This window comes from Gorilla gorilla, chromosome X, assembly GCF_029281585.2.
Source record: "Gorilla gorilla gorilla isolate KB3781 chromosome X, NHGRI_mGorGor1-v2.1_pri, whole genome shotgun sequence".
Classification (NCBI taxonomy): domain Eukaryota; kingdom Metazoa; phylum Chordata; class Mammalia; order Primates; family Hominidae; genus Gorilla; species Gorilla gorilla.
In genome coordinates, this window is record NC_073247.2 from 9,694,909 (window position 1) to 9,837,656 (window position 142,748).

Sequence of the window (142,748 nt, forward strand, 5' to 3'; positions counted from 1 at the left end):
TGCCATGCCCGTCCTTGCCGCCCCTCAGGACAGCGCTGTGGATGCCGGTCTGGTGCCGGCGCTGGGAGCCTGTGGCGCCCGTCACCCCTGCTGCACCTTGAGCAGCTGTGTCTTGTCCCGTGAGGAGGTGCCCGGGGACCTCAGGGCTGTGGCCGGCACCTTTCATGGTCCTCCCGGAACAGAGCTCATGCTGCTGCTCCTGGGTGAACCCGGGGCTGCCCCTGTGAACACTCTTGGGTCTGACACGAAGGCACCCCGTGAGGGAGGGGTGGGGTGGGGTGGGTCCCTGCTCGGGGATCTCCAAGTGTCTACGGCCACGAAATGCGGGGGACCCAGGATTGTCATTCAGAGGGTGAGGTGCCGAGCCCTGGACCATCCTGGCTTCTGGCTGGACGCTGGCCACGGTCAGGGTGACCCGGGTGCTTGTTTTGTGGGGTCCCTGGCCCCCTGCACACGTGAGCTCTCGGGGGAATGGACCCCCAGAACACGTGGAGGGCATGACTGCTGGGCTCTGGGTCTCCCCGCAGCGCCGCCGTCCACGAGGACCCCCGACAGGACCCCCCCCCCCACTTCTCCGGCAAAGGCGAGGGTGTGCACGCCCGGCCCCGGCACAGCCCAGGGCATCTGGGGTTAGGGCTAGGGAAGGACGGGGCGCTTGGGGGAATGCGGTGGGTACGGGGATGTCGGAGGATGCTCAGGGGCTGGGCAGGGGCCTCACCAGCGACGTGGGTGGGGGATGCTGTCTTTCCTTTCATGGCCCCAGGGAGGCCTCTGATGTGTCAGCCTTGAACCCTAACTGGGGGGCTCCTAGTGTCAGTGTGGGAGGCTGAGGGCGCCGGTCAGAGGTGAACCCCCCACTTCTGGCCCCTCCCATGACCGTGGGCTCCGGCTCATAGGGGGGTGGGGGGGGGGGGTGTCCAGAGGTGATGTGGGGCGGACATGGTCTCCCAGAGGGGCTCCCCGGAGCTCGGGGATGGGGGCGGGGTGGGCCCTGCAGGCCGTGGCTCCTGGTGTCATTTCCCTGCAGCAGCCACAGTCGGACCCTCCTGCCCTGCACCTGTCCTGTTGGGGGTCTTGACCCTTCGCAGACCCAGGTGGGGGCGTCCGGGACACACTGACACCTTGGGGACAGCGGCCATTCCCCTGGGAGGTGGTGCCTCGTCTACCCACCACCTGGAGCCCCCGCAGTCTCTCCTCAGGGGTCACGGGACCACCCTGTGCGTCCACCTTCACAGCGACGGCTGCCGTTGGATGAACGGGGTGTGTGTGCTGCTCTCGGGGTGGTCCCGGCTTGGCCCTGCCCTCCCCTCCCCAAGTGCACAGGGCTGCCCTGCCCTGCTGTGTGGACGCTGCCATCTCCGTTTCCTGAGGGAGTGTTTTGTGTGAGGACGGGGTTGTTCCCATGGTCACCACTTGTGACCCTCCCCTGCCTGTGGAGGGAGCAGAGCTGGGCCTGGGCTCATCCGTGTTGGGTGCCCCTGGGGTGCTTGTGGCCTCCCCTGCACACGGGGCTCCTCCTGGTGGGGCCTCCGAACTCCCTCATTTAGGTGTCTCCCAGGTGTGGACGTCCCCACTCCGGCGCGGGCTCCTTCCTTCTGGGGTCGTTTGTGGAACGGGGCCTGGGTCCGTGGCTCCGGGAGGGAATGGCCCGAGGGTGGGGTCCCCCTGGCTGGGGAGGGGGCCCCCGCAGAGAGGCCCAGGCTGCACCCCGAGGCGTCTGGCGTGGCCGCGGTCCCCCTCCAGCACCGACGCTTGTAAATCCTGGACGGAGCTGAGCCCGTGGCTGAAACTCCTCCAAACGTTCAAACACACAAGCGCGATCTCCAGAAACGCTTTTGTACATTTACACAAAACATTCACACAGCCTGTGGCGGAGGCTCCCGTCCAGGACTGAGGCGCCCGGGAGCCGCCGGTCACCGTTGTGCCCACAGGGACCCTTTCCAGAGACGCAGGCCCCAGAACGGAGGCCGGGTCGGGAACGGCAAGTGCCGGAGGGTGTCCCTGTGGGAACCCGTCCCATTCACCAGCGGCCCTACGTGTCCCCCGGGCGCAGAGTTCTGGGCAGGTCCAGCCACGAACCCACCGCGGCCCTCAACACGCTTCTGTGAATAAATAAAAATTTATCATCCCGTACAAACGCACTCATTTTCCACAACAGTTTTTACACGAGCCGCGGTGTCCCGGTGGTGGCCGTGGCACGTGGGGAGCGGCCCCGCGGCGGCGTCACAGCGGCTCCAGGTCCTCGTCCCCACACGTGTACTCGTACAGGTCCACGGCGCCCAGCGGTGAGGGCGCCTCGAAGAAGGGCCTCTGGGCCAGCGGGGACCGCAGCGCACTCAGCTTCTGCTCCACAGGGCTGAGCTCGGCCTCGAACCTGCAACGAGGGGATGGTGAAGACGTGGCCAGTGGCGCGGAGCGGGCCCTGGGCCGTTTTCTGGGAAACGCAGGCTGCTCGGCGGCCAACCTCCAGCACGAGACAGTCCCCTGAGCCGACCTCGAGCTCCAGCCGCTGAGCCAGCAACGCGCTCCTGGCTGAGAACGCCGGCTCCACGCACGCTCCCGGGGGAGGGGCCAGCGGTGCAGGTGAAAACCCACCCAGGACGGGACGGAGCCCCAGGCGTGAGCTCCACACAGAGGACCCGGGCGGGCGCGTCTTTTCCCCAGAGCGATACGACGGCGACTCTCAGAGGGCAGCCTCCGAGCTGCACGGGGGCCTGTGTTTACAACTGGGTCACGGTGTCCACACGGGACCACGGTTTAGACACATTCTCCCAAAACACAGAAACTCCCCATGGAGGCCACCACTTCCGTTCTGAGCAGAACACGCAGCAGTGCGAGGACTGGACGCGCGCCTTCCCTTAAGGTCTCGGCAGTGACGTCGGGCACTGCTCCGGGGAACCCAGCGCGGCCACCGACCACACAGACGCTCAGAGATCCTGTGGGGACACCTCTGCTTTCCAAGACGCCCCCCACAGCCTGGCATAGAGCTCCCCGCGGTCACCCCCACGGACCTGAGCTCCCACTGCCGGAGCAGGCGTGGACACGGTGAAGGCAGTCGACCCCAGCGTGCTGCTGGCTGTGCTGCGGACACAAAGCCGGGCGGCCGTGGGGGTGGACTCTGGTCAGGTGGGGAGCAGAGGTGAGAGACGGTGGTGGGGACAGGCGCACACCCATCCAGGCTAGGTCTGGGGGCCACGGCTGCCTTAGGGTGTCCGACAGGAGAAGGCAGAGACTGGGAAGTTGTGGGGACCCAGAGGTTGGCTGCCAGGTCAGAGCCAGTGTGCAAACAATGACCACGAGGAGGACAGACACACAGGACAGACGGCCCAGGGTGGGCCGCGGGGGCCCTGTGCTGCTTGGCAGGTATCGGACGGGGCAGCTGATGGGAGAGCAGGGGTTAAAATGCACGTCCATGGAACCCGTGGGTCGGGAACCCAACGGTAACCAGAAACTATTTTGAGCTGCACCAAAATGAGAAGGCCGCGGGCTGCGGTGTCCGTGGCCCATGTCGCTGCCTGAAGATACTCAAGGAAAACAGCAGAACAAAGGGGAGAAACACCCGTGGTTCCCTGGGAAGAGGAGTGAACCTCGTCGGCCCCTCGCCTCACTGATCACACACAGACAAGTCAGTATCAGGAACGTGAGAGACGCTATCACTGGATTCTGCAGACATCAGAGTCACGAGCAGGAAATACCAACAATAACCCACTGATGGGAACGGGCAAGTTTCTGAAACACACAAACCAGCAAAGCTCACTCAAGGCTGGGCGGGGGCTCACGTCTGTAATTCCGGCACTTTGGGAGGCCGAGGATGGAGGATCACCTGAGGTCGGGAGTTCGAAACCAGCCTGGCCAACATGGAGAAACCCTGTCTCTACTAAAAATACAAAAATTATCCTGGTGTGGTGGCGTGTGCCTGTAATCCCAGCACTCTGGGAGGCCGAGGCGGGTGGATCACATGAGGTCGGGAGTTCGAGACCAGCCTGGCCACCATGGGGAAACCCCGTCTCTACTAAAAATACAAAAATTAGCCGGGGGTGGTGGTGTGCGCCTGTAGTCCCGGCTACTCGGGAGGCTGAGGCAGGAGAATTGCTTGAACCCAGGAGGTGGAGGTTGCAGTGAGCAGAGATCGCGCCACTGCACTCCAGCCTGGGTGACAAGAGTGAAACTCTGTCTCAAAAAAAAAAAAAAACAAAAAAAAACCAACAAAACAAGAAAACCAGGCCCACTTGGGGTCACTGGTGAATTTACCAGAGATTTAGGGAAGAAGTAACAGGTCCTCTATACAAACTCTTCCAGAAACTAAGGGGAGAGAATACTGCCCCCCATTCCATAAGCCAGCATTACTCTGATACCAAAGCCAGACCGAGAAAAGCCACTGGCCGGGCGCGGTGGCTCACGCCTGCAATCCCAGCACTTTGGGAGGCCGAGGTGGGAGGATCATGTGAGCCCCGGAGTTTGAGACCAGCCCGGGCAACATGGCAAGACTCTGTCTCTAAAAAACCAAAAAATTAGCTGGGCATGGAGGCACAGTCCTGTAGTCCCGGGTGCTCAGGGGGCCGAGGGTGGAGGACCGCTTGAGCCCAGGAGGTTGAGGCTGCAGTGAGCTGAGATCCCGCCACCACCCTCTAGCCTGGGTGGCAGAGTGAGACCCTGTCTCAAAAAAAATAATAAACTACTACAGATGATCTCTGCAAAGAGAATCCAGTAATATGTGAGGATAACATATGACTCGGCAAGATCTATCCTGGGAACACGAGGCTGGCTGAAAATGACTCGGTGTAACTCGCTGTATGGACACACAGAGGAACCACGGAGCGAAAGCATCTGAGAAATTCGGCCCCCACTGTGAGAAAAAGCCCCCGCAGACCAGGAACAGGCTAGGACATCCTCGCCAATGAGCGTGCTTACCGCTGCGTGAGGGGAGACGTCCCCCAGGACTGGGAACGAGGACGGCACACAAACCAGCAGGGCTCACTCAAGGCTGGCCGTGGTCTGCCCTGACATCCACCACATCACCCTGCGGGTTCCAGGCCGTGCAGCGGGCAAGAGAAAGGAAGTAACGTACACAGAGGGGTGAAAAGGAAGTAACGTACACAGAGGGGTGAAAAGGAAGACGAGAAACAGACCCACTGACAGACATGGGCTGTCCACGCAGAAAACCCCAAAGAACCGACAGAGCTTTGAGATCCAGTAAGTGCGTTTCATGAACGTGCAAAACACAAGGTCAATAAATTCTATATGCTAGCAACAAACAACTGGAAACGGGAACCTTAAAAGCACCGTTGACGACAGGAAAACGTCAGGAAACACTCAGAAGTCTCAGAACATTCGCATCAAGTGTACACGGAAAGCTACAAAAATCCTGCCGAGACACGGACGGTGCCCGTGGACTGGGCCTCCCGCGGCTATGAAGATGGCAGCTGGGCCCACAGGGATCCATTCACTCAGCGAGATCTCACTCAAAAGTTCAGACTTTTTGTTTTTGTTTTGGAAATGGAGTTTCGCTCTCGTTGCCCAGGCTGGAGTGCAGTGGCGCGATCCTGGCTCACGGCAACCTCCACCTCCCGAGTAGCTGGGATTACAGGCGTGTGCCATCATCCCTGGCTTTTTTTTTTTTTTTTAAACAGGCTCTCGCTGTTGCCCAGGCTGGAGTGCCGTGGCACGATCTCCACTCACTGCAAGCTCCGCCTCCTGGGTTCACGCCATTCTCCTGCCTCAGCCTCCCGAGTAGCTGGGACTACAGGTGTGTGCCACCATCCCTGGCTTTTTTTTTTTTTTTGAGACGGAGTCTCGCTCTGTCGCCCAGGCTGGAGTGCAGTGGTGCGGTCTCAGCTCACTGCAAGCTCCGCCTCCCGGGTTCACGCCATTCTCCTGCCTCAGCCTCCCGAGTAGCTGGGACTACAGGCGCCCGCCACCACGCCCGGCTAATTTTTTATATGTTTAGTAGAGACGGGGTTTCACCATGTTAGCCAGGATGGTCTCGATCTCCTGACCTCGTGATCCACCCGCCTCGGCCTCCGAAAGTGCTGGGATGACAGGCATGAGCCACCGCGCCCGGCCTGAAGGAGCTTATTCTCATGTGTTTTCATACAAAGGCAAAGAAACCAGAATAGCCAACATAGCACGGGACAGAAGCAGCACTGAGCAGCTCAGCACAGGATGGCAAAAGTGACCACATCGCTCCAGCGTGCACCCCGGGAGGCCGGTGGGGGCCACAGTCCACGTGGTCTCGGGACCCGCGCTCACCACGTCAGAGTCCAACACACGTTCCCACGGGACGGCAGAGCAAGGACGGGCTGAGTCTAAGATTCACACACAGGCAGCCCAACACCAGAATGGCCCCGACAGTTCCCCACGGTGCCCGAGTCGGAGGCTTCTCACCACAGTCAGCTCTGCCGCGGGAACGGACAGACGCGTGCAGCAGTGGGACGGAGGAAGGTTCCGGAACGCAGCCTGCACACGGCACAGTCACAATGCCGAGGCAACGCTGCAGCCTGCAAAGCTGGTGCTAGGGCAGTCAGACACCCACATACCACAAGGGGAACCTCAATCCGAGCTTCACACCCCACAGGGAAGGTTACTCAAGCGGACCCCAGACCAAAACGCAAAACATCGCAGAGGAAAATCTTTGTGGCTTTGGATTCAGGAACGAATTCTTAGATATGACACCAAAAACACCGCTGTAAAAATAACCAGTCAGTGTCTCCTCCTCCAAATTGAGAACATCTCCGAGACACCATGTGAAGAGGGAGTGAAAACATACGTCACAAACTGGGAAAAAGGCGAACACGTCGCAAACGAAGGGTTTGTATCCTGAAGACACGAAGAACCCTCACGCTCTGTGAGAAAACAACCAGCCCGTGGCCTCTTGGGGCCTCCATGGCTGAGGCCGAAGTGGGGGCTGGAATGGCCATGGGCCCCGCAGCCTGCCCGGCAGGTGCCAGCCGTGGGATAAGGACAGACGTCGTTGGGGAAACACGTCTCGACTCGGCCTCCCCGTGCTGGGCCTGATGTGCGAAGCCTCGCGCCCAGGATCACAGAACCCCACGTGGGGGACAACGGGCGGGGGGCTCCCGGGTCCCGCCACTGAGCTGCGGTAAACAGGGGGTGCCGCAGGGAGACTGCACCGAGGCCCGGCCCCGTCAGTGGCTGTCCTTACCTCACCGGCCCCGTGTCAGGTCTCAACCCGCCCCTCCATGTCCGCACGCCCCACCTCACTGGCCCCGCATCCCCCGGCTGCACACACACCCGTCCCCCCACTCTCCCGTCCCCCCACTCTCCCGTCCCCCACTCTCCCGTCCCCCCACTCTCCCGTCCCCCACTCTCCCGTCTCCCGTCCCCCCACTCTCCCGTCTCCCATCCCCCCACTCTCCCGTCCCCCCACTCTCCCGTCCCCCCACTCTCCCGTCCCCCCACTCTCCCGTCCCCCACTCTCCCGTCCCCCCACTCTCCCGTCCCCCCACTCTCCCGTCCCCCACTCTCCCGTCTCCCGTCCCCCCACTCTCCCGTCTCCCGTCCCCCCACTCTCCCGTCCCCCCACTCTCCCGTCCCCCCACACACCCGTCCCCCCACACACCCGTCCCCCCACTCACCCGTCCCCCCACTCTCCCGTCCCCCCACTCTCCCGTCCCCCCACTCTCCCGTCCCCCCACTCACCCGTCCCCCCACTCACCCGTCCCCCCACTCACCCGTCCCCCCACTCTCCCGTCCCCCCACTCTCCCGTCCCCCCCACTCTCCCGTCCCCCCACTCTCCCGTCCCCCCACTCTCCCGTCCCCCCACTCACCCGTCCCCCCACTCACCCGTCCTCCCAGGGCTCTCCCGTGGTCTCCTCGGCCACCAGGATGTCATACTCCTCGGCCGCGTACTTCTCCCAGTCCGAGAGCTCGGGGCCGCCACTGTCACCGTCCTGGAGGAAGCACAAGGGTTATGTACACGGCGTGGCTCGGCCCAGCCCGCGTGCCCGCCGCACTCACCCTGAGCAGGGAGATCTGCTCTTTCTGCTCGTGGTCGAGGTACTTCTCGATGTTGAAGAAGGTGTCGAAGAAGACGTTGGCCAGCTTGCAGCGCTTCAGGTCCTGCAGCGTGATCTTCCCTGCGGGGAGGGGAGTGCGTCCAAGGCGCGTGAGCCCGGCCTCACCTTCGGGGCCTGGGTGTGGGGTGCGTGCGTCCTGTCACACGTGCTTAAGGACGCGGCACGAAGCTCCGGGCTCTCACGCCACGTGTTTGACATGAAAGGCGGACACGCGACTGTCCCGGTTCTGGGTGGGGACTGAGGCGTGGGAGGCCGTGACGCGGAGGTGGCTAGGGGCCACCAGTGCCCCAAGGACGCGTGGACTGGGACGTGGAGCTGGGAGGCGCGGCCAGCAGGGGCGACCCTGGATCTGAAATTCCAGAGAACGGAGCTCCCCGTGCAGACAGAGGCCAGAGGGTGTCCCGGGGACACTGAGCAGCAGGAGGAGCCCCACGGCCAGGGAGGGGCAGGGCGGCAGGGCGGTGCCCGGGCTTCAGAGCCATTTCCAAAGTGAAAGTCCCAGAGCTGGATTCTGAGATGCAGAAGGAAGCCAGGCGGCGTGGACGGTGGGGCTCCCCTTTGCCTTAGAGGGGACGGGGGTGGGTGGGAGGAGCTGGGGCGATGGTGCGGGGGGAACGGGGTGAGGGGAGGAGCCGGGGGGGTTGAGAGGGGAGGAGCCGGGGGGGGTTGAGAGGGGAGGAGCCGGGGGGGGTGAGAGGGGAGGAGCCGGGGCGGGGTGAGAGGGGAGGAGCCGGGGCGGGGTGAGAGGGGAGGAGCCGGGGCGGGGTGAGAGGGGAGGAGCCGGGGCGGGGTGAGAGGGGAGGAGCCGGGGCGGGGTGAGAGGGGAGGAGCCGGGGCGGGGTGAGAGGGGAGGAGCCGGGGCGGGGTGAGAGGGGAGGAGCCGGGGCGGGGTGAGAGGGGAGGAGCCGGGGCGGGGTGAGAGGGGAGGAGCCGGGGCGGGGTGAGAGGGGAGGAGCCGGGGCGGGGTGAGAGGGGAGGAGCCGGGGCGGGGTGAGAGGGGAGGAGACGGGGCGGGGTGAGAGGGGAGGAGACGGGGCGGGGTGAGAGGGGAGGAGACGGGGCGGGGTGAGAGGGGAGGAGACGGGGCGGGGTGAGAAGGGAGGAGAGACGGGGGGAGGAGAGACGGGGGGATGAGAGGGGAGGACCGCCTTGTGCGGCATCAGCACGAACGTGGCAACTGCTCCCTCAGCCCAGGGCCGACGTCCCCAGTGAGCTCCGGCCCTAGGTTCTCCAGGTCACCTTCGGGGGGCGTCGACGCCCCGAATAGGAGGTTCTCGCACTGTGAGACTAGGCACCTGTGGTGCTGGCCCTCGTCACAAACTCAGTAGGAGTGACCCTTTCCCAGTGTCCCCTCACAGCAGGGACAGCACCTCACAGGAACGTCCCCTCACCCTGGGCCGTGCCCTCACGGGGCATCACCTTCAGTCCTCGGCTTGACCAGGTCCAGCATCTGGCAGAGGCAGTCCTGGAAGGGCAGGGCCTCGATGGCCATGCTGTCCAGCCTTCGGCACTGCTCCTCATAGAAGTACTCGAGCTCGAACATGGACAGGGCACCGTCCCCGTCCAGATCCATGCAGCGGAACCAGTACTCGATGCTGCGGCACGGCGAGCTCTGTCAGCCCCTGCCCTAGGCCCTCCCAGCCCGTGACCTGCAGCCCCTGGGGCAGCCCGTGACCTGCAGCCCCTGGGGCAGCCCGTGACCTGCAGCCCCTGGGGCAGCCCGTGACCTGCAGCCCCTGGGGCAGCCACCCACCAGGCGTGCACGCGTCCCCCTGTGCCCTGCAGCCCCTGGGGCAGCCACCCACCAGGCGTGCACGCGTCCCCCTGTGCCCTGCAGCCCCTGGGGCAGCCACCCACCAGGCGTGCACGCGTCCCCCTGTGCCCTGCAGCCCCTGGGGCAGCCACCCACCAGGCGTGCACGCGTCCCCCTGTGCCCTGCAGCCCCTGGGGCAGCCACCCACCAGGCGTGCACGCGTCCCCCTGTGCCCTGCAGCCCCCACACCAGGCGCGCACGCGTCCGCCTGTCCCCTGCAGCCCCCACACCAGGCGCGCACGCGTCCGCCTGTCCCCTGCAGCCCCCACACCAGGCGCGCACGCGTCCGCCTGTCCCCTGCAGCCCCCACCAGGCGCACACGCGTTCCCCCTGTGCCTTGCAGCCCCCACCGGGCGCGCACGCGTCCCCTGCAGCCCCCACCGGGTGCGCACGCGTCCCCGTCCCCTGCCCCCTGCAGCCCCCAACGGGTGCGCACGCATCCCCGTCCCCTGCCCCCTGCAGCCCCCACCGGGCGTGCACAGTCCCCCTCTGCCGTGCAGCCCCCACCGGGCGTGCACGTGTCCCCCTGTGCCGTGCAGCCCCCACCGGGCTTGCAGGCATCCGCCTGGGGACACATGTCACATGGGCGGCTCCCGGCTCCTCCACCGGGACAAACGCACGCCGCAGCAGGAACCCACCTGGTCGGTGTTTTTTTGTCTTCCTCAGAGATCAAAAACCAGACAAAGTCGGCATAGCTGATCTTCCCTTCCTTCTGCACTTTTCTGCCTCTAGATCCAATGCCAGGATGGAGAGACGAAGATGCATGTCAGCGAGAGCTTCACAGGAACGGAGCCCCTGCCCACGCCCCTCACTGAGGGGAGCCCCCCGGGCCCGGCCCTCCTCCTGCCCCTCCAGGGAGGAAGTGGAGGCCCCGTGGCCAGAGGGCTTCCCCCAGATCCAGGCGGAGTCAGGAGTGCACCTTCGTTACTGCTCACTCAGGCCCAGCACCCGACAAGAACCCCCGACCTGGGGCCTGGGCCACCCCCTTACTCAGACCTCGCGTGACAGAGTCTTGTGCCACCCGCCCCCACTAGGGTTTCACGTGACAGAGACACGTGCCCCCCTCCTCAGGGCCTGGGGTGACAGCCACTCGCTGTTGGGACATGAAAAGCTCATGTCAGACAACGATGAGAGGGACCCGGGTCCTCCAAGGGGCAATGGCTGCCGTCAAGCGCCTGAGCCGTACGTACCGTGTGACTGCTCCTGAGAAGATCCTGTCGATCATCTTGGTAGAAATGGCTGGAAAGGAATGGGGTTGATGGGCAGCCCGCACCGTGCCTCGGCCCCGACGTCACCACCCCCCAGAGCCGAGACTGGATGCGGTGGGGACCGAAATGCTGAGAGGAGGCCTGGGTCTGGGAGAGCCCCGGAGCCCCGATGCCCCTGCACGGCCCCTCCTGGGGGCCCACCACGCTTTCCCGTCGAGCACAGCCAAGTCCAGCTTAAAATCCACAGAGCGCAAAGCTGACCGCGGCTCCAAGACCGACTTGTAAAGAGCAGAATATTCAGGCCTCAAAGGTTCAGCATTCAGAGGGAGAGAGACCTCGAGTATGATCACGGAAACAAACACGTTTCAACCAAAGGTTCACTAACAGGAGGCGGGAGTGAGACCTCAGCAACGGGAGGCGGGAGGGAGACCTCAGCAACGGGAGGCGGGAGTGAGACCTCAGCAACGGGAGGCGGGAGGGAGACCTCAGCAACGGGAGGCGGGAGGGAGACCTCAGCAACGGGAGGCGGGAGGGAGACCTCAGCAACGGGAGGCGGGAGGGAGACCTCAGCAACGGGAGGCGGGAGGGAGACCTCAGCAACCGGAGGCGGGAGTGAGGCCTCAGCAACGGGAGGCGGGAGTGAGGCCTCAGCAACGGGAGGCGGGAGGGAGACCTCAGCAACGGGAGGCGGGAGGGAGACCTCAGCAACGGGAGGCGGAGCGGGAGTGAGACCTCAGCAACGGGAGGCGGAGCGGGAGTGAGACCTCAGCAACGGGAGGCGGGAGTGAGGCCTCAGCAACGGGAGGCGGGAGTGAGACCTCACCAACGGGAGGCGGGAGTGAGACCTCACCAACAGGAGTCGGGAGGGAGACCTCACCAACGAGAGGCGGGAGTGAAAGCACCGTCGCCGTCAGCTCGGGCCGCCACGAGAAGGTCCCGCAGCCTGGGCGGCCATCCCTGCGGTCACCGGTGTCCCTGGGATGCACGAGCCAAGGTGCCCCCCGCTTCAGGCCGCAGTGCGTGAGAAACAGCGCAGCCCGGCCGCACACGGCATCCTGCCCTGGGACCGAGAGTGGGCTCCAGAGGAACGCGGAAAGCTGGGGCCGGGACGGCGGTTCACAGGGACAGTGAGCGCCTGCTTCTGTGCCGAGTCCCAGCTGTGCAGGTGCTGGCTCAGGCCACACGGGCCGGCGCTGTGGAGCTGTGCTCTCCTCGTGGCTAGGTAGGGGCCCAGGGCGCAGGTGGCTCCCTGAACTGAGCGCAGGACAAATCCAGGGAATGCTACCTCTGCTCAGGTGCGTCGGACGCAGGGATCTACTGCGGCCACGCGACCCAGGACCAGCCCCAGGAGACGCAGACGGGTGCAGCTCACTTTCGGGGAACCAGGCATATATGAGTTGACCACACACAACAGATGCCACCGTAATTCGGAAACGGTCTTGGTCATATGGTTTTTTGGGGATAAAAAGCACACTTAAAGGAATCCTTTAGAAAACTCAAGCCCCACAGGCCACAGGCCACAGGCCGCTTTGAGTTGCTGCAAGTGTGGATGACTCTTAGAGGGGCCGGGAGGCGGTGGCTGCTGTGAGGACACCTGGGCGGCACCGGCTCCCGCGGAGGTATTTGAAGGATCTCTAAGCCTGGGGCTCCACCTAGCCCGGGATTGGATGGAAACTGCTCCAGGCCTTGGGGGCTGGAACCTGGAGCTCCTGAGGGAAGGCGTGTGGTCTGCCCGCCCTTGCTCGGGTGTTAACAAGGAAGCCCCACAGCGCTGCTGGCCCTTGGGCCAGGAGCTTCAGGACCAGCGGCCGACACTGACCCTGTAGACGCCCGCAGGCAGAGGACTCGGGCAGGGGCGCACGCGGGGACCCAGACACGGCGAGGCGACTGGGGAAGGAGAGGCAGCTGCCGACACAGAGCGGGGAGTGCGGAAGGAGAAGCAGCTGCAGACCCGCAGGCCCTGAGAGAAGGGTGTGCTCGGTGTCCCCGCGCCCCGCCCGCCCCTGTGCCCCCGCGCACCGTGGTCATTGTGCCGCGCCAGGTCGTCCGCGTCGATGAGCAGGTCGTGGTCCGTGTCCAGCTCCCAGAACTTGCAGTAGATGACGTAGAAATGCTCGTACGAGAAGAATTCGGTCAGCTGGTTGATGTCCGCCTCCTCCTCCAGCAGCGCCACATTCTGCCAAAGGACCCAGGCGGCCTGAGCGCGGGGCCTCTGCGGGGACGCCCCAAGTCCGCCCGGCTGCGGGCGGGGCAGGGAAGGCTGGGCGGGGCGGGGCCGCTCCATGGGTGGGGGGGACTGGGCAGCTGGGGCCGGGGGACACTCCGAGTGGGGGCAACTCTGCGGTGGGGGGAGCTCCAGCATGGGGGCGGCTCCCTAGGCGGGCGTGGGGGTGGGGGCCGCTCTGGGGGAGTCAGGGCTCCGCTCCCCCTCAGGGTGGTGCCCAGTACGGCCCCACCCGCCTCCTAGATCAACCGTCGACCCCCAACCGCAGGCGGCGCGGTTCCAGTGCTCACAGGCCTGGGGGTGGGCTGGGAGCGCGGTGGAGGTGGGGGTGGGGATGGGAGTGGGGGGCAGGGGGAAGAAGGGGGAGGGGGGAGGGAAGGGAGTGGAGGTAGGAGGGGTAGGACAAGGCAGGGGACAGGGGGCCGCTCCGCACCTGCAGGAAGGAGCTCCTCCGCAGCTCGGCGCAGGTGATCCTGCCGGACCAGGACCGGTTCACGGCGTAGAAGATCCGCTGGATGACCTGCGGGGGCGCCGTCAGTGCGGTGGGTGCGCAGACCCCCAGGAGCCTCGCCCCGCACGGAGACCGGGAGCCGGGAGAGGGGCGCGGCCTTGGTCTCAGCCGCACGGGGTCCGCCAGGGCACAGGCGGGGGCAGCGGGAAGGGCCCTGCGGGAGGCGCCGCCCCAGGCCACGGAAAGCGGGGAGGGTCTGGCCGGGGACGCCCCGGAGCTACACGGGCCCAGGACAGGTGGGAAGGGGGCGCGGCCACCCCGGAAAACCAGAGTCCCCCCAACACCGGGCTCCCGGGCGGGCGGAGACCCTCCCAGGGCGCGGCCGCCTCCTCCGGAAGCTCAGGACCCCCGGGCCCCGCCCGCCCCGTCCGCAGAAGCCCCGCGGCGGCCGCTGCAGAAACACCCGCGCCCCGCGCTGGAACCAACGGCCCCTCCGCTGGGGACCCACCGTGGTGATGTAGCGCGAGTGGAACTCGGACGCCTCCTTCAGGAACGACAGCCCCGGGTGCGTGTTCACCACGTCCTGCGGGTGGCAAGACACGAGGCGCGCGGTGTAGACGCGGGCCCTCCCGTGAGGGATGAGGCGTGTGGTGTAGACGCGGGCCCTCCCGTGAGGTGTGCGGTGTAGACGCGGGCCCTCCCGTGAGGGATGAGGCGTGTGGTGTAGACGCGGGCCCTCCCGTGAGGCATGCGGTGTAGACACGGGCCCTCCCATGAGGTGTGCGGTGTAGACGCGGGCCCTCCCGTGAAGGATAAGGCATATGGTGTAGACGCCAGCCCTCTCGTGAGGGATAAGGCCTGTGGTGTAGACGCAGGCTCTCACCTGCAAGAAGGGGACAAAGTCCTCCTGCACCAGGTAGTTGCATCCGGGGCTCATGAGCAGATGGACGAACTTGGCCGCGTCGTCGTGGCAGTTCTGGAGGATTCTGGAAGGACAGGATGACTGGGCGCCACCCTCACAGAGGGGTGGCTTTCGACCCCGCAGACGCAGGGTGGAACACATGCGTGGTGTTCCACGTGGTGCGTGGCAGGTGGCAGCACACGATGGCCGGGCCTGTGCCCATACAAGGGTTTCTCCTCTCACTGCGGCAGCCGCAGGGGGCTCCCGTCCTGGCACCACGGGGACCCGGGGACGCCTCCGCCCTCCCGACACAGCCCCCTGCCCAGCCCAGGACTCACTTTCTCCACATGGCGACGAACTTGTGGACGGACACGGAGCCCGTGCGCTCCCCGCCGGCGCCATAGAAGAGCGGCCCCTTCCAGTAGAGGGGACAGCCGCAGGCCTGGGGCAGAGAGGGCAGGAGTGGGCAGTCAGCGGGCCCTGGACGCCCGTGCTCCTGCTGCGCACCTCGCGCCTGACCGACGCCGCCCAGAGACCCTCTGCTGCAGAAAGACACAGCACGCTCAGCGAGGCCCGTCTGGGCGTCTGCAAACTCAACGTGGCTTTTGCTCCAGCCTTCCAACAGTCATCGGAGCCGAGCGTGGGAGTGCCGGGCACGCAGTCTCCCCTGACCACAGACCACGCGTGGGCACTGTAACCAGAGGCGGCTGCATCCCCAGCGTCTGGAAATCAAGCGGCAGGTACTAAGAACCAGTAAGTACGGGAATAAATGGCCCCGTCGGCCAGGCAACGCGGTGAATCGGACGGCGACAGAAACATCTCATGGAATGTGTGGGGCGCACCTACAGCAGCGACCCACGGCAGGTTCACAGCCTTAAACACACGCGTGAGGAAGGAAAGTTTAAAATCGATCGTCTACGCTTCTGCCCCAAAGGAACAAATACATGGCACAGATGGAACGAAAAGTAAATAGTAACAGAAAACCAAGAAAATCAAAACTCGATGATTTGAAAGATTTCTTAAAAATTAATTAACCCTGGCTGGGCGCGGTGGCTCATGGCTGTTATCCCAGCACTTTAGGAGGGCGGGGGGGCGGGGGGGGGGTGGATCACCTGAGGTCAGGAGTTCGAGACCAGCCTGGCCAACATGGTGAAACCCCGTCTCTACTAAAAACACAAAAATTGGCCTGGCATGGTGGCAGGCGCCTGTAATCCCAGCTACTCGGGAGGCTGAGACAGGAGAATCACTTGATCCTGGGAGGTGGAGGTTGCAGTGAGCCACGATCACACCACTGCACTCCAGCCTGGGTGACAGAGAGAGACTCTGTCTCAAAAAAAAAAAAAATAAAAAAAAGAGAGCAAACACAGATTAGCCATGTCAGCTGTAACTACAGATCCTACAAATATCAGATAGTGGATGCTCATGAATCACTTTATGCCTATAAGTCAGATGACTGGTGAAACAGACTCCCTGATGAACAAGTCAAAAAATAAACTACAATAGAAAATCTGAAAGAGCTGTTTCTGCAAGAAATTGTGTCCATAATTTAAAACTGTCCCACCAAGAAAATTCCAGCCCCCAAAGGCTGCTCCCATGAGTCGACCAAACATTGAAGGAAGAAATCACACATGCATTCCCCTGGAGAAGAAAAACGAGGGGCGTTTCCCAGTGCCTATTCCGAGGCTGGCACAGCCTGGACGCGGTCAGGGACACAGGAAGTCACAGGCCAGTTATCACTGGAGAGCAGAGGCAGAAATCCCACACAGAACACACAGTAGCAAGTCCAACTCGGCAATAACTGAAAAATCATAATAGACCAGGAAACCAGAATCAGGAGGGACACTCTTATTCTCATAAAGGGTGCTATGGCCTGAATGCCTGGGTCCCCAAGATCCACGTGCTGAAATCCTCTCCCCCGAGGCGATGGTGTTGGGAGGTGGGACCTCATGAATGCGATGAGTCCCCTTTCTAAGGGACCCCAGAGAGCTCCCTCGCCCCTTCCACCCCGTAAGGACGCAGCGGGAAGGCGCCGTCGATGAACCAGGCACCACTCTGCCACACAGAGATCTTCCAGCCTGCAGACGTGTGAAGAGTAAATGTCTGCTGGTGACGAGCTGCCCGGGCTATGGTGTTTCGTGACAGCAGCCTGAATGCTCTCAGACAAAGGGCCTCTACGAAACACCCCAGCTGCTCAGACAGCGATGACACACAAACACTTCCTCCCTGTGCTGGGAACAAGAGGACAGTGTCACCACGAAGGCCGCCTGGACGGCCGAGCCAGGGCAGCAGGCAAGGGAAAGGCTGAAAGATATCGCGACGGGTAGGAAGAGTCAGAACCGTCATAATTCACGAGCAACACAATGTGTAGACAATCCAAACGCTTACCAAATACGGGAATTAATAAGTATCTTCAGCAAAGTTGCTGGATCCAAGGACAATATGCAAAAATAAATTATTTCAATATACTGGCAACAAACAACTAAAAATAAAATCTTCAATAATGCCATCTATCAAGAGCATGAAAAATCAGCCTACGAAAAAATGGAACAAAAATCACACACAGTGTCTACAAAGCAAACTGCAGGGCACGGCTGGGTGAAATCAAAGACGACCTCAACGTGGTGAGGTGGACCTCACTGCTGAGTTCACAGACTGCAATTTCCTCCAGACGACTGTTGACCCAGAGTCCACGCGATCCCCACCCACAGAGTCCAGCAATCCCCATCCACATGCACCGAGGGCCTGTTGTTTTGGGGTCTGTAGTATACACGGACAGGCTCATGTGAAAACTTACCAGGGAACACAAAAGAACTCGCAGGGGGACCAAGTTGGTGGATATAAGTCCCACTGCCCGGTTTCAACCCTTCCTGTAAAGTCAGAGTAATGAAGACTCAGTCAGTCTCCATCAGGCACCGGTGGCCTAAGAGAGCAAGGGAAGGAAGTGAGTTGGGACAGAGCCCCGTGGAATATCCACAGGCAAACACACTTCACACAAACTGAATACCAGGAGATCCCAGCCCGAAGGGTGAAAGGCCAAACAGCGGCCCTCCTGGAAGGAAACGAGGGACGCTGCACGGCTCTGTCGTGGCCAAGGTTTCTTTCACGGGACACACGTGCACTCCCTGAAGGAAGAGAGCACCGCTGCACCGCCCCAGCGCAGGACTCAGGGTCAGCTACCAGCACGGTGAACACCATGACAGGACATGACGCAGAGGGAGAAATGTCTCTGCAAGGCGAGATTCTGACGAGGGACTCAGAGGCAGAATTTTAAGCATCAGTGAGAAAGAGGCCCGAACACGACCGAGTCTGGACATGCACTGCCCTCCGGAGAGGGGTGCACGGCGGCCGTAGACAAGGGGAAGCGCCCAGCACTGGCGCTGGCGAGGGCAGGGTTCACGGGGCACGGAGAGGTGGCAACAAGAATATGACACGCGCGGCTGAGACAAAAAGGACTGAAGACGCCAGGCCCCGCGAGGCTGCCAGGCAGCTGGGTGTCCTCCGCGTTGCTGGGGGAACCGGGACGCCGCGCAGCTGCCGGGAAAGCGGCCCACGGGGCGGCTGAGCATAAAGCCCCGTGGCCCGGCCAGGACATCCGTCCTCCCAGAAGCACACCAGTGGGAAGAGGGCCCATGCCCGTGAGAGCCTGCACGGATGGGGACGTCGGCTGCTTGGTTCACGGTGCCCCAGGCGAGAGGAGCCGGACGTGAGAGCAGGGACTGGAGGAATAAACTGTGGCAGAGTCGTCCTGACAGGTGCAGGGCGGGAGTGACCACGGGAGGCGTGGGGGACTGCGGAGGGGGCTGCGCGCCACAGCGGGGATTGTAGTGCGGCTATGGGAAAGGACGCTCTCTGGCTGGCGCACCTGTGGATGACTCGAAGGCAGCCGTGTGCAGCTGGAGGGGCCGGGCCCTGCAGGACGCACAGGCACGTGCCGGCTCCCGTGATGAGGATCCTGACGGAGCTCGGCCCTGGCCACCTGGAAGGGCATCCCGGTGCGGTGGGAGGGAACGAGCCGGGTGCAGCACCGGGCCCTCGGGCAGGTGCTAGTCCCACGCTTTTGACCTCATGAGACCATTCTGGCTCACAGGCCGGGCAGGTTTCAAACCCCAAGCGCTCAACACCCAGGGATGGGGGGATGTGTGAGCCTTCACATCTGTGCTCCTCACCGTGTGCAAGACTCACCGTCATGACCCACTGGCAGGGATGGAGCATCAGATCTATCCAGCCCTACGGGCTAGCGTCTAGTGTGTCCAGACCTGCAGGCTGGAGTGCAGTGTGTGATCACAGCGTGATGCATTTATTATTCGACTTGTTTTTTGAGACACGGCCTTGCTGTTGCCTAGGCTGGAGTGCAGTGTGTGATCACAGCGTGATGCATTTATTATTCGACTTGTTTTTTGAGACACGGCCTTGCTGTTGCCCAGGCTGGAGTGCAGTGTGTGATCACAGCGTGATCCATTTTTTATTTTACCTTTTTTTCGAGACACGGTCTTGCTGTTGCCCAGGCTGGAGTGCAGTGTGTGATCACAGCTCAGTGCAGTCTCAGCTTCACGGGCTCAAGTAATCCTCCCACCTTAGCCTCCCAAGTAGCTGGGACCACAGGTGCGCGCTATCATGCCTGGGTAATTTTTTAAAATTTCTACAGTGAAGTCTCACTATGTTACCGAGGCTGGTCTGGAACCCTTGGCCGCAAGCCATCCTCCCGCCTTGGCCTCTCAAAGTGCTGGGACTACAGGGATGACACTGCAACCAGAGACAGCTGCACCCCCGGCGTCTGGGGGATGAGAACTGAGCGGGAGAGTGCTGGGCACACAGTCCCCCCACCACACCAAACCTGAAAATTACCTCCAAACGAATTAGCTCATAATTTTAAAAAATCCTGAAGTAAATGGAGATAATCAACTCTAAAATGCAAACGATACAAAGGAAAGCAATTTTACCTGAATGTTACAAAATCCTTATTGGAAAGGGAATAAAACATCAGATACCCTGATCCGACTTTTAAGTCTTTTCGTGATCGACACACAGAAAGACCGACTCCTTGTGGGGCCCAGCAATGCAGCGGCACGCCCACCCGCACGGCCAGGACAGGGAACGAGGCCGCCAGCCCTGACAGTCCCTTCCGGCCCTCTGCACCCCGCTATGGCGACGGCCCCCAGGCCTCCTCCCCGTGGCTCCGGTTTCACCTTTTCCAGGACACGGCAACGGGACCCGGCCATCTGCGGACTTTTAGACCTGGCTTCCCTCGCTCAGCACACGCGTGTGGGACTCACACACCTTGCTCTGTGTGGATCGTCTGCCCGTGTACTGCTGAACCCTATTCCGTTATGGCTCTGCTGACCTCACAGTAGCTCCCTGAGCAGGAAACACCACCGGCCCCAAGGCCCACGTGATGGTGCTGCTGAGGGGGGCGCTCACGAGGCGGACAAAGTCCCGAGCGTCTACAGTCGCACTGGGCACGCCGACACCGACCGACGGATGTGAGAGGAGAGAGGAGGACGCCACAAGCACGGCCGGCAAGTTCAGCACGCGTTCCTCGGCGGGTGACGGGACAAGAGGACGATCTGCAGACACGTAAAGATGTGAACACGCTGCCGAGCTACGTGAGCGAGCGACATCGCGGAGCCGGAGGAGTCTTCAGGGTCACGTGAACCAGCGGTGGGCTGTGGCTCGGAGCCCCCACCCAAGTCTCACGGGGAACTGTGATCCTGAGTGTTGGAGCAGGGCTCTGCTGGGGGGTGACTGGGTGACGAGGGTGGACAGCCCCCTCGCTGCTCTCGTAATCCTGAGTTCTTGTGAGATCCGATGGTCTAAACGTGGGTGGCAGTGGCCGGGTGCGGTGGCTCACGCCTGTCATCCCAGCACTTTGGGAGGCCGAGGCGGGTGGATCACCTGAGGTCAGGAGTTCGAGACCAGCATGGCCAACATGGAGAAACCCCGTCTCTCCTAATAATACACAAATTAGCCGGGTGTGGTGGCGCATGCCTGTAATCCCAGCTACTCAGGAGGCTGAGGCAGGAGAATTGCTTGAACCCAGGAGGTGGAGGTTGCAGTGAGGTGAGATGGTGCCATTGCACTACAGCTTGGGTGACAGAGCAAGACTCTGTCTCCAAAAAAAAAAAGAGAAAAGATGATACAGACAGCCTGTGTTTATTGAAACAATTCATGCTGTCGTTAATAACCTTCCCACAGAGAAAACTCTGTCCCAAATGGCTTCACTGATGAGTTCTACCAAACATTCAAATAAAAATAACACCCATTCTAAACAAATGGCTCCAGAAAATGAATTCTAAAGGACATTTTCCAGGCAGCTCTCCGAGGCCAGCATCCCCCCGATGCTAAAGCAGACGAAGCTATCACAAGAAAAGGAGACCGCAGGCCAGTGCTTCATGAGCGCAGATGCAACCCCTGCGAGGCCTGGCAATGTGGACCCAACACATAGGAGAAGTGTGACACCGTGTGGTGGACCAGGGACCGGGGGCCGGGGGCTCACCCAAAGACCGGGGGCTCACCCAGGGACGTCACCCAAAGACCGGGGGCTCACCCAAAGACCGGGGCTCACCCAGGGACCAGGGGCGTCACCCAAAGACCGGGGGCTCACCCAAAGACCGGGGCCTCGCCCAAAGACCGGGGGCTCACCCAAAGACCGGGGGCTCACCCAAAGACCGGGGCCTCGCCCAAACACCAGGGGCTCACCCAAAGACCGGGGGCTCACCCAAAGACCAGGGCCTCGCCCAAAGACCGGGGGCTCGCCCAAAGACCGGGGGCTCACCCAAAGACCGGGGGCTCACCCAGGGACCGGGGCTGCCTTCACACTCAGACTCAGGTCCATTCACCTTTTACAGGACCAAAGGAAAACCTCACTTCCCCCTCAATACACGCAGAAATACACACCTAGCATCCCGGACAAACTTCAAGGCACTTTTATAATTTTAAAAAGTAAAACTGAGGCCAGGTGCGGTGGCTCATGCCCGTCATCATCCCAGCACTTTGAGAGGCTGAGGCAAGAGGACCCTTCCAGCCCAGGAGTTCCAGACCAGCCTGGACAACATAGCAGAACCCTGTCTCTATCAAAAAAGAAAAAATCAGCCAGGTGTGGTGGCGGGTGCCAGTAGTCACGGCTACTCGGGAGGGCTGAGGTGGGTGGATCACTGGAGCCCAGGAGGTGGAGGCTGCAGTGAGCTGAGATCATGCCACTGCACTCCAGCCCGGGGGCAGAATGAGAACCTGTCTCAAAAAAAAAACAAGAGCTCCCAGCGAACAAGGAACCAAAAGGGAAGGGGCCTCCTGAGTCTGATGAAGGATGCCAGGCAGGGCCGTTGCGTCAGGGACGACTTGAGCCCGAGGCGGGAAGGGGCGTGCTCTCCACAGCTCTCCAGCACTGCACGGGCGGGCCGAGCCTGTGTACAGAAAGTCAGGGAGGAGACACAGAAGCAGACGAGAAGAGAAGGGCTGAACTGTGCTCACCTGAAGATGACCTGACCGTGCGTTAGACTCTGCTGGACTTAAAGGTTGAGCTGGTAGAGCTGATGACTGAGTTAAACTTGGTCAGAAAATGCAAAGTCCACATATAAAAACTAACAGTGCTTCTCAACATTCACAATTGACAATCATATTAAAGTAAAAAAATGCCACATACAGTGTCATCAGAAACAGGAAATGCTTGGGTATCAATGTGATGAACCGCGAACAAGACCAAACTACGAGGCGTACTGAAAGAACTGAAAGATGCCTGAAATAAGGGAGAGCTGGACCGCGTTCATGAGACGGAAGCCTCAATATGGTCAAGATTCTTCCAAGTTCATCTAGAGTCAACAGGATGCCGACGTAATCCCAGCAGGCTGTCGTAGCCATGGAGGGGCCGGTTCTAAAATTCACACGGTGGGAACGAACAACGGTGCAGCCACTCGGGAAGACAGCGTGCAGGTTCCCCAGAAAGCCGGAAGTGGAACTGCACGCGCACACGGAACACCACGCGATCCGGCCCTCCGCACACGCACACGGAACACCACGCGATCTCCGCGCACGCACACGGAACACCGTGCTGTATATGCAACAAACGTCTCCGAGTTCTGTGCTCCAAATGGTTACGGTGGTGAATTCTGTTATGTGAATTTTCCCATAATAAAAAAAGTGCCTGCTGTCTGATTCTGTTTACATAAAATTCTAGAAAATTCTGGCTAATCTATATTGACAGAAAGGTGGCCTGAGGTAGCGTGGGATGAGGGCAGGTGCGCGTCAGAAAGCAGCAGAGAAAAGTCCAGCGCACGTGCCCGCTCAAGCGCAAGGATGCAGGGACGCCTATTGTCTTGGTGCTGTGGATAGTTTCATGGGTGGGTACGGACGTCAAAGCTCATTGAACTGCACCTTCCACACGCACCATGCATCCCACATCAGTTATATCTCAACACAGCTGCCCCAAAATGAAAAAAAGGCAAACTGATGAGAAAGAAACACGTAAGGTGGTCAACACGTACATCAGGGAAATGAGGAGCGCAGCCAGGACGGGACGCCTGCACACACGCAGAACGGCTAAAGGCAAAGCGTGTGGCCACGTGCCCGCAGGGGTCAACGCTGCTGCTTGGAAACGCGTCACTCAGGGCCACCCCGGAAGCACGTTTTTTGTTTTTTGTTTTTTTTTTTTTTTTGCCTGGAGACACAGTCTTGCTTAGTTGCCCAGGCGGGAGTGCAGTGCTGCGATATTGGCTCACTGCAACCTCTGCCTCCCGGGTTGAATCGATTCTCCTGCCTCAGCCTCCCGAGCAGCTGGGATGACAGGCGTCCGCCACCATACCTGGCTAGTTTTTGTATTTTTAATAGAGATGGGGTTTCATCATGTTGGCCAGGCTGGCCTCGAACTCCTGACCTCAGGTGATCTGCCTACCTCAGCCTCCCGAAGTGCTGGGATTAGTGGAGTGAGCCACCACTCTTGGGCCCTGGAAGCAGTTTTATAGCTTCTTACAAAACTAAACATGTGGCCACCAGATGAGGCAGAGCTCACCTCTGCGGTATTAATCACCTCAGGAAAACACAAGCACGTCTGCATAAATCAGTGCACAGACACACAGCAGCTTTACTCACAACAGGCAAAAACCAAAGCAACCAGACGTCTATCGACCCCGGAACAGGGGAGAGATGGAGCACACACACAGCAGAAGCTACTCAGTGATAGAAAAGAAACTGCCCATACGGCCAGGGACACATAGGGAGCCCCACAGTATCCACGCCCTGGCCAGCCACACATGAGCGCCACAGTATCCACACCCCGCCAGCTCCATGGTAACTACACCCTGCCAGCCACACAGCGAGCCCCACGGTAACCACGCCCCGGCCAGCCACACGGCGAGCCCCACAGTAACCACGCCCCGGCCAGCCACACGGGAGCTCCACAGTATCCACACCCTGCCAGCCACACAGCGAGCCCCACAGACACCACGCCCCGGCCAGCCACACAGCGAGCCCCACGGTAACCACGCCCCGGCCAGCCACACGTGAGTGAGCTCCACAGTATCCACACCCCGCCAGCGCCATGGCAACTACACCCTGCCAGCCACACAGCGAGCCCCACGGACACCACGCCCCAGCCAGCCACACGCGAGCTCCACAGTATCCACACCCCGGCCAGCCACACGGGAGCCCCACGGTAAACACGCCTTGGCCAGCCACACAGCTATAGCCCCACAGTATCCACACCACAGGACTTAATCAGTCCTCAACACACACATAGCGAAACATCTTGCTGTACCCTGTATACACAAATATTACTTGTCCATTCAAAATAAAATTTAAAATAAAGGTGCTGCCAGGAAGAAGTGAGAAACCACAGACAAAATGCTCCAAGAGTCCTCATGTGAAATTCTAAGAGAGGCAAAGCTACAGCGACCGGAAGCACATCTGCGGCTGGCCCGGGCCAGGGAGAAAAGAGGGGACTGGTGAGGCACAAAAGGAGGTGCAAAAGGAGGCACGGGGGACACCCGCGGCAGGTGACAAACGGCCGGTCCTGCCTGTGGGGGTGGATACCCAGGTATGTGCTTTACCAAAACGGATCAAATTGCACACTTAAAATTGGTGAATCTTAGGGTGTGTAATTATATGACAATACAGCTGACAAAACAAAAAACTATTCAATAAACTAAAAAAAATGACAGAAGGAAGTGTATGTAAAAAAGATGACCGTAGAAATTCATGAGGGAAACAACTGAAATAATCTGTAACACTGACAGCTGGTTACTGAAAGAGATATACGTTACTGTGTAGCATGACGGATCAAGAAAGGAACCAGAAATAAATGATTCTGTCAAGAAAGTGTCTATATATGATGCAGATACGATCAAGATTTTGTAAATCATACAAGACAAAAGCTTTAGAGCAAGAAATTTCTAAGTTATGCAAAAAATTGTTTTAGAAAACATGTAAATCATCAAAATAGTCTCAATAAATGAAAACGTTGAATTAGCCAACAACGTTTGAAGGAAATTAACAAAGAGAAAGGTGTGTTTTCCTGTGGGGGCAGCCTAGGGGGTGGAGTTTGGTGGAGGGGAAGGAGCTGATGATTCTGTCTCAAACGGCTTCAGAGAAAACACAGAGGAGTGAAAATGATGAAAGGGAGGAAATGATGTATGAGATCAGCCCTGACTCACACAGACAGGAAGAACCGGGCCAGGAGAAGGCGCACACGGACCTCACTGCACGGCCACGGCTACGATCCACGGGGGGACCCCCCTCATCAAACTCAAAGTCCCCTCAGACGTGAGTTCTCAAGCAGCCTCCGGCCAAAGTCCACCCGCCTGACAACACGCGTGTGGAGCTGTGACTCCAGGCCCTCGCTCAGTCACTCACGCGACGGGGAGAACTCCAAACGGCAGCGACACCCCTACTCGTTCGTCCCCTGGGCCGGGGGCTCGGCTCACAGAAAACCGTCCCAAAGGCACACGATGGAGACGTGGACGCACATCTGCACATGGCGGCGAGCTGGGCGCCACTGAGACAGGCTCAGCGGCCTTTCGGGGAAGCTGAAGTTTGCCTGCGGCCCCCACACAGGCTGGACGCTCACAGGGTTCTGCCGCCACAGCGCAGGTGCGTTAAGTCGCGACAGTGCACACCCTGCTGGCCTCTGCCCACAGTCACCGTGGGTGTCCGAGCACCATGCTCTCCGCCTGCAGGGCCGGGTCGGTGCGTGCAGGGACAGTGGGGCCCGTGGAGGTGTCTCTCGGACTCCCAGCGGTGCAGACACTGCAAGCCACACAACTTCAGTCTCAGAGCTCTCCCCTGCCCCGCTGGGTCACACCCAGGTCACCCTGCTTCTCTGGGGCATCAAAGACAACGAGAAAACTTGCTTTTTACCACCAAACGTGACGTCCAGCCAACGGACCGAGTTCTTTCAAGTCTTAAAGCCTCACTACCTTAGACGGCCACCAAGGCCAGTGCTGCTGTGCGTGGAAGCGAGGTGACACTGAGAACTGAGTCCTGGAAGGAAAACGACATGAAGCGCGCACGTGAGAACCAGGTGCCGAGGCGGGGAAGCACCGCGGGGGGGGGGCGGGGGGCCGCTGTGGGGGGCGGCACCACGCGGGGGGGGGGGGGGGCGCCGAGGCGGGGAAGCACCGTGTGGTGGGGTGGGGGGGCACCGTGGCGGGGAAGCACCGTGGGGGGGGGGGCACCGCGGCGGGGAAGCACCGCGTGGTGGGGGGGCGCCGTGGCGGGGAAGCAGCGTGGGGGGGGGGGCGCCGCGGCGGGGAAGCACCATGGGGAGGGGGGGGCACTGAGGCGGGGAAGCACCGTGTTGGGGGGGGCGCCGTGGGGGGGGGCGCCATGGCGGGGAAGCACCGTGGGGGGGGGGGGGCGCCACGGCGGGGAAGCACCATGGCGGGGAAGCACTGTGTGTGTGGGGGGGCGGGGGGGGGGCGACGTGGCAGGAAAGCACCGTGTTGGGGGGCACCGTGGCGGGGAAGCACCGTGTGTGGGGCGGGGGGGGCACCATGGTGGGGAACCACCGTGTGGGGGGAGGCACCGTGGCGGGGAAGCACTGAGGGGAATGCATGGGTCCCATGCAGGAACCTCACTAGGCTGCGCGAGCGGCTTTGTAGGACCCGAAGCGGACGCAGCACGTGAGCTGCAAAAGAGGTGACTGACCCAGCCCGAGGCACGCAGAGACCCTGTGGGTGAGGCCGGGCGCACTCGGCGAGGGTGAGTTCTCCACACAACGAAGGCTGTACTGAAAAGGATGACGGTGTCCCAGCAGACGGAATGCCAGCAAAGAGACCTCCCAGTGAAGGAACTCTCAGAGATACCCCACAACTTCAAGAGCACCAAGGATAAAACGCGGAAGCTGAGCAAGGCGTGTTCAGTCGAGAGAGTCTGCCAGGGCACGGAGCAGGTGCTCACTCCACACGGGACAAGGAGATGGCACTGCTGTAACTACTTTTGGCAAGTTTTTACTGAGAGATAAAACAATTCTTAATGTTTCTGGTGTTTTAAATTACAGTATACTAGGTAAATATTAGTTCTTTTCATTCACTACATGTTTGCAACCGACTGTAAGAAAGTTTCTAATATTTCAACAAAAATGATTATAGAATGATCCTAATTTTTACTGGAAGATGGTTTTGCATGGTTGTGACTTATCTGGTCCTTTCATGGCCCCACACTGCTGTACAAGACAGGGACACCTCTATAAATACGGAGTGACTTAGCAAAAACAAATATGCAAGTGTACAACATCATGCTAATTTTTCTCTAAGAAATGCAAGAAGTATGTATGTTCATACTCATACACATATTTGTATGTAATTGCTCATATTAAAAGCTAAAATAACAATAAGAGGATAAACCAAAGCTATGGAAACTATTACCTCCGGGGTAGAAACAGCACAGACAGGGACAGAACCTGGACTTATCTGAATGTGTCTGGTTTGTTAGTGTTCACTTTGTAACCATGGAGGATTTTACATATTTATAAAACAAAACTTTTTAAAATACTTTAAAAACACAATCTCTAATAGAAAAAGGGCGGGGACACTTCTTAATGTGTTCTTTCAGACCCGTATTGCCCTAAAAACCAAAACCAGACAAAGTACTCACAAAAAAACTACCAAGCACTGTCTTCTCTGTGAATCCAGTTGCAAAATTATTGGAATCCAGCAACATATAAAAAAGATGAGACACAGCGACCATGCGGAATTTATCCAGGAATGCAAGGTTGGTTTAACATCCCAAAACCAACTCATTTAATAGACTGTATTAATAAGTTAAAAAAACAAAAACTGGCCAGGTGCAGTGGCTCACGTCTGTAATCCCAGCACTTTGGGAGGCCGAGGCAGGCAGATCACTTGAAGTCAGGAGTTCAAGACCAGCCTGGCCAATATGGTGAAACCCCATCTCTACTAAAAATATAAAAATTAGCCAGGCATGGTGGTGCATACCTATAGTCCCAGCTACTTGGGAGGCTGCGGCAGGAGAATCACTTGAACCCAGAAGGTGGAGGTTGCAGTGAGCCGAGATTACACCACTGCACTCCAGCCTGGGCGACAGAGCAAGACTTTGTCTCAAAACAAACAAGCAAACCCAAAAAACAAAAACCTGCTCACTCCCAAGGACCCCCTTCACAGCTGCAGAGCTGGAGAGGGCTGAGGGGCAGGGGCCTCACCCTGAGGGGCTCACATGTACCGTGCACCGAGGCTCTGGGGCTCTGACCTGGAGGGGTGGGAGCATCCGCTGGCCAGCGACTCCACCTGGAGGGTAGGAGGCTGGAAATGCGGGCACACGTCCCTGGAAACACAACCGCCCACCAGGGGTCCAGACACGCATCTCTGGTGTAGGCCTTGCCTTGGTAACGCACAGACACTAAGCTGAGTGTGCTCCATCTGCGGGCGTGCACGCGGTCAGCCTGGAGAGCAAGCAGCTGAGAAGGAAAGCAGGCAGCGAATGATGCACGCAGCGCCGCCGCACTCAGGGTGAGTCTAGAAATGGGCCCATGGGGCTGCTGCCGGGAGACAGGGGTCCACAGCGGCCCAGCCTGGGATGGCCGCTCCTCGGGCAGAAAGGGGCAAGGCCAGGAGGGTGCAGAACGGCCTCCAAGAGCCACCAGAGCTGGCGCCACTGGCCCCGGAGGGGAGAGAAGGGGAGGGTGGCACAGGGTGGGCCTGGGCTCTTCACAGCCTCAGGATGAGAATGCAGACGGAATTCCCACTTGGGTTTCAGATGCTTAAGAATTCACACAGCAGCAACCAGACAGCAAACCTCAGACCACAACTATAACCTCACAGGAAACCTGGGCCGCTCCCGCACACGTGTGAAACGCACCCGCCTCAGCCGCGCCGCTTCACTCACGCTCCTGTGACACGCACCCGCCTCGGCCACTCGGCCTCATTCATGCTCGTGTGACACGCACCCGCCTCGGCCACTCGGCCTCATTCACGCTCGTGTGACACGCACCCGCCTCGGCCACTCGGCCTCATTCACGCTCGTGTGACACGCACCCGCCTCGGCCGCGCCGCCTCACCCTCACATGCCCGCAGTACCACCTCGGCTGCTCCACGTCCCACGCGTGACACGCACCTTGGCCACCAGGCCCATGTCGTCCATGGTGGCCCTCTCGTGGGGGAACCGGGCGAAGGTGCTCTCGATCTTGCTGATGACGGCATCCACGTTGACGGAGTCCTGCGGGCGTCCTCTGGGGAAGTAGAAGGTCGGAATGCTTTGGCTCGTGGCCGGGGGCAGAGGCTCTTCTTTCCGCGTCTGAACCTGCAGAGTCGACAGACAGGGCTCGGTTAGAACCTGGGAGCATCAAACGCCTTCTTCACCTGGACAACACACGGGGCCTCTCTAGGGCCGATGGTGCTGAGGCCACCTGACCCCAGCCGGGAGAGGACACACTGCAATCCCTGCAGGGGACCACACACGTACTCCACTGCAGGGCCCACCTTCACCCAGGAGGCCACACCATGCTGCCATGGACCCCACTCTGGGTGGCTGCTCTGCGCCACTGAGCCCCCACCACACTGAGCAGGGCCCTGGGGACAAGGGCAGCTACGTGCCCCAGGCACCTGAGAGCCCAGCCAGGACCCACTCCCGATTCCCATGAGCCACACCACTGACCCCACCGCACCTGGCAGGGACCTGGGGAAAAGGGCAGCCACGCACCCCAGACGCCTGAGAGCTCAGACGTGGAGAGGCACAGGTGCCGTCCACAGGCAACCCTGTCCCTGAAGCCTGGGCGACTCACATTCTGAGAGGCAGAGGCAGGGCAGGCAACCACACAGCCAGGAGAAGGGGTTGACCACCAGGTTCTGCTGCGGACACGCCTCAGCCCCTCACCCGGTGCACAGCCCACGCCCAAGGGCTCTTGGCCCCACTCAGCACCAGCACTCCCCTCACCCAGTATATCCGCAGGCCCCAGAACACTCACTCAAGAGTCTCCTGCTTGCATCTCTACACAACCTGCGAGGTGGACATCTGATCTCATCCCGTGATGTTGAAACACCGTCGGAAAGAGTTAACGGCCTCAGCAACCGTACTGCGTCCTCCTCCATCAACTGCCCAAGGGATGGTGCTGCGTCCTCCCCCACCATTAACTACTGAAGGGACGGGGCTGCGTCCTCCTCCCCCATCAACTACTGAAGGGACGGGGCTGCGTCCTCCTCCATCAACTACTCAGGGGACGGGGCTGTGTCCTCCTCCTCCTCCATCAACTACCCAGGGGACGGGGCTGCGTCCTCCCCCACCATTAACTACTGAAGGGACGAGGCTGCGTCCTCCTCCATCAACTACTCAGGGGACGGGGCTGTGTCCTCCTCCTCCTCCATCAACTACCCAGGGGACGGGGCTGCGTCCTCCTCCATCAACTACCCAGGGGACGGGGCTGCATCCTCCTCCCCCATCAACTACCCAGGGGACGGGGCTGCGTCCTCCTCCCCCATCAACTACCCAGGGGACGGGGCTGCGTCCTCCTCCTCCATCAACTACCCAGGTGACGAGGCTGTGTCCTCCTCGACCAGCTACTTAGGGAATGGGGCTGCGTCCTCCTCCATCAACTACCCAGGGGACGGGGCTGCGTCCTCCCCCATCAACTACTCAGGGGACGGGGCTGTGTCCTCCTCCATCAACTACCCAGGGGACGAGGCTGCGTCCTCCTCAATCAACTACCCAGGGGATGGGGCTGTGTCCTCCTCCCCCATCAACTACCCAGGGGACGGGGCTGCGTCCTCCCCCATCAACTACTCAGGGGACGGGGCTGCGTCCTCCTCCATCAACTACCCAGGGGACGAGGCTGCGTCCTCCTCCATCAACTACCCAGGGGACGGGGCTGCGTCCTCCTCCTCCATCAACTACCCAGGGGACGGGGCTGCGTCCTCCTCCTCCATCAACTACCCAGGGGACGGGGCTGCGTCCTCCTCCATCAACTACCCAGGGGACGGGGCTGCGTCCTCCTCCATCAACTACCCAGGGGACGGGGCTGTGTCCTCCTCCTCCATCAACTACCCAGGGGACGAGGCTGCGTCCTCCTCCATCAACTACCCAGGGGACGGGGCTGCGTCCTCCTCCTCCATCAACTACCCAGGGGACGGGGCTGTGTCCTCCTCGACCAGCTACTTAGGGAATGGGGCTGCGTCCTCCTCCTCCATCAACTACTCAGGGGATGGGGCTGTGTCCTCCTCCACCAACTGCCATGGAGGAGGGGTCCAGGGAGGAAGTCCCCATACCAATGGGCCACAGCTCAGGGCCTTTGCACCCACAATCCTGACTGCCTGGATCAATCCAGGACTGGGTCCAAGCTCCAGTGTCCACACAGAGAAAACAGCCCACCCTGCCACTCCCACAGGACTCTCACCCCAGGTCACAAGGGTCCCACAGTCAGCGCCCCAACTGTCCCCACCCTGCCACTCCCACAGGACTCTCACCCCAGGTCACAAGGGTCCCACCGACAGCGCCCCAACTGTCCCCACCCTGCCACTCCCACAGGACCCTCACCCCAGGTCACAAGGGTCCCACCGACAGCGCCCCAACTGTCCCCACCCTGCCACTCCCACAGGACTCTCACCCCAGGTCACAAGGGTCCCACCGACAGCGCCCCAACTGTCCCCACCCTGCCACTCCCACAGGACTCTCACCCCAGGTCACAAGGGTCCCACCGACAGCGCCCCAACTGTGCCCACCCTGCCACTCCCACAGGACTCTCACCCCAGGTCACAAGGGTCCCACTGACAGCGCCCCAACTGTCCCCACCCTGCCACTCCCACAGGACTCTCACCCACGGTGAGACTCAGTTGTTTTTCTCTGATCCCCATGTAGGAGGAACAGAGGCCGCCTCCGTAACCTGGGGCAGAGCAGGCTTCCCGCAGTAGCTGTTTACCTGAAGGGCACACCCCTTCCCTGTGATTCAGAATGTGACCTCTGTGTCCTGGGGCAGGAGGTCCCTGCATCTCCCCGAGCCCACCATCCCACAGTGCATCTCCCCGAGCCCACAACGCATTCCCACAGCAGCATCTTCCCGTCTCTCGCTGTGGGGGTCCCACTGTGGAGCCTGCGGCTCTTCCCCCTTCATCACGCTGGGTTCACACAGCTCTGCTATTTGGGGTACGGAACTGACCCCGCGAATATTCTGCAGTGAGCTCTCGGGCTCCTGTGTTTGGCAATATAGCAATGACCTGGGTACACAAACCAACCTTCCTGCTGAAAACTGCCAAGAACGCTGAACAGAATAGTTGACAAACGTCTTCTAGACGGCGCCCACAGGCTGGCAGGAAAGGAGGACACCTCAGGCCACAGCTGCCCGGAAGGAAGAACCCGGGGAAGCCCGTGGAGCCTGAACTCTGCCTTCAGCGGGCTCACCCGAAATCTCTCACAGCCTTGCAGAGCTCTGGGGAAGAGGAGGCAAAACGCAGGGTCCTCCGGGGAAGCTCCCAGAACGCGTCACCTTCAGTGGGAAGAATGAGCTCCAAGTAAATCCCCAGCGCGCCTCCGGCCCCAGGAATGAAAGGAAACTTGCAGCCTTCACCTGGAGCTGCTGGTACGAGCTAGGCAGGGGGGAGTTCTCCCCCGAGAACTGACGGCTACAGCCGACTCTCCTGCAGGTTTGCAAACCAAACTCACGTCACCAGGATGATGCGAAAACCCTCAAACCGGCCGGGCGCAGTGGCTCATGCCTGCAATCCTGGCGCTTTGAAAGGAGGCTGAGGGGGACAGACTGTCTGAGCTGAGGAGTTCAAGACCAGCCTGGGCAACATGGCAAAACTTCATCGCTACTAAAAAAAAAAAAAAACAACAAACGAACAGAAAACAAAAAACAAAAAGAGTATCAAAAAAATGAGCCGGGTGTGGTGGCACATGCCTGTACTCCCAGCTACTTGGGAGGCTGAGGCAGGAGAATCGCTTCAACACAGGAGGCAGAGGTTACAGTGAGCTGAGATCACACTACTGCACTCCAGCCTGGGCGACAGAGTGAGACTCTGTCTCAAAGCAAAACAATAAAAAAAATTAACCAGGCATGGTGGCGGGTGCCTGTACTCCCAGCTACTTGAGAGGCTGAGGCAGGAGAATCGCTTAAACCCGGGAGGCGGAGGTTGCGGTGAGCTGAGGTCGCACCACTGTCCTCCAGCCTCGGTGACAGAGTGAGACTCTGTCTCAAAAAAAAAAAAGTCAGATGAATACTTGGACAGTTTTAGCCCCAAATTTACAGAGAGCATGCACCCCATTAACAGACACTCTATGAGGCAAAAGCTGAGGAAACACAGCAGGGAGAAGCCAAGAGCTCCCAAAGGGAAGGTTGCAATTGAAAGAAGGGATGAAGGGCAGGTCAGCGGTAATGAGTGGGAAAACCTCGGCAGCTGACCACATAAATCAGTGGTAACAATGTATGTTCAATTTAAAAAACATAAATCAGTGAAAACAACGTATGTTCAATTTAAAAAAAAAACTCAATACAACAGCCTGTCAGTGACATGGTGACTGGATGAGTGTGAGACGGTTTGTGAGTTGGAGGAAAAGATACTGATTAATATTGGGCTTTGAAAAATTTAGTCGACGTTCCTTTTTTTTTTTTTTCTTTAAAGAGAGGGGGTCTCGCTATGTTGTGCTGGCTGGTCTTGAACTCCTGGCCTCCAGCGATTCTCCTGCCTCAGCCTCCCAAGGCGCTGGGATCACAGGTGTAAGGACCCGTGCCCGGCCAGCCGTTGACATGTGTAGGATAAACAGTGAGCTAGTAGAGAGCGTGTACTCCAAACGAGAGAAAAGGTGACCGAGCTGAAAAAGAGAGGGAGACAGAGGTGCAGGATGAGACGGTCAGAGTCCATCGCACGGATGAGCAGGCAACATCGACCTCAATGCACCGAGTGTTCCAGTTCCAAGACCAAGGTCTGACTGCAGAAAGAAAACAGCATTCACGTACACGGGAGACACAGAGGACAGAAAGACATGCGAGATATATGTGACTTAAGGACCCAGAGGCTACACATTTTTTTTTTTTTTGAGATGGAAAAAGAGCAGGCAGACAGTAGAGAAAGCTGGTGTCGCTGTATTAACATCCATGAAGTGACACAAGGTGATGGACAGACCTGGAGACAGACAGGCCACCAAGGAACGCTGAAGAGGTCAGTCAGGGGAAGACAGGATGATGCTAACTTTATCCATGCCTGACAACGCAGCCTCGGCACTGATCAAGTAAACACCACTGGACACAAACTCAGCCCGCCAGGAAAGGCGGAGCCCACCCACCCCGGGCACAGACACGGGGAAGGCCGGGACCACCCACCCCGGGCACAGACACGGGGAAGGCCGGGACCACTCACCCCGGGCACTGACATGGGGAAGGCCGGGACCACCCACCCTGGGCACCGATGGGGGAAAGGCCGGGACCACCCACCCTGGGAACCGATGGGGGGAAGGCCGGGACCACCCACCCTGGGCACCGATGGGGGGAAGGCCGGGACCACCCACCATGGGCACCGACGCGGGGACGGCCGAGTCCACTCACCCTGGGCAGTGACACAGGGAAGGCCAGAACCACCCACCCTGGGCACCGACGGGGGTAACGCCGGAACCACCCACCATGGGCACCGACAGGGGGAAGGCCGGGACCACCCACCCCGGGCACCGACACGGGGAAGGCCGGGACCACCCACCCTGGGCACCGACGCGGGGACGGCCGAGTCCACTCACCCTGGGCACTGACACGGGGAAGGCCGGGACCACCCACCCTGGGCACCGATGGGGGGAAGGCTGGGACCACCCACCCTGGGCACCGACGCGGGGACGGCCGAGTCCACTCACCCTGGGCACTGACACGGGGAAGGCCAGGACCACCCACCATGGGCACCGATGCGGGGAAGGCCGGAACCACCCACCATGGGCACCGACGGGGGGAAGGCCGGGACCACACACCCTGGGCACCAATGGGGGGAGGCTGGGCCCACCCACCCCGGGCACTAATAGACAAGAGACGGAACAAACAACACAACCACCCCATGCGGGCACGGGAGATTTACAAGTTTAATCTCATGGACAGAAATAGACTCGGCCCCAGCACAGCTGCAGAGCACACATTCTTTTCAACACACACAGCTCACTTGGGAACTGGCCACCTCTCGGGCTGAGCAGCAGGTCTCAGGGGGTTCTGAAGGAATCACAGGGACTGCTGCCCTGCCCCGAATGTAGCCGGTGAGGCCAGGCATCTACAGTAAACACAGAAGGAGCAAAAACAGCTGCGTGTGTGTGGAAGAAGAATTCTAAAGCCAGCCGCCTGTTCATTAAAAAGTTCAGACAAACCAGAGGGGCCTGTGGCAGCCAGGTCACCTACTTTAAATCCTCCTCGGTACGTGTACTTTAAAAAGAACTTCGTAAAGCGCCCGTCACCCAAAGCACACTGATAAAGGCGACACCCTGCCTCCCAACAAGCTATTTCTGTTGAGGGCACTGAGAAGGCAGCTCCCTGACTCATCACAATTCCAGAAGTCACAGATACATGTAGTCGCCCTTCCAGAGTACACCCACAGTTTTGCAAAACACGTCCATATACGACCAAAAACAAAGGCTGAGCCTAACACTGAGGCTGCCTGTTTTTGCGTAGAAGTGCGTGCGCTTGATGGGTGCAGGTGAGTGTACCCCGAGAACACGGGCCACGTGCACCGTGACACATCCTCTCGCGACACCAGCCTCGGGCAGACCCCCGCATGTGCAGAGGGTGCGCACAGCAGGCAGGGCGCGGTGACCAGCAGAAATGACCCTCGCCCCAACGGCAGCAGGACCGGACACCACGATCAAAGCCACAGAGGAGGTGCCGGAGCAGCAGGGGGCCGGCGGAAGGCACGCTCAGTACAGGCTGCAACGCACAGCCGTGCCCCCAGGGGGCCCCGCTCTGCAGCGGCCCCCACTCTGCAGCGGGAGGCGGAAGCACGGGAGGCTGTGGTATGGAATCAGGGACGGGGGGGTTCGGCCGGGACCCACACTCATGGATTCCAGCTGAGCCCCTCGCCCACCCAGATGACGGCCACCCCCCGGAAGGCAGGGCCTGCTGCAAGCTCTGAGCATTCTTCTCGGCCCAGCACTCGACTCCCAGGGACCCTCTGAGAGGGCTGGTAGAGGGCTGCCAGCTACACCTGCAAACCACACGCTGGACGGCTAAACACAGGAGTGAAAAAGGTCGGTCTTTACACAGAGGAGCCGAACACGGAGATGAGAGGCACCGCGTGTGGGTTTAAAAATCCCCTCTCTAGCAAAGAGGGAGAACTGGTGTGGAGGAGTCAACACAGAAACGCAGCAGGTCCAGGTGTCTGAGTTAGCCAGAGCTCACGTGGGCTCACATTCACTCAGACACATGACTGCAGCCGAGCAACTGGGCCTCAACGGACGCTGAGAGACGTCGGCTGGGGCCTGCACCCACACCTGCAGCCCAGGCACTGGCGTCTGCACCCACGGCTGCAGCGAGGCGTGAGTCTCCACAGAGCTCGGAAGGCTGGGCTGGGGGACGTGGGGATCATTCTGTCCACCAGCCAACGGGTGACGGTGGATGCCGCGCAACACAGCGAGGGGAGGATCCGGCACCCTCCCTGCGTCCGCAAGCCCCTGGCGGATGCTCCTGAGCTTGGTCTTCTGTGTGGACGTTCCCACCCGGGCTTCTGTTTCCCGTTAACCCCCTTTGCTGCAGCTCCCTGCCAGGTGGGGAACCCAAGCCCTGCCTTCTCCCTGCCACTGCCCAGGGAGTGGCATCCTGGGCAGCATCCTGGCCAAACCAAAGGCTGCAAGGGTTTTGGTGACCACTGGCCTTGGGAGGGGAACGGCACGTGCCCTGGCGGTGAGAGCAGGAGGTGCGTCAGGGACGCCCAGGCTGTCACCACGCTGAAGTCAGTTCCAAGTACAGCGGGGCTGCCGCGTAGGGGACGGCGCTTTCAGCCATGCGTGGTGCTGTGCAGGGTCTGTGCGTCCACCGGAAGGACCCCGTGGGGATGCTGGACAGTGTCTGTGTGACCAGGACAGGTGAAGAGGGGCGTCTGTGTGCTGAGTCAGTGTGTGGGGAGCGGGAGAGTCACTCCCCAGGCGGGGAGGGCCAGGCTAGGCAGCACAGCTGTCCTGGGCTGGGAACAAGGTCTGAGCTGTCCTGCTGTTGCCCGGGGACAGAAGGCCCGAGAATCCCTGGGCAGGAGGCGCAGGCAGTGGCTCCAGCAAGAAGAGCTCAGCCAAGCAGCTGCACGGCCCCACTCCAGGTACACGCTGGGACCCACGGTGAGAGTACATGTAACACGCCATCGTCACACGGGAGCCTCCCCGGACCCACGGTGAGAGTACGTGTAACACACTATCGTCACACGGGAGCCTCCCCGGACCCACGGTGAGAGTACGTGTAACACACCATCGTCACACGGGAGCCTCCCCGGACCCACGGTGAGAGTATGTGTAACACACCATCGTCACACGGGAGCCTCCCCGGACCCACGGCGTGAACGCAGGCTGTTCCGTTCCCAAGGCCGGCGGTCGCTGAACGCCCCCATCCCCCGAGTTTGGTTTGTCAAGGATGCCGGTGACAGGGAAGTGGGCAGTGGCAGGGAGGAGGAGGAGCTTGGGTTCACCACCTGGGCAGGCAGCACCCGCCAGGGGGTTAGTGGGAACAGAAGCCCAGGCGGGACGTCGCACAGTCAGAAGATCAAGCTCAGGAGCACCCGCCAGGGGCTCGTGGGTGCGACCAACGTTGGCCGCGGAAGGCTGTCCCGTCAGAGGACCCCCGAAAACGGTACTGTGCTGCCCGGCCGGGAGCGTCCGAAGGCGGAGGTGCGGCACCCCGACACTTCCAGTGGCCCCAACACGGGTGCTCCCTGACAACCCTGAGGGTGTGTCCAAGTGGGGTGGACCCAACAGACAGAGTCCACACTCATGCGCGGAGTGAAAGCAGCCAGGAAACGTCCCCTTCTCCTCCAACACCACACCCACAAATACCCCAAAATACGCCTGTAATTCCTCCACCACCCCTCAGACAACACGCATTTCATACGTCTGTCCTCACTCCCTAAAAACGTGGAAACCTATTTTCTGTAAAATGAAGCAAACTTCTGTAAACGGAATTCATGATTTACCAGAAACTGACTTTTTAAAAATAAACAGTCCTCACAGGTGCATCGTCACCACAGCCCCCCACAGAAGAGCCAGGGCCCCACTGCAGGGCTGAAGAGCTTCCTCATCCAGCCACGTGCGAGCTAATCATCTCATTGACTCTGCGACCAGCGAGCCGGCACCGCCCCGCACCTCCCACCATCTAGAGCAAATCCCGCACGAGGCTGATCTCACTCTTCGCAGGTTAAGAGGATTTTAAAGAAACCAGCCTCCCCCTTACCCACTTACAGGCAAAATGTCAAAACCTGGAAGACAGAGGTCAAAAACTCCAAAGGAGTGCAAAAGTTGATGTGAGATCTTACGGAAAAAATTTCAATTAAAATATCAACAGAAAGAAGTGGGTCTTCCTCCCCCTTCAAGCAGGATGCCTTGGTTCAGCTTGATGTTAGGCCACTCGTTTCAGACTCTTGGAACTGAGTTTGAAAAGCGCGTCTGATGTGCCACGTGGGTGTGAGGCACCCGCCACGCACACCCTGTCTGGATGAGATTCAGATCAGATTCAGCCGCAGCCAAACCCTAAATTCTCAAATTATACCGGGATTGTCACAGGAAGACTCTCACACGTTTAAATCACATGGTGCTCGTAAAACTAACCCATACAATATACACGGGGTACAGACACAAATTTTACTTCCCTCAGCACTTATGACAACTGAGATTAAATTTCAAAGCCAGCTGGGGCGGAGGCTCACGCCCCTACTCCCAGCACTTTGGAAGGCCCAGGTGGGCGATCACCTGAGGTCAGGAGTTCAACACCAGCCTGGCCAACATGGTGAAACCCCGTCCCTATTAAAAATGCAAAAATTAGCCAGGTGTGGTGGTGCGTGCCTGTAATCCCAGCTACTCGGGAGGCTGAGGCAGGAGAATCACTTGAACCCAGGAGGTGGAGGTTGCAGTGAGCCGAGATAGCGCCGCTGCATTCCAGCCTGGGCAACAGAGAGGCTTCGTCTCAAATAAATATAAATATAAATAAATAAATTTCAAAGCTACTGAGTTACTGAATAAAACCGCGCTGCATAAATAGTCCGGTATGTGAGTGATATCTCAACCGACTCTCAAGTTAGCCAGTGGGAAGGAATGCTGGGTATTGCAATAACGCCGGGAAAGTTTCACCCACCCGACGCCTTTACGAAGGGTGAAGGAGTTTCCCGATGTTTATTACCAGCAACGCGAGGTATATTTAAATTAAAAATCTGTCTGCAGCGAACACTCCCAGGCGCTGACGGCTCTCACCCCCCTTGGTTGATCACAGCAAGGCACGCACTCACAGCCAAAACTCCCGGGAAAGGAGCGAGTGCTCTTTTCAAAGCCCGGTTTTCCTAACAAGCTTGGCACCGCTTCCCACAGAGCAGCACCCGGTTTTCGGCGGCGTGCGGCCCGAGCGGGTCCCCTGCGCCCACAACTGGCCCTGAAAATCCGGCGTTTGGGCCCCGCCACGCAACAACGGGTGCACGGCCAGCAGCGGCGAGCGGGGGCCCACGCGGGGCCGGGAGGGCAGGGCTCGCCGGGCCGGGAGGCCTCGCCCGGTGTCGGGCAGCCGCGGGGCGCGCGGGGCTGACCTGCTGGAAGGCCTTCAGCCGCTTCTTGAACCGAGAGGGCAGCACGAAGTCGCAGCCGCGGGCCAGCGAGGCCAGCTCCTGGCGCAGGTCGGGGTCCTGGCGCAGCGAGCGCTCGCGGAGTCGCATGCCGTCGGCGCGCAGGGCTCTCCGCGGGCCGGGCCAGGCGCCGCGCTCTCGGGGCAGGGCCGGGCCGGGTCCGGCGGGGCGCTGCAGGCGTGGCCCGGGCTCAGCGCGCTCCATGCGTCGTCCGCCAGGCGCTCTGGGGCCGGGGCCCGCGCCGCGCGCATTCCTCAGGCTGAGGAGGGCGCATGGCGCCGGGGGTGGGGGCGGCCGCCTCTCCCGACCCGCGACTGTGCAGACCCGGCTGCTCCCGGCGCTGCTCTCCTCTCCTCCTTCTCCGCTCCCCGCACTGCCCTCTGCTCCCTCCGGTCCTCTTCTCTCCTCTCCCCGTTCGCTCCGGGCTGGGCCGTCCGGCCGGGGAAGGGGGCGCTTTCTGCACCGCGGCAGCCGTCACGTGGCTCGCCCTAGAGCGCGCATCAACAGGTCCCCGAGAGGAAAGCCTGGGCGGAGCGCGCATCAACAGGTCCCCGAGAGGAGAGCCTGGGCGGAGCGCGCATCAACAGGTCCCCGAGAGGAGAGCCTGGGGACGGCCTCGGGGACCCAGGCGAAGGCGCTCCCCGCGAGAAGTGAGGTCCCCCCCCCCCCCACGACAACACCAGAGCTGGCTGCAGGCTCGGTGGCGGCTCCGGCTTGCCCCTCCAGAGCACAGGGCACGCCAGGTGCAGCTGCGCCTCCACAAACACGCACGGCAGCCCAGACATCCCGGCAGCCAGGCATCAAAGCGCGCCGGCATCTCCGCCCCTCCCCAAACTTCAGGAGTTTCTAGAATACAGCTAAGCTGCAGTGGGCATCCAGGATCTCGTCTTCTCTGCCACTGCTCACTGTGATAACTGCGCTTGTTTGCAATCGTATTTAGAACAAGAAAAGAGGGGCGGTGGAAAAGGGGGACGGGCAACTTTAAATGAGGGTGAGCTGACATTCCGGGGGCCTGCACCTTGATCCCACCGGGAAGGAGACAGGATACCGTCGGGCTGAGGGTCAGAAACTGGCCACATCCCTGCCAGGCTGAACGCTGTCAGCAGAAAGCCTCCCGGGTCCCCGATCAGGAAGGTCCTGCGTGACCGCCTGCATCTGTTACAGTCAATGAACTTCCTCGGACGGGTCACTAGCACCCCGAGTCAACAGCGTGCACTGGGCTCTCCCGCTGCCGCATGCTGTGTTGAGTCTGGAAAAACGCAGGATGACACGGATCTACCACTGTGGGGTCACGCAGAGGAGCTTCCCTGCCCTGAAAAACGTCTGTGTGGCACTGACGCACCCAACCCCCGCAAGCCCCGATCTGTTTCCTGTCTCCATCGTTTTCCTTTTTCCGAGTGTCCTAGACTTGGAGCCAGCAGTCTGCAGCCATCTCAGACTGGCCCTTTCTTCTCCTGCAACCTTCCACACCACCTCTGACGCCCACCACAGCCCCCCACCCGCAAGGCCCCTTCCAACTCTTCTTAGGGGTACGCCCCTCTCCACTTCCTTCTCTTCCACCTCCTTCCCTTCTCCAGCCATCCCCGGATCCCTCCATCCTTCTCACTTCCTTACTGTCCTGGAGGATTCAGAAGTCGGCCTCTGACCCCCTGTAAGTCTCCAAACGGAAGCTTTAAGACAGCACCAGAGGGAATGTGCTCAAACCACCAGGAGACGATTTAAACAAGTGCACCCAGTAACTCACGATGTGGGGCGCAAACTCACAGGACAGAGGTGCCGCCCAGTCACCCACATGCGGGGCACAAACTCACAGGGCAGAGGTGCCGCCCAGTCACCCACGATGTGGGGCACAAACTCACAGGACAGAGGTGCCGCCCAGTAACCCACGATGTGGGGCACAAACTCACAGGGCAGAGGTGCCGCCCAGTCACCCATGATGCGGGGCGCAAACTCACAGGACAGAGGTGCCGCCCAGTCACCCACATGCGGGGCACAAACTCACAGGACAGAGGTGCCGCCCAGTCACCCACATGCGGGGCACAAACTCACAGGACAGAGGTGCCACCCAGTCACCCACGACGTGGGGCACAAACTCACAGGGCAGAGGTGCCGCCCAGTCACCCACGATGTGGGGCGCAAACTCACAGGGCAGAGGTGCCGCCCAGTCACCCACATGCGGGGCGCAAACTCACAGGGCAGAGGTGCCGCCCAGTCACCCACATGCGGGGCGTAAACTCACAGGACAGAGGTGCCGCCCAGTCACCCACATGCGGGGCACAAACTCACAGGGCAGAGGTGCCGCCCAGTCACCCACATGCGGGGCACAAACTCACAGGGCAGAGGTGCCGCCCAGTCACCCACATGCGGGGCGTAAACTCACAGGACAGAGGTGCCGCCCAGTCACCCACATGCGGGGCGCAAACTCACAGGACAGAGGTGCCGCCCAGTCACCCACATGCGGGGCGCAAACTCACAGGGCAGAGGTGCCGCCCAGTCACCCACATGCGGGGCACAAACTCACAGGGCAGAGGTGCCGCCCAGTCACCCACGATGTGGGGCGCAAACTCACAGGGCAGAGGTGCCGCCTAGTCGCCCACATGCAGGGCGCAAACTCACAGGGCAGAGGTGCCGCCCAGTCACCCACGATGTGGGGCGCAAACTCACAGGGCAGAGGTGCCGCCCAGTCACCCACATGCGGGGCGCAAACTCACAGGGCAGAGGTGCCGCCCAGTCACCCACGATGTGGGGCGCAAACTCACAGGGCAGAGGTGCCGCCCAGTCACCCACATGCGGGGCGCAAACTCACAGGACAGAGGTGCCGCCCAGTCACCCACATGCGGGGCACAAACTCACAGGGCAGAGGTGCCGCCCAGTCACCCACATGCGGGGCGCAAACTCACAGGGCAGAGGTGCCGCCCAGTCACCCACGACGTGGGGCGCAAACTCACAGGACATAGGTGCCGCCCAGTCACCCACATGTGGGGCACAAACTCACAGGACAGAGGTGCCGCCCAGTCACCCACATGCGGGGCACAAACTCACAGGGCAGAGGTGCCGCCCAGTAACCCACGATGCGGGGCACAAACTCACAGGGCAGAGGTGCCGCCCCTTCAGTTCAGATCAGCACTACACACGGACGGCCTCCCAAACACAGCTAGGGGAACCAGATTGGGAGCCAACCTCCTGTGATCTCCCTCCGAAAGTCAAAGATCAAACCCAAAATGCAGGGGAAGCGAGCCAAGGGAGGCGCGATCCTCACACTCAGGCAACACGCCCTGTCCTGCCACGCCGGGTGACACACGCCCTGTCCTGCCACGCCGGGTGACACACACCCCTGCGGACTTTACTGCCAAGTTTCCTCTTTCCGTACAAGACTTTTGGAACACAGCCAGGCACAGTGGCTCATGCCTGTAATCCCAGCACTTTGGGAGGTCAAGGCAGGCAGATCATGAGGTCAGGAGTTCGAGATCAGCCAGGCCAACATGGTGAAACCCTGTCTCTACTAAAAATACAAAATTAGCTGGGCATGGTGGCGGGTGCCTGTAATCCCAGCTACTTGGGAGGCTGAGGGAGAAGAATCGCTTGAACTCGGAAGGCAGAGGTTGCAGTGAGCCAAGATCGCGCCACTGCACTGCAGCCTGGGGAACAAGAGCAAGACTTCGTGTCAAAAAGGAAAAAAAAAAAAGACTTTTGGAAAACAGCCTCAAAATCCTGACGTGCACACACACAGAGATTTAGACTCTGACCTGGAGCCCTCAAACCACCTCTGGATGCAGCCCCACTGCCTCCCTGGAGCCCTTGCGTCCTGTCCCGATGCAGAACCCGCATCACCCGCCCCCAGTGCAGCCACAGGGCTGTCTACACCGGATGGGGGAGGGACAGGGCTTTCCACACTCGACGGAGCCCCCATGGGGCTATACACTACTGTGTGCAGGGACGGGCCGTCTACAGTGGGGCCGCCATGGGGCTGTCTATACTCTACTGTGTACCGGGACGGGCCGTCCACAGTGGGGCCGCCACGGGGCTGTCTATAGTCTACTGTCTACAGGGACGGGCCATCCACACCCAGTGGGGCCGCCATGGGGCTGTCTATACTCTACTGTGTACAGGGACGGGCCGTCCACAGTGGGGCCGCCACGGGGCTGTCTATACACTACTGTGTACAGGGACGGGCCGTCCACACTTGACAGGACCACCACGGGGCTGTCTATACACTACTGTGTACAGGGACGGGGCCATCATAGCATTGTTTTTGCACCACAGGCCAGCACGGAATCTGCGAGGCCTGTTTTCAGCCTGTTCCCCCCAAATTCCTACTCTGAAGAGACAACATTGCCATCTGGGCCGATGAAGCCCCTCACGGCACCCAAATCTCCACCGTCCTTCTCCCGTCGGGACACAATCGGACCATCAACCTCTAAAGGCTCCTAAAATGCCCAGAAGACCTTTATGCAAATTTTCATAAAAATCTCTTCACTTTTCATTCCCACTAAACATACATTTGTTCAGACGGCTTGTTTTAGGATAAAAATGTGTCTTCCATGAGCAAACATAATGGCTTTTCTGAAATCCTAGATTTGAAAGGCTTACGAAGGCGACCTGCCCTTTGTGAGAAAATGTTTTTCTGAACATCCAAAGCTAAAAGCATAGCTAGTAACAGGCAAGCCCATGAGACAGGAAGATGGCCCAGAATCCTGTCCTCACCCTGCAGGCGCCATCTGCAGAGCACGGCTTCCTCCCTGTTTCAAAGGCCCTGAGAGGACAGGCTCCAGCGGATTCAAAACCCGTCCACCTCATCTCAGGAAACGGCATGGTTCTCTCTGTCAACAGAAGGGGAGGGAGGGATGAAGCTCTTTACACAGTTTCCATGGTTGCAGATTCTCGGAGGTTCCAAGAAGGGTTCTCGACACCTTCCTTCCTCCTCACAACGAGACTCTCATCGGTGCCCACTATGAAAACGTGAATAGGTCGTTGTTACGAAGGCAGTGAGAACTGAACCCAGACAGGCACGCACCTGTACAAAAGCTACAGTCCCTGGGCAAGCTCAGGGCTCCCGCACAAAACCTTCAGAAACCCTGAGCTCCTGCCCTGAGGGTTCTGGGTGCTTTTGTCTTACAACATGTTTGTTAAGAACTTCTAATGAAACGTTAAGATAAGCACACCTGTATGTACATGCACCTGTGTGTGTGTATGCACCTATGTATGTGTGTATGCGCCTATGTGTGTATGTGTGTGTATGCACCTGTGTATGGACCTGTGTGTGTGTATGTACCTGTGTGTGTTTGTATGCACCTATGTGTGTATGTGCCTGTGTGTATGGACCTATGTATGTGTGTGTATGCACCTATGTGTGTGTGTATGGACTCACGTGTATGCACCTATGTGTGTATGTACCTATGTATGTGTGTATGCGCCTATGTGTGTGTATGCACCTGTGTATGTGTGTGTATGCACCTGTGTGTGCGTATGGACCTATGTATGTGTATGCACCTATGTGTGTATGTACCTGTGTGTATGGACCTATGTATGTGTGTGTATGCACCTGTGTGTATGGACCCACGTGTATGCACCTATGTGTGTATGCACCTATGTATGTGTGTATGCACCTCTGTGTGTTTGTGCATATGCACCTGTGTGTGTGTATGCACCTGTGTGTTTGTGTGTATGCACCTGTGTGTGTGATGCACACGCACGCCCGTGTTTATCTCCAAATACCCTGTTCTAATGTTCTAGAATGCTGGCACCCGGTCTGATAAAAATCACAGGTTAGGTGGACACCAAAACTGAGTAGCTTCCAGAAATTAGAGAAGAACTAAATAAACAGATAGAAACTTAATCAAGGAGGTGCAAGAGGTGTACTCGGGGAAGTACACAACGTTGCTGAACAAAACCTAAATGAATGGAAAGTCCTTTGTTTGTGGATTGGAAAATACTGTTAAGGTATCAATTATCCTAAATTGATCCACAGGTTCAAAGCAATCCCAATCAAAATTCCAACAGGCTTTTCTTGCTGGAAAGCAATTTTTAAAGAACAGGCTTGGACTCACAGTATCTACTTTCAAAATTTGCTAGGAAGTTACACTAATCTGGAAAGTGCCATGAAGGTGAGGGGATGCACATACAGCAATGGGATGGAAATAATAATAAAACAGACGTACATACTCAACTGACTTTCAACAACACAATTCCAAGGGGGGAGAAAAGACTGTTCAATATACGGTGCTGGGGTCATCCAGATACCTCACCTCATACCACGCAGAAAAACTGACCTGAACTGGATCACAGGCCGAAACGCAAACCTAAAACCACACTGCTTTCTCAAGATAAATAGGAGAAAATCTTTGACACCTTGTGGTATGCAAACATTTTGTAACAAGACACAAAAAATAAGAGTCATAAAAGAAAAAAGTTGAAAAACTAAACACTTTTGCTCTTTGAAAGACACTGAAGAAAACAAAAAGCAAGCCGGACTCGAGAGACATATGCACACACCACATTGTCTTACCAAGGACTTGCCAACAGTTGTATGTAAAGAGCTCTTGCAACTCAGTGAAAACATAACCCAATTTAAAAAGCAAACACACGACCTGAACAGATGCTTGATAGCGGGAACCACATGAATGGCAAATAAGCACCTGAAAATTCCTCGGCGTCACCAGGCCGCAGGGAAATGCAATCAAAATTGTGCAGTACTGGCCGGGTGTGGTTGCCCTCGTCTGTCATCCCAGTACTCTGGGAGGCTGGGGCGGGTGGATCACCTGAGGTCAGGAGTTCAAGACCAGCCTGACCAACATAGCGAAACCCCATCTCTACTAAAAATACAAAATTAGCTAGGCATGGTGGTGGGCGCCTGTCATCCCAGCTATTCGGGAAGCTGAGGGGGGTGGATCACCTGAGGTCAGGAGTTCAAGACCAGCCTGTCCAACATAGTGAAACCCCATCTCTACTAAAAATACAAAATTAGCCGGGCGTGGTGGCGGGTGCCTGTCATCCCAGCTACTCGGGAAGCTGAGGCAGGAGACTCACTTGAACTTCAGGAGGTGGAGGTTGTAGTGAGCCAAGATCGCGCCATTGCACTGCAGCCTGGGCAACAAGAGTGAAACACCATCTCAAAAAAAAAAAAAAAAAAAAAAAAGGCAGCTCATCCACATGAGGTTCTTACTTCCCCTTGTAAGAACTTACTTTAAAGATGCATTTAGGGTCCCCCCTAGCAGAAGCACCCTGGCTTGCAGCATCAGCCCATCGATACTGGCGTTTTCTTTTTTTTTTTTTTTTGTTAGAGACAGGGTCTCACTTTGTTGCCCCAGCGGGAGTGCACTGGCACAAACATAGCTCACTGCAGCCTCGAACTCCTGGGATCTTCCTGCCTCAGCCTCACAAGCAGCTGAGACTTCAGGCATGAACCAATATGCCTGGCTGATTTTACTATTTTATAGAGATGGGGGAGTCTCGCTATGTTGCCCAGGCTGGGCTCAAACTCCTGGCCTCAAGTGATCCTCCCTCCTCGGCCTCCCAAAGTGCTGGGATTGAGCCACTGCACCCGGCCAATGCTCACATTTTCTAATTTGTACCAGTTTCTATTCCCCAAAGACGGGAAGGAGCCACTGCAAGCACCCCTTTCAAACACAGAATACAATCTCTCTGTTCAGTAACGATGAAGGCGTAGGTAACGTAAAACAGCCACGGCAGCGCTGGTTACGTCTACTTGGGATGCACCACGTGATGTTTTCACAATGGGCATGCCGTTCCTTTCACCCTTGACTGGGGAGTTCAATGGACCTAGCGTGAACCCTCCTGACAGCTCATACTCCATTCTGTACATGTGTGGCTGAGAAAAAGCTGCTTTATTTATGAAAATCTCTTCCTCTGACCCCAGCATCGCCCCTCCCCAGCCAGAGTTTGTAGCATGGAACTGCATCCTTCACTGTTAAAGTGACCTCGCATATTCTGTATATGGGATGGACAGGAACAAGCTCATCTTTTTTTTTTTTTTTTTTGAGACAGAGTCTTGCTCTGTCACCCAGGCTGGAGTGCAGTGGCGCAATCTCAGCTCACTGCAAGCTCCGCCACCCAGGTTCACGCCATTCTCCTGCCTCAGCCTCCGGAGTAGCTGGGACTACAGGCACCCGCCACCATGCCCGGCTAATTTTCTGTATCTTTAGTAAAGACAGGGTTTCACTGTGTTAGCCAAGATGGTCTCTATCTCCTGACCTTGTGATCCCCCGCCTCGGCCTCCCAAAGTGCTGGGATCACAGGCATGAGCCACCGTGCCCAGCGCAAGCTCATCTTTTTTGTCCCAATGAACAGACACATCCTTCTAAGTTATTCACTTCTCGAGATTCAGCTGAAGTAAGCCATAGGTTCCAAACACGTAGACATGCTTAAGGCCAACTTTTAGTCCCAAACAAGGTCAGTCACTGCTTTTTGAAAATTCTTGCCATCTCCTAAGTGCAGAATCGTGCACCCTGCACACCCCGGCCGCCACGCCACGGTCCACACGCGTCCTTCCTTCTGCTTCTCCGGTCAGACCACTCCAGTCGCTCAACGTGACCTGAACATCTCGTCTTTTTTTTTTTTTTTTTTTTTTGAGACAGAGTGTCTCACTCTTGTCACCCAGGCTGGAGTGCAGTGGCACAATTTCAGCTCACTGCAATCTCCACCTCCCAGGTTCAAGTGATTCTCCTGCCTCAGCCTCCAGAGTAGCTGGGATTACAGGTGCCCACCACCACACCCAGCTAATTTTTGTATTTTTAGTAGAGACGGGGTTTCACCATGTTGGCCAGGTTGATCTCGAACTCCTGACCTCAGGTGATCCGTCCACCTCAGCCTCCCAAAGTGCTGGGATTACAGGCATGAGCGACTGAGCCTGGTCTCATTTTCACACTCTGCCCGTCATCCCTCCCAGAATAGCCTCCCTCGGTTCCGCCCCCTATACCCAATAAACTCAGTGCATTTCTCAAGTTCCACTACTCACTTCCTCCTCAAAACTTTCTCCAGGAGAGAAATGATGTCTCCCTGCTTTGAACACCTCTGGAACTTAATTTCCACTTGTTAGAGGCTTCTTGCCTGATTTACAGAATGTATCATCCTCTCACAAGCACCCAAATGGCCTCGTTTGCACAGACCTGACCTTCCGTCAATAGTCCCAGCCCTAGGAGAATTCTTGCAAAGTCACACAATTCAAGCATTTACCTTAGCGTCTGGCTGTCATTCGACACGTTTAAGGACAAAATGGCAGCTCATTAGCGATCCCACTGAGAAAGCAAGCCATGGAGGGGAACCATCATTACTAGCACATGCTTCTTGAGTCCTGGCCCTCCTCTCACATACAACCTCCTCCGTAAATGAGGGATTTGCAGAAGCCATGGAGGGGAACCATCATTACTAGCACACGCTTCTTGAGTCCTGGCCCTCCTCTCACATACAACCTCCTCAGTAAATGAGGGATTTGCAGAAGCCATGGAGGGGAACCATCATTACTAGCACACGCTTCTTGAGTCCTGGCCCTCCTCTCACATACAACCTCCTCTGTAAATGAGGGATTTGCAGAAGCCATGGAGGGGAACCATCATTACTAGCACATGCTTCTTGAGTCCTGGCCCTCCTCTCACATACAACCTCCTCCGTAAATGAGGGATTTGCAGAAGCCATGGAGGGGAACCATCATTACTAGCACACGCTTCTTGAGTCCTGGCCCTCCTCTCACATACAACCTCCTCCGTAAATGAGGGATTTGCAGAAGCCATGGAGGGGAACCATCATTACTAGCACACGCTTCTTGAGTCCTGGCCCTCCTCTCACATACAACCTCCTCAGTAAATGAGGGATTTGGGCAAGAGTTCCTAAGGTGCTTCAGGTTTTGCAGCTTACTGGGAAAGTGCATTGGGCCAGAGCTCAAGGGATGCGTCCTGGGGCCCTGAGTCCCCTCCTGGATCGGGATCTGGAGGGCCTGAGCCAGATGGTCTCCAAGCTGCCTCCAGCTCTAGTTCACATTTTCATCGACAAGTACTTTTGGAAAATGTTCTAGATCCATCAGAAGACGTCAGACAACCACCGGTAATTTAGAACGCAAGGAGCTCACCTCAGATTGCCACCCACCTCTCACTCAGCAAGTAGAGAGGCTGGTCCATTTTGGCTGGAAAACTGTGGTGCTACGTAAATATCACTTTGTGACATGCTTATTAGTGCTGCTGATGGAAGGCCGGTGTTCAGCTGAAAAATTTCAAATGGTATAAACAAGTTCCAAGGGAACATTCTGAATATTTCAGGCTTCCGTAGTATTCTTGGGACACCAGACGCACCAGCCATACGTGTTTCTATAACATCTGGAAGCAATGTTTTATCGCTTTAAACTGCATAGTATAAAACAACACAAAGCATTTTTAAAAATACACGGCTGTCGGCGGGCACGGTGGCTCACACCTGTAATCCCAAAACTTTGGGAGGCCAAGACGGGCGGATCACGAGGTCAGGATATTGAGACCATCCTGGCTAACACGGTGAAACCCTGTCTCCACTAAAAATACAAAAAAATTAGCCGGGCACGGTGGCAGGCGCCTGTAGTCCCAGCTACTCGGGAGGCTGAGGCAGGAGAATGGCGTGAACCCGGGAGGCGGAGCTTGCAGTGAGCCGAGATCGCACCACTGCACTTCAGCTTGGTGACAGAGCGAGACTCCGTCTCAAAAAAAAAAAAAAAAAAAAAATACACTGTTGTCCACTTGTAATTACTGGAGATTTACTACCAGATAAAGCAAGAATAAAACCCTTAGGCTCATTAACTAAGCTGAGCAGAAGAGATTGCCGAGAAGTGGGTAACAGAAACCAACCTAGAGAACTCGAAACAAACTCTAACAGTGAGACCAACTCGGGACTATAACTGTGTAAATTAAAAGTAAAACCTGAAGGCCCAAAACCGACTAAACAGACCCCCCATTCTTGGCCAAGAGAAACCTTTTTTTTTTTTTTTTTTTTTTTGAGACAGAGTCTCACTCTATTACCCCAGCTGGAGTACAGTGGCGAGATCTTGGCTCACTGCAACCTCTGCCTCCCTGGTTCAAGCAGTTCTCGTGCCTCAACCTCCCGAGTAGCTGGGCTTACAGGCGCCCGCCACCACGCCCGGCTAGTTTTTGTATTTTTAGTAGAAATGGGGTTTCACCATGTTGGCCAGGCTGGTCTTGAACTCGTAACCTCAAGTGATCCGCCCACTTCGGTCTCCCAAAGTGCTGGGATTACAGGCGTCAGCTACTGGGCCCGGCCCCAAGAGAAACCTTAAAAACTAAGTTCAGGCAGGCGCAGTGGCTCACACCTGTAATCTTATTTTTTTGGGAGGCCAAGGCAGGCAGATCACCTGAGGTCGGGAGTTCGAGACCAGCCTGGCAACATGGAGAAACCCCGTCTCTACTAAAAAATACAAAATTACTGACGCGTGGTGGTGGGTGCCTGTAATCTCAGCTACTCAGGAGGCTGAGGCAGGAGAATCACTTGAACCTGGGAGGTGGAGGTTGCAGTGACCTGAGATGGCACCATTGCACTCCAGCCTGGGCAACAAGAGCAAAAGTCGGTCTCAGAAAAACAAAAAAAAACCCCAAAAAAACAACTAAGTTCCCAGCCATGACTAGATGGGGGTTTGGACACACCTTATTATACCCCTCCTGCTTTGGCAGTTTAAACACAACCAACCAGCAAAAAGGTTAAAATCAACATCGTAAGACTGACAGAACAGACTCTGTGGCAAACAAGACCAAGGGCCACCTGAGGTGAGGGTTAAGTCACACACCGCCTACACTTAAAGAATAAACTACAGTTCCAACTGCCAAAGCATTTCTTTTTCTCCAGCAGCTAAATGTCCTTTTAGGTTATTCACTAGAGACCTCTGCAGAAACTCGTTTTTGAGATTCAAGAAGTGAATAAAGGATGTTTTTCTTTTTCTCTATTGCTTATCTTGGCCTCAAGCTCGTGCACGCAAGAAGACACTCTCTCTCTCTCTCTCTCTCTATATATATATATACATAATTTTTTTTTTTTTTTTGAGACAGGGCCTTCCTCTGCTGCTCAGGCTGGTGAGCAGTGGTGCAATCTCAGCTCACAGTAATCTCCGACTCCCAGCTTCAAGCATTTCTCCTGCCTCAGCCTCCTGAGTAGCTGAGACTGCACGTGCGCCACCACACCTGGCTAATTTGTGTATTTTTAGCAGAGACGGGATTTCGCCATGTTGCCCAGGCTGGTCTCGAACTCCTGAACTCAAGTGATCTGCCTGCCTCCAACTCCCAAATGCTGGAATCACAGGCATGAGCCACCATGCCTGACCAATATAAACAATATTAAAACACCTGCAGCTTCCCGTCAGATCCTGATGAATAGACCCCTCTGTTCCACCAGCCGTAACTACAGCTTTGACTGGGAAAAGACTGATTCCAGGCTAGGTGTGGTGGCTCACGCCTGTCATCCCAGCACTTTGAGAGGCTGAGGCGGGTGGATCACCTGAGGTCAGGAGTTTGAGACCAGTCTAGCCAACATGGTGAAAGCCTGCCTCTACTAAAAATACAAAAATTAGCCGGGCGTGGTGGTGTGCACCTGTAATCCCAGCTACTCGGGAGGCTGAGGCAGGAGAATCGCTTGAACCCGGGAGGCGGAGGTTGCAGTGAGCTTAGACTGCACCATTGCATCTCAGCCTGGGTGAGAGTGAGAATCTGTCTCAAAAAAAAAAAAAAAAAGACTGACTGCAATCACTTTATCCTGATAACTACTCACCACGGCTGCAAAGTTGCTTCACCTTTTGACCTAGGGGGCCTAACCATAATGCATTTAAATGTTAAGTCTCCACTCCAGGGTGAACTTGGGAGTAGGTAACATGCATGTTTGTTCAATACCCATGCGTCAGGACACCCTTGGTGAATATCCATAGCTCTTCCTATAACTTCTTGAATATATACACTTAGCCAACCCACTCAGCATAAATTCCTGTCTCATCTTTTCTTCCCTCCAAGTGCTTGTTTTTAGTTTTCTTTTTCTTTTTGAGACGGAGTCTTGCTCTGGTGCCCAGGCTGGAGCGCAGCCTCTGCCTCCTGGGTTCCATTGATTCTCCTGCCTCAGCCTCCCGGGTAGCTGAGATTACAGGTACATTAGCCAGAGGCTGCGCTTCTCACCTGCAGTGTATAATCACCTTCTATGAAATAAATGGCATTTCTTCTAAGAAATACAGTGGGATTTTGGGAGGCCGAAGCGGGAGGATTGCTTGGACCCAGGAATTCCAGAGCACTCTAGGTAACATAGCAAGACCTTGTCTCTGCAAAAAAATAAATAAATAAATAAATAAACAAAAATTAGCCTGGCGTGATGGTGCACGCCTGTAATCCCAGCTACTGGGGAGGCTGAGGCAGGAAGTCCAGCTGTGTTTGCGCCACTGCACTCCAGCCTAGGAGACAGAGCAAGACCCTGTCTCCAAAGAATTGTAAAATAAATAAAAAACGGACCAGGCACAGTGACTCACGTCTGAAATCCCAGCACTTTGGGAGGCCGAGGCGGGAGGATCACTTGAGGTCAGGAGTTCGAGACCAGCCTGGCCCACATGGGGGAAACCCAGTCTCTACTAAAAATACAAAATTAGCCAGGCGTGGTGGCACGTGCCTGTAAGTCCCAGCTCCTCGGGAGGCTGAGGCAGGAGAATCGCTTGAACCTGGGAGGCAGAGGTTGCAGTGAGCCAAGATCGCGCCATTGCACTCCAGCCTGGGCAACAGAGCAAAACTGTCTCAAAATTAAAACAAATTAAAATAAAATAAAATAAAAGTAAAATAGGAAGCCTTTCTACCTTTATAAATTGTGTGATTTTTAGGTTAACAACTGTCAATGACGGAATGTTCAGTACGTGGGACTTTCTTGTCTGTATGTGTGTGGTGGGGGGGGGGGGGTCGGGGCGGGGAACAGACTCAATATGAAACCGTTTTGGGGTCTGACGCTCGCCCACCAGCCTCCACCGCGCAGCCACACGTCCGCTATGCGACCAGAGCCACCTGCGCAGTTGTTAGCAGAAGGAAGAGTAACTTACTACTCTCGTCCCTGCGGATCTACGGGTGCCTCGAGCGTGGGGCGCGTTCCTGGGGCTGGAGGCGGCGCCCAGGGGCAGCGCAGGGCCCGGCCCGGGGATTCCCGGGGGTTCGAGCCCGCTGGGCCTGGGGGCGGCGAGCGGGGCTGTGGGCCAGGCCCCGGGCTGCTCCCCGTCCCCCGCGGTCGGCTGGTCCCGCCCGGGCGCCTTGATCCGGCGCAGGCAGTCCTGCAGCATCCGCTGCGTGCTGGCCTCGCTGAGCCAGTACAGGAACAGCTCGTCCACCTTCATCTTCAGGACCGGCTGCAGCACTTTGCCGGGCGGCATGGCGGGGGCTGGGCCCGGGGCGCCCCCGGACGCCCGCGCCTCGCCCCGCCCCGGGGGCTTCGGTCCGGCCCGGACCGACCTCGGTGATGCGAGCACGGCCCGCTGAGGGGGCGCGGCGCAGGGAACAGGGCCCGCGCCTCGGGAACTGCGCGGACTCGCGGGGCGCGGGGACCGAGGAGGGGGCGCGGTCCGGCCCGCGCTGCTCAGGGCAGCTTCAAAACGGGCGCGCCGGCCGCGCTCCCAAACAAGGGCGCCCGTGTTCACGTCACTGCGCCGCGTCATCGCGACGATGTCATCACGAGGCGACGCCGCCGCTAGCCACGCGCGCCCCGCGGCCCTCGGAGCTTTTGCAGGAGGCTTTGGTGGGGCCAAGAGGCTGCGGTGAGGACGAGGGAGGGGCTGTGGCCACCGTACCGCCCGAGCTCTTTCTGCGTTTAGAATTTTTAGAGGCGCGGCCCATGGCGGCGTGGCAGTCTTGGAGCTGCGGAGATGCGAGCATGCGCAATGCGTGCCTGCCAGAGCGAGGGGAGGGTGGAACCTCCGCATGGAGCATGCGCCGTGCATAGCGGTGGAGGAGCGGAGTTCGGGAGGCCGGTCGGGTGAGCATGCGCAGTGGCTACCCGCGGGGCGCAAGCCAGAGGCTGGGAGGTGTGTGAGCGGGTGGGGCTGGGGGACGGGAGTGCGCCTGCGCAGTGGGAGGCACCGGGAACGAGCGAGCATGCGGGGTGCGCGCCCGCCGAGCTCGGGAGCGAGCGTGCGTCCTGCGGGAGCGCGCGAGGAAAAGATCAAACTTTTCAATAACAGCGGGCTACCTGGGACCCAAAGGGCCCCGTTTACTTTAGCTTTGCTTATCAAACAGTAGAGACAGGTTGGAGGAGTTGGACCCCTTTAAACGTTGGTGTTCAGGGATGAGCGTGAAGTGCGTTGAAAATTGCAAAAATCATCCACGTCCAGGGAGGTGACATTAGTTAAATAACTTTACCCAATGGTTGTTTTTGTTTCTGCTTTTAACAGTATCCATAAAAACACTGCATTATCATCTGTCTGGCACACATGCACCTGTTTCCTTTACATCTTGCCCCGCTTTTTATTCATTTTTTATCAAAATAGGGTTTCACCTCGTGTTGCACCCTATTAGAGAGTAATTTCAAGGTCTTTTATGAGCCAGGTTCTCCTACTTCTGAGCTGCATAAATCGAGCTAGACTCAATAAGTAACTCTTGGCTGGGCGCGGTGGCTCACGTCTGTAATCCCAGCACTTTGGGAGGCTGAAGCGGGCAGATCACGAAGTCAGGAGTTCGAGACCAGCCTGGCCAGCATAGTGAAACCCCCCCATCTCTACTAAAAATACAAAAATTAGCCGGGCATGGTGGCGTGTGCCTGTAGTCCCAGCTACTCGGGAGGCTGTGGCGGGAGAATTGCTTGAACCCAGGAGGTGGAGGTTGCAGTGAGCTGAGATCACACCATTGCACTCCAGCCTGGGCGACAGAGCCAGACTTTGTCTCAAAAAAAAAAAAAGTAACTCTTTTTTTAGTTTTTTTTTTTTTTTTTGAGTTGGAGTCTCGCTCTGTTGCCCAGGCTGGAGTGCGATGGCAAGATCTCAGCTCACTGTAACCTCCGCCTCCCGGGTTCAAGGGATCCTCCTGCTTCAGCCTCCCGAGTAGCTGGGATTACAGGCGCCCGCCACCACGCCTGGCTAATTTTTGTATTTTTGGTAGAGACAGGGTTTCACCGTATTAGCCAGGATGGTCTCGAACTCCTGACCTCAAGTGATCCACCCACCTCAGCCTCCCAAAGTGCTGGGATGACAGGCGTGAGCTACCACGCCCAGCCTAAATAACTCTTTTTGTTCGTTTGAGACAGGGTTTTGCTCCGTCACCCAGGCTGCGATCTTAGCTCAGTGCAGCCTTGCTCTCCTGGCTCAAGCGATCCTCCCACCTCAGCCTTCCAAGCAGCTGGGACAACAGGCACGCGCCACCATGCCCGGCTAATTTTTAATTTTATTGTTTATAGAGACGAGGTCTTGCTGGTGTCACACTCCTGGCCTCAAGCAATCTTCCTGCCCTTGCCTCTGTCTCTGCCTCCCAAAGCGTTGGGATTACAGGCGTGAGCCACCGCACCCGGTTTAAATCACTCATAAACGATAGTTTTGTGTTGTGTACGTAATGATTTGAATTTCAGTCTGTGTTTCATGATTGGATATAAAAATCCGAGTGTACTTGGTCAGAAGAGCGCCATCACGCAGGAATTCTGTGAAGTTATTTTTCCTAATTGGGAAGCAAACGTTTGTGTGTGTGTGCGATGCTGTGATTTCTGGGGGGAAGTGAATATGTTAATACAATTCTCTGTTTGAGTGTGTATCGGACACAGACGTCTTTTCAAGGAACAAACGTGCTTTTCATTCTGGGTGTTTCGATGAGCTGCGAGTCACTGTTGGAAGCATCACTGCGGTTTTCAGGGGAAAGGGTTTCCTTTGAATACCTGCACAAGAGGTCTTTCTCTGCCAGGTTACTGGGGCACAGTGCGGTGAGGCCCAGGGCCAACAGGACAGAAGTCAACTCAGGGCAGAAACAGAATGCGCCTTCAGTCTGCGCTGGGGCCCGGGAGCCCACTCCGTGCAGGCTTTGCTCTGGGAGAACAAAGAGGTGCTGTCAGGCCCCCAAGGCTGGCAGGGCCTGAGGTGTTGCAGTTTGCTGGGATGTGGCCAGCTGCAATTATCCAAGCTGCTCCACAGCCGGATGGACGCCCTGCCCGTTCGGGTCTGTCCGTCTTGCAGGGGTGGTGGGTGGCCACCAGAATTGTCCTGGGGAGAGAAAGGTGAGGGCAGGCCGGGAGATTGCAGTGGCTCGTGCCTGTCATCCCAGCACTTTGGGAGGCCGAGACGGTGGATCACCTGAGGTCAGGAGTTCAAGACCAGCCTGGCCAACATGGTGAAACCCCATCTCTACAAAAATACAAAAATTAGCCAGGCACGGTGGCTCACACCTGTCATCCCAGCACTTTGGGAGGCCGAGACGGTGGATCACCTGAGGTCAGGAGTTCAAGACCAGCCTGGCCAACATGGTGAAACCCCATCTCTACAAAAATACAAAAATTAGCCAGGCACGGTGGCTCACACCTGTCATCCCAGCACTTTGGGAGGCCGAGGCAGGAGGATTTGAGCCCAGGAGGTCAAGACCAGCCTGGGCAACATGGCGAGACCCCATCTCTAGAGAATATTTAAAAATTAGCTGGGCATCCTGGCGTGCGCCTGTGGTCCCAGCTACTTGGGAGGCTGAGGTGGGAGGGTCGTTTGAGCCTGGGAGGTTGAGGCTTCAGTGAGCCGAGATCTCACCACCGCACTCCAGCCTAGGCAGGAATGAAAGACTCTGTCCCTAAAAGCATTAAATTTTAAAAAGCAGCCAGATATCTTGGCTCACACCTGTTATCCCAGCACTTTGGGAAGCTGAGGCGGTGGATCACCTCAGGTCAGGAGTTCGAGACCAGCCTGGCCAACATGGTGAAACCCCGTCTCTACAAAAATACAAAAATTAGCCAGACGTGGTGGCTCACACCTGTCATCCCAGCACTTTGGGAAGCTGAGGCAGGCGGATCACCTGAGGTCAGGAGTTCAAGACCAGCCTGGCCAACATGGTGAAACCCCGTCTCTACAAAAATACAAAAATTAGCCAGGCATGGTGGCTCACACCTGTCATCCCAGCACTTTGGGAGGCCGAGGCAGGAGGATTTGAGCCCAGGAGGTCAAGACCAGCCTGGGCAACATGGCGAGACCCCATCTCTAGAGAATATTTAAAAATTAGCTGGGCATCCTGGCGTGCGCCTGTGGTCCCAGCTACTTGGGAGGCTGAGGTGGGAGGGTCGTTTGAGCCTGGGAGGTTGAGGCTTCAGTGAGCCGAGATCTCACCACCGCACTCCAGCCTAGGCAGGAATGAAAGACTCTGTCCCTAAAAGCATTAAATTTTAAAAAGCAGCCAGATATCTTGGCTCACACCTGTTATCCCAGCACTTTGGGAAGCTGAGGCGGTGGATCACCTCAGGTCAGGAGTTCGAGACCAGCCTGGCCAACATGGTGAAACCCCGTCTCTACAAAAATATAAAAATTAGCCAGACGTGGTGGCTCACACCTGTCATCCCAGCACTTTGGGAAGCTGAGGCAGGCGGATCACCTGAGGTCGGGAGTTCGAGACCAGCCTGGCCAACATGGTGAAACCCCGTCTTTACAAAAATACAAAAATTAGCTGGGCATGATGGCGGGTGCCTGTAATCCCAGCTACTTGGGAGACTGAGGCAGGAGAATCGCTTGAACCCAGGAGACAGACGTTGCAGTGAGCTGAGATCACAGCATTGCACTCCAGCCTGGGCAGCAGAGCGTGACTCCCTCTCGAAAAAATAAATAAAAATAAAAATAAAATAAAAAGCGAGAATGGGGAGGGAAGAGTAGCGAGGAAGATTCCGGAAGACTCTGCTCCTCTGTAGGATGTAGGTCCAGGAACAAAGAGCTGGGTCAGAGCTCCCTGGGGAGGAGAGGAAGGAGGGAGCCACAACGGTTGTAGAGGGAGAGAAGCTCCTTCCTTCATCCACCTGAGCCTGGGTCTCCTGTGTGGCCACAGCCTCTGCAGCCCAAAGGGCCCAACTTTGTGAGGTTCACACACCTGCAGCCTCTGCCCCACCTGCAGCTGCTCAGAAATGCAAACTCACCCACTGTATGACATGCTCTGGATCTCAGTCGGCCTTCGCACCGCAGACCTGGGTGGTTGATCGAACGCTAAAGCTCCAGACCTGGAGATACCTCAGAGGAAGCACCTGGCAAGTAGGATCTCCCTGGTCCTGCGCCGACCCAAAGCTCCCAGCTAGGTGCGTGCAGTGAGAGGTCAAAGAGGGATCAAGTTTATATCTGCCGCTTGCATTCCGCACGATGACTTAAAACAAACAAACAAAACAAACAAACAAAAAACAAACAAAAAAAACCCCAGCCGAGCACAGTGTCATCCCAGCACTTTGGGAGGCCGACACGGGTGGATCACGAGGTCAAGAGATCGAAACCAGCCTGGCCAACGTGGTGAAACCCCATCTCTACTAAAAATACAAATATTAGCTGGGCGTGGTGGCGGGCACCTGTAACCCCAGCAACTCGGGAGGCTGAGGCAGGAGAATCACTTGAACCCGGGAGGTGGAGATTGCAGTGAACAGAGATCGCGCCCCTGCACTCCAGCCTGGCGACAGAGCGACAGAGCGAGACTCTGTCTCAAAATGAATAAATAAATAGGAAAGTAGTGTGGGTCTGCATTCTGCAGCTTTTGGAAACACATTTCCGAGTGCATATTTCAGGTGAGGAGAGGTGGGGACTCCAGGCAGCGTGCACAGTTTAGACTCTAACTGTGGGCCGGGCGTGGTGGCTCACTCCTATAATCCCAGCACTTTGGGAGGCCGAGGTGGGCGGATCACAAGGTCAGGAGTTCGAGACCAGCCTGGCCAATATGGTGAAGCCCCATCTGTACTAAAAATCCAAAAATTAGCCAGATGTGGTGGCGTTTACCTGTCATCCCAGCTACTCGGGAAGCTGAGGCAGGAGAATCGCTTGAACCCGGTGGAGGCGGAGGTTGCAGTGAGCCGAGATCGCGCTGCTGTACTCCAGCCTGGGTGACAGAGCGAGACTCCCTCCAAAAAAAAAAAAAACCACCGTAACTGTGGCAGGAAGAGGCCAGGAACTCTCACAGATACCTCCTCCAAAACCGGCAAAGGAGAGGATGGAACATTTGCTGTAGAGGTTTTCCTGCCTCTTCATGACTCCTTGAGGCTGTGTCCTCATCCATCTTCCAGAAACCAAAAACCCTTCACACATCGCCCCTTTTGTCCCGAGCGGCGCCCGCTGCCACCTGCTTGGCAAAATAAAACGTAAGTGGAAAAATGCTCCCTTTTCCATTTTCATCTCTAATTGAATTCTCTCCTGACCTCTCGGTTCCCCACGGCTGTGTTTCAGGTTTTGATGATAAGGAAAAGAACTCTGTATTTGGATAATACAATTTTCAGCAACCTTCAACTCAATTTCCTCTCCCCGGAGACAGTGTATCTTGTAGGATAGAATGAAATCCCTTATTCATAGGGAAAAAGTTCCAATTTAATCTGAATATTCAGCGTGCCGCCGTGGCCGGGGTGATGGATGGCGTATGGAAATATCCCGGTTCAAGCAATCAGATGTCGGAATGCACTCTGCTACTGGAAGAAATAATGACACCTATCCAATATTCTATAAGGCGCAGAAATGCACGTTACATCGTGAGGACCCCGGCTTTCTCCTATTACCTTACTAATCACATCTCCATTTAAACACAGAACAAAAAAGGAAGCGTGGTCACAAATTAAGAATTAATGGAAGTGAGACTCTGCAATGGATTCGGGGCCGAGGGCCAAAGGCGGCCGCCACGTGCCGCTATTTACATGAAGTCACAGAGATGACGGGGATGAGCGGGGTCCCCTTGTCAGAAGCTGCTGGGCCAGATGAACCTGACAAGTATCTCCTAAGAAGGATTTAGAAAAGGGGAAGATGAAATCTTTGGAGGTAATGGAGAATTAGAAGCATATATCATTACCTATAAATCCTGCGGCCCTGCCCGCGGTGTTGACAGCCCAGAAGATGAGACTGGCTGAAAGGAAAAAGATTGAGCCTGGAACAAGTGGACCCAGATTCTAGGTGGCCAGGCTGTGTGGTTGCTTTTATCATTCTAGGAGACTTTCGGGAGGACATGTTTGCAAAGAGCACGCAGATGGGGAAATGTTTCCAAAGAGCACGCAGATGGCATTTTCTTTTCTCTCTCTCTCTCTTTATTTATTTATTTTTTTTGAGACGTCGTTTTTGCTCTTGTCGCCCAGGCTGGAGCCGCCTCCCGGGTTCAAGCGATTCTCCTGCCTCAGCCTCCCAAGTAGCTGGGATTACAGGCACCTGCCACCACGCCCGGCTACCTTTTATGTTTTTAGTAGAGACTGGGTTTTGCCGTGTTGGCCAGGCTGGTCTCGAACTCCTGACCTCAGGGGATCTGCCGGTCTCGGCCTCCGAAAAGAGCTGGGATTACAGATGTGAGTCACCGCGCCTGGCCAGCATTTTGTATCACCCCCTAACTGCATCTATTTTGGTGATGTTCATGATAATAATAAATGTCATGCATATCTCTGATTGAACTTGGCCCGTTCTTGAGCTCATTAGAAACAGGTTTTCCTATGTGCCATCTCTTATTTTTCTTGGTAATGCTTGGAGCTGAGATTTCTTTTTCTCTCTCTTTCTATCTCTTTCTCTCTTCCTTCCTCTCTCTTTCTCTCTTCCTTCCTCTCTCTTTCTCTCTTCCTTCCTCTCTCTTTCTCTCTTCCTTCCTCTCTCTTTCTCTCTTCCTTCCGAGACAAGGTTTCACTCCGTTACCCAGGCTGGAGTGCGGTTGTACGATCACAGCTGCTGTCTTGACCTCCTAGGCTCAAGTGATCCTTCACCCTCAGCCTCCCTAGTAGCTGACACTGCAGGCGTGCACCGCCATGCCCGCCTAATTTTTTTATTTTTTTCTAGAGATGGGGTCTGACTATGTTGCCCAGGCTGGTCTCAAACTCTTGGCCTCAAGCAATCCTCCTGCCTCGACCTCCCAAAGTGCTGGGATTACAGGCGTGAGCCACCGCACGCAGCCTTGAATCCTTTTAATAAGTACTTTCCTCTTATCCACGACCCAGAACATCATCACACTGTAGGCAGTTGTTTAGGGTTTTGAAAGATTTATATTTTTAATTTTTTTTTTTTTTTTTTTGAGACAGAGTCTCGCTCTGTCGCCCAGGCTGGAGGGCAGTGGTGTGATCTCGGCTCACTGCAAGCTCCACCTCCTGGGTTCACGCCATTCTCCCGCCTCAGCCTCCTGAGTAGCTGGGACTACAGGCGCCCACCACCACGCCCAGCTAATTTTTTGTATTTTTAGTAGAGATGGAATTTCACCGTGTTAGTCAGGATGGTCTCGATCTCTTAGCCTTGTGATCCTCTCGCCTCAGCCTCACGAAGTGCTGGGTTGACAGACGTGAGCCACCTCGCCCGGCCAATTTTTTTTTTTTTGAGCTAGGATCTCATTCTGTCACCAGGTTGGAGTGCAGTGGTGCGATCTCAGCTCACTGCAACCTCCGCCTACCAGGCTCAAGCGATCCTCCCACCTCAGCCTCCCAATTAGCTGGGACCACAGGCACACGCCACCACACCTGGCTAATTTTTTTTGCAGAGACGGGGTTTTGACATGTTGTCCAGGCTGGTCTCGAACTCCTGAGCTTAAGCAATCTACTGGTCTCGGCCTCCCAAAGTGCTGAGATGACCACCATGAGTGACCGTGCCAGGCCTCTGTTTTTAATTTTGTAATTGAGATACGTTCCACCTAACATAAAATGAACCATTTTAAAGTGAACAGGGGCATTTAAAACATCCACAATGGCGTACCATCACCTCTGTCTAGTTCCGGAACACTTGCGCCGGGCATGGTGGCTCACGCCTGTCATCCCAGCACTTTGGGAGGCCGAGGCGGGCGGATCACCTGAGGTCAGGAGTTCAAAACCAGCCTGGCCAACATGGCGAAACCCCGTCTCTACTAAAAATACAAAAGTTAGCTGGGTTTGGTGGCACGTGCCTGTAATCCCAGATACTCGGGAGGCTGAGGCAGGAGAATCGCTTGAGCCCGGGAGGCGGAGGTTGCAGTGAGCCGAGATCACGCCACTGTGCTCTAGGCTGGGCCACAGAGTGAGACCCGGTCTCAAAAATAAACAAACAAACCAACAACAACAAAAGGTCTGGAGCATTTTCTTCACCCCAAAAGGAAACCCTGTCCCCATTAACAGTCATTCGTCCCCCTCCCCATCCCCTGGCAACCACCCATCCACTTTCTGCCTCCGTGGATTTGCCTGTTCTGGACCTTTCCTAGAAATGGACTCTTACTCTATGTGGCCTTTTGTGTCTGGCTTCTGTCACTGAGTGTGACGTCCTCAAGGCTCATCCACATTGCAGCCTGTGTCAGAGCCTCGTTCCTTTTCATGGCTGCGTACTATTCCACCATGTGGGTCGACCACATTGTGCTAATCCACCCGTCCACTGGTGGACACCTGGGTTGTTTCTGCTTGCTCTATGTGGCCTTTTGTGTCTGGCTTCTGTCAGAGTGTGATGCCCTGAAGGCTCATCCACATTGCAGCCTGTGTCAGAGCCTCGTTCCTTCTCATGGCTGCGTACTATTCCACCATGTGGGTGGACCACATTGTGCTCATCCACCCGTCCACTGGTGGACACCTGCGTGGTTTCTGCTTTTGGGCCGTTACGAAATCCAGCTACTGTGAAACAGCTCACTTTTATTTTATTTTATTTATTTATTTTTTTGAGATGGAGTCTCGCTGTCTCACCTGTGCTAGAGTATAGTGGAGCAATCTCGGCTCGCTGCAAGCTCCGCCTCCCAGGTTCAAGCGACTCTCCTGCCTTAGCCTCCCGAGTAGCTGGGATTACAGTCGCCCACCACCATGCCCGGCTAATTTTTGTATTTTTAGTAGAGACGGGGTTTCGCCATGTTGGCCAGGCTGGTCTCGAACTCCTGACCTCAGGTGATCCACCCGTCTCGGTCTCCCAAAGTGCTGCGATGTTGCAGGCGTGAGCCACCACGCCGGCCTCTAGGTGATTCTTTAACTAGAACAATAGATATCGGACTTTTGCTATGGGGTGGATTTTCCTCCTAACCTGAAATGAGGCAAAAAGTCTTAGCATGTCAGATGTGATGCCTTCTTTTATTTCACTCGGCACAATTTTAAGCAAATTGAGAATGGAGACTGGGTACCCATTTCAGTAAAAGCTGTGTTTTTTTGTTTTTTTTGTTTTTTTTTTTCTGCGTAAGACCTACATTTGACTCAGAGTGTAGTTGGTGAAATGCACATTTTTCTTAATGACAGGAGGACATATTTCTTTCTTTCTTTTTTTTTTTTTTTTTTGAGACAGACTCTCACTCTGTCGCCCAGGCTGGAGTGCAGTGGCGCGATCTCGGCTCACTGCAAGCTCCGCCTCCCGGGTTCACGCCATTCTCCTGCCTCAGCCTCCCGAGTAGCTGGGACTACAGGCACCCACCACCATGCCCGGCTAATTTTTTTGTATTTTTACTAGAGACGGGGTTTCACCGTGTTAGCCAGGATGGTCTTGATCTCCTGACCTCGTGATCCGCCTGCCTCAGTCTCCCACAGTGCTGGGATTACAGTCGTGAGTTACCGTGCCCGGCCAAAATGCACATTTTTCTTAATGACAGAAGGACGTATTTCTTTTTTTTTTTTTTTTTTTGAGACGGAGTCTTGCTCTGTCGCCCAGGCTGGAGTGCAGTGGCGCGATCTCGGCTCACTGCAAGCTCCACCTCCCGGGTTCACGCCATTCTCCTGCCTCAGCCTCCCAAGTAGCTGGGACTACAGGCAGCCGCCACCACGCCCGGCTAATTTTTTTGTATTTTTAGTAGAGACAGGGTTTCACCATGTTAGCCAGGATGGTCTCGATCTCCTGACCTCGTGAGCTGCCCGCCTCGGCCTCCCAAAGTGCTGGGATGACAGACGTGAGCCACTGCGCCCGGCCAGAAGGATGTATTTCTGATAGCCGGGGGTAGTGATTTACAGCACTGTAGTACAGAAAACTGTTTTTTTCCTCTTTGTAAAAGGAGTAGTTGCTGATTGGAGAAAACTTGGGAAGTACAGAGAGTATTCAAAAATCAGGGCTGGGCTTTGGGAGGCTGAGGCAGGCGGATCACAAGGTCAGGAGTTCGAGACCAGCCTGACCAACATGGTGAAACCCCGTCTCTACTAAAAATCCAAAATTAGCTGGGTGTGGTGGCACGCACCTGTAATCCCAGCTACTCAGGAGGCTGAGGCAGGAGAATCGCTTGAACCCAGGAGGCAGAGGTTGCAATGAGCCGAGATTGCACCACTGCACTCCAGCCTGGGCAACAGAGTGAGATGCCATCTGAAAAAAAAAAAAAAAAAAAAAGCCAGGCCGGATGGCTCATGCCTGTAATCCCAGTACTTTGGGAGGCTGAGGTGAGAGGATCACTGGAGCCTAGGAGTTTGAGATGAGCCTGGGCAACATAGCAAGACCGCATCTCTACCAAAAAGCAAAATTAGCTGGGCGTGGTGGCCCATGCTGTAGTCCTAGCTACTCGGGAGGCTGAGGTGGGAGGATCACTTGAGCCCAGGAGGTCAAGGCTGCAGTGAGCCGAGATCACACCATTGCATTCCAGCCTGGGCAACAGAGCAAGACCCTGTCTCACATAAAATAAAATAAATAGGCCGGGCGTAGTGGCTCACGCCTGTCATCCCAGCACTTTGTGAGGCCGAGGCGGGCGGATCACGAGGTCAGGAGTTTGAGACCATCCTGGCCAACATAGTGAAACCCCGTCTCTACTCAAAATACAAAAAAAAAAAATTAGCCGGGCGTGGTGGCGGGCGCCTGTAGTCCCAGCTACTTGGGAGGCTGAGGCAGGAGAATGGCGTGAACCCGGGAGGCCGAGCTTACAGTGAGCTGAGATTGAGCCACTGCACTCCAGCCTGGGCAACAGAGCAAGACCCCGTCTCAAAAAAAAAAAAAAAAAAGCCGGGCACAGTGGCTCACGCCTGTCATCCCAGCACTTTGGGAGGCCGAGTTGGGCGGATCACAAGGTCAAGAGATTGAGACCATCCTGGCTAACACGGTGAAACCCCGTCTCTACTAAAAATACAAAAAAAAAATTAGCCAGGCATGGTGGAGGGCGCCTGTAGTCCCAGCTACTTGGGAGGCTGAGGTGGGAGGATCACTTGAGTTCAGGAGGTCAAGGCTGCAGTGAGCCGAGATCACACCATTGCATTCCAGCCTGGGCAACAGAGCAAGACCCTGTCTCACATAAAATAAAATAAATAGGCCGGGCGCAGTGGCTCACGCCTGTCATCCCAGCACTTTGTGAGGCCGAGGCAGGCGGATCACGAGGTCAGGAGTTTGAGACCATCCTGGCCAACATGGTGAAACCCCGTCTCTACTCAAAATACAAAAAAAAAATTAGTCAGGCATGGTGGCGGGCGCCTGTAGTCCCAGCTACTTGGGAGGCCGAGGCAGGAGAATGGCGTGAACCCGGGAGGCCGAGCTTGCAGTGAGCTGAGATTGAGCCACTGCACTCCAGCCTGGGCAACAGAGCAAGACCCCGTCTCAAAAAAAAAAAAAAAAAAAGCCAGGGGCAGTGGCTCAGGTCTGTAATCCCAGCACTTTGGGAGCCCGAGTTGGGCGGATCACAAGGTCAAGAGATTGAGACCATCCTGGCTAACACGGTGAAACCCCGTCTCTACTCAAAATACAAAAAAATAATAGCCGGGCATGGTGGCGGGCGCCTGTAGTCCCAGCTACTTGGGAGGCTGAGGCAGGAGAATGGCGTGAACCCGGGAAGCCGAGCTTGCAGTGAGCTGAGATTGAGCCACTGCACTCCAGCCTGGGCAACAGAGCAAGACCCCGTCTCAAAAAAAAAAAAAAAAAAAAAAGTCCAGACATCATTGTTCAACAGCACAGAGGGACGTCTTGCTGAGAAGTGGCCGGACGAGGCTGCCCCAGACACCGCAGCCCTCTCCTCCTGCTCCCCACACCCTCCAGGACTGAAGAGGCCGTCGGCTCGGCCGGCAGCATCTGCTCCCTTTGTCCTCCGAAGGAACCCGTGTGTGGAAGGAATGCCTCCGGGGAGAACAGCTGACGTCCGGGTGCCGTTTTGGCAGCACGAACCGGAGTTATTTTCAGATGTCTTGTTCGTGCCCCAGAGGTCAGGGACCAGCAGCTTTCAGGAAGCCTCGGCCACGCACTGCGTTAACTCCGCGATGACTTTCTGGCTGCAGAATCCCAACTATGCAATTCACTCTTAATCCCCAGCTTCAAGGCACTGTCAGGCGTTTCCGTGACAAAAACTCTCTCTTTTTTTTTCTTTTCTTCTTTTTTTTTTTTGAGATGGAGTCTTGCTCTGTCACCCAGGCTGGAGGGCAGTGGTGTTATCTCTGCTCACCGCAACCTCCGCCTCCCGGGTTCAAGCGATTGTCCTGCCTCAGCCTCCTGAGTAGCTGGGGCTACAGGCACCCGCCACCACGCCCGGCTAATATTTTGTATTCTTTGTAGAGATGGGGTTTCACCATCTCTACGCTATTTCCAAATAAGGTCCCAGGCCGGGGGCGGTGGCTCACACCTATAATGTTGGCCGGGCTGGTCTCGACCTCCTGACCTCAAGCGATCCACCCGCCTCGGCCTCCCAAAATGCCGGGATGACAGGCGTGAGCCAACGCGCCTGGCCAGAAACACGCTTCTCCAGGACGAGAAGCGTGAGCCACCACGCCCAGCCAGAAACCTGCTATATTCTGCACCGTTTTTCCGGGTCCAGGCAGACGCGGGTCCCTGTGGTTTCAGAGCACAAGTGCTGTTTTATGGAATCATCTTCGCTGTGGCAAGCACACTATGGTAGATGGGATAGGGTGGGTGTTCGTGGTGAGGAAGAGGTCGTGCCCGTCCGTGGATGAGGTGGGAAGCTCTCAAAGAGTTGCTGGCATTTGTACCTGTTTGCACGCAGCAGCGCTTTGAGTGTCAGAGACAGGATGTCACCCAGATCCCACGTCCCCGCAGTTGTTAGTGAGACGGATGCCTCGAGATGTGCCTCGGTCTCTGGTTTGAGAACGTTTGTGTTGACTTGCCATTTTCTAACCACGGGGCACACGGCAGTCAGAACTGAGTTACAGAAAGTGGGCTATTGACTCCAGATGCCTTTCTGACCCACTTTATTTTGTTTTGTTATTTTATTTTATTTATTTATTTATTCATATTTTGAGACGGAGTCTCGCTCTGTCACCCAGGCTGGAGTGCAGTGGCACGATCTCGGCTCACTGCAAGCTCCGCCTCCCGGGTTCACGCCATTCTCCTGCCTCAGCCTCCCGAGTAGCTGGGACTACAGGTGCCCGCCACCACGCCTGGCTAATTTTTTGTATTTTTAGTAGAGACGGGGTTTCACCATATTGGCCAGGCTGGTCTCAAACTCCTGACCTCAAGTGATCAGCCTGCCTCGGCCTCCCAAAGTGTTGGGATTACAGGCATGACCCATCACGTCCGGCCTTCAAGTACACTTTCTATTGAATGCATACTGCTTTCTCTCCAGCATAAAGTTTAAAAATCCTAAATTGCACCATTGGAAGCTGGGGACTGTCTGTATGCAATATTATGTATAGTTTGATTTCTTTTTTTGCATTTTTTTTTTATTTTTTTGAGACAGAGTTACACTCTTGTTGCCCAGGCTGGAGTGCAGTGGCACGATCTCAGCTCACTGCAACCTCCACCTCCCGGGTTCAAACGATTCTCCTGCCTCAGCCCCCCAAGTAGCTGGGATTATGGGCATGAGCCACCACGCCCGGCTAATTTTGTATTTTTAGTGGAGATGGGGTTTCTCCATGTTGGCCAGGCTGGTCTCGAACTCCTGACCTCGTGATCCGCTCACCTCGGCCACCCAAAGTGCTGAGATTACAGGCATGAGCCACCGCGCCCGGCTAATTTTGTATTTTTAGTGGAGATGGGGTTTCTCCACGTTGGCCAGGCTGGTCTCGAACTCCTGACCTCATGATCCGCTCGCCTCGGCCACCCAAAGTGCTGAGATTACAGGCGTGAGCCACCGCGCCCGGCTAATTTTGTATTTTTAGTGGAGATGGGGTTTTTCCATGTTGGCCAGGCTGGTCTCGAACTCCTGACCTCATGATCCGCTCACCTCGGCCACCCAAAGTGCTGGGATGACAGGCGTGAGCCACCAGGCCAGCCACAGTTACACACGGACACAGAGCCAAGGGGCCACCTGAACTGGCTCTCAGCCCTGGAATGAAAGACCATAGGACCAGGCGCGGCGGCTCACGCCTGCAATCCCAGCACTGTGGGAGGCCGAGGCAGGAGGATCGCTTGAGGCCTGGAGTTCGAGAGCAACCTGGGCCACCTAGCAAGACCCTGCCCCTACCAAAAAATGTAAACAATAAAAATAAATGAAAAGCAACAATAAAAGAAGGTAGACCACGTGTCACGGGACCTTCCTCTCCTGGGGTGCCTTGTGGGTGTGGGCAGGAGACGCTATTCCCAGCCTTTCACATTCTAAAAACATCCCGTGGAAAGTGTACAGACGGCATCTGTGGGGCTCACCTCTGTGCCCGTCACTCGATCGCGGGCCTGCTGAGTGGCGCTATTTTTGGAGGGCAGCTGGGGGAGGGAGGAATTGGTACAATTTTGCTATTATAGGAAGGAAGACTAAGGGATTCCTAGGCTTGCTTACATGTTTTTTTTTTTTTTTTTTTTTTTTTTTTGAGACAGAGTCTTGCTCTGTCGCCCAGGCTGGAGAGCAGTGGCCCCATCTCATCTCACTGCAAGCTCTGCCTCCCGGGTTCACGCCATTCTCCTGCCTCAGCCTCCTGGAGAGTAGCTGGGGCTACAGGCGCCCGCCACCACGCCCGGCTAATTTTTTGATGTTTAGTAGAGACGGGGTCTCACCATGTTAGCCCGGATGGTCTCAAGATCTACTGAACTTGTGATCCGCCCGCCTCGGCCTCCCAAAGTGCTGGGATTAGAGGTGTGAGCCACCGCGCCCGGCCGCTTACATGATTGTTTTAGGCTGTCCTTTCGGCATATGAGAGAGTGTGGGAATCCTGTCAGTTCAGGGTTAGAAGCCCAGGATTCATGATTGAGGTGGCTGTCTGCAATAGCAACTTGCTTTCTCATGGCAGAAAATTAGATTTTTTTTTTTCTTTTTGAGACAGACTCTTTCTCTGTCACTCAGACTGGAGTGCAATGGCACGATCACAGCTCACTGCAGCCTCAAACTCCTGGGCTCCAGCAATCCTCCCACCTCAGCCTCCTGAGCACCAGGGACCACAGGCGTGCGCCCCCATACCCAGCTAATTTTTAAATTTCTTTAGAAATGAGATCTCGCTATGTTGCCCAGGCTGGTCTCAAACTCCTGGGCTTAAGCGATCCTCCTGCTTCAGCCTCCCAAAGTGCTGGGATTACAGGCGTGAGCCACTGCACCTGGCCCATGTATGTGTTTTAATATATATTAAAGAGACGGAGTTTCGCTCTTGTCACCCAGGCTGGAGTGCAGTGGTGCCATCTTGGCTCACTGCAACCTCCGCCTCCCAGGTTCAAGCCATTCTCCTGCCTCAGCCTCCCAAGTAGCTGGGATTACAGGTGCTCACCACCATGTCTTCTATCCTTAAAGAACGGGAAAATTTGGGTGCAGATGTGTGTGTGTGTGTGTGTGTGTGTGTGTATGTGTATATATATGTGTGTGTGTGTATATATATGTGTGTGTGTATATATATGTGTGTCTGTATATATATGTGTGTCTGTATGTATATGTGTGTATATGTGTGTGTATATATATATAAAATACAATATAAATTTTTTAAAAAATATAGGTTTATAAAATTATGTTTTATAAAAAAATTTTAAAATATAGAAACAAAATTATAGTTTGTAAAAACATTTTTACACATATGACAATATGTAAAATTGTATTTTATAAAAAGTTTTAAAATATGAAAATATATAAAATTATATTTTGTAAAAACATAAGCCCTTCACCCTTCTTCTGTATTAAATTAGCATCCTGCAAAGCTGACCTCCGGGAGTCTCAGAGAGGCTGGCTTGTTTAATGGAACCGTGTATTCTTTTTTGTTTGTTTGTTTTTTGAGGCGGAGTCCCGCTGTGTCACCCAGGCTGGAGTGCAGTGGTGCAATCTCGGCTCACTGCAACCTCCACCTCCCGGGTTCACACCATTCTCCTGCCTCAGCCTCCTGAGTAGCTGGGACTACAGGTGCCCGCCACCACGCCCGGCTCATTTTTTGTATTTTTAGTAGAGACGGGGGTTTCACCTTGTTGGCCAGGCTGGTCTCGAACTCCTGACCTCAGGTGATGCACCCACCTCGGTGTCCCAAAGTGCTGGGATTATAGGCATAAGCCACCGCACCCGGCCACTTCTGCACTTCTGTGTGTCCTTTCTTTCAAGGAAAGGACACAATGCTGGAATTATAGGAAAGGACACGATGTTGGAGTTATTAATTAAGTCCTCTTTGAGATAAACGGGAATGGTTCGTGTCTTGACAGTGAGCATTTGCAGTAGAAATCACGCACACTCAGCAGAGGGCTGCACAAGGCCAGCCGTGCTCCACCTGCCCCCCTCAAAAATCGGCCTCCACACCTGCTGCGGCCATTTCATTACATCTCAAAACAACGTCAACTTATTTAATAAATAGAAGAATTTTTAAATCAAGTCCTGAGGCAGGATGTATAAACTTTAGTATTGATTATGCATCCCTAAAAGCGCTCTCAGTAAAGGGACTTTGCTTCCTTTTCCTCAGGTTCCTATGAAGTCGTTTAATCCGTCTAACTCTTATTTTATGTTGTTTTACCCGTTTTTATTACTTTATATGACAGTATATCTTTGTAGCCACAAACTGAATAGCATAATTGTGTTTTTTTTTTTTCCCTGAGACAACAATGTGCTTTTTGTTCGAGGAGGTAATAATTCTTGACAAAATCTGTTTTAACGTCGTACCGAAAAAAAAAAAAAACGCACGAAACCCTTAACGGACATTTGTAGTCCCCATTTGATCTAAAACACTGTGATATTGTTTGTGTAATCTGCTTTTAAAGTCACCAAAAGTGCTTTGTTGTAAATACTCTGTGATAACATTTGCTTTGTTAACGTATTTTAAATGAAATATAGTTATAATTTCCCTCATGACATTTTCATTTAAATATATATAATTTAAATGTCATGAGGGAAATTATAATTTAATTTAAAAAATGATTTAAATTTATTTAATAAATTTAATTAATAAATAATATATAATAAATATATAATAATAATCAAATTTGTTTAAATTTATTTAAATTTATTTATTAGTTATTTAGATATTTATTTAGATATTTATTTAAATTTATTATTATTTATTTTTATTTTATTTCATTTTATTTATTTTATTTTATTTTATTTTAAAGACAGGGTCTCCTTCTGTTGCCCAGCTTGGAGCGCACCTGTGTGATTTCGGCTCACTGCAACCTCCGCCTCCTGGGTTCAAGCCATTCTCCTGTCTCAGCCTCCCAAGTAGCTGGGATTACAGGCACCCACCACCACGCCCGGCTACTTTTTGTATTTTTAGTAGAGATGGGGTTTCTCCATGTTGGCCAGGCTGGTCTTGAACTCCTGACCTCAGGTGATCCACACGCCTCGGCCTCCCAAAGTGCTGGGATGACAGGCATGAGCTACCGCGCCCGGCTGCCTTCGGACATCTCGGCGGGAGGAACGTGTGGGTTCTATTCAAGCATCAGCTCTGTCTCCCACCTGCTCTCACCTCCGTGGGCACGCCTGGTTCTCGGCACCCGTGGCAGCCGGGCTGTTGAGCCTCGGCTGGGGTTTGCAGAGGTTTTCTGGGAAGAGCTACTCCAATTCAGGCGAGACTGGCAGATCTGGAGAATTCCACGGCCCCGGGGACCCAGGGCAGCTGTCGTGACTGTGGGGTGCAAGGACCTGGTGGCCAGGTGGATCCCAGGCATTGCGATGGGCTCCACGGTGAGCTGTGGAAAAGAGCCTGGGTCCTGGATTTTATGTCTGGGAATCTGCTGACCACACTTGCCCAACTGCTTTACTCATAGTGGTAAAAGCAGCTACTTTTAGGCCGAGCACCGTGGCTTACACCTGTAATCCCAGCACTTTGGGAGGCTGAGGCGGGCGGATCACCTGAGGTCAGGAGTTCGAAACCAGCCTGGCCAACATGGAGAAACCCCGTCTCTACTAAAAATACAAAAATGAGCTGGGCATGGTGGCGGGTGCCTGTAATCCCAGCACTTTGAGAGGCTGAGGCGGGAGGATCACCTGAGGTCAGGAGTTCGAGACCAGCCTGGCTAACGTGGCGAAACCCCGTCTCTACTAAAAATACAAAAATCACCTGGGCATGGTGGCGGGCGCCTGTAATCCCAGCTACTCAGGAGGCTGAGGCAGGAGAATCGCTTGAACCTGGGAGGCGGAGGTTGCAGTGACCTGAGATCGTGGGTGACAGCGAAAGTCTGTCTCAAAAAGAAAAAAAAAAAAATCAATGCTTTGTGAAAATAGAGCCGGTGACCACGGACCCCCCTAGGCACAGCCTCAAGCCACCCAGAAGAAGATGGAAAAGGATTTTCTTTTAAATCAGCGAGATTTAAATAAGCATGGCGAGCACAGCTGGGAGGCCCCGCCAGGAATTCCGAAGGCTGAAAGGGGCCGTGTCCGCTCCCCCATCCTGGAAATAGTCTCCATGGAGCTGCAGAGTCCGGGTGGGCGCCAGGGACGAGCTTTCAACAGCTCACCTGGCCCCAACATTCCGTCCACACATTCCACGACCAAGACAGCCGCCCCCTGCGAGGGATTAACCGAGGGTCGCGCTTAGTGGCAGGAATGCACGCGCCCGATTTAGACATCCCGCTTGGCATAGGCGGTCAGGGTGGCTTGCAAAGGCCCCGGGTGGGTGGATGCCGGAGACGCTGGATCTCTGAGGTCTACAGGAGGAATTGCTTTTCCGATGGGCTGGTCAGGGAGGAAGGAAGCTGGGGAGAAGCCGGGAGTCCCAGCCTCCACAATGCCTGCCCTTCCAAAACCAGCCAGGCCCCCCGGACAGGATGGCAGCCCCCCTCCCGGCCAGCATGACTTCAGGCCTGGGGAATGTGCCACCTTCCGAATTAGAAGGGCACTGGTTCCCACCCGCGGGGAACCGTAACACAGCGTCTCCCTCCTTCCTCCAGGACCCACGGCTGAGCTCGGAGCTGCCCGAGAGCTCAGGATGTGGGGTGCAGAGCAGAGGAGAAACCCCCTCCCACCCCGGGTCCTTGGGGCATAGGTCTTTTTCAGGCCATCTGCGGAAAGGGGACCTGCGTCTTTACCACCCAGGGGCCCTTGTCTTTGCTTCTCAGCTGTGTTTAGGTCCCCGTTGCTGGGTGATACTGGGGAGACGTAAACAGACCTCGGTCAGCCGGGGCTGGGGCAGGAGCAGGTGCAGCTGGACTCCAGGGCAAGGGCCAGCTGCTGCACACAGTCATGCTGAAAAGCATATCAAAAATAAAAGGAGCAGGGGAAATGGCACGTTTTATTTTTTATTTTATTATTATTATTATCATTTTTGAGATGGAGTTTCGCTCTTGTTACTCAGGCTGGAGTGCAGTGGTGCGATCTCGGCTCACTGCAACCTCCGCCTCCCGGGTTCAAGGGATTCTCCTGCCTCAGCCTCCCGAGTAGCTGGGATGACAGGTGCCCACACCACGCCTGGCTAATTTTTGTATTTTTAGTGGAGATGGGGTCTCGCCGTGTCGGCCAGGCTGTTCTTGAACTCCTGACCTCAGGTGATCCGCCCGCCTCGGCCTCCCAAAGTGCTGGGATTACAGGCGTGAACCACCGCGCCCGGCCTATTTTTTATTTATTTTATTATTAATATTTTTGAGGCGGAGTTTCACTCTTGTTGCCCAGGCTGGAGTGCAGTGGCGGGATCTCGGCTCATTGCAACCTCCGCCTCCCGGGTTCAAGTGATTCTCCTGCCTCAGTCTCCCAAAGTGCTGAGATTACAGGCATGTGCCACCACGCTCGGCTAATTTTGTATTTTTAGTAGAGACGGGGTTTCACCATGTTGGTCAGGCTGGTCTCGAACTCCTGACCTCAGGTGATCCACCCGCCTCGGCCTCCCAGAGTGCTGGGATTACAGGTGTGAGCCACCGTGCCCAGCCGGGTCCGCCTTCAATTTTCAAAACCACACATTTATGGATAATGCAGCACTCGGGAGAGGGATGACTCTGGGTACACTATTGTGGGTATTTTTTGTGTGTGTGTGTGTTTTTTCTGGAGACAGAGTCTTGGGATGATACTGTGTCTGGTGACCCCCAGGGCCTGGGGGTCTTTTGTGAACTGCTCCGCCTCCGTAATCCAGCTATCACAGTCTTTGAAGAAAGATCAATAATTAACCAATTGCAAAACGCAGCGGAATTCGATTCCTGGCGCTCCTGTAACAAAGAACTACCAGGAGGGTGGCCCCTACCAGGAGGGTGGCCCAAAGCAACAGGAACATATCCTTTCCCCATCCTGGAGGCCAGAAGTCTGAGGTGCAGGTGTCTCAGGGCCGCGCTCCCTCCAGAGGCTCTAGGGGAGGGTCCTTCCTGCCTCTCCCAGCTCCTGGGGGCTCCAGGCGTCCCTGGGCTTGTGGCTGCGTCACTCCAGTCTCTGCCTCCGTCTCCACGTGGCCTTCTCCTCTGTGTCTGTGTCTCTTCTTCTGTCTCTTAGAAGGATACCTGTCATTGCATTTAGGGCCCACCCTAATCCAGGATGATCTCATCTCAAGCTCCTTGAGTTAATTATATCTGCAAAGACCCTATTTTCTTTTCTTTCTTTCTTTTTTTTTTTTTTTGAGACAGAGTCTCACTCTGTCGCCGAGGCTGGAGTGCAGTGGCACAATCTCGGCTCACTGCAACCTCCGTCTCCTGAGTTCAAACAATTCTTCTGCTTCAGCCTCCTGAATGGCAGGGATTACAGGCATGCACGACCACATCCAGCTAATTTTTGTATTTTTAGTAGAGACGGGGGTTTCACCATGTTGGCCAAGCTGGTCTCGAACTCCTGACCTCAGGTGATCCACCCGCCTGAGCCTCCCAAAGTGCTGGGATGACAGGTGTGAGCCACCTCACCTGGCCCTATTTTGTTTTTATTTTTTGCAAGGAAGGAATGAAGGGATTTACTGAAAATGGAAGTACCCTCCACAGCGTGGGAGGAGACTGAGAAGAGGAGCTCAAAGACTAAAGGGACCGGCTTTTAAAGACATTTAATTAAAAGGAATTAAATTTCCCTTATGACATTTAGAAAAAAAAAAAATCAAGTCCAAATGATACAAAATGGTCAGCTTGCTTTGTGCCTTGGCGGCCGCATATGGAACATCATTAGAATAGAACCGGAAGCGTCTAGATTTTCACTTTTCACCCTGAAAGATGAAACAGAGATGAAAGCAGTCACCAATTTTCTCTAATTATTTTGCAATTAAGCGTCCGAGCACCCCAGGTAGCGTGGACTCCCACAGCTCTTAAACCAAATACCTGTCTGTCTGAAATTAATTATAAAAATGGATCAAGGGGTGGTTTTCACGTGGTGGCTGATGAATGCTTTCCAAGTCTTGTTTTCCTGTTCGTTTACAGTGGTACGTAAGAAGTACAGAACATAAAATTCACCGTGTGAGCCATTTTTGTTTGTTTGTTTGTTTTTGAGACGGAGTCTCGCTCTGTCGCCCAGGTTGGAGTGCAGTGGCGTGATCTCAGCTCACTGCAATCTCCGCCTCCCGGGTTCAAGCCATTCTCCTGCCTCAGCCTCCTGAGTAGCTGGGACTACAGGCACCTGCCACCACGCCCGGCTAATCGTTGTACTTTTAATAGAGACGGGTTTTACCATATTGGCCAGGCTGGTCTCGAACCCCTGACTTCCTGATCTGCCCACCTCGGCCTCCCAAAGTGCTGGGATTACAGGCGTGAGCCACTGTGCCCGGCCGAGAATTGGTATTATGTTTAGAGCAAAATTAGGAATACGCCTTTGTTCTCCAGATATTAGGATACCTGGACACTCCCAAGTCTGGGTCTGTTTAGTAAATACTTTTTTTTTTTTGAGATGGAGTTTCACTCTTGTTGCCCAGGCTGGAGTGCAGTGGTGCGATCTCAGCTCACCTCAACCTCTGCCTCCCGGGTTCAAGGAATTCTCCTGCCTCAGCCTCCCGAGTAGCTGGGATGACAGGTGCCCGCCACCACACCCGGCTCATTTTGTATTTTTTTAGTAGAGACGGGGTTTCTCCGTGTTGGTCAGGCTGGCCTCGAACTGCCAACCTCAGGTGATCCACCCGCCTCGGCCTCCCAAAGTGCTGGGATTACAGGCGTGAGCCACCGTGCCAGTAAACATTATCAATTTCTTCCTTTTTTTTTTTTCTGAGATGGAGTCTCACTCTGTCCCCAGGCTGGAGTGCAGTGGTGCGGTCTCGGCTCACTGCAACCTCCACCTCCCGGGTTCAAGTGATTCTCCTGCCTCAGCCTCCTGAGTAGCTGCGATTACAGGCACCTGCCACCACGCCCGGCTAATTTTTGTGTTTTTAGTAGAGACGAGGTTTCACCATGTTGGCCAGGCTGGTCTCGAACTCCTGACCTCAAGCGATCCACCCGCCTCGGCCTCCCAAAGCGCTGGGATTCCAGGCGTGAGCCACCGCGCCAGGCGTAATTCCTTCCCTTAACCGTAAACGTCTACAGGCGAGGAATGCTGAACTTTCTGAGAAGGCAGCCAGCAAGTTCCAGCCTCATTCTCCAGCCGTCAGTCAAAGATGGAGTCACGGTGGTTCATTTGCCTCTGACAACGAGTCCTCCCGGACGCCACGTGGCTTGTTCTGAAGCCGGGCCGGAGACACCGTCTGGACCCCACCCTGCTCCCCAGGGCCGCCTCCAAAAGGATCCCACCCCAGGGAGCCGTGCAAACACCATAAATCCTGCTAATTGCCACGTTCCCAGCAGCCAGAATCCGTGGTCTGTCTATAGTGGCCTCACAGTCTCCAGCCAAGAGCTCAATCTTGCTTCTGGACAAATATTACCGAGAAACGTCTGCAAACCCCGGGCGCCCGGCTCCCACATCACAGGGGCTGCGTCTCAGAAAACAACTTGTTTCTGCCCATCCACCCCCCACCGCCACCTCCCCGGGCACCTCGCCACACAAGACGCTCTGGGCTTCCCGTAAAAACACCCGTGTCTGTGACCTGCGCGTGGGGTCACCTCCCCGGCCTACATGCAAGGTGAGGCAGGGGGGCTCACCTGGGGCTCATCTGCCTGAGGGGGTCCTGCCCACGGCTCTGCGACAGAATAGAATAATCAGGGCGTTGTGTGGCAGTGCCCTTCTCCCTGCCCAAGCCCGAGGCACCGTGCCCACTGCAGGAGGGAGGGCACCTGTTCCCCTCCTATCTCAGCCACTCTGCCCACGTGTGTCCCCACAAAACGGGGTCCGTGCAGCCCTGGGGCCGGTCACCGTACCGCATCCTCCTGACAAAGCCAGAAAGAAATCGGCTCTTTGATTTTAACATTAAAAAAAAAAAAAGGGCTGCTTTCTGCTTGCAAAAGAAATGCACACAGGCTGCTGGCAGAAAGTTCTGGAAGATGATAAAGGAAAAAAATAAATTAGTTCGAGAAAACTTTGAGACACCTAACAGCACAAATACCCTCAGTCTTTAGAGAACAGTTGGGGATACACATTCTAGCTCATTTCCCCATGGAACTTTTATTTTTATTTTTTGAGATGAGTCTCTCTCTGTTGCCGAGGCTGGAGTGCAATGGTGTGATCTCAGCTCACTGCAACCTCCGTCTCCCGGGTTCAAGCGATTCTCCTGCCTCAGCCTCCCAATAGCTGAGATTACAGGCACCTGCCACCACGCCCAGCTAATTTTTGTGTATTTACTAGAGACGGGGTTTCACCGTGTTGGCCAGGCTGGTCTCAAGCTCCTGACCTCAGGTGATCCGCCCACCTCAGCCTCCCAAAGTGCTGGGATTATGGGGGTGAGCCACCGCGCCCGGCCCCTCTGTTCTTTTTATAAGCCGCTATGACCGGCCCTGAGAAGAGAGACCACACTCACAGGTTTAATAAATTGGGAATCCCAACTTATTCACACAATGTGCTTCTGTAGATAGAATTTTGTCCACTTAAATTGTGGCGCAGGCATTTCTCTTGCCAGGAAAACTCTTTGGAAACAGCCCTTCTTCCTTCCTTCTTTCCTTCCTTCCTTTCCCTCCCCTGCCTCCCTTCTTCCCTCCCTCCCTCCCTTCCCTCCCTTCCCTCCCTTCTCTCCCTTCCTTCCTTCTCTTCCTTCCTTCCTTCCCTCCCTCCCTTCCTTCCCTTCCTTCCTTCCCTTCCTTTCCTTCCTTCCTTCCCTCCCTTCCTTCCTTCCCTTCCTTCCTTCCCTTCCTTCCTTCTCTTCTTTCCTTCCCTTCCTTCCTTCCTTCCCTCCCTTCCCTCCCTTCCTTCCCTTCCTTCCCTTCCTTCCTTCCTTCTCTTCTTTCCTTCCCTTCCTTCCTTCCCTTCCTTCCTTCCCTTCCTTCCATTCCTTCCTTCTTTCTTTTTCCCTTTCCTTTTCTTTTTCCTTTTCTTTTTGAGATGTAGTCTCACTCTGTCACCCAGGCTGGAGTGCAGTGGTGTGATCTCGGCTCACTGCAAGCTCCACCTCCCAGGTTCAAGCGATTCTCCTGCCTCAGCCTCCTGAGTGCAGCTGGGATTACAGGCGCCCACCACCACGCCCGGCTAATTTTTGTGTTTTTTTAGGTAGACATGAGGTTTCACCACATCGGCCAGGCTGGTCTCAAGCTCCTGACCTCAAGTGATCCGCCTGCCTCAACCTCCCAAAGTGCTGGGATGACAGGCGTGAGCCACCGCGCTTGTCGTGCTCTGTAAATTTTGTTTTGGGCCAGGCGTGGTGGCTCACACCTGCAATCCCAGCTCTACGGGAGGCCGAGGCACGAGGGTCGCTGGAGGCCAGGAGTTTGAGTCCCCCAGGCTGGGTAACACAACGAGACCGCATCTCTAAAAATGATAAAAGACAAATTAGCTGGGCGTAGTGACACGGGAGCCTGTCACCCCGGCTCCTGAAGAGGCTGAGGTGGGAGGATCGCTTTAGCTCAGGAGCTGGAGGCTGTAGCGAGCTGTGATCTCACCACCGCACTCCAGCCTGGGCGACAGAGCAAGATGCCATCTCAAAAATAATAAAAACAAGGCCAGGAGCGGTGGCTCACGCCTGTCATCCCCGCACTTTGGGAGGCCGAGGTGGGTGGATCACTTGAGGTCAGGAGCTCGAGACCAGCCTGACCAACATGGAGAAACCCCATCTCTACTAAAAATACAAAATTAGCCAGGTGCAGTGGTTCATGCCTGTCATCCCAGCGCTTCGGGAGGCCAAGGTGGGTGGATCATGAGGTCAGGAGCTGGAGACCAGCCTGACCAAGATGGAGAAACCCCATCTCTACTAAAAATACCAACTTAGCCGGGCGTGGTGGTGGGTGCCTGTCATCCCAGCGCTTTGGGAGGCCAAGGTGGGTGGATCACATGAGGTCAGGAGCTCGAGACCAGCCTGACCAACATGGAGAAACCCTGTCTCTACTAAAAATACAAAATTAGCTGGGTGTGGTGGTGGCAGGTGCCTGCAATCCCAGCTACTGGGGAGGCTGAGGCAGGAGAATCGCTTGAACCCGGGAGGTGGAGGTTGCAGTGAGCTGAGATCACGCCATTGCACTCCAGGCTGTGCAACAGAGCAAAAACTCTGTCTCAAAAATAATATAATAATAATAATAATAATAAAAACAACTGTTTTCATGCTGCAGACAGCACACAGGCCAGGACGTCAGGGTGTCGTGAGGGGCCGTCGGAGAACGTCTAAGGGACGTCCCTGCATTCCTGGCTGGAGGTCCTGCGCCAGCGGCCTCCGTGTGAGAAAACTTTCGCTCTGCAAACTCTCAGAGCCCCCACCTGCTCCCGCCTCCCGTCTGTCCTGGTTCTTGGGACCCCGGAGCCTTCTCTGTCCAGACCTCCCAGGTCCTGACGGGAATCCGGATAAACTCATTGGGGCGAAGGTGTTAACGGCAGGCCCCTGTCTAATGTATTTCGCCACCCAGATAAAATGAGTGTTTTCACAGCTGCCGTTAATTTCTTACCCTGAGGAAGAAAGGAAGGACTTTGAGGCACCTGCGGCCGGGTTGGGGTGCGGCAGGGGGATTTCTGGACGCGGACGGCGTGTGGGGAGTTCCTGGGGTCCCTAGGGCCACACCACGTAGGTGGCAGCCGGCTCCGTCCTGCAAAGCCCCGGCTTCGGTGAGAGATTTATCACCTGCTCGGCCTCGGAGACGGGGAAGAAAAACACAGCCTGGAAGTGGTCCTGGCTGACGGACGGGCCCCTGGGGAGCTGTCCCCAAATGCGCGTCTTCTTTCTCCTTTCTGTCACAGCCTCCCGGCCCTGCTCTGGCTGAGTGGGGCTTTCAGTGAACGCTTGTTGAGTGTCCACGGAGCTCTGAGTGCTGTTCCAGGGACTGGGTATGTGGTGGGGTGTGTGAGGTTCCCTTCTCTCTAGTGCAGAGATCAGGAGTGAGTAGACAAAGAAAATAGCATCTAACTGCTGCTTGTGATGAGTTGTTTTTTTTTGTTTTTTTTTTTTTTTTTTGAGACAGAGTCTCGCTGTCATTACCTAGGCTGGAGAGCAATGGCGTGATCTTGGCTCACGGCAACCTCTGCTTCTGGGTTCAAGGCATCCTCCTGCCTCAGTCTCCCGAGTAGCTGGGATGACAGGCAGCTGCCACCATGCCTGGGTAAGTTTGTATTTTTAGTAGAGACGGGGTTTCACTATGTTGGCCAGGCTGGTCTCAAACTCCTGACCTCAGGTGATCCGCCCGCCTCGGCCTCCCAAAGTGCTGGGATTACAGGCGTGAGCCACCGTGTGTGGCCTTTTTTTTTTTTTTTTTTTTTTGAGATGGTCTTGCTCTCATTGCCCAGGCTGGAGTGCAATGGTGCAATCTTGGCTCACTGCAACTTCTGCTCCCGGGTTCAAGTGATCCTCCTGCCTCAGCCTCCCGAGTAGCTGGGATTAGAGGCATGTGCCACCACGCCCGGCTAATTTTGTATTTTTAGTAGAGATGGGGTTTCACTGTGTTAGCCAGTCTGGTCTCAAACTCCTGACCTCATGATCTGCCCACCTCAGCCTCCCAAAGTGCTGGGATGACAGGCGTGAGCCACCGCTCCCGGCCTTTTTTTTTTTTTTTTGAGATGGAATCTTGCTCTTATTGCCCAGGCTGGAGTGCAGTGGGCAAACTCGGCTCACTGCAACCTCTGCCTCCCGGGTTCAAGTGGTCCTCCTGCCTCAGCCTCCTGAGTAGCTGGGATTACAGGCATGCTCCACCACTCCCGGCTAATTTTGTATTTTTAGTAGAGATGGGGTTTCACTGTGTTGGCCAGGCTGGTCTCGATCTCCTGACCTCAGGTGATCCACCCGCCTCGGCCTCCCAAAGTGCTGGGATGACAGGCGTGAGCCACCGTGTCCAGCCCCAGCGGTTTTTTTTTCTTTTGGAAAAGGTCATAGCTCACTGCAACCTCCAACTGCTGGGCTCAAGTCATCCTCCTGCCTCAGCCTCCCCAGGTGCCTTCTGCGAGAGCGATTTGGCATTGAGTATAAAAGAGTTGAGAAGGTTTATCTGGTGCCTTCCTTCTGGGAACTGATCTCAGAGTCGTCAGTCAGACCTGTGCTCAAAAACTCATTCCCCAGGCACCTTCCTCACCCAGTAATTGATGGTGTCAAATTTGGAAATAATTTCTAATTTTTGTACAGATGGGGTCTCACTATGTTGCTCAGGTTTGTCTCGAGCTCCTGGGCTCAAGAGATTCTCCCCTTGGGCCGGGCGCAGTGACCCACGCCTGCAATCCCAGCACTTTGGGAGGCCGATGTGGGTGGATCATGAGGTCAGTAGATCGAGACCATCCTGGCTAACACAGTGAAACCCCGTCTCTACTAAAAATACAAAAAAAAAATTAGCTGGACGTGGTGGCGGGCACCTGTAGTCCCAGCTACTCGGGAGGCTGAGGCAGGAGAATGGCGTGAACCCAGGAGGTGGAGGTTGCAGTGAGCCGAGATCGCGCCACTGCAGTCCGGCCTGGGTGACAGAGCGAGACTCCGTGTCAAAAAGAAAAAAAAAAAAGAACAGCAAAAAAAGCTGGGACCACAGACACACAAAACCCCATCTGGCTAATTTTTATTTTTTTGTAGAGATGGGATCTTGCTACGTTGCCCAGGCTGATCTTAAACGCCGAGGCTCAAGTGATCTTCCTCCCTCAGCCTCCTGAGTAGCTGGAACGGCAGGTGCATGTCACCATGCTTGGCTAATTTTTTTTTTTTTTTTTCATAAAGACAGAGTCTTGCTACGTTTCCCAGGCTGGTCTCAAACTCCTGGCCTCAAGTCATCCTCTCACCTCAGCCTCCCAAAGTGCTGGGATTCCAGGCGTGAGTACCTGGCCCCTTCAGCATTTTTAAAATATCATTACCCCTTCAAAGACACCTCCAGGAGCAGCCAAAGTTGGTACCCGTGTTATTCCCCATCTCAGCACCCCATGAATTCATTTCTCCAGAAGAACTCATCACAAGCAGGCCACGTGCGGTGGCTCACACCTGTCATCCCAGCACTTTGGGAGGACAAGGCGGGTGGATCACCTGAGGTCAAGAGATCGAGACCATCCTGGCCAACAAGGTGCAACCCCCTCTCTGCTAAAAATACAAAAAATTAGCCGGGCGTGGTGGTGGGCGCCTGTAGTCCCAGCTACTCGGGAGGCTGAGGCAGGAGAATGGCGTGAACCTGGGAGGCGGAGGTTGCAGTGAGCCGAGATCGCGCCACCGCACTCCAGCCTGGGCGACAGAGTGAGACTCTGTCTCCAAAAAAAAAAAAAATGCTGAAAAGAAGCAAGAAGGAGGAGCTGGCTGTGCGCAGGGAAAAGCAATGCAGGAAGAAGGATCAGCGTGTGCAAAGACTCTGAGCTGGGAAAAACCTCTGTGTATTCCGAGAACCGAGACAGGGAGGCAGGCTTAGGGTGGAGAGGAGGATGGCAAGGTGGAGGGTTGAAGGGTTGCCCAGCAGCCTGCAGGGCTGACTGGGAGCTCAGATATTCCATGACAAGGACAAAGGGAAGGGGTCTGTATGCAGCTGTGTCTCCGCTCTCTTTCTTGCTCAGAGCATGGAGACCTCGAGTCCAGCTTCCTTTGCGTGCGTAGGGGCCTCTCTGGGTGATGGAGCCCTCCCGAGTGGTAGGTTGGGAGAACCACAGAATTAACCGCACCCTCCAGAGTCTCTCTCAACCAAGGGCTGTCGACAGCGGGTGCATAAATACCTGGGAGGGGCCGGGTGCGGTGGTTCACGCCTGTCATCCCAGCAATTTGGGAGGACAAGGCGGGTGGATCGCCTGAGGTCAAGAGTTCGAGACCAGCCTGGCCAACATGGTGGAACCCCCACCCCCTTGCTAAAAATACAAAAAAATTAGCTGGGTGTGGTGGTGGGAGCCCGTAATCTCAGCTACTCGAGAGGCTGAGGCAGGAGAATGGCGTGAACCCGGGAGGCGGAGGTTGCAGTGAGCCGAGATTGCACCACTGCACTCCTGGGCGACAGAGACTCCGTCCCCCCCCCAAAAAAAAATCTGTTGGCGGTCTGAATAAAAGATGGGAAATTAGGCCAGGCACCATGGGTCACGGCTGTAATTCTAGTACTTTGGGAGGCCAAGTCGGGCGGATCACCTGGGGTTGGGAGTTGGAGATGGGGTTTCTCCTGAGCCCCCAAAGGCACGAGCTGGTGGGCCTCGGGAGTGGTGGGGCGATTCCTGCAGGTGGCTCTGTGCAGAGTGTTGTCATATCAGCCAGGAAAACACCCCCTTGCCACATCCTCAAGTCAACCCAATCTCGTCTGAAAGGCTTGGATGGAGGTGGGGGGGTCCCTGGCTTCCGTCGCTGGAGCGGTGGCCGCAGGGCTGGTCTTCACTGTCATCGTGATGTCACCATCATCCTCACGTTGGGTGTCTCCCTGGATTCTCGGCTCTCCAGGGAGGCGGTGATGGCCCATCCCACCAGCTGCCCACGGAGGCGGGGTCCCCGGGATGCAGGCTTGACCTCAGAGGAAAACCCACCTGAGCCATTCTAGGGGGAGGGGACACCAGGACCCCCCAAAGGCCTGGTCGGCTGAGGTCATGGTTTATCCCGGGGTTTGGGGGAGGGGACACCAGGACCCCCCAAAGGCCTGGTCGGCTGAGGTCACGGTTTAATCCCGGGGTTGGAGCAGAACGGGCCGTGGAGGATGGAGAACGGGCCGTGGAGGATGGGCTCAGGGAGGGTTTGTTCACGGCGTGAATTCACACGGAATCTTCCTCCTTCCCTTCCTTCCTTCTGTCCCTCCCTCCTTCCTTCCCCCTCCCCTCCCCGCCCTCCCTCCCTCTGTCCCTCTCTTCCTCCCTCCTTCCTTCCTTCTTTCCTCCCTCCTTCTCTTTCCTTGTTTCCTTCCTTCCTTTATTCCTTCCTCCCTCCCTTCCTTCCTTCTTTCCTTCCTCCCTACCTCCCTCCCTCCCTTCCTTCTTTCCCTCCTTCCTTTCTTCTTTCCTCCCTCCCTCCCTCCTTTCCTTCCCTCCTTCCTTCCAATTTCCTCCCTCCCTGCCTCTCTTCCTTCCTTTCTTCCTGGACAGCCTGGCATCTGCACCATGTCCTGGCTGAGCCTCCTGCCAGCTCTGTGGCCTCGGGCGGGGGCGGGGTGCCTGTCTCACCATCTTTGCACCCCAGCTTCCCCATCTGTGAGGCAGGGACGGCAACAGGCACCCCTCGAGGTCACCCCTCCAGCATTTCTTTACAGCTCTCTCACATGAACTTAGATCCACGGAAAAGCGTCACCCTGACTCGTCCACCTGCAAAAACGGCCCAGGACAGAGAGGGGGGCCCTTGGGATGCTGGTGGCCGGGACCCGAGGCTGTTGTCCGGTCGTAGAGCCTTAGAGGTTGTCGGCGGTGTAGACGGGGGTCCCAGGCTGCAAGCTGCCTCTCTCCTCTGCTTCAGGCTCTTCTTTTCTATTTATTTATTTTTAAGACAGGGTGTTGCTCTGTCACCCAGGCTGGAGTGCAGTGGTGCCATCTTGGCTCACCGCAGCCTCCAACTCCTGGGCTCAAGCCATCCTCCCGCCTCAGCCTCCCGGGCAGCGGAGACCACAGGCATGTGCCCGGCTAATTTTCTAATGTTTTGTAGAGATGACGTCTTTGCCACGTTGCCCAGGCTGGCGTTGAACTCCTGGGCTCAAGGCCTCCTCTTGCCCTGGTCTCCCAAAGTGCTGGGATTAGAGGTGTGAGCCACTGCGTCTGGCCAAGACGTCTTTTGGGGGGTACATAATTCTCAACCAAATTGACTCTGTCTCTCCTTCTCACTCTCTACACACACACACACACACACACACACACGCACACAGCTTGTATGTATATATGCATTTATACAGGTGTGGAGGTATTTGTGCATATAGAGATATATACGATCTAGATATATATTTAAAGCATTAGAAGATGATTTTGATGGCTGATATTTCAGTAAATATTTCTCCTCTCTCCCTCTGTCCACACACACACAGCTTGTATATATATATGCATTTATATAGGTGTAGAGGTATTTGTGCGTATAAAGATGTATATGAGATATATACATACATATATAGAAACCATTAGAACATGATTTCCATTGCTAATATTTCAGTGAATATCTCTTTTCTATCTCTCTCTCACTCCACACACACACACAGACACACACACACACAGAGACACACACACACCTTGTGTGTATATACGCATTTATACAGGTGTAGAGGTATTTGTGTGTATAAAGATGTATATGAGATATATGTCTGTTTAAACCATTAGAAGATGATTTTGGTGGTTGATATTTCAGTAAATATTTCTCCTCTCTCCTTCTGTCCACACACACACGGCTTGTATGTATATACGCATTTATACAGGTGTGGAGGTATTTGTGCATATAGAGATATATATGATCTAGATGTATATTTAAAGCATTAGAAGATGATTTTGATGGCTGATATTTCAGTAAATATTTCTCCTGTCTCCCTCTGTCCACACACACACGGCTTGTATGTATATACGCATTTATACAGGTGTGGAGGTATTTGTGCATATAGAGATATATATGATCTAGATGTATATTTAACCCATTAGAAGATGATTTTGATGGCTGATATTTCAGTAAATATTTCTCCTGTCTCCCTCTGTCCACACACACACGGCTTGTATGTATATACGCATTTATATAGGTGTGGAGGTATTTGTGCATATAGAAATATATATGATCTAGATGTCTGTTTAAACCATTAGAAGATGATTTTCATGGCTGATAGTACTTCAGCGAATATCTCTTAAAAATAATGATGGCACACGTCCCTCATGAAAAGCAATGGTTCCCTAAACACAGACTGTCTGGTCCATATCGGAGTTTCCACAGTCGTGACTCACATGCAAGCAACGTACAACTATCGCAGGGGTGGGGTCCTTCCCTCCCAGACAGGCTCACGAGGAGGCCGTGCAAAGCCTCAGAGCACTGGAACCAGGACGGCTACTCCAGTGACATGAAAGGCACACGGGTGACAGGACGGCCACTGCAGTGACAGGACGGCCACCCCAGAGACAGGACGGAGACCCCAGAGACAGGACAGACACCCCACAGACAGCACGGCCACCCCAGAGACAGCACAGACACCCCAGAGACAGGACGGAGACCCCAGAGACAGGACGGAGACCCCAGAGACAGGACGGACACCCCAGAGACAGGACGGACACCCCACAGACAGCACGGACACCCCAGAGACAGGACGGACACCCCAGAGACAGGACGGACACCCCAGAGACAGGACGGTGACCCCAGAGACAGGACGGACACCCCAGAGACAGGACGGTGACCCCAGAGACAGGACAGACACCCCACAGACAGGACAGACACCCCAGAGACAGGACGGACACCCCAGAGACAGCACGGACACCCCAGAGACAGGACGGTGACCCCAGAGACAGGACGGCGACCCCAGAGACAGGACGGACACCCCAGAGACAGCACGGACACCCCAGAGACAGCACGGCCACCCCAGAGACAGGACGGACACCCCAGAGACAGGACGGACAACCCCAGAGACAGGACGGAGACCCCAGAGACAGGACGGACACCCCAGAGACAGCACGGACACCCCAGAGACAGCACGGCCACCCCAGAGACAGGACGGACACCCCAGAGACAGGACGGACAACCCCAGAGACAGGACGGAGACCCCAGAGACAGGACGGACACCCCAGAGACAGCACGGACACCCCAGAGACAGCACGGACACCCCAGAGACAGGACGGTCACCCCAGAGACAGCATGGACACCCCAGAGACAGGACAGACACCCCAGAGACAGCATGGACACCCCAGAGACAGGACGGAGACCCCAGAGACAGGACGGACACCCCAGAGACAGGACGGACACCCCAGAGACAGGACGGACACCCCCAGACACAGCACGGCTGCCCCAGCCCCGCGTTTTTTGTCACATATTTTCTCTTCGGCCACACGATGGCAGTGCCAGCTACGGAAACGATGGACCTTTGTCGGCCCCTTTGCTGAGTTTTGAAACACGTCACTGCCTTCACCCTTGTGGGTCCCCGGGCTGCGAACCCCGGGACGCCCTTCCCGCCTCCTGGGCCGGCGCTCAGGTCTTTATATTCATCCCAAACCGGGATCAAGCCCCTTCCCTCCCCCGGCTGCCATCCCTGCGCCGTTCAGACCCTGTAACCGGCTACTTCGGAACCGACGTCGTGAAACCTTTGCTCGACTGTGTTTCTCACGCTCCCCTCATAAAACAGTAGCTGTCGGGCTCTGGAGGTCTGTTGGGGTTTTCCTCAAAAAGTTTATTTTTTTTGTGGTTTGTTTTTTCTAGACAGGGTCTCAGTCTGTCATCCGGGCTGGAGCACAGCGGGGGAATGATCTCGGCTCAGGGCAGCCTCCGGCTCCTGGCCCCAAGTGATCCTCCTGCCTCAGCCTCCCGAGTAGCTGGGACCACAGGCACCTGCCACCTCACCCGGCTCATTTTTTTGTATTTTTTGTAGAGACGGGGTTTCTCCGTGTTGCCTGCGCTGGTCTTGAACTCCTAACCTCAGGTGATCCACCCGCCTCAGCCTCCCGAGTAGCCGGGACCACAGGCACCTGCCACCACACCCAACTCATTTTTTTGTATTTTTTTGTATTTTTTGTAGAGATGGGGATTCTCCATGTTGCCTGGGCTGGTCTTGAACTCCTGGGATCAAGCCGTCCACCGCCTCAGCCTCCCAACGTGCCGGGATGACAGGTGTGAGCCACCACACCGGGCCTATTTTATTTTATTTTTTGTAGAAATTGTTTAAGTGGCTACAAAAGTCCACAAACATCCTCCCTGAAATTCTCCCTTAGAATAATCGTCTTCGTGGGCACACAGCATGTGCTGCTGCTGACCTGAGTGGCCTCTACTCGACGTCTAGACGGCTCAGTGTTCGGACAGTTTCAATTCAGGGTCTCGCTCTGTCACCCAGGCTGGAGTCTGGGTGTGATCTTCGCTCACTGCAGCCTCTTTCCTCCCTCCCTTCCTTCCTTGCTTCCTTCCTTTCATCTTTCCTCCCTCCCTCCTTTCCTCCCTCCCTCCCTCCTTTCCTTCCTCCCTCTTTTCCTCCCTCCCTTCCTCCCTCCTTTCCTCCCTCCCTCCTTCCTTTCCTCCCTCCCTCCTCTCCTCCCTCCCTTCTTTCCTCCCTCCCTGCTTTCCTCCCTCCCTCCTCTCCTCCCTCCCTTCTTTCCTCCCTCCCTGCTTTCCTCCCTCCCTCCTTTCCTCCCTCCTTTCCTCCCTCCTTTCCTCCCTCCTTTCCTCCCTCCTTCCTTTCCTTCCTCGCTGCCTTTCTTCCTTCCTTTCTTCCTGGACAGCCTGGCATCTGCACTGTGTCCTGGCTGAGCCTCCTGCCAGCTCTGTGGCCTCATTGAGGGGGGCGTGTCTCACCATCTTTGCACCCCAGCTTCCTCATCTGTGAGGCAGGGACGGCAGCAGGCACCCCTCGTGGTCACCCCTCCAGCATTTGTTTACAGCTCTCTCACATGAACTTAGATCCATGGAAAAGCGTCACCCTGACTCGTCGACCTGCAAAAACGGCCCAGGACAGAGAGGGGTGCACTTGGGATGGTGGCGGCCGGGACCCGAGGCTGTTGTCCGGTCATAGAACCTTAGAGCCTGTTCGAATCAGGGTCTCGCTCTGTCACCCAGGCTGGAGTCTGGGTGTGATCTTCGCTCACTGCAGCCTCTTTCCTCCCTCCCTTCCTCCCTCCCTCCCTTCCTTCCTTCCTTGCTTCCTTCCTTTCATCTTTCCTCCCTCCCTCCCTCCCTCCCTCCTTTCCTCCCTCCCTTCCTCCCTCCCTCCTTCCTTTCCTCCCTCCCTTCTTTCCTCCCTCCCTTCTTTCCTCCCTCCCTTCTTTCCTCCCTCCCTCCTTTCCTCCCTCCCTTCCTTCCTTGCTTCCTTCCTTTCATCTTTCCTCCCTCCCTCCTTTCCTCCCTCCCTCCCTCCTTTCCTCCCTCCTTTCCTCCCTCCCTCCCTCCTTTCCTTCCTCCCTCTTTTCCTCCCTCCCTCCCTCCTTTCCTTCCTCCCTCTTTTCCTCCCTCCCTTCCTCCCTCCTTCCCTCCTTTCCTTCTCCCTCTTTTCCTCCCTCCCTTCCTCCCTCCTTTCCTCCCTCCCTCCTTTCCTCCCTCCCTTCTTTCCTCCCTCCCTCCTTTCCTCCCTCCCTCCTTTCCTCCCTCCCTTCCTCCCTCCCTTCTTTCCTCCCTCCCTCCTTTCCTCCCTCCTTTCCTCCCTCCCTCCTTTCCTCCCTCCCTCCTTTCCTCCCTCCTTCCTCTCCTTCCTCACTGCCTTTCTTCCTTCCTTTCTTCCTGGACAGCCTGGCATCTGCACCGTGTCCTGGCTGAGCCTCCTGCCAGCTCTGTGGTCTCGGGGGGCGCGGGGTGCATGTCTCACCATCTTTGCACCCCAGCTTCCCCATCTGTGAGGCAGGGACGGCAGCAGGCACCCCTCGTGGTCACCCCTCCAGCATTTCTTTACAGCTCTCTCACATGAACTTAGATCCATGGAAAAGTGTCACCCTGACTCGTCGACCTGCAAAAATGGCCCAGGACAGAGAGGGGGGCACTTGGGATGGTGGCGGCCGGGACCCAAGGCTGTTGTCCGGTCGTAGAGCCTTAGAGCCTGTTCGAATCAGGGTCTCGCTCTGTCACCCAGGCTGGAGTCTGGGTGTGATCTCGGCCCACCGCGGCCTCCACCTCCTGGGCTCGAGCGATTCTCCTGCCTCAGCCTCCGGAGGAGCTGGGACCACAGGTGCCCGCCACCACGCCGGGCTGATTTTTACAGTTTTCGTAGAGATGGGGCCTCATTGTGTTGTCCAGGCTGGTCTTGAACTGTTAACCTCAAGTGATCCTCCTGCCTCGGCCATCCAGGGTCCTGCAATTATGGGCGTGAGCCACTGTGCCTGGCCTATTTTTTATTGCTGTGGGTTTTGTAGAAATCATGTAAGAAGTGGCCGGACGCAGTGGCTCACGCCTGCCATCCCAGCACTTTGGGAGGCTGAGGTGGGTGGATCATCAGAAGTCAGGAGTTTGAGACCAGCCTGGGCAATGTGGTGAAACCCCGTCTCTACTAAAATACAAAAGAAATTAGCTGGGAGTGCTGGCAGGTGCCTGTAGTCCCAGCTACTCAGGAGGTTGAGGCAGGAGAATTGCTTGAACCTGGGAGGCGGAGGTTGCGGTGAGCTGAGATTCAGCCATTGCACTCCAGCCTGGGCAACAAGAGTGAAACTCCATCTCAAAACAAAAAAAAAAAGGTTGGACACAGTGGCTCACGCCTGTCATCCCAGCACTTTGGGAGGCCGAGGCAGGTGGATCACGTGAGCTCAGGAGTTTGAGACCAGCCTGGGCAACACGGTGAAACCCTATCTCTACTAAAATACAAAAGAAATTAGCTGGGCGTGGTGGCAGGTGCCTGTAATCCCAGCTACTCGGGAGGTTGAGGCAGGAGAATTGCTTGAACCTGGGACATGGAGGTTGCAGTGAGCCGAGATCGCACCACTGCACTCCAGCCTGGGCAACAAGAGCGAAACTCTGTCTCAAAAAAAAAAAAAAAAATGGCCACACGCATTGGCTCATGCCTGTCATCCCAGCACTTTGGGAGGCTGAGGCGGGTGGATCACCAGAAGTCTGGAGTTTGAGACCAGCCTGGGCAACATGGTGAAACCCTATCTCTACTAAGATACAAAAGAAATTAGCTGGGAGTGGTGGCAGGTGCCTGTAGTTCCAGCTACTCAGGAGGTTGAGGCAGGAGAATTGCTTGAACCTGGGACACGGAGGTTGCAGTGAGCTGAGATCGAGCCACTGCACTCCAGCCTGGGCAACGAGAGCGAAACTCTGTCTCAAAAAAAGAAAAAAAGGCTGGACACAGTGGCTCACGTCTGTCATCGCAGCACTTTGAGAGGCCCAGGCGGACAGATTGCCTGAGCTCAGGAGTTTGAGACCAGCCTGGGCAACATGGTGAAACCCTATCTCTACTAAGATACAAAAGAAATTAGCTGGGAGTGGTGGCAGGTGCCTGTAGTTCCAGCTACTCAGGAGGTTGAGGCAGGAGAATTGCTTGAACCTGGGACACGGAGGTTGCAGTGAGACGAGATTGCCCCATCGCACTCCAGCCTGCAATAGAGCGAGACTCCTTAACAAGGGAGGCTATTCTGACACCTGCTACCACGTGGAAGAAGCTTGACAATGTTGACCAATCAGCCAGACACAGAAAGACAAATCCTGTGTGATTCCACTTCGATGAGGTCCCTCGAGTCACCAGAGTCACAGAGACAGAAAGTATAACGGTGGGTGCCGGGAGCCGAGGAGGGCGAATGGAGTTGTCGTTGGAGGGAGGGTCGCAGTTTCGGGTTTACAAGTGGAATTTTGGAGACGAATCACGGGGATGGTTGCAGAAAAGTGTGAGTGTGCTTGTTACCCCGGAACTGTGCACATAAAGATGGCTCACGTGTTGGCCGGGCGCGGTGGCTCACACCTGTCATCCCAGCACTTTGGGAGGCCGAGGCGGGAGGATCACGAGGTCAGGAGATCGAGACCATCCTGGCTAACCTGGTGAAACCCCGTGTCTACTAAAAATACAAAAAATTAGCCGGGCGTGGTGGCGGGCGCCTGTAATCCCAGCTACTCGGGAGGCTGAGGCAGGAGAATGGCGTGAACCCGGGAGGCGGAGGTTGCAATGAGCCGAGATTGTGCCACTTTACTCCAGCCTGGGCGACAGAGCGAGACTCCATCTCAAAACAAAAAAAAAAGGCTCACGTGTATGAGGCTGGGGACTCAGCAGAGGGTCTCTCCCCCTGAAACTCGGGGGGTCCTGGGAAAGAATCCAGCCTCCAGCCTGGCCCTGGGACCTCTGGACTAGGCAGGGGGTCACTGTCCCCTTCCTGGGGAGTCTCAGCTGAAAATAGCTCATCTCACAGGGGACCCGCACGGCTGACGTCCAGGACGAGCCCGAGACTCCTCAAGAAAACCCTCCTGTTAAACACGCGTGTGTTTCCTCGCCCGCCGGTTTAATGCCCAGTCGTGGGGTCCTGGGTTGTGGCCACGAAGTCCTATTCCTCTGTCGCCAGGGTGAGAAGGTGGCTGTCGGCAGGGATTTTGGGATCAGGCAGGTGACTTCTCACGAAGGCTGGCTTCTCAGCCTCACCTCTGCCGACATCGGGGGCTGGAGGATTCTCCGTCCTGGGGCGTCCTGTGCCCTGTGGGGTGTCGGGGACACATTCTCACTCGGAGGACACATTGATTCAAACCATAGGATACACGGTTGATTCATAGATGGATGATTGATAGGTGATTGGTTGACAGATAATTGATGGATAGATATTGATAGAGACGCATGATTAATAGGTGATTGACAGATGATTGATAATTGATATAGATGCAGGAGTAATAGATGGTTGATAACTGACAGATAATTGGTATAGGTGCATGATTAATAGGTGATTGTTTGACAGATAATTGATAGCTGTTAATATAAATGTATGATAGGTGATTGGTTGACAGAAAATTGATAATTGATATAGAAACATGATTAATAGGTGATAGATAATTGATAGACATTAATATAAATGTATGATTGATAGATAATTGGTTGACGGATGATTGATAGATAATTGATATAGACGCATGATTAATAGGTGATCAACAGATAATTGATAGCTATTAATATAAATGTATGATTGATAGATTGTTGACAGATGATTGATAAATAATATAGATGCATGATTAATAGGTCAACAGATAATTGATAGCTATTAATATAAATGTATGATTGATAGATTGTTGACAGATGATTGATAAATAATATAGATGCATGATTAATAGGTGATCAACAGATAATTGATAGCTATTAATATAAATGTATGATTGATAGATTGTTGACAGATGATTGATAAATAATATAGATGCATGATTAATAGGTAATTGTTTGACACATAATTGATAGCTATTAATATAAATGTATGATGATTGGATGACAGAAAATTGATTGATAATTGATATAGACACATGATTAATAGGTGATAGATAATTGATAGACATTAATATAAATGTATGATTGATAGATAATTGGTTGACGGATGATTGATAGATAATTGATATAGACGCATGATTAATAGGTGATCAACAGATAATTGATAGCTATTAATATAAATGTATGATTGATAGATTGTTGACAGATGATTGATAAATAATATAGATGCATGATTAATAGGTAATTGTTTTATTGTTTGACACATAATTGATAGCTATTAATATAAATGTATGATGATTGGATGACAGAAAATTGATTGATAATTGATATAGACACATGATTAATAGGTGATTGACAGATAATTGATAGACATTAATAGAAATGATTGATGATTGGTTGACAGATGATTGATAATTGATATAGACCCATGAGTAATAGATGGTTGATAATTGACAGATAATTGGTATAGATGCATGATTGATAGATGATTTGTTGACAGACAATTGATACATAAGCGATACAGATGCCTGATTGATAGGGAATTGATAGATGATTGATAATTTATATAGATGTATGATTGATCAGTGATTGGTTGATAGGTAATTGATGTACATGCATGATTGATAGATGATTGGTTGTCAGATAATTGACCGATAGTAATGGATAGCTGATTAATAGATAATTGATTAATCGATAATTGATAGATGATAAAGAATCTCTCATGCTCAGGCAGCTTTCTCAGCTCTGGCACTGCTGATGTTTGGGGCTGGAGGAGTCTCTGTATTGGGGCCACCCTGGGTGCTGCAGGGTGCTGAGTCTCTGTGATGAGGCCATCCTGGGCACTGTAGGGTGCTGAGTCTGTGTGATGAGGCCATCCTGGGCACTGTAGGGTGTTGAGTCTCTGTGATGAGGCCATCCTGGGCACTGTAGGGTGCTGAGTCTGTATGATGAGGCCATCCTGGACACTGTAGGGTGCTGAGTCTCTGTGATGAGTCCATCCTGGGCACTGTAGGGTGTTGAGTCTCTGTGATGAGGCCGTCCTGGGCACTGTAGGGTGTTGAGTCTGTATGATGAGGCCATCCTGGGCACTGTAGGGTGCTGAGTCTCTGTGATGAGTCCATCCTGGGCACTGTAGGGTGTTGAGTCTCTGTGATGAGGCCATCCTGGGCACTGTAGGGTGCTGAGTCTGTATGATGAGGCCATCCTGGACACTGTAGGGTGCTGAGTCTCTGTGATGAGGCCATCCTGGGCACTGTAGGGTGCTGAGTCTGTGTGATGAGGCCATCCTGGGCACTGTAGGGTGTTGAGTCTGAGTCTCTGTGATGAGGCCATCCTGGGCACTGTAGGGTGCTGAGTCTCTGTGATGAGGCCGTCCTGGGCACTGTAGGGTGTTGAGTCTCTATGATGAGGCCATCCTGGGCACTGTAGGGTGCTGAGTCTCTGTGATGAGTCCATCCTGAGCACTGTAGGGTGCTGAGTCTCTGTGATGAGGCCATCCTGGGCACTGTAGGGTGTTGAGTCTGAGTCTGTATGATGAGGCCATCCTGGGCACTGTAGGGTGCTGAGTCTCTGTGATGAGGCCATCCTGGGCACTGTAGGGTGCTGAGTCTCTGTGATGAGGCCATCCTGGGCACTGTAGGGTGTTGAGTCTGAGTCTCTGTGATGAGGCCATCCTGGGCACTGTAGGGTGCTGAGTCTCTGTGATGAGGCCATCCTGGGCACTGTAGGGTGTTGAGTCTGAGTCTGTATGATGAGGCCATCCTGGGCACTGTAGGGTGCTGAGTCTCTGTGATGAGTCCATCCTGAGCACTGTAGGATGCTGAGTCTCTGTGATGAGGCCATCCTGGGCACTGTAGGGTGTTGAGTCTGAGTCTCTGTGATGAGGCCATCCTGGGCACTGTAGGGTGCTGAGTCTCTGTGATGAGGCCATCCTGGGCACTGTAGGGTGCTGAGTCTCTGTGATGAGGCCATCCTGGGCACTGTAGGGTGTTGAGTCTGAGTCTCTGTGATGAGGCCATCCTGGGCACTGTAGGGTGCTGACTCTGTGATGAGGCCGTCCTGGACACTGTAGGGTGCTGAGTCTCTGTGATGAGGCCATCCTGGGCACTGTAGGGTGCTGAGTCTGTGTGATGAGGCCATCCTGGGCACTGTAGGGTGCTGAGTCTGTGTGATGAGGCCATCCTGGGCACTGTAGGGTGTTGAGTCTCTGTGATGAGGCCATCCTGGGCACTGTAGGGTGCTGAGTCTGTATGATGAGGCCATCCTGGACACTGTAGGGTGCTGAGTCTCTGTGATGAGGCCATCCTGGGCACTGTAGGGTGCTGAGTCTGTGTGATGAGGCCATCCTGGGCACTGTAGGGTGTTGAGTCTGAGTCTCTGTGATGAGGCCATCCTGGGCACTGTAGGGTGCTGAGTCTCTGTGATGAGGCCGTCCTGGGCACTGTAGGGTGTTGAGTCTGTATGATGAGGCCATCCTGGGCACTGTAGGGTGCTGAGTCTCTGTGATGAGTCCATCCTGAGCACTGTAGGGTGCTGAGTCTCTGTGATGAGGCCATCCTGGGCACTGTAGGGTGTTGAGTCTGAGTCTGTATGATGAGGCCATCCTGGGCACTGTAGGGTGCTGAGTCTCTGTGATGAGGCCATCCTGGGCACTGTAGGGTGCTGAGTCTCTGTGATGAGGCCATCCTGGGCACTGTAGGGTGTTGAGTCTGAGTCTCTGTGATGAGGCCATCCTGGGCACTGTAGGGTGCTGAGTCTCTGTGATGAGGCCATCCTGGGCACTGTAGGGTGTTGAGTCTGAGTCTGTATGATGAGGCCATCCTGGGCACTGTAGGGTGCTGAGTCTCTGTGATGAGTCCATCCTGAGCACTGTAGGGTGCTGAGTCTCTGTGATGAGGCCATCCTGGGCACTGTAGGGTGCTGAGTCTCTGTGATGAGTCCATCCTGGGCACTGTAGGGTGCTGAGTCTCTGTGATGAGGCCATCCTGGGCACTGTAGGGTGCTGAGTCTCTGTGATGAGGCCGTCCTGGGTACTGTAGGGTGTTGAGTCTGAGTCTGTATGATGAGGCCATCCTGGGCACTGTAGGGTGCTGAGTCTCTGTGATGAGTCCATCCTGAGCACTGTAGGGTGCTGAGTCTCTGTGATGAGGCCATCCTGGGCACTGTAGGGTGTTGAGTCTCTGTGATGAGGCCATCCTGGGCACTGTAGGGTGCTGAGTCTCTATGATGAGGCCATCCTGGGCACTGTAGGGTGCTGAGTCTCTGTGATGAGTCCATCCTGAGCACTGTAGGGTGCTGAGTCTCTGTGATGAGGCCATCCTGGGCACTGTAGGGTGCTGAGTCTCTGTGATGAGTCCATCCTGGGCACTGTAGGGTGCTGAGTCTCTGTGATGAGGCCATCCTGGGCACTGTAGGGTGCTGAGTCTCTGTGATGAGGCCATCCTGGGCACTGTAGGGTGTTGAGTCTGAGTCTCTGTGATGAGGCCATCCTGGGCACTGTAGGGTGTTGAGTCTGAGTCTGTATGATGAGGCCATCCTGGGCACTGTAGGGTGCTGACTCTGTGATGAGGCCGTCCTGGACACTGTAGGGTGCTGAGTCTCTGTGATGAGGCCATCCTGGGCACTGTAGGGTGCTGAGTCTCTGTGATGAGGCCGTCCTGGGCACTGTAGGGTGTTGAGTCTGAGTCTCTGTGATGAGGCCATCCTGGGAGCTGTAGGGTGTTGAGTCTGAGTCTGTATGATGAGGCCATCCTGGGCACTGTAGGGTGCTGACTCTGTGATGAGGCCATCCTGGACACTGTAGGGTGCTGAGTCTCTGTGATGAGGCCATCCTGGGCACTGTAGGGTGCTGAGTCTCTGTGATGAGGCCATCCTGGGCACTGTAGGGTGTTGAGTCTCTGTGATGAGGCCATCCTGGGAGCTGTAGGGTGTTGAGTCTGAGTCTGTATGATGAGGCCATCCTGGGCACTGTAGGGTGCTGACTCTGTGATGAGGCCGTCCTGGACACTGTAGGGTGTTGAGTCTGTGTGATGAGGCCATCCTGGGCACTGTAGGGTGTTGAGTCTGAGTCTCTGTGATGAGGCCATCCTGGGCACTGTAGGGTGCTGAGTCTCTGTGATGAGGCCGTCCTGGGCACTGTAGGGTGTTGAGTCTCTATGATGAGGCCATCCTGGGCACTGTAGGGTGCTGAGTCTGTATGATGAGGCCATCCTGGGCACTGTAGGGTGTTGAGTCTGAGTCTCTGTGATGAGGCCGTCCTGGGCACTGTAGGGTGTTGAGTCTGAGTCTGTATGATGAGGCCATCCTGGACACTGTAGGGTGTTGAGTCTGAGTCTCTATGATGAGGCCATCCTGGGCACTGTAGGGTGCTGAGTCTCTGTGATGAGGCCGTCCTGGGCACTGTAGGGTGTTGAGTCTGAGTCTGTATGATGAGGCCATCCTGGACACTGTAGGGTGTTGAGTCTGAGTCTCTATGATGAGGCCATCCTGGGCACTGTAGGGTGCTGAGTCTCTGTGATGAGTCCATCCTGGGCACTGTAGGGTGCTGAGTCTGTGTGATGAGGCCATCCTGGGCACTGTAGGGTGTTGAGTCTGAGTCTGTGTGATGAGGCCATCCTGGGCACTGTAGGATGCTGAGTCTCTGTGATGAGGCCGTCCTGGGCACTGTAGGGTGTTGAGTCTGAGTCTGTATGATGAGGCCATCCTGGGCACTGTAGGGTGCTGAGTCTCTGTGATGAGTCCATCCTGGGCACTGTAGGGTGCTGAGTCTGTGTGATGAGGCCATCCTGGGCACTGTAGGGTGTTGAGTCTCTGTGATGAGTCCATCCTGGGCACTGTAGGGTGCTGAGTCTCTGTGATGAGGCCATCCTGGGCACTGTAGGGTGTTGAGTCTCTGTGATGAGGCCGTGCTGGGAGCCGTAGGGTGTTGACTCTGTGGTGGGGCCATCCTGGGCACTGTAGGGTGTTGAGTCTCTGTGATGAGGCCGTGCTGGGAGCCGTAGGGTGTTGACTCTGTGGTGGGGCCATCCTGGGCTCTGTAGGGTGTTGAGTCTCTGTGATGAGGCCGTGTTGGGAGCCGTAGGGTGTTGACTCTGTGGTGGGGCCATCCTGGGCACTGTAGGGTGTTGAGTCTCTGTGATGAGGCCGTGCTGGGAGCTGTAGGGTGTTGACTCTGTGGTGGGGCCATCCTGGGTGCTGTAGGGTGCTGAGCAGCTTCCCGGGGCTCCACCCAGCAGATGCCAGTTCACCCTCCAGTTGTGACATCCAGACATGTCCCCTGATATTGCTGAGTGTGTCCGGGGAGGGGGCAGGATCTCCCCTGGCTGAGAACCACACTGCACTAAGGAATTAAGAAGAGGACGGCCACAGTTAGAGACACAGTTGCCCATGAGCTGACACCAGCTTCTCCAAGCAGGTCACTCTGAAATCTTGTTTTTTTTTTTTTTTGAGACAAAGTCTTGCTCTTGTCGCCCAGGTTGGAGTGCAGTGGCGCCATCTCGGCTCACCGCAATCTCCGTCTCCCGAGTTCACGCCATTCTCCTGCCTCAGCCTCCCGAGTAGCTGGGACTACAGTCGCCTGCCACCACGCCCGGCTAATTTGTGTATTTTTAGTAGAGATGGGGTTTCACCTTGTTGGCCAGGCTGATCTCAAACTCCTGACCTCAGGTGATCCGCATGCCTCAGCCTCCCAAAGTGTTAGGATTACAGGCATCAGCCACTGTGCCTGGCCGTGTGAAATCCTGTTTTTAAAGACAGGCGATGGTTGTTTTTGCAGGCAGTGCCTCACATGACAGGAGCAAACTCTCGCCAACCTGCATCGACAGCACAGCTGTCACCCTCACCCAGGGGTTAAGGGGTCGGCTTCTGCCTTGGGCTCAGGACCCTGGAGGTGGACTCTGGGGTGTTGGGTGGACTCTGGGTGTTGGGTAGAGTCTGGGTGTTGGGTGCAGTGTCGGTATTGGTGTGGTGGGTGGAGCCTGGCTGTTGGGTGGTAGGTGGAGGCTGGGTGTTGAGGTGTTGAGTAGAGTCTGGAGTGTTGCAGTGGTGAGTGGACTCTGGCTGTTGGGTGGTGGGTGGACTCTGGCTGTTGGGGTGTTGGCTGGACTCTGGGCTGTTGGGGTGTCAGGTGGAGTTGAGGGCTGATGGGGAGGACACATCTCTGTGTGGAGCCCAGCGTCTCAGTGCCCACTGCAAGGGGCATGTCAGCCTGAATGCTAGACGCTTCCATGGACCTGGGGAATGTCATCCTGGGGGTGCTCTGTACGGGGGATTCACATTGGAGTCGGGGGACCCCCTTCTCTGAGGCTCAGAGGCACAAGACCAAGATTACACGTACTTAGCTCAAGTCTCAGCTGACTGAGGGACCCCGTCCTCAGTGTGGGTCTTCATTGGCAGAATGTGCACCGTGGTTGTTCTTCCTTCTAGCCCTATTCACAATATCGAAGACGTGGAATCCATCTAGGGGCCCATCAACCATGGACAAGACAAAGAAAACGTGGCTGATGTTGTAAAACTGAAGCTCCAAGCCGAGGGCGTCTCCATGTGTGAGATTCAGACGGGCCTTTAACTCTTGTTGTGCGACGGTGCGATATTGGGGACGTCTAATGTTCCATTTTTTACGTCCATTAAGTGGAGGGAGCTGTGGTTTCATGGGCTCATAGAGATGCATAAGTAATGATGTAAAAATGGAACATTCCCCAAGACCACAGAAGGTGGGGCAACCAGAATCCCACTGCTTTAAATGTGCCATATGAAAAAAAAATCACTTTGGGTCTGGCGCGGTGGCTCCTGTCTGTCATCCCAGCACTTTGGGAGGCCGAGGCGGGTGGATCACCTGAGGTCAGGAGTTCGAGACCAGCCTGGCCAACGTGGTGAAACCCCGTCTCCAATATATATACATACACATACATATATTAGCTGGGTGGGGGGTGTGTGCCTGTAATCCCAGCTACCTGGGAGGCTGAGACAGGAAAATCGCTTGAACCCTGGAGGCAGAGGTTTTAGAGAGCCAAGATCGGACTATTGCATTCCAGCCTAACGACAGAGCGAGCCTCTGTCTTAAAAAAAAACATTACTTTTGGCTGGACTCAGTGGCTCATGCCCGTCATCCCAGCACTTTGGGAGGCTGAGGTGGGTGGATCACCTGAGGGCAGGGGTTTGAAACCAGCCTGGCCAACATGGTAAAACCCCGTCTCTGCTAAAAATACAAAAAAAAAAAAAAATTAGCTGGGCGTGCTGCCAGGTGCCTGTCATCCCAGCTACTCGGGAGGCTGAGACAGGAGAATCACTTGAACCCGGGAGGCGGAGGTTGCAGTGAGCCAAGATCGGAGTGCTGCATTCCAGCCTAATGACAGAGAGACTCTGTCTCAAAAAAAAAAAAAAAAAAAATTACTTTTGGCTGGACTCTGTGGCTCACGCCTGTAATCCCAGCACTTTGGGAGGCCGAGGTGGGTGGATCACCCGAGGTCAGGAGCTCGAGACCAGCCTGACCAGCATGGTGAAACCCCGTAAAAAAAAAAAAAAAATTAGTCAGGTGTGGTGGCGGGCACCTGTCATCCCAGCTACTCGGGAGGCTGAGGCAAGAAAGTCACTTGAACCTGAGAGGCAGAGGTTGCAGTGAGCCGAGATCGCACCATTGCACTCCAGCCTGGGCCATAGAGCAAGACTCCATCTCAAAAAACAAACAAACAAACAAAAACCAAAAACAAAATCAGTGTTACCAAAACTGCAAGCTCAAGAAACATTTTAAGAATCCAAGTTTACAGAAGTAAAGTGAGTCTTTGAAGACATCACACGGGTTTAATAATTTCGGCTTAAGAAAGAAACCCAGCTCTCTGCCTTTTCTCTGATCGAGGTGAAACACAAAAGTGTGTGCTTTCTGTCTTCATATGGGTTTCCTGATCAAATAAACTGCCCTCCTGAGACTATGAACAATGTACATTTGTGTTCGATTATGTCGAATCATCATTCTGACAATTTTTCTTTTTTTTTTTTGAGACACAGTCTTGCTCTGTCATCCAGTCTGGAGCGCGGTGGTACGAGCATAGCTCATTGTAGCCTCAACCTCCTGGGCTCAAGCAATCCTCCCGCCTCAGCCTCCTGAGTCGCTAGGACTGCAGGTGCACATCACCACGCCTGGCTAATTAAAAAAAAAAATATTTGTGGCCGGGTGCGGTGGTCACACCTGTAATCCCAGCACTTTGGGGCGGCCGAGGCAGGCGGATCACCTGAGGTTGGGAGTTTGAGACCAGCCTGGCCAACATGGTGAAATCCTGTCTCTACTAAAAATACAAAAAAAAAAAAAAGAAAAAATTAGCCAAGCATGGTGGCATTACACTTCCTCTCTCACTCTGTGGCCCAGGCTGGAGTGAAATGCCACAATCTCGGCTCACTGCAACCTCCGCCTCCCGGGTTCAAGTGATTCTCCTGCCTCAGCCTCCCAAGTAGCTGGGATTACAGGCACGTGCCACCACCCCGGTTAATTTTTGTATTTTTAGTAGAGACAGGGTTTCACCGTGTTGCCCAGGCTGGTCTTGAACTCCCAACCTCAGGTGATCTGCCCGATTTGGCCTCCCAAAGTACTAGAATTACAGCCGTGAGCCACGGTGCCTGGCCTAATTTCCCATCTTTTATTCAGACAGCCAACAGATCTTTTTTTTTTTTTTTTTTTTTGAGACGGACTCTCGTTCTGTCACCCGGGCTGGAGTGCAGTGGTGCAATCTCGGCTCACTGCAAGCTCCGCCTCCCAGGTTGACGCCAGTCTCCTGCCTCAGCCTCTCCAGTAGCTGGGACTACAGGTGCCCACCACCACGCCTGGATACTTTTTTGTATTTTTAGTAGAGACGGGGTTTCACCGTGTTAGCCAGGATGGTCTCGATCTCCTGACCTCAGGTGATCCACCCACCTCGGCCTCCCAAAGTGCTGGGATGACAGGCGTGAGCCGCCACAGCCGGCCCAACAGCTCTTTAAGTGGCTTGATTATGACCCTTGCGCACTGGCACCTGTCTTTGGGATGTTGGCACGGGCATGGACCCATGGATTAGTCAAACACCAACAGGGGCTCAGAAGGAAGGAGAGAATCTATATGGGAGGCTGGCACATGGCAAGGGATGATCCCCTCATTGCTGCAAAGGCAATGAAGAAGGAAGAAGGAGGCAATGAACAAAGGAAGAAAGAAAGGAGGGAAGGGAGGGAGGGAGGGAACAAAGGGAGAAAGGAAGGAAGGAGGGATGGAAGGAAGGAAGGGGAAGGAGGGAGGGAGGGAGGGAAGGAAGGAAGGAGGGAAGGAAGGGGAAGGAGGGAGGGAGGGAAGGATGGAAGGAAGGAAGGAGGGAAGGAAGGAAGGAAAGGAGGGAGGGAGGGAAGGACAAAAGGAAGGAAGGAGGGACGGAAGGAAGGAAGGGGAAGGAGGGAGGGAGGGAAGGAAGGAAGGAGGGAAGGAAGGAAGGGGAAGGAGGGAGGGAAGGATGGAAGGAAGGAAGGAGGGAAGGAAGGAAGGAAGGGGAAGGAGGGAGGGAGGGAAGGATGGAAGGAAGGAAGGAAGGAAGGGGAAGGAGGGAGGGAGGGAAGGATGGAAGGAAGGAAGGAGGGAAGGAAGGAAGGAAGGGGAAGGAGGGAGGGAGGGAAGGACAAAAGGAAGGAAGGAGGGACAGAAGGAAGGAAGGAAGGGGAAGGAGGGAGGGACAGGGGGAAGGAGGGAGGAAGGGAAGGACGAAAGGAAGGAAGGAGGGACAGAAGGAAGGAAGGGGAAGGAGGGAGGGAGGGAAGGATGGAAGGAAGGAAGGAAGGGGAAGGGGGGAGGGAAGGAGGGAAGGAAGGAAGGGGAAGGAGGGAGGGAAGGAAGGAAGGAAGGAGGGAAGGAAGGAAGGGGAAGGAGGGAGGGAAGGAAGGAAGGAGGGAAGGAAGGAAGGGGAAGGAGGGAGGGAGGGAAGGAAGGAAGGAGGGAAGGAAGGAAGGGGAAGGAGGGAGGGAAGGAAGGAGGGACAGAAGGAAGGAAGGGGAAGGAGGGAGGGAGGGAAGGATGGAAGGAAGGAAGGAGGGAAGGAAGGAAGGAAAGGGAATGAGGGAGGGAGGGAAGGACAAAAGGAAGGAAGGAGGGACGGAAGGAAGGAAGGAAGGGGAAGGAGGGAGGGAGGGGAGGAAGGAAGGAGGGAAGGAAGGAAGGGGAAGGAGGGAGGGAGGGAAGGAAGGAAGGAAGGAGGGACGGAAGGAAGGAAGGAAGGGGAAGGAGGGAGGGAGGGAAGGAAGGAAGGAGGGAAGGAAGGAAGGGGAAGGAGGGAGGGAGGGAAGGAAGGAAGGAAGGAGGGACGGAAGGAAGGAAGGAAGGGGAAGGAGGGAGGGAGGGGAGGAAGGAAGGAGGGAAGGAAGGAATGAAGGAGGGAAGGAAGGAAGGGGAAGGAGGGAGGGAAGGAAGGAAGGAGGGATGGAAGGAAGGAAGGAGGGACGGAAGGAAGGAAGGAAGGAAAGGAGGGAAGCTTCCCTCCATTCTTCCATTGTAGCAGCAGCGTACACTGCCCAGCCAGGGCTGCGTTTCCACTTTCTGTGACCTGGTGTGGCTGTGAGTCTTACTCAGTGTGCTTGAGCCGAAATGTCACCAGCTGCCCGCCGACCTGGGATGTCACCTTGGGCTGTTCTGTTTTCTTCCGTTCACCGGTCAAGACACTGAAACTCGGGAGCTTTTGGCGGCCGAGCTGCGTGAAGGGACTTCAAGAGACGAGGAGACGGACCCCGTGGAAACCTCTCCCACCTGGCGATTGGTGAGGGGGACAGAGGCGACGGCAGAGGCGGTTTCATTTTGTGCTTTGAGACGGCCGTTTTGAGGTTGGGAGGCAGCCGCGATGGGAGTTGGGTTTGTCAATGGCATTTTTTTTCTTTTTTCTTTTTTATTATTATACTTTAAGTTCTAGGGTACATGTGCACAAAGCGCAGGTTCGTTACATATGTATACATGTGCCATGCTGGTGTGCTGCACCCATTAACTCGTCATTTACATTGGGTATATCTCCTAATGCTATCCCTCCCCCCTCCCACAGGAAACAACAGGTGCTGGAGAGGATGTGGAGAAATAGGAACACTTTTATACTGTTGGTGGGAGTGTAAACTAGTTCAACCATTGTGGAAGTCAGTGCGGCGATTCCTCAGGGATCTAGAACTAGAAATACCATTTGACCCAGCCATCCCATTACTGGGTATATACCCAAAGGAGTATAAATCATGCTGCTATAAAGACACATGCACACGTATGTTTATTGCGGCACTATCCACAACAGCAAAGACTTGGAACCAACCCAAATGTCCAACAACGATAGACTGGATAAAGAAAATGTGGCACATAGACACCATGGAATACTATACAGCCATGAAAAAGGATGAGTTCATGTGCTCTGTAGGGACATGGATGAAATTGGAAATCATCATTCTCAGCAAACTATCGCAAGGACAAAAAACCAAACACTGCATGTTCTCACTCATAGGTGGGACTTGAACAGTGAGAACACTTGGACACAGCGTGGGGAACATCACACTCCGGGGACTGTTGTGGGGTGGGGTGGAGGGAGGAGGGATAGCATTAGGAGATATACCTAATGCTATACTAACATACCACATGTATACGTATATAACAAACCTGCACGTGGTACACATGTACCCTAGAACTTAAAGTATAATAATAATTAAAAAAAAAAACTGACCAGGATTTCCCCTCAGAAGGGCCCTTTCCCGGAGGGTCTTCGCTCCCCGAGGCGGACCCTACGGTGATCCGTGTGGGGGTTCCTGGGCGGCGGTCGTCCCCTCCTGGGGGATCTCCTGGCACTGATCTCACCTGCGGGGGGCCTCTCCGTCCTGGCTCTTTGATGTGCAAAGATGGCGAAGAAGAAAATAACTTTAAAAATGGTGAGAAGCCGTCATTGAAGTTAACATAAAAGAGGATGACGTGGGATGTTAACTGGTCTGTCTCTGGCATAATTTGGGCCCGGGAGACGGGGTCCCTGGGCCCCTCGCCTGAGAGCGGAGACTCACATCTTTAATTCAACAATCTTTGTATTAATTACCTCTGGATAGGTACGCTTTCATTGGGAGCACTTTCTTATAAAATCACAGCGTATCGTCTGCCTTAAGATACATAGATGAGAGTTGAGCTGGGGGAAGAAAAAAAAAAACAGTTCATTCAACTCTGAATATCAAATTCAGGATAAAACACCACTGATTCTCGGTCATTCTCAGTGGGGGAAGGAGCTTCTATTCTTGACCCAGCCCACGACACGGGCCGGGGCTGTCAGCGCTGTGAGAGGCACCTGTGTCTCCCCGAGCCGAGGACGGATGAGACTTGTACCTACAGGTTTGTATCCGGTCCTGGGAGGTGCCTCCTTGCCAGTGAAGGACCAGAACTCACGGCCGGCCATGGGTGCCTGGCGCCGGGATGGGCAGGAGCGGTGGCCTCAGGTCCCGGGTGTGGGTGAGGCCCCAGGAAAGGGGAAAATTCACTGGGAAAATGGGGAGGTGAGCAAAGAGGAGGGGAGGGGTCCTGCAGGTGGAGGGGGTGGGAAAAGACAGGGGTGTCCTGGAGACCCGTCCAGACCGCAGGATGGTGTGAGCCCGGGAGGTGGACGCGGCGGTGAGCTGTGATTGCACCACCGCACTCCAGCCTGGGTGACAGGGCCAGACCCTGTCTCTCTCTCTCTCTCTCTTTTTTTGTTTTTGGAGATGGAGTCTTGCCCTGTCGCCAGGCTAGAGTGCAGTGGTGCGATCTCGGCTCACTGCAACCTCCACCTCCTGGGTTCAAGCGATTCTCCTGCCTCAGCCTCCCGAGTAGCTGGGACTACAGGTGCCGCACCACCACACCTGGCTAATTTTTATATTTTTAGTAGAGACGGGGTTTCAGCATGTCGGTCAGGCTGGTCTCGAACTCCTGACCTCAGGCGATCCATCCACCTCAGCCTCCCAAAGTGCTGGGATGACAGGCGTGAGCCACCGCGCCTGGCCAAGAGTTTTATTTTCGAGACGGAGTCTCGCTCTGTCACCCAGGCTGGAGCGCAGTGGCGTGATCTCGGCTCCCTGCAACCTCCGCCTCCTGGGTTCAAGCAATTCTCCTGCTTCAGCCTCCCGAGTAGCTGGGATTACAGGCACCTGCCAGCATGCCTGGGTGATTTTGTATTTTTAGTAGAGACGGGGTTTCTCCATGTTGGTCAGGCTGGTCTTGAACTCATGAGCTCAGGGGATCTGCCCGCCTCAGCCTCCCAAAGTGCTGGGATGACAGGTGTGAGCCACTGTGCCCAGCCAGGAATAAGTTTTTATTACGCTCAAAATCCCCTAAAAACTAGGCACCAGGGGAAGATGAACTGGCTCAGAGAGAAAGAGAGAGAGACAGAGAGAGACAGAGAGACAAAGAGAGAGGCAGAGAGACAGAGACAAAGAGAGAGACAGAGAGACAAAGAGAGAGATACAGACAGAAAGAGAGACAGAGAGACACAGAGAGACAGACAGAGATGGAGAAACAGAGAAAAGAGACACAGAGAGGCAGAGACAGAGAAAGAAAGAGAGACAGGCAGAGACAGAGGGAGAGATACAAAGATGGAGAGACAGAGAGAGACAGGACAGAGAGATACAGATACAGAGAGAGACAGAGACACAGAGACAGACAGAGACGTAGAGACACACAGAGAGAGACAAAGACGGAGAGACAGAGACAGAGAGATACAGACAGAGACAGAGATAGAGACAGAGACACAGAGACAGAGACAGATGGAGATGGAGAGAGACAGAGACACAGAGACAGACAAAGACGGAGAGACAGAGACAGAGATACACACAGAGAGACAGAGACAGAGACAGACACAGAGAGAGACAGAGACAGAGAGACAGAGACAGAGACAGACACAGAGAGAGACAGAGACAGAGAAACAGAGAGACAGACAGAGACAGAGAGACACAGAGAGAGACAGACAGACAGAGAGATGGAGAGACAGAGAGAGAGGCAGAGACAGAGAAAGAGAGACAGAGAGAGACACAGACAGACATAGAGACAGGGAAGGGAGGGAGGGAGGGAGGAAGGAAATGAAACAAAAGAAAGGAAAGAAAAAACCCCCAAGAGTCACAATCAATATACGTCCTGCACAAATTCCTCCACTTTCCAGGAGGTTCCCACAGCTCCCCCCGGCCCGCCACCCCCCCGCCACCCCCCACCCAGTCCCAGAGCCGCCTCCTTCCACACCCCGACGTGCTTCATTTACCACGAGGCCCACGGCGGCTTTCGGAATGCGGCAACTTTTTAGAAAAATAGTTTGCAGCCCGTCGTTTCCAGCATTTCTCTTTATTTTTTTTTTTTAAGGGAGTAAAAAAAGATAAAGCAACACGGAACAGCACACTCCTCCCAGCCTTCCTTCTTCTGACACCGTTTTCCTTTAGAAGATCTCAAACTACAAGTCAGGACATGACACGTGGAGCGTCCCAGGCACGCGCGGCCTCTGCTGTTTGATTTCTGACGTGAGTCTATAGGTGAAGCTGACAGGTTTCAGATGGAAGAGGCAGGGCAGACGCCTTTCAAGAGAGGCGTGTTATCTGGGTAAATCTATCAAGGGTGCGTCCTGGGGGACGACGGGCCGCCTTTGTAGACAACGCCACGGCACGGGGGCCCCCACGCTGGGCGCACACCCCGGCTGGCTGACAGGCGGCCCCCGTTTCACCGTGATCACGAATAAAAGCCAGTTCCCTGCAGGTTACGGGGCTGCTGTGTTTTGACATTGACCTTAATACATAATTTAACCACAAAGCATATGAAGTACGTGCAACCTGATGAGGAAAGACCACAGGATTGGCAAGGAACGTGATGTTGAATCAGAAATGATATTTGTTCCTGATCTTGCAGACCTGGGGGCCTCTGCCGAAGAGGCGGAGAGGGGAGGAGGGGGAGGAGGAGGCCGCGGTTGTGTCTGTCCCAGGGCTGTCGAGGAGAAGTCGGTCTGGGGTCCTGGGTGAGGAGCAGAGCTCGGGGCTGTTAACATTTCCTGGGGCAGCGATGGGCTTGGAGAGCCTCAGTGTGCACACCTGTGGCCTGTTTTATTTTTATTTTTATTTTTTGAGATGGAGTCTCGCTCTGTCGCCCAGGCTGGAGGGCAGGGGTGTGATCTCAGCTCAATGCAACCTCTGCCTCCCGGTTTCAAGCAATTCTCCTGCCTCAGCCTCCCAAGTACCTGGGATTACAGGTGCCTGCCGCCACGCCCGGCTAATTTTTTGTATTTTTAGTAGAGACGGGGTTTCACCATGTTGGCCAGGCTGGTCTCGAACTCCTGACCTCATGATCCACCCGCCTCGGCCTCCCAAAGTGCTGGGATGACAGGCGTGAGACACCGTGCCCGGCTATGTGGCCGGTTTGCTGGGACAGAGCCGCTGGCATCCTGGCGGCAGCTTCAAAACACAGTCACAGTCTCAGGGGAGCAAAAGCACCCAGTCCCCATCACTGTCCCCAAGAAAGGGAGCAGCAGGGAGTTCCCCCGGCCGGCCAGGAAGCTGGGGACAAACGGTGGCGTACCTGAGCACCTGCATTCCCGCAGTGACGGACAGGTCGACACGGGCAGCTTTGCTTCTCCCCTGGCCAGCTCGGTCAAGCTTCCTGCCTCTGGTGCCTGGAATGCAGAGTCCTGGGCGTGCAACAGGCATTGCCTGGGTGGGCTGGCGTTTTTGTTTTGTTTTGTTTTTTTGAGACGGAGTCTCACTCTGTTGCCCAGGCTGGAGTGCAATGGCGTGATCTCAGCTCACTGCAACCTCCGCCTCCTGGATCCAAGTCATTCTCCTGCCTCAGCCTCCCGAGTAGCTGGGATTACAGGCATCTGCCACCACGCCGGGCTAATTTTGTATTTTTAGTAGAGACGGGGTTTCACCGTGTTGGCCAGGCTGGTCTCGAACTCCTGACCTCAGGTGATCCGCCCGCCTCGGCCTACCAAAGTGCTGGGAGGGTTGATGTGGGTGCAGAGACCCCAGGAGCTACCTGTGCAGAGGGGAGAGGCATGAGGCTCAAAGGGGCCCCGGACGCAGGGACAGACGTTTCTTTACAGACACCCACGTGAGGCAGACAAACCACACATATGTCTCCAACCACACCTGGTAATTCGTGAGGATGAAGAGATGAATGCCCCAGGCCATATTCCCTTTGTCCTGTCCTGGTCTAGCGTGAAATGTTAATTTTTGCCTTTTTTCGTGTATAAAGGGGCCCTTAGGTTGTTAGATGTTCCTGCTTTCATAGTAGACGCATGTGGACTTTTGGTGATATTTTGTTGTGTTTCTACTGCTTGTTGGAGGCAGAAAAAGCGACTCGTCAATGTTTTATGATGAAATGAAAAGTATGAAATGTGAGCGTGAAGTCGTAACAGACATACTTTTGTGAATTTTGGTGATTTTTTTTGTTTGTTGGTTTCAGTCTTTGGAAAAAACCTGTGGTTGGTCGGGTGCGGTGGCTCACGCCTGTCATCCCAGCACTTTGGGAGGCCGAGGCGGGTGGATCACGAGGTCAGGAGATTGAGACCATCCTGGCTAACATGGTGAAACCCCGTCTCTACTAAAAATACAAAAAATGAGCCGGGCATGGTGGCGGGCACCTGTAGTCCCAGCTACTCGGGAGGCCGAGGCAGGAGAATCGCTTGAACCTGGGAGGTGGAGGTTGCAGGGAGCCGAGATCGCACCACTGCACTCCAGCCTGGGTGACACAGCGAGACTCCATCTTAAAAACAAAAACAAACAAACAAAACAACAACAACAAAAAACCGGTGGTTATTCCTGATACCACAGAGAGGGTTTGGAGCCTCCCCAGATGCACGGCTGTGTCCCAGTCCAGGTTCCAAAGGGGCTTTGTGGATCTTTTTCTGCAGACAGAATGAATGCTTTGTCCTGCCAAGTCCTATGTTGAAACCCTGAACCCCAAGGTCAGAGTGTTACTAGTGGGGGGTCTTTGGGAGGTGAGGAGGTCATGATGGTAGAGTCTCATGAATGGGATTAGTATCCCCATAAAAGGGACACCAGAGCTTCCCCTCTCTCTGTCTCTCTCTCTGTCCCTTTCTCTCCAACCCGCACCATGGAATGACATAGCAAGAAGGTTGCCGTCTGCAAGCCAGGAAGGGAGTCCTCACCAGGAGCTGAGATATTGCCACTTTGATCTTGGACCTCCAGTCTTCATGTGTGTGAGAAATCAGTGTCTGTTGTTTAAGCCCTGTGGTTTGTGGTACTTTGCTGTAGATTTTCTTTCTTTCTTTCTTTCTTTTTGAGACTGAGTCTCAGTCTGTCGCCCAGGCTGGAGTGCAGTTGTGCGATCTTGGCTCACTGCAACCTCTGCCTTCTGGGTTCAAGTGATTCTCCTGCCTCAGCCTCCTGAGTAGCTGGGACTACAGGTGTCCGCCACCACACCCGGCTGATTTTTGTATTTTTAGTAGAGACGGGGCTTCACCATGTTGGCCAGGATGGTCTCAATCTCCTGACCTCGTGATCTGCCCGCCTCAGCCTGCCCAAGTGCTGGGATTACAGGCATGAGCCACCATGCCCGGCAATTCTATCTATCTATCTATCTATCTATCTATCTATCTATCTATCTATCATCTATCTATCTATCTATCTATCTATCTATCTATCTATCATCTATCTATCTATCTATCTATCATCTATCTATCTATCTATCTATCTATCTATCTATCTATCTATCTATCATCTATCTATCTATCTATCATCTATCATCTATCTATCATCTATCTTATCTATCTATCTATCTATCTATCTATCATCTATCTATCTATCTATCTATCTATCTATCTATCTATCTATCATCTATCTATCCATCTATCTTTTGGTTTTTTCTGAGACAGAGGAGGTGAAACATAGTGAGAGGTTTCTGTACCCAGAGAGCTCAACCTCTAGGGTGGAGAAGTTTAAACATTCACTAAACTGGCTTTCATTTAGTAATTGGTGCAGAGCAAAGAGAGACATTTGTGTATGTGTGTGTGTGTGTGTGTGTTTTCACATCACAATATATCATTCTCTTCTCTGCATTTTGTCTCATTTTTCAGAAGCAACAAAAAGGAGAAGATAAGTTTATTTCCATGCAGAGAAGGAAGAGTTTGCTTTCCATTTTATTTTATTTTATTTTATTTTTCAGATAGAGTTTCACCCTTGTTGCCCAGGCTGGCATGCAATGGTGCAATCTCGGCTCACTGCAACCTCCACCTCTGGGGTTCAAGCGATTCTCCTGCCTCAGTCTCCCAAGTAGCTGGGATTACAGACACCCGCTGCCACCTCACCCAGCTAATTTTTTTGTACTTTTAGTAGAGACGGGGTTTTACCATGTTGGCCAGGCTGGTCTTGAACCCCTGACCTCAGGTGATCCTCCCGCCTTGGCCTCCCAAAATGCTGAGATTACAGGCATGAGCCACCGTGCTCGGCTGAGTTTGCTTTCTTTGGAGAGCAAACAGATAGCCCCACCAGAAATGTAGTTATTTACTTAGTTGCTGGCATGTTTGGAGTGGATATTGGAGTTTTTCTCAGCCAGGGAGGTGAGAAAGTCTCCATCAAGTACTAATTAATTAATTCATTCATTCGTTCATTCAATTCAACTTTGAATTTAAAAGTGGAGAGTTCCCCTCCATCTGACCACAAAGTGATGCGCAGAAGTAGCTTTATTTTAAACCTGCAGATAAGATGGATCGGTCTCTGATTTGTAATTAGAAGTGCAGCAGATAATGAGACAATCTGAATGTCCTACCAAGTCTTTGACCTGTTCTTTGGGAGGTGGCATAACCTTATCTTCAATCATCAAGGCTGCACGTGGAGGAGTTATTCAGGCAGCTGAAAATATCGCCCCAGATCTTGCAGGGGAAGCAACCTAGGAGTCGGAGTGTCCCTGTAGATGCCCGACACACGGGTGGGATATAGAAAGTGTGGAGGTGGATGAGGTCTACACCTCAATAGCTTAGCCAGGGAAGGAATGCATGGGAAAAACATTAGGGGAATTTATAGTCTTGGCAGGGAACCCAAAGACGGAGACTCAGACAACAGGGCAGAACCCAAGGGAGGAAGGTGGTCGGGGAGGACTCTCCAAGCTGCCTCTGGGCTCTGGAGATGTTGCTGTGGTCATGAGGAATTTCCGTCCTGCAGCTGATTTCCTTTATTCTCTCAAGGTTCCAAGTGCTGGGGAGAAAGTCCAGCTCCCTGGATGCCAGGATGGGGGGGATAGAGAATGTACGAGGCTCCAGGATGCCAAAGAGGGAGGTGACGCTGGTTCCCACTGAGACGCGTGAGGCAGGAATGACCCCAAGATGACAAGGCTCCGAGTCCCAGCACGATGATTCAGCTTCCCCATCTCACATGTTCATGGAAGGAGCATGAGGAACTCAGGCATCAGGAAGAAAGTGCCCTCGGTTTGGGGTGGAGCGAGCTTTGGGAACCTCAGGAAACGTTTCACAATGACCAACAGGATCAGCCAGCGGGAGAGGAAGAGATTTGTTACAACCATGAGGTGGGTTCACTGTGGACACAAATCAGAGGCAGGACAGCCACAGAGAGGACCAACTATTGGCCACGTGTGGGTAAGAGGGAAGAATTGTGGCTGGGTTCACAGTGCAGGGGGCATGGATTGAAAAGCAGGACACGTCTTCCTCTCTTCTGCTTTCATTGAGCCTTTGCTAAATAGAAGCTAGAATCTCATAGACCTGGTGGCGGCTGTCTTACTCCCTTGTTGTTGCTATGGCAGAATGCCATAGACTGCATGGCTTAGAAACAATAGACATTTACTGCTCACAGCTGTAGAGGCTGGGAAGTCTCAGATCAACGCGTGGTAGATTTGGTGTTTGGTGGGGAAAGTCCCAGATCAAAGCGTGGTAGATTTTGTGTTTGATGGGGACCTGTTTGCTCATTCATAGACGGTGCCGTCAGGCTGTGTCCTCATATGGTGAAAGGGGTGAGGGAGCTCTCTGAGGTCCCCCCTTTTTTTTTGAGATGGAGTTATGCTCTTGTACCCCAGGCTGGAGTGCGATGGCACGATCTTGGCTCGCTGCAACCTCTGCCTCCTGGGTTCAACTGACTCTCCTGCCTCAGCCTCCCAAGTAGCTGGGATTATAGGTGTCCACCACCAAGCCTGGCTAATTTTTGTATTTTTAGTAGATATGGGGTTTCACCATGTTGGCCAAGCTGGTCTCGAACTCCTGACCTCAGGTGATCCTCCTGCCTTGGCCTCCCAAAGTGCTGGGATTACAGGCGTGAGCCACCGTGCCTGGCCTGGGGTCCCCCACTCCTTTGTTTTTTTTTTTTTTTTCTTCGTTTTTTAGATGGAATTGTGCTCTGTTGCCAGGCTGGAGTGCAGTGGTGCGATCTCAGCTCACTGCAACCTCTGCCGCCCGCATTCAAGTGATTCTCCTGCCTCAGCCTCCCAAGTAGCTGGGATTACAGGTGTCCACCACCATGCCTGGCTAATTTTTGTATTTTTAGGAGAGACAGGGTTTCACCATTGTTGGCCAGGATGGTCTCGATCTCTTGACTTTGATCTGCCTGCCTCGGCCTCCCAAAGTGCTGGGATTACAGGCCTGGGGTCTGTAATTTTTATAAAGGCACTAATCCCATTCATGAGGCTTCATCCTCACAACCTCATCACCTTCCAAAACTCTCTACTTCCTAACACCATCACCTTAGCGGTTAGGGATTCAACATAGCAATTTGTCGGGGGAACACAACATTCAGTGTATACTGACCGTTGTTCTTCAAACACCTGCTAAATTATAATATCATTATGGGAGAACACCTACACCCTTACCATAGAATATTCTCACCACCAGGATCTCCGTGATGTACCTTCCAACTCTGCAAAACAACAAAACAACAAAACAACACAACGCAAACGGAATAAAACCCTTTTCTTTTGACTGAGTGCAGGGCAAGTTAGAAAACTCCCCAAAGATGAGTTTCTCCTCCTTTTTTTTTTTTTTTTGAGTTATGAGCAGAAAAAGTTTGGACACTTTCGCAGAACTCAGAAACATATTAATTTTTCACGGCCTCGTAAGTCAAAAATGGCTTGTCCAATTTGCTTCAAACTTCGCAGCCTGATAGAAAGCCCCAGAACTTTCCGGCCAGAGAAGATATTTTGTCAGAGTTGGAAGGAGGTCAGAAGAGGGCATTAATGTGGAGGATATGAAGACCTGGGCCCCGACCCTTGATGGGCCTATCTGTAATTAGCTGGAGCCCTCCCCCGGATTTGGGGTTGACAGACGCTCAGGACAGCACGATGATCTCAAGGGCGTCAGAGGGCAAAGCTTCCCCGTCAATGGCTCTGTTTGCAGAGGGAGTAGGTGGGGGAGTCAGGGACTCAGCGTGGGGCTCACACCCTCTTTTACCGAGCAATTCTGATTTATATTATAAAAATCTCATTTTCAGAAAAAAAGAAGGGAGTTTTACACGGGATAGGGTGGTGTGAAATCAGCAAAAACAAAACAAAACAAAACAAAAACACTTTTCAGGAAAACGATGATGGATTTGGGCGGGGAGAGGGCAGAGCTCCTGAGACCTGATTACTGTTAATTTGTAATCCAGGGAGGTCCTGAGCCTGGTGAAATATTAATGCTTGAGAAAGGCCACCATCTTCTGATTCTTTCTGTGCTTTTGGGACAATCCCAATGGATGCAACACACCCCCGCGTTGATTTATTTATGTTCACAGCATGGCCGAGGCAGCAGGAGACCCCAAGTTGTATTCAAAATATTCAAAAGGGGCTTTTCTTTTTCCCTTTGTTTATTCGAAATATTCAAAAAGGGCTTTTCTTTTTCCCTTTGTTTCCGCGATTTCTGTGCTGTTGGCTGAAAGTGCTCTGAGTTCACGCGCTACGGGGGGTGACTTCCATTTCTGCAGACAGCAGCCTTGGGGACGGCCTGGCGAGGGCTAGGAATACCACACCCTGATCCCATTCCTCCTGGCTCAGTCCTGACTGTGAGAGTCACGGTGGACTCTGGGTTTTTGGGTTTTGTTTGTTTGTTTGTTTTTTTGTTTTTTGTTTTTTGTTTTTTTTGACAGGGAGTCTCGCTCTGTCGCCCAGGCTGGAGTGCAGTGGCACACCCTAGGCTCACTGCAACCTCCGACTCCTGGGTTCGATTCTACTGCCTCAGCCTCCCGAGTAGCTGAGACTACAGGCACCGGCCACCACGCCTGGCTAATTTTTTTTATTTTTTAAATAGAGATGTGGTTTTGCTGTGTTGGCCAGGCTGGTCTCGATCTCCTGATCTCAGGTGATCCACCCGCCTCGGCCTCCCAAAGTGCTGGGATTATAGGTGTGAGACACCATGCCTGGCCTCTGAACTCTGTTTTAAGTTTTTGTTTTTTTTTTTTAATTGAGGTGAGTTTCACGAAACATGCAATCAACCATTTTATTTTTATTACTTATGTATTTATTTTGAGACAGGGTCTCGCTCTGCTGCCCAGGCTAGGGTGCACTGGTGCAATCACAGCTCACTGCAGCCTCAATGTCCTGGGCTCAGGTGATCCTCCTGCCTCAGCCTCCTGAGTAGGTGAGACCGTGGGCATGCCCCACCATGCCTGGCTAATTTTTTTTTTTGTATTTTTAGTGGAGACAGGGTTTCACCATGTTGGCTAAGCTGGTCTCAAACTCCTGACCTCAGGAGATCTGCCTGCCTCAGCCTCCCAGAGTGCTGGGATTACAGGCATGAGCCATCACACCCAGGAACCATTTTAAGCAGGACGATTTGGTGGTGGTTATTGCATTCACCATGTGGTACTACCGTCACCTCTATGTAATTCCAGAATATTTTTATCCCCCAAAAGAGACCCAGTAGAACAGCCCGTTTTCCCTCCCCAGCTCCAGGCAACTCCAAATCTACCTTCTGTCTCTACGGATTTGCCTGTTCCACACATTTTGTATACAATCAGGTCTTGCTTAACAATGGGAATAGGCTCTTTCTAACCCTGTTAGAATTTTTTTGTTATTGTTGTTTTGAGACAGCGTGTCACTCTGTCACCGGGCTGGAGTGCAATGGCGTGATCTCGGCTCACTGCAACCTCCGCCTCCCAGGTTCAAGTGATTCTCCTGCCTCAGCCTCCTGAGTAGCTGGGATGACAGGCATCTGCCACCACGCCTGGCTAATTTTCTTTTTTCTTTTCTTTTTTGAGATCGAGTCTTGCTCTGTTGCCCAGGCTGGAGTGCAGTGGCACGATCTCAGCTCACTGCAATCTCTGCCTCCTGAGGTCAAGTGATTCTCCTGCCTCAGCCTCCCAAGTAGCTGAGATTACAGGTGCCCACCATGCCAGGCTAATTTTCTGTTTTTGAGATGGAGTCTTGCTCTGTCGCCCAGGCTGGAGTGCAATGGCGAGATCTTGGCTCACTGCAACCTCCGCCTCCTGGGTTTAAGCGATTCTCCTGCCTCGGCCTCCTGAGTAGCTGGGATTACAGGTGCCCACCACCATGCCCAGCTAATTTTCTTTCTTTCTGTTTTTTCTTTTTTTTGAGACAGAATCTTACTCTGTTGCCCAGGCTGGAGTGCAATGGCATAATCTCGGCTCAGTGCAACCTCTGCCTCCTGAGTTCAAGCGATTCTCCTGCCTCAGCCTCCTGAATAGCTGGGATGATAGGCACCCGTCACCACGCTCAGCTAATTTTTGTATTTTTAGTAGAGATGGGGTTTCACCATGTTGGCCAGGCTGGTCTCAAACTCCTGACCTCAGGTGATCCGCCCGCCTCAGCCTCCCAAAGTGCTGGGATTACATGTGTGAGCCACCGCTCCTGGCCAAAAAATTATTTTTTATAGACCTGGGGTTTTGCTATGTTGCTCCGGGTGCTCTCCAATTGCTGGGCTCAAGCAATCCTTACACCTCAGCCTCCCAAAGTGCTGGGATTACAGGCACGAACCGTAACACCCGACCGGCCTCTTTAGTTCCCACGAAAAAGCCGCGAGTATGGAGAAGTTTGCCTAGAAAACTTAGGCAGTTACTCCTTTTAGATAATTTAACTTCAAAGTGGAAACAGGGCATCGCAGAAAGGATCTGAATTTGGAGGTATGTTTTATTGAATCACTCAAGGCCTAGAAATAGAAATGATCAAAGGGTGTTCGCGAGCGTGCTTTCCAGCTTCCGAGGAGCTGAGCCTGGCTCACTAATGATGGTAATTGTGGTCACGGGTGACTCGCCCCCGAGCTGGGGGGGCTCTGAGTGCCTCTGCCTTCCACCCTACTGGGGAGCAAGGCTGTGGGGCCGCCTGTAATGATTGGTTGTTATTGTCTGAGGATATCTAGAAATTCAAGAGAGATCGACTTGATACTCTGGAAATGAAGAGCCTTTTGTATTCAGCAAAGGGATCGGTGTTGAGAGGGAGCTTCACGGGTGTACACCGTGGGGAGTATCTCTCCTGGGTTCCAAGCTCAGACAGGTGGCCCAAGACAAGATGCCTGGCTTTTTAAATTTTAATTTAATTTAATTTAATTTAATTTTAATTTAATTTTAATTTTAATTTTTATTAATTAATTAATTAATTAATTATTTTCGAGACAGAGTCTCTCTCTGTCGCCCAGGCTGGAGTGCAGTGGCGTAATCTCAGCTCACTGCAAGCTGTGTCTCTTGGGTTCACGCCATTCTCCTGCCTCAGCCTCCCGAGCAGTTGGGACTACAGGCGCCCGCCACCACGCCCGGCTAATTTTTTTTTTTTGTATTTTTAGTAGAGACAGGGTTTCACTGTGTTAGCCAGGATGGTCTCGATCTCCTGACTTCGTGATGCGCCCGCCTCGGCCTCCAGAGTAGCTGGGATTACAGGCGCCCGCCACCACACCCAGCTAATTTTTTGTATTTTTAGTAGTAGAGACGGGGTTTCACCGTGTTGGCCAGGATGGTCTCGATCTCCTGACCTCGTGATCCGCCCGCCTCAGCCTCCCAAAGTGCTGGGATGACAGGTGTGAGCCGCCGCGCCTGGCTCGCTATTTTTATTTTTACTACAGATGAGGCTTTTCTCCGTTGCCCAGGCTGAAGTGCAGTGACGTGATCAGGGTCCTTGCATTTTTTGTTTTGAGATAGGGTCTTGCTCTGTCGCTCAGGCCGGACTGCAGGGATGTGATCCCAGCTCACTGCAGCCTCAGCCTCCTGGGCTCAAGCCATACTCCTGCCTCAGCCTCCCGAGTAGCTGGACTACAGGTGTGTGCCACTATGCCTGGCTGTTTTTTTCTAAATGATTTTTTTTTTTTGGTAGAGATGGGGTCTCACTATGTCTCCCAGGCTGAAGCTCAGTGGTGTGATCACAGCTCACTGCAGCCTCGAACTCCTGGGCTCAAGTGATCCTCCCACCTCAGCCTCCTGAAGTGCTGGGGTTACGGGGGTGAGCCACTGCACTCAGCTAACACATCTGTAAATATGCCTAAGGCATCTATACCGTAGTAGGTTTGCTACAAGGATCAAGCAAGATAGTGTTCTGGAAATACAAGCCTCACCCTTACGAAGCTGTTTCAGCAGGTATAACAAATGGCCATTCACAGAGCGGCTCAAAAAAACACACATTTGGCCAGGCGTGGTGGCTCATGCCTGTAACCCTACCACTTTGGGAGGCTGAGGTCGGAGGATTTCTTGAGACCAGAAGTTTGAGACTATAGCCTGAGCAACAGAGTGACGTAGTGATACTTTGTTTCTAGAAAAATAAAAAATAAAATAATTAGCCGGGTGTAGGTGGGGGGGTCTGTAGTCCCACCTACTGGGGAGGCTGAGGCAGGAGGATCCTTTGAGCCCGGGAGTCCGAGGCTGTACTGAGCTAGGATTGCACCACTGCACTCCAGCCTGGGCGACAGGGCGAGACTCTGTCTCAAAACAGAAAACAACAAGAACAAGAAGTCCCCCCAAAAAAACAAGAAGTCCTGCCCATTCTTTTTTGAGACAGTTTTGCTCTTGTTGCCCAGGCTGGAGTGCAATGGTGTGATCTCGGCTCACTGCATTTTCTGCCTCCCGGGTTCAAGAGATTCTCCTGCCTCAGCCTCCTGAGGAGCTGGGATTACAGGCACCCGCCACCACGCCCCGCAAAATTTTGTATTTTTAGTAGAGATGGGGTTTCACCATGTTGGCCAGGCTGGTCTCGAACTCCTGACTTCATGTGATCCACCTGCCTCGGCCTCCCAAAGTGCTGGGATGACAGGCGTGAGCCACCCTGTCTGTCCCCTTTCCTTTATCTTTTACAACTCCAGGACTTTAGCATAAGCCTACAAGTCCTGCCCCTTCTTTTAAGATTTTTTTCCTCTTCAATTTCACTCAGCTGAGAGAAAGGGGAGACGCCCCCTCCTCCCTTTTCACCAAACACCTACTCATTTCCCCAAGTTGTACCCACCATACTCACAGCAAATTTCATTTAGGATAGACATTTTATTTGTTTTTATTTTCATTTATATTATTTTCATTTTTTTGAGATGGAGTCTCACTGTGTCCCCCAGGCTGGAGTACAGTGGCACGATCTCTGCTCACTACAACCTCTGCCTCCCGAGTTCAAGTGATTCTCCTGTCTCAGCCTCCGGAGTAGCTGGGATGACAGGTGCACGTCAACCACAGCCCACAAGATGGCCCAAGGCACACGGAGTTCACATTGCACCCACCATGGGTCGAAGGTGGGCGTCTGATTCCTCCTGAAGGGTGGGGAGCCGTGATGTGAACAGGCCACTTCAATGGGACAGATGTGATCTCCATTTGGGACTAAATACAAGCCCACGGAGGGTCCACAGAGCACCAAGGGAAGCTGGCATTTCACGTCTGCCTCATTTGTCTAAACCACACCACACCACACACCACTCTGGGGTCTGTCTGACCACAGAGAATGTCAGCAGAGCTGAAGCTGACTGAGACACTGACTGAGGGACGCTATCTATCTATCATCTGTCAATCAATCAATCAATCAATCAATCATCTGTCTATCCATTATCTATCTATTTATCCACCTATCATCTATCTGTCTATTATCTCTCTCTCTCTCATTCATCCATTCATCCATCCATCATCTATTCTATCTTCTATGTATCTATCCATCTATTCATCCATCTATCCTGTATGTATTCATCCATCCTATCTATCTATCTATCTATCTATCTATCTATCTATCTATCTATCTATCTATCATCTATCAATCAATCTGTCATCTATGTATCTATCCATCTATTCATCCATCTATCCATCCTGTATGTATATATCTATCATCTATGTATCTATCCATCTATTCCTCCATCTATCCTTCATGTATTTATCTATCCATCCATCCATCCATCCATCTATTCTATCTATCTATCTATCTCTATTATCTATCTATCATCTACGTATCTATGTATCTATCCATCCATGTATGTCTATCATCTATGTATCCATCCATCCATCCTTCCATCCATCCATTCATCCATCCATCCATCCATCCATCCATCCATCCATCTATTCTATCATCTATGTATCTATGTATCCATCCATTCATTATATCTATCATGTATCTATCATCTATCTATCATCTATGTATCTATCCATCTATTCATCCATCTATCTACCCTGTATGTATTTATCTATCCATCCATCCATCCATCCATTCTATCATGTATGTATCTATCCATCTATTCATCCATCTATCCTTCATGTATTTATCCATCCATCCATCCATCCATCCATCTATTCTATCATCTATCATCTATCTATCTATCCATCTATTCATCCATCTATCTATCTTGTATGTATTCATCCATCCATCCATCATCTATCATGCATCTATTCATCCATCCATCCTCTATTTATCATCTCTATTATCTATAAGTCAATCAGTTTATCCATCATCTATCAATCACCCATCCATCTATCTTTATCTATTATCTATCACCTATCTATTTATCTATCTATCCTGTATGTATTTATCCATCCATCCATCCATCCCTCCATCCATCCATTCCCTATCTATCTCTATCATGTAGAGAAAAATGGCAGCAGAATCCACACTGGCCTCAGAACTCTCTGGTGAGGTTGCACCAACAAAGCAACAGATTATGAGGATGTCACTTTTCTGTTTTTTTTTTTTTTTTTTTTCAAGATGGAATCTCACTCTGTCCCCCAGGCTGGAGTGCAGTGGCACGATCTCAGCTCACTGCAACCTCCACCTCCTGGGTTCAAGTGATTCTCCTGCCTCAGCCTCTTGAGGAGCTGGGACTACAGGTGCCCACCACCATGCCTGGCTAATTTTTGTATTTTTAGTAGAGATGGGGTCTCACTGTGTTGGCCAGGCTGGTCTTGAACTAGTGACCACAGGTGATCTGTCTGCCTCGGCCTCCCAAAGTGCTGGGATGACAGGCATGAGCCACCGTGCCCAGTGATGTCACTTTTCTTTGAATAGTTTAGATCAAACCGCACCAACTGTATGTGACTTTGTTATATCTTTTATTATATGTATAACAGAAATACATAGTTATATGTGTTGTATTTGGAAGTGTATCACTGAATGTGGTTCTGAGGACCTTGGGGAATTATTTAATTTAATTAATTTATTGTAGAGACGGGGTGTCATGAGGTTGCTCGGACTGATCTCAAACTTCTGGGCTCAAGGGATCCTCCCTTCTCGGCCTCCTAAAGTGTTGAGATTACAAGTGAGAGCCACTGTGCCCGGCAGGGGGATTATTTTAAATGCTTCCTAAGCACAATAAATAATGCATGAGACACTTACTGCATCTGCTCCTCAAATTCCTTCCGAAAGTGCTTTGGGGCCAGGTGCAGTGGCTCACGCCTGTAATCCCAGCACTTCGGGAGGCTGAGGTGGGAGGATCGCTGGAGCCAGGAGTTTGAGACCAGCCTGGGCAACATAGCAAGACCCCAGCTCTATAAAAAAAATATCTTGGGAGGCCGAGGTGGGCAGATCATGAGGTCAGGAGATCGAGACCATCCTGGCTGACACGGTGAAACCCCGTCTCCACTAAAAACACAAAAAATTAGCTGGGCGTGGTGGTGGGCGCCTGTAGTCCCAGATACTTGGGAGGCTGAGGCAGGAGAATGGCGTGAACCCGGGAGGCGGAGCTTGCAGTGAGCCGAGATTGAGCCACTGCACTCCAGCCTGGGCGACAGAGCGAGACTCTGTCTCAAAAAAAAAAAAAAATCAGCTAGATGTGGTGGTTTCCACCTGTAGTCCCAGCTCCTGGGGAGGCTAAGGTGGGAGCATTCCTTGAGCCCAGGACGTCAAGGCTGCAGCGAGCCAAGATCGTACCACAGCTCTCCAGTCTGGGCAATAGAGTTAGCCTCTCATCTCTGCAAAAATAAAGATTAAAAAAAAATACTCTCATTGTTCAACTCCCACTTAGGAGTAAGAACTTGCGGTGTTTGGTTTTCTGTTCCTGTGTGAGTTTGCTGAGAATGATGGTTTCCAGCTTCGTCCATGTCCCTGCAAACGACGGGAACTCACCCTTTTTCATGGCTGCATAGTATTCCATGGTGTATATGTGCCACATTTTCTTTATCCAGTCTCTCACTGATGGAGCATTTTTTTTTTTTTTTGATCCTTGGGTTGCTGCCATTAGTACCAAACACATGCTTAACCAACAGGGCGTTCTGAGAGGTACCCTCTGGGACCTCCCACGTTATCCGTTTGGCCACTAGGACGAAGTTCACCCTTGTAGGTTGAGACACATGGAGCTCACATCGCTCCAATGAACACAAAGCCAGCCCAGCCATAATGAAAATGGGCCCCTGGCCTTTGGGCCCCTTGGGGCGTCCATGACATAAATAGTGGCATTGCCTCCTTCCCACAACACCCAGAGGCGGGCGCTATTTTCAGGTGCATTTTCCTGATGAGGAAATGAGGGGTTTGTTCAACTCCCACTTATGAGTGAGAATGTGCGGTGTTTGGTTTTCTGTGCCTGTGAGTTTGCTGAGAAGGATGGTTTCCAGCTTCGTCCATGTCCCTGCAAACGACAGGAACTCATCCTTTTTCATGGCTGCATAGTATTCCATGGTATATATGGGCCACATTTTCTTTATCCAGTCTATCACTGTTGGGCATTTGGGTTGGTTCCAAGTCTTTTGCTATTCCCAGCAGGTTTTCAAAGCCTGTCGTCTTTGCTTAGCATGCACCATGATGTCAGCTCTCTGAATTCACCGTCTTTCTAGATGAGTCCCAGAGTTTTTCTTCATCACTCAGTATTTGGCAACAGGGAAGTTTTTCTAAGCAGTCAGCCCATCAATGATAGACTGGATAAAGAAAATGTGGCACATAGACACCACGGAATACTATGCAGCCATCAAAAAGGATGAGTTCATGTCGTTTGCAGGGACATGGATGAAGCTGGCATCCATCCTTCTCAGCAAACTCACACAGGAACAGAAAACCAAGCACTGCATGTTCTCACTCCTAAGTGGGAGTTGAACAATGAGAACACATGGACACAGGAAGGGGAACATCACACACTGGGGCCTGTGGAGGGATGGGGGGCTGCGGAAGGGATTGCATTAGGAGAAATTCTCACCAACTATGAACCCCTCATTTCCTCATCAGGAAAAATGTACCTGAAAATAGCGCCTGCTTCTGTGTGTTGTGGTAAGGAAGCAGTGCCATTATTTGTGTCTCATTTATGTCTCTCACGCTGTGGCTTGAGCCTGTGTCTGTTTATGCTGCTGTGGTTTGTGGTGGAGGCTGCCGTCTGTCAGCCTCTGCACCTGCCATCTGTCAGCCTCTGCACCTGCTCTGAAGTTTTCCTCTCGGTGGTACCCACCCATCATCCTGCTGCCCTTGAGTTCCCAGGAGCCCACAGGAGCTGCACTTTCTCCAGGCTTTTTGCCGGCGGAGCTGCCTCTTGGATTGTACGTCTCCATCCGATGCACTCTGTTTTCGTGTGAAAATCCATGGGAATAAAAAGGCCCTTTTTGTGCTGAAAAATTGAGCCCAGGGGTTCAGCCAGCAGAGGACTCTGTGGGTATAAATATGAATGGAGAGGATTCTAAATATATAGCAGAGCAGAAGTCAGATGTTTGTGGAGAGGTGAAACGGCCTGGCCAGGTTCTTGGAACTTTAGAAATGAGGATGACTTCTGGGGGATTTGGGGAGCGACGGTTCTCAAGTGGGGATGAGCATGCACCCCGGCGGACACTCGGCACTGTCTGGGGCGGTTCTGGGTGTTGTAACTGGGAGGGGGGTGCTCCTGGCACCTGGTTTGTGGAGCCCGGGGTTGCTGCTCAGCATCTTACATTGACCGCAGAGAACCCTCCAGCCCCAAATGTCAGCAGAGGTGAGGCTGAGAGACACTATCTGAGGGACTCCATCTATCATCTGTTAATCAATCAATCAATCTCTCAATCTATTATGTATCTATCTATCATCTATCTATCTACCCACCTATCATCTATCATCTATCTATCTATATATCTATGTATCTATCTATCCACCTATCATCTATTTATAATCTCTCTCTCTCCCAACCATCCATCTATCCATCCATCCATCCATCTATCCATCTATCCATTATCTATCATGCATCTATCTATCCATCCATCCATCATCTATCATGTCTATCATCTATAAATCAATTTATCCATCATCTGTCATTCATCCATCCATCACCCATGTTTATTATCTATCATCTATCCATCTATCATTCATCTATCATCTACCCATCCATTACCTATCTATCTCTGTCATATATAAACCAATCATCTATCATCCACCAATCTACCTATTTATATCTATCTATCTACCTTTATCTATTATCTATCATCAATCTTTATTATCTATCTATCATCTATCTACGGATCTATTTATTGACCCATTATCTATCTATCATCTATCTATCTACCTATCTATCTAATCTGTGCTTTTCAGCTGCTGATGATTGTCTCCTCTGAGGACACTTTGTCAGTCTCTGGGGACACTTTTGGTTGTCTGGATTGTGGAGTGAGGGTGCTTCTGGTCGCTGGTGGGTGGATCCCAGGGACGCTGCTCAACACCCTACAGTGCACAGATCAGCCCCACCAGAGAGAATCGTCCAGTCCCATGTGTCGGAAGTACCAGGGCTGAAAGACACTGCCTGAGGCTGAGACAATCTCTGTTTGTCTATCTATCACCTATCAGTGACCTATCAGTCAATTATCTACCTATTAACTGTCTATCTATATCAATTATCTGTCGTACCTATCAATCAGCTATCAATCATTAATCATCTGTCTATATCAATTATCCATCATACCTATCAATCAACTATCATCAATCATCTATCTATACTAATTATCCATCATACATATCAATCAACTAACAATCATCATCAAGCATCTATATCAATTATCCATCAAACCTATCAATCAAGTATCTATCAATCATCAATCATCTGTGTGAATTATCCATCATACGTATCAATCAGCTATATATCAATCGTCAATCATATATCTATATCAATTATCCATCATACCTATCAATCAACCATCTATCAATCATCAGTCATCTATATCAATTATCTGTCATACCTATCAATCATCAATCATCTATATCAATTATCCATCATACTTATCAACCAACCATCTATCTATATGAATTATCCATCATATCTATCAATTAACTACCTATGATCAATCTATCTATGTCAATTATCCGTCACACCTATCGATCAGCTATCTATCAATCATCAATCATCTATATCAATTATCCATCACACCTATCAATCAACTATTTATCAATTATCAATCATCTATTTATATCAATTATCCATCATACCTATCAATCAGCTATCAATCATCAATCCTTGATCTATATCATTTATGCATCAATCATCAATCATCTGTATCAATTATCAATCATCTATTTACCTATCAAATCAACTATCATCTTTCATCATATCTATCAATTGTCCATCAGTTATCTACCTGTCTATTCAATGATTTGCAAACAGGATGATTTTCTTTTTTTGAGAAGAGGTCTCAAAACTTTGTTTTGGGCTGGGCACGGTGGCTCACGCCTGTCATCCCAGCACTTTGGGAGGCCAAGGCAGACCGATCACCTGAGGTCAGGAGTTCGAGACCAGCCTGGCCAACATGGTGAAACCCCGTCTCTACTAAAAATACAAAAACTAGCTGGGCGTGGTGGCAGGTGCCTGTAATCACAGCTACTCAGTAGGCTGAGGTGGGAGAATTGCTTGAACCTGGGAGGCGGAAGTTGCAGTGAGCTGAGATTTTGCACCTCAGCCTGGGCAACAAGTGTGAAAATTCGTCTCGAAAATTAAAAATAAAAAATAAAATCTTCATTTTGTCCTGAGTTGAAACTGAAGGGCCGGCATCGTGCTTCCCAAAGATGTCCTGTTTTATGCTGGAGGTGGCAGTTTCTTGTATTTGCAGATATGTGTGAAAAACCAGACCTTGGCAATGACCTTTGACAATAGGCGGTAAATAACTCCCAGATGCTTAGCGTTCTGGAACGCTAGGCATCGATAGGTTTAAGCCCCCTATGATTTTAGCACTGATATGGAAGTATGGGATTCCTTCGTGGAGAACATAAGACACTGGTTTTGCTTTCTCTTTTCTTTTTTTTTTTGAGATGGAGTCTTGCTCTTGTACCCCCAGGCTGGAGTGCAATGGTACTATCTCGGCTCACTGCAACCTCCGCCTCCTGGGTTCAAGCGATTCTCACGCCTCAACCTCCAAAGTAGCTGGGGTTACAGGTGCACGCCATACCTGTGCACCATGCTGGCCAGGCTGGTCTCGAACTCCTGACCGCAGGTGATCTGCCTGAGCCATCACGCCTGGCCACAAACACCCCATTTCAAATATACTGAGTCTTTCAGCTGGGAGGTCAGAAATGGCCAAGGGCGGCTGGGCCGGTGGCTCACGCCTGCAATCCTGCAATCCTAGCATTTTGAGAGGCTGAGGTGGGAGGATTGCTTGACGCCGGGAGTTCAAGACCAGCCTGGGCAACATAGCAAGACCCCCATTTCTACACAAAATAAAAAAAATTAGTCAGGCGTGGTGGCTCACGTCTGTAGTCCCAGATACTGGGAAGTCTGAAGAGGGAGGATCTCCTGAGTCCAGGCGTCCGAGGCTGCAGTGAGCCATGATTGAGCTACTGCACTCCAGCCTGGGCAACAGAGCCAGACCCTGTCTTAAAAATAAAATAATAATAATAAAAAATAGGCCAGGTGCATTGGCTCATGCCTGTAATTCCAGCACTTTGGGAGGCAGAGGTGGGCAGATCACCTGAGGTCGGGAGTTTGAGACCAGCCTGGCTAACACGGTGAAACCCCGTCTCTACTGAAAATACTAAAATCAGCTGGGTGTGGTGGCAGGTGCCTGTAATCCCAGCTACTCAGGAGGCTGAGGCAGGAGAATGGCTTGAACCTGGGAGGGGGAGGTTGCAGTGAGCCGAGACTGTGCCATTGCACCCCAGCCTGGGCAACAAGAGGGAAACTCCGTGTCAAGAAAAGAAAAGAAAAAAAATGCTCAGGTACATTTTTGCTTTATTTCAGGATTTCTTTACGTTGCTGTGAAAACTTGGGTGTTGGGGGCTCTGTCTGTGTATCGTAGACAGAGTTTTGAATTGCTCCAGTGAAACACAAGTATTTTACCTTATGCTGTCAACCTGCTGGGGGAAGCGTGAAGACAGTTTAACCTTCTGGCTCCGGTAATCATCTTGTCGCAGAGACCTCGGAGAGCTCCCAGAGCCTGGCTGCCACGGTGGTTCTATATACCCCCCGGCCCTGGCCTGCCTTGGGACACCCCTCTCCGCCTGCCGGCCCCAGAATTTCCCCACACACGCGGTCATCACAGCCCGAGATGTTTAATGACGGCTTCATGCAGCAGGCTATTGCCCTAAACACGGGTGACAGGCCAAACACACTCTAATTACCTAATTCAATTCAAGCCCGCCTGGCCCTGTGGAAAGGCTGAGCCGGGGATGCACACAGGTGCCCCGTGGTTACCTCCGGATGTCAAATTGAAGTGAGGTTTTCCCGCATGAGCGGGGAGAGCCGTTTCTACGCACCAACATTTCCACGGTTTGCAGGAGAAACAGTTTTGTGTCTGCCCTCTGGACAGCCCTGTCAGTTTTATCGAGCGTGTCTGATTAAGGAATATTTAAAGGTATGTGTTCAGAAGCGTTTCTCCCCTTCTTTTGCGTGTGTGTGGCTATGTTTAAAAAACAAATGTAAAACCAGTTACAGGCAAAGTAGGCTAGTTTGGTGCTGAAATAACGCCGTCGTTCATGAGCCGGCTTAAATAATGCAGTTGTTAGAAAGCAGCTCTCAAAGCTGTGGGTTGGCTGAGGAGGGTTTGTACGACGTCCTGACCCCAAACCCGTGTGTATCTGGAGCTGGCGGGAGACATTTGGCCTGGACTATGAGGCTGGCTGGATCTGGAAAGTCCTCAGCGTTAGAGGGGCTGTTTCGGGAAGGTTTTCTGGCAGCTGAGTCCCAGTTCCAGGAGGAAGTAGGCACTGAGTAGATAATTTCAGCTCCCCCAGTGAAGGCGTCCAGCCTGCAGAGAAAGATAGCAGCGGCCCCCTGCCCTGTCCCGGCAAAGCTGACCCCGAGAATGCCCGGGTCACAAGCCCACGTGGACAGTGTGTCCTTGTGCCTCGGAAGAGAATTCTGCATTAGGAAGGAATCCAAGGGGAATGGGGAGAAAAGGCCCGAGATACGTGAGCAGAGGTGAACGCTTCAGGAGAGACCAGCTATGTCTCTCTCTGTGTTGGGAGCCGTTGGGTAAAGCGGGGATTTCTGGGTGAGCCAACATTACAGACTTATTTGGGGATTTAAGGCTCAGTTAAATATGCCCCTCAAAAAAGTTTCCTGACTTTTTTTGATATGCAAGTTTCATTATCAGGGGGCTCATCAGCCGGGGACGCGGTACAGGACGGATGGAAGCCGTGGGCCGTGTCAACTCTACAGGGCTGTATTTTTTTTTTTTCGTGCTCATTACGATTCTTGGATGTGGGTAATTTACATCTAAATGCACTGACTAATTTTGATCCAATCATGTCAAAAATGATAGGTACTGTGTGGGAGGAGATGACAGCCGTACCAGCGCGGGTTGCCAGAGTGAGAGTCCCTCGGGGCAATGATTTAATGCCCCCAGTCAGCCAGGCCTGTCAGCATCGGAGGCCAAATTATGACACATCATGTCGACGATCGGTCCACACGGAGGCTGCAGTGGGGGGAGCCGTGGTTCACCCAGCACCGTCCCGGCCGACCCCCGCCCCCTCCGGCCCCGGCAGCCGCCCCGTGCCCCGTCACACACGCAAGATGCAGAGTGGGGAGAAATGATGCGCTAACCCCCCTGTAAAAGAGTCATTTGCAGCTGTATTTTTTACTCCAGCAACGGCACGTCAGGTGTTTGCGGGAAGGGCAGGCTGGACGGCCTCCATGCAGCGTGAGCGTGTCCGCGTGTGTGTGTGCACGTGTGTCCACGTGTGTGTGTGGTGTCTGCGTGTGTCTGTGTCCGTGTGTGCGCACGTGCCCGTGTGTGTGCATCTGTGTGTGGCGTCAACATGTGTCTCTATGCGTGTGTCCATGTGTGTATGTGTCTGTGTCTGTGTGTGCATACGCCTGTGTGTGTCTCTGCATGCATGTGACTGTGTGTGTGTGAGTGTGGGCGTTCCTATGCACCTATGTGTGTGCGTGTTTCTGTGTGTCTGTGCATACGCCTGTATGTGTGTCAGTGCATGCATGTGAGTGTGTGAGTGTGGGCATGCCTATGAACGTATGTGTGTGTGTGTTTCTGTGTGTCTGTGCATACGCCTGTATGTGTGTGTGCATGCATGTGAGTGTGTGTGTCTGTGAGTATGGGTGTGCCTATGCACCTGTGTGTGTGCGTTTCTGTGTGTCCGTGCATGCATGCACCTGTATGTGTGTCTGAGTGCATGATTGTGTGTGTGTGTCTGTGTGAGTGTGGGTGTGCCTATGCACCTATGTGTGTGTGCATGTTTCTGTGTGTCTGCATACGCCTGTATATGTGTCTGTGTGCATGCATGTGAATGTGTGTGTGTGTCTGTGTGAGTGTGGACGTGCCTATACACCTATGTGTGTATGTGTGAGTGTGAGCATGCCTATGCAGGTATGTGTGTACATGTTTCTGTGAGTCTGTGTATATGCCTGTGAGTGTCTTGAGTGTGTGAATGTGGATGTGCCTATGGACATATGTGTGTACATGTTTCTGCATGTCTGTGCATGCATACACCTGTGTGTGTCTCTGGGTGTATGCATGTGAGTGGCATGCATGTGTGTTTTTGCGTGAGGTGGGCATGCCTATGCACGTATATGTGTACATGTTTCTGTGTGTCTGTGCGTACATATGCCTGTATATGTGTGTGTGCACGTGTGTCCATATATGTGTGTCTGTGAATGTAGGTATGCCTACATATGTTTGTGTGTACGTTTCTGTGTATCTGTGTATCTGTGCGTCCATATGCCTGCCTGTATATGTGTCTGTGTGTGTGCACATGTGTCCGTATATGTGTGTCTGTGTGAGTGTAGGTATGCCTATGTAAGTACGTGTGTACGTTTCTGTGTATCTGTGTATCTGTGCGTGCCTCTGCCTGTATATGTGTCTGTGTGTGTGCACGTGTGTCCGTATATGTGTGTCTGTGTGAGTGTAGGTATGCCTGTGTACATGTATGTGTTTCTATGTGTCTGTGCATGCATATGCCTGTATATGTGTGTGTCTGTGTGAATGTGGGTGTGCCTTGTACGTATGTGTGTACATGTTTCTGTGTATCTGTGTATCTGTGTACCTGTGTGTGCATTCACCTGCATATCTGCGTGCATGCATGTCAGTGTACGTTGGCAGTCCCTCCTCAGGGCCCCTCTTGCCTGAAGGAAGTGCCACCCCCAGGCCCCGTTTGCTTTGTTTTGCGTCTCGGGAGTGACGTCACTGTCGGCTCCGCTGGATCCTCCCATCCTTGTTCGTCCTGGGCTTGCGGGATGAGTCTGTCAGCAGCAGACATGCCGTGGTGAGCCGTGCACACGTTTGCACCTGCTCTCAGAAGTCCTTTCCCCGAGGAGGGGGCTCTGTTGGAGAGAGAGACCCTGGGGCACCTGTGGGCCCTCACTGCTCTCGTTCTGAGACTGTGGTACCGGCCGTCTCCAGCCCTGGCCCTGGCCCGGTGACTTCCCCAGGGCACCCCAGGACGGGAGGGTGGGTGAGGTGCATGCCCGCCGTGCCGAGACGCTCCTGAAGGCAGAGGCTGCTCAGGAAAGTCGGCTGCTTCCTAATCTCCGTCCGTGCGCACGCAAAGTCCTCGGTCGCCGTCTGCCACACGCTTATTTTATTTGGCAGAAGTTAACAGCTCAGGCAATTTCGTTAGGAAACTTGTTGGGGTTTCTTGGTTCTATGCAGGATGCCTGGTGCTTTAGGAGGAGGTGGGGATTAGAAGAGTCTTGAGGCCGGACGTGGTGGCTCACGCCTGCAATCCCAGCACTTTGGGAGGCCGAGGCGGGTGGATCACGAGGTCAGGGGTTTGAGACCAGCCTGGCCAACATAGTGCAACCCCGTCTCTGCTGAAAAAACAAAAATTAGCTGGGTGTGGTGGTGCACACCTGTCATCCCAGCTACTCGGGAGGCTGAGGCAGGAGAATCGCTTAAACCTGGGAGGTGGAGGTTGCAGTGAGCCGAGATCGCACCGCTGCACTCCAGCCTGGGCGACAGAGGGAGACTCAGTCTCAAAACAAAAACAAAAGAATGTGGAAACCTCCATGGAAAACAGTTACAGTTTTTGAAGAACCACTTGGTGGTCGGAGTCTTGTAGCCGAAACCATAACTTCTAATCTTGCGGCTAATTTAAACAGCAGCTTGGCTGTTAGAAGCGGGATGAGGCTGTCCACGTCAGACCTTTGTCAGGGTCTGAGTTACAATTTTGCAATGGCGGTTTCAAGGATTTTTTTTTAGATGGAGTTTTGCTCTGTCGCCCAGGCAGAGGGTTCAGTAAGGCCGGACGTGGTGGCTCGCACCTGCCTTCTAACAGCCAAGCTGTCCTTATTCATTCCTGGGCAGGGGATGAGCTAACTTTGCAAGGAACTTAGTTTATGGTGTTTAAAACCAAGACGACAACAGCCCTTTCCCACAACGGACCTCCTTCCTGCCTGGGGACGTGCTTCCCTTTACAGGACCAAGAAATTAGCCACAAGATCAGAAGTTATGGTTTCGGCTACAAGACTCTGAGCCTCCCTACATGGCTCCTAAGATCAGTGTTTGAGATATTTCTCAGACAGTGTGCTTGATGGATCAGCTGGTCCCACCCACTAGCTCATCTGATCCTGTGGTCCTCACCCAGGAACAGGCTCAGTGTGAGAAGATTTCACCTCTGAACAATCGGCACTCTTCCACTCAGTGGCTTCCCAACCACCCACCAAGTCGTTCTTCAAAAATCTGATCCGTGGGGACCAGACGCGGTGGCTCACGCCTGTCATCCCAGCACTTTGGGAGGCCGAGGCGGGTGAATCACCTGAGGCTGAGAGTTAAAGACCATGCTGTCCAACATGGAGAAACCCCGTCTCTACTAAAAATCCAAAAACTTAGCCGGGCGTGGTGGTGCATGCCTGTAATCCCAGCTACTCGGGAGGCTGAGGCAGGAGGATGGCGTGAACCCAGGAGGTGAAGGTTGTAGTGAGCCAAGATCGCACCACCGCACTCCAGCCTGGGCGACAGAGCGAGACACCGTCTCAGGAAAAAAAAAAATCTGATCCCTGGGGTCCGGGCACGGTGGCTCAGCCCTGTCATCCCAGCACTTTGGGAGGCCGAGGTGGGTGGATGATCTGATCTCAGGAGTTCAGGACCAGCCTGGTCAACATGGCGAAACCCTGTCTCTATTAAAAATGCAAATACTAGCCGGGCATGGTGGTGCATGCCTGTAATCCCAGTATTTTGGGAGGCTGAGGTGGGTGGATGATCTGAGGTCAGGAGTTCGAGACCAGCCTGGCCAACATGGTGAAACCCCATCTCTACTAAAAATAAAAAAAAATCAGCCAGGTATGGTGGTGGGCACCTGTAGTTCCAGCTACACGGGAGGCTGAGGCAGGAGAATCGCTTAAACCAGGGAGGTGGAGGTTGCAGTGAGCCGAGATCGCGCCACTGTACTCCAGCCTGGGTGACAGTGTGAGACTCCATCTCAAAAAAAAAAAAAAAAAAAATTAGCCAGGCGTGGTGGCAGGTGCCTGTAATCCCAGCTTCTTGAGAAGCTGAGGCAGGAGAATCACTTAAACCCAGGAGGTGGAGGTTGCAGTAAGCCAAGATCGTGCCATTGCACTCCAGCCTGGGTGACAAAAGTGAGACTACGGCTCAAAAAAAAAAAAAAAATACAAATACTAGCCAAGCGTGGTGGTGAACACCTGGAACCCTGGCTACTTGGGAGGCTGAGGCGGGAGAATCGTTTGAACCCGGGAGGCGGAGGTTGCAGCGAGCTGAGGTCACGCCTGGGAGGCGGAGGTTGCAGCGAGCTCAGGTCGTGCCTGGGAGGCAGAGGTTGCAAGATTCCGTCTCAGAAAAAAAAAAAAAGAAAATATGATCCATCTGTAACACTGAATACTACACAGCCATGAAAAAGAATGAAATCATGTCCTTTGCAGAAATATGGATGCAGCTGGAGGCCCTTATTCTTTTTTTTTTTTTTTTTTTTAGACGGATTCTCACTCTGTCGCCCAGGCTGGAGTGCAGTGGCACGGTCTCGGCTCACTGCAAGCTCCGCCTCCCGGGTTCACGCCATTCTCTTGCCTCAGTGGAGGCCCACATAAGAGGGAGCTAAAATTGGGTACAAATAGTCATAGAAATGGGAACAATAGATGCTGGCGTCTGCTAGACGGGGGACGGAGGGACGGAGGCAATGCTCAGTACTTGGGTGGCACAATCCTTCATGCCCCAAACTTCAGCATCACACATTATACTCTCATGCAACAAATGTGCACATGAGCCTCCTGAATCCAAAATAAAAGTTGCCATGATTTAAAAAAGAAATAAAGATGATGATTGAAATATGTGTTTTTATTTTATTTTATTTTATTTTTGAGACGGAGTCTTGCTCTGTCGCCCAGGCTGGAGTGCGGTGGCGCGATCTCGGCTCAGTGCAAGGTGTTCTTATTTTTTGAGACAGAGTCTTGCTGTGTCACCCAGGCTGGAGTGCAATGGTGCAATCTCGGCTCACTGCAACCTCCACCTCCTGGATTCAAGCGATTCTCCTGCCTCAGCCTCCTGAGCAGCTGGGATGACAGGCCCCCGCCACCACACCCGGCTAATTTTTTTTTGTATTTTCAGTAGAGGTTGGGTTTCACCATGTGAGTCAGGCTGGTCTCCAACTCCTGACCTCAAGTGATCTTCCCTCCTCGGCCTCCCAAAGTGCTGGGATCGCGGACGTGAGCCACCGCACCGGCCAACATTCACGCAATTTTCAGAATTAGCAGCCACCCGTCTGGGTCCCCACAGTGTTTGGGGAAAGGGATTTGGGGATGTGGTACGCCCCGTGTTCCCCGACGGGCAGCTGGGGCCGGACTCCCTTCCCGACATCCTGTGTGTTCAACGCCCTTCTCATGCTATGGGTTCGGTTTAGCCTCCCTCAGAATTAGCTAAAAACCCACCGGCTTGATTTCTGGCATTTGCAATGGCCGCGCTCAGGACACCTCCTGCCTCCTGAAAATGCTCGTGCTGGCGGAACGGGAAGGCAAATAGGAATCCGTGGATGATAAATGAGCGTTTTAAGCAGCAGTTTACTTAATATCCCCATTAAACGAGACTCTTTGCATTAATCACTTCATTCTCCAGCAGTCTATAAGGCCCTTTAATTGCTTCTTAAATGAGGACTGAGTTTCCGTCCAAACTCAATCTTGGATGGGGAGAGAGAGATGCTAGCCAGGGCTCAGCTGCCCGGCTGCCAAGAACTGTCAGAATTGATCACGTACGTGTTCACGTTTCCTACAGTCTCATTGGAGTTCTCTGAGATTGACAGGAGAAAGTATCACATACTTTGTGTGTGTGTGTGTGTGTCTGTGTGTGTCAGAGACAGAGGGACACAGAGGCCGGGATCAGGGGTGTGTGTTTAAGTGTGAGGTTCTGAACGCAAAGACAAGCCGTTCTGCTCACAATCCGCAGGCCAGCGATGTTGTGGACCATTGCATTATGTATTAGCAATATTTATTTTCATTTTATGATTTTATTTATTTGAGACAGCTTCTTGGTCTGTCGCCCATGCTGGAGGGCAGTGGTGCAATCATAGCTCACTGCAGCCTTGATCCTCCAGGCTCAAGAAATCTTCCCTCCTCAGCCTCCCAACTAGCTGGGACTACAGGTGCATGCCACCATGCCTGTCTATTTTTTTTTTTTTTTTTTGGAGGCAGGGTCTGTCACCCAGGCTGGAGTGCAGGGGTGCGATCTTGGCTCACTGCAACCTCCGCCTCCCAGGTTCAAGCGATTCTCCTGTGTCAGCCTCCCAACTAGCTGGGATGACATGCACCCGCCACCACGTCTGGCTAATTTTTGTATTTTCAGTAGAGACAGGGTTTCACCAAGTTGGCCACGCTGGACTCGAACTCCTGACCTCAGGTGATCCGCCCGCCTCGGCCTCCCAAAGTGCTGGGATTACAGGCGTGAGCCACCACGCCGGGCCCATACCTGGCTATATATATATATATTTTAATGTTTTGTAGAGATGGGGATCTCACTATATTGCAAACCAGGCTGGTCTCAAACCCTTGGGCTCAAGTGATCCTCCCACATCAGCCTCCCAAAGTGCTGGGATTATTTATTTATCTATTTTTGAGACGGAGTCTCGCTCTGTCACCCAGGCTGGAGTGCAGTGGCGTGAGCTCGGCTCACCGCAACCTCCGCCTCCCGGGTTCGAGCCATTTTCTTGCCTCAGCCTCCCGAGTAGCTGGGATTACAGGCACCCGCCACCACACCCGGCTAATTTTGTATTTTTAGTAGAGATGGGATTTCTCCATGTTGGTCAGGCTGGTCTCGAACTCCTGACCTCATGATCCACCCACCTCAGCCTCCCGAAGTGCTGGGATGAGAGGTGTGAGCCACCGCACCTGGCTAATTTTGTATTTTGAGTAGAGATGGAATTTCACCATGTTGGTCAGGCTGGTCTCGAACTCCTGACCTCATGATCCACCCACCTCAGCCTCCCGAAGTGCTGGGATGACAGGCATGAGCCACCATGCTCTGCCTGGGATTATTATCACAAATAACACCTATTCATTTTTACAAACCATATTTATGTAGTTATTCAAACCTAGGGCTAAAAATGATGTGGCTGCTGGGGTGACCTTTGGGGTAGGATCGGGCATTGGGGTGTAGCCCTCCTCCAGGCTCCATAGACCTCAGACCCCCCAAGTTCTGTTTCTGACTTGTTCATTCTCAGAAAGTTGTCAGGGACGGCCTGGGTTTCTTTCCCACCTTCCTTGTTTGGGAGGAAGGTTCTGGAATCCTTTTTTTTTTTTTTTTTTTTAGATGGAATTTTGCTCTTGTTGCCCAGACTGGAGTGCAATGGTGCCATCTCAGCTCACTGCAACCTCCACCTCCCAGGTTCAAGCCATTCTCCTGCCTCAGCCTCTCGAGTAGCTGGAATTACAGGCACCTGCCACCACGCCCGGCTAATTTTTGTATTTGTAGTAGAGACGGGTTTTCACCATGTTGGCCAGGCTGGTCTCGAACTCGCGACCTCAGGTGATCCTCCCGCCTCGGTCTCCCAAAGTGTTGGGGTTACAGGCGTGAGCCTCCGCGCCCAGCCGGGTTCTGGAATCTTGAAGCTCCCCAGACACCAAGGCTGGATGGAAAGTTAGGCCATCAGAAAGCAAATGGGGAGAGGGTCGTGGGAATAGCGTGGGCCTCATGTAGTGTTTTGCTTTATGTGAAATGGGGCAGAAAAAAAACAGCTGTTCCCTCCACCCCCCCAGGCTGGGAAATTTATCTCCAGTATTCATTCTGGTAAATGAATGCCTGTGTGTTAGTAAGAGGGGAAGGAGCTGCTAGTCCTTGAGGTCAGCTGAAACCTCCTTCAGAGCCTGCAGCCTGGCCTTGAGCCCGGCTCACCGCATGTGAGCAGCCAGGAGCCCCGCCAAGACCTTCTGTTGCCCCTCCTTCCTGCCCTGCCCCAGCGCCGGGGTCCTGTGGATGTAGATTTTTTCTTTTTTTTTTTTTTTTTGAGATGGAGTTTCACTCTTGTCGCTTAGGCTGGAGAGCAATGGTGCAATCTCTGCTTACCACAACCTCCGCCTCCCGGGTTCAAGCGATTCTCCTGCCTTAGCCTCCCGAGTAGCTGGGATTACAGGTGCACACCACCATGCCTGGCTAATTTTTGTATTTTAGTAGAGACGGGGTTTCACCATGTTGGCCAGGCTGGTCTCGAACTCCTGACCTCAGGTGATCCACCCGCCTTGGCCTCCCAAAGTGCTGGGATGACAGGCGTGAGCCGCTGCACCGGGCCTGTTGATTCTTATCTGGCTTCCACGGGGCCACAGGGGCTCCTGAAAATGTGAAACAGAGAATTTCCATAGAACCCAGTAATACCCCAGCTAAGTATGTACCTAAAAGAATAGAAAGGAGGGGCCGGGAACAGTGACTCACGCCTGTAATCCCAGCACTTTGGGAGGCCGAGGCAGGTGGATCACCTCAGGTCGGGAGTTGGAGACCAGCCTGACCAACATGGAGAAACCCCGTCTCTACTAAACATACAAAATTAGCCAAGGGCGTGGAGGTGCCTGCCTGTAATTTCAGCTAAACTGAGGAGGCTGAGGGAAGAGAATCCCTTGAACCCGGGAGGCGGAGGTTGTGGTGAGCCGAGATGGCGCCATTTCACTCCATCCTGGGCAACAAGAGTGAAACTCCATCTCAAAAAAAGAAAGAGGGACTGGAAGAGATATCTGCTCACTCACGTTCGTAGGAGCACACACGTGGAAAACACCCAGGTGCCCCTCAGTGGATGAATCAATAAACAAACTGTGGTTCACTCACTTTGTGCCCACCCAGTGGAGTACTATACAGCCATGAAAAAGAATGAGGCTCTGACCTAGGCTGCAACGTGGATACACCCCGAAGAAGTCACTTTCGGTGATATTTCCTTTGGCTTATTGTACAATCGCCTTACGTCAACTGTCCAGAACCGGCCAACGCACAGAGAGAGAGCTCAGATGAGTGGTTGCCACAGGCTGTGGGGAGAGGGAATGAGGAGGAACTGCTTCCTGGGGAGGGGGTCTCCTTTTATGGGGAGAAGGATGTTCTGGAAGTAGACAGAGGGGGTGGTTACATGGGGCAGTGAATGTTCTCAATGCCACTGAGATTTTCACGGCGGTTAAAGTGGTGAGTTTTATGTTGTGAAATTTATGGTGAATTTCATATAATACGTTTTATGTCATCGCAGTGAAAAACAACACAATCCCGGCCCTCCTACGGCCCCCGCCTTCCCTCTGTGTCTGCGGTCTGTGCCCTGAGAACGCCTAGGACACTAGACGGGATCCCTCCCCACGGAGCTATATAGGAAGGTGAACCCGGTCTGGGGTTCCTGAGCTGCTACGGCTCACTGCTTCCTTTCGGAAATTGGTGTATCGTCTTTGGAAAATGACTTCACACAAACCTGCTCACAGATCTACCCGGTCCCAGATATGCCTAAGTGAGCGGAGACCACTGTGTCCTGAAACAGCATCTTCTCTTAAAAAACGTTGTGTTTTTTTTTTTTTTTTTGAGATAGGATCTCACTGTGTTGCCCAGGCTGGAGGGCAGTGGTGTGCTCATAGCCCATTGCAGCCTCAACCTCCTGGGCTCAAGCAATCCTCCTGCCTCAGCCTCCCAAGGAGCTGGGATTACATGTGTGTAATGCCTGGCTAATTTTTTGATCTTTTGTAGAGATGAGGCCTCACTATGTTGCCCAGGCTGGAGTGCAATGGTGTAATGACATAGCTCACTGCAGCCTCAACTTCTCAAGCAATCCTCCTGCCTCAGCCTCCCAAGAAGCTGGGACTACATGTGTGTGCCATCATGCCTGGCTAATTTTTTGATCTTTTGTAGAGATGAGACCTCACTATGTTGCCCAGGCTGGAGTGCAACAGTGTAATCATAGCTCACTGCAGCCTCAACTTCCCAGGCTCAAGTGATCCTCCTGCCTCGGCCTCCCAAGTAGCTGGGACTGCATGTGTGTGCCACCACGCCCGGCTAAGTTTTTGATCTTTTGTGGAGATGAGGCCTCACTATGTTGCCCAGGCTGGAGTGCAACAGTGTAATCATAGCTCACTGCAGCCTCAACTCTCCAGGCTCAAGCGATCCTCTCACCTCAGCCTTCTAAGTATCTGGGATTACAGACATGCACCATCACGCCCAGCTAAGTTTTTGATTTTTTTTGTACATACTGGGTCTCACTATGTTGCCTAGGCTGGTCTTGAATTCCTGGGCTCAAGTGATCCTCACTCCTCGGCCTCCCAAAGTGCTGAGATTACAGGCGTGAGCCACCATGCCTGGCCTCTTTTTTGTTTTTGAGACAAGGTGTGAAATAACAACTATCTTTAAAAAAAAAAAATATATATATATATGTATATATATATAGTTTTAATGTTATATATATAAGGTTTTAATGTTTATATAAATGTTTTATATTTATATATGACATATATAACATTTTAATGCTATATACATATAATGTTTTAATGTTATATATACATACAAATATATAAATATATCTATTTTTAAACAGGGTCTTGCTCTGTCACTGGGCTGGAGTGCCCTGGTGTGATCACAGCTCACGGTTGCTTCCACCTCCTGGTCTCCAGCGATCCTCCTGCCTCAGCCTCTCCTAAATGCTGGGATTACAGGTGTGAGCTGCCGCTCCTGGCCAGCACCTTCTCTTATGCGGTACCTGGAAAGTCCTACATCACGCGAACGTCTCCACCAGGTACCCGGGAGGTGGCATTCGGGGAATGAGGGGGACCAGGGCTCGGAGCATCCCCAAAGCGGCTTCCTTGCCTCATAGAATCATCCCCTTAGCCCAGAGCTGGAGGTGAGTGGAGGCGTGAAAGAGGCATCTTCCCTTCCAGAGGGCGGCAGTGGGGTTGAATGGATCACTTTAATCCTGACACACGTATTTCAGAAGACCTGCCGCCAACTTTCCAGCTATGGGCAGCAGGTGTGATGAGCACACGGGCCCCGGTGAGGGTTGAATGGGCCCAGACGGCAGGGCAGAGAGGTTGGCATTCATTTTAATGTTCTCAGAAACTAGGATAAGCACTGGCAGCGGATGGAATGAGGAGAGCTGCATATTCGGTGAACTGTGTTGAAAGCACAGGGTTTTCACGGAAAATAAATAATGTCAAATGCAGCTAAAATACCGTGTGCCACCCGTAAGCCGGCGTTTATCCAGAGCTGCGAGTGTCTGTGAGATTTTAAGGAAAAGAAAGGAAGCTGGAAAAAAAAAATAATCCAAATGAATCACAGACCAACGATTCCCTAAAAGGTTTGCTTTAATAATTTTTTTTTTTGTGGCTGTGGAAGATGACTCGGATTCAAAATAATGAGGATGTTTATGTCTGCAGTCTGTTCCTCTCTTGAAGATTCATTCTGAATAATGCAGGTCTCCTAAATGCTAGCAAATAGTGTCATACACTCCTTTTCACAAAATAGCTTTGACTTTGGAGAAGGCAACTATCATTAACTGGGCACCGGCACCTTTAAGCAAAGGTTTCCTGGAATAACAGTCTGCTAAGGAAATATAATGAGAGCTATTTCTTGCCCTTACTGCTCGAAACCGTTGGCTGGAACTCAACCAGCCTGCCCCTCAGCTGAAGCACGTCTGGTTTAAATTCATACGGCATAGATTTACAATTTTTAAATGACTGGATATGTATTTTTTTTTCTACGCTGTTTGCAGACCTGGTGGACACCTGTTGTTTCTGGTTAGGAAAGGACGAGATAATTGGATACCAGAGAGCCTGGCTTCTTGAGCCACCATTTAACCGGCTGATTTCAGCAATAAATTTGAGGGGGGCGGGGATGGGGAAAAATAACACCCAAGAAACATTCAGACAGATTTGCAACCAGAAAGTCTGTCTCCTTTATTATTTTAATTTTATTATTATTATTCTTTTTGCTTTGTTTAACATAAAAATGATCTAGGCGAGTCCTTCTGGGCTGATGTGTATGTGCTTTTTCCTGCCTGGCTATCCTGTAGCTTTATCTAAGGCAAATCGGAGTAAGTGTAAATAAATTAGTTCAACCACTGTGGAAGACAGTGTGGTGATTCCTCAAGGATCTAGAACTAGAAATACCGTTTGACCCAGCAATCCCATTACTGGGTATATACCCAAAGGATTATAAGTCATTCTACCATAAAGACACATGCACATGTATGTTTACTGCAGCACTGTTCACAATAGCAAAGACTTGGAACCAACCCAAATGTCCATCAA

At 53.7% G+C, this 142,748-nt stretch overlaps 1 protein-coding gene and 1 long non-coding RNA gene across 4 annotated transcripts; one reads left to right on the forward strand and one right to left on the reverse strand.

Annotated features, from left to right (window-relative positions):
• Positions 1 to 1,820: 1,820 nt before the first annotated feature.
• LOC115933253 (serine/threonine-protein phosphatase 2A regulatory subunit B'' subunit beta) lies at positions 1,821 to 54,723 on the reverse strand. 3 transcript variants are annotated; one of them, XM_055376904.2, is made up of 13 exons: positions 53,869 to 54,723; positions 29,191 to 29,376; positions 14,973 to 15,076; positions 14,617 to 14,719; positions 14,242 to 14,316; positions 13,716 to 13,802; positions 13,078 to 13,234; positions 11,041 to 11,089; positions 10,489 to 10,578; positions 9,457 to 9,632; positions 7,979 to 8,097; positions 7,805 to 7,911; positions 1,821 to 2,374 (listed from the first exon to the last, which is right to left on the reverse strand). In XM_055376904.2, exons 1-13 carry the CDS (start codon positions 54,472 to 54,474, stop codon positions 2,224 to 2,226), a joined length of 2,010 nt encoding a protein of 669 aa, XP_055232879.1. In that variant the 5' UTR covers positions 54,475 to 54,723; the 3' UTR covers positions 1,821 to 2,223. The 3 variants fall into 3 exon arrangements, with proteins under 3 accessions (XP_055232879.1, XP_055232880.1, XP_055232881.1); XM_055376905.2 differs by lacking the exon at positions 53,869 to 54,723 and adding an exon at positions 39,789 to 40,410; XM_055376906.2 differs by lacking the exon at positions 53,869 to 54,723 and adding an exon at positions 30,041 to 30,059.
• A 22,341-nt stretch (positions 54,724 to 77,064) lies between these two features.
• LOC134757909 (uncharacterized) lies at positions 77,065 to 80,924 on the forward strand. Its single transcript, XR_010132509.1, has 2 exons — positions 77,065 to 78,047; positions 80,614 to 80,924. It is a non-coding gene; the product is annotated as an uncharacterized lncRNA (long non-coding RNA).
• Positions 80,925 to 142,748: the final 61,824 nt, after the last annotated feature.

Coding starts and splice junctions, on each gene's coding strand:
- LOC115933253 (XM_055376904.2), bottom strand. CDS start 54,474: ATGACGCGGCGCAGTGACGTGAACACGGGCGCCCTTGTTTGGGAGCGC. Junction 29,377..53,868: donor GATCCGCAGGGACGAGAGTA/GTAAGTTACTCT, acceptor TCGACTCTGCAG/GTTCAGACGCGGAAAGAAGA. Junction 14,317..14,616: donor ACTTTGTCCCCTTCTTGCAG/GTGAGAGCCTGC, acceptor TGCCACCCGCAG/GACGTGGTGAACACGCACCC.